The following is a 118607-nucleotide window of genomic DNA, read 5'->3' on the forward strand; positions in this document are numbered from 1 at the left end:
ATATGGACTTGTTTTAGTATGCATGTTAATATAGTGTACTTGTGTAGCAATTTCTAGCATCCAGAATCTTCCAAGTCATTATCCCATTATAAGAAGTCTATGAGAGGTTAACTCACCTTTGTATAAATAGAGAGTCTGAGACTAGTAGGGGATAAGAACCTCAACCAAGTTCACATGGCTGTACAGAGGGGCACAACTCACATTCAGATTGTTTTTAAAATATATAATTTAACATATATACATGGTCCATTACAAAGCCAAACAATTTCTGTAGTGTGCAGTAAAAACCCACCCATAGCACACTCACACATCAAGTGTCCTTAACAACACACACAGCTGATAGCTTGGCCTGTTCCAGAACGGTGAGGTCATGGATGTCATATAGGTCCACAGAGCAACTTTCTCATAGATCTATTTGCCAGGCATCCCAGCCTCCTTCTCACTCAAGTCCATTCAAATTAACATGCAAAGTTGAGTCAGCAAGGCACGTTGTAACGGGCTGGCACGGGGTGGGGAGGGTGTGGGGGTCATCCAGGACACGTTTGTCCAGCTTGGCTTATACTTCCTACTCTCCTACCATTAGGGAAGCAGTCAAAAGACTTTGCTCTTACACGAATGGATGTTCCATTAGAGTTAGTAACCTTGGCACACTTCCAAGAGGCCCCCTTCTACCATTCTGTCAATCAAAAGCATACCACCCTGCTCCTTTTGGAAAAGGCTAAGTGAGAACTTCTTGGAGAATAGTCTCTATACAGGGATAAGCCCCCCTGCCAAAGGGATGGAAGTACTTCAGAATGAACAGTGACTTGTCCTGTGACTGTGGACAATAATGGTTGGGGAATGGGCACTGGGGTATCCAGACAGTTCATTGTCAGCTTAGACCTCAGACTGCTCCACAATCTGCCTCTCTGCCCTTGAGTCACCAGGGTCAGTGCATCTATTTAAAACAAGAGATGCTATCTTGAATGACTGCTTACAATAAGCACTTTATGCTGCTCTGGGTGCCCTGGCAATGTTATCTGATCCTTTGAAAACCAATTAGTACATCTCTACCATCTCACACTTGGGCCCATAATGGTATTTCCTCTAGCTATATACTATGAGCTTGATATCACAGATACAGGAAGGGTAGAAGATTAAAATTCAGATTAAAAAAAAAGATAAAAAAGGAAAAAAACATAAAGGGGTTTGGCTCAGCAGAAAATCCTCTTGAATGGTCTCAGAATTAGAGTCCTCACCCTTCAGGGCTCAGACAGACCCAGAAAATCTTGTCCTGGGAGATTTATCCAAAGGGCTGCGGCCCCTGCTCTTCGCAGAAAGGAGCTTCATACCTCTCTGAAGGCACCTGAAATGCCCTTGGAAAGGGGCTCCCACCACACAGAAGGCACAAGTGAAAATACAAAAATAAGGACTTTGTATCCAAAGTTTCATAAATAACTGGAGTGGCAGATATTAAATAAGATGCAGGGTTACAGCTTGTTCTCCTCGAAGAGGATCTGCGCATAGACCGTGCTGGTGGGGATGCCCTTGGCTGCCCGGTGGGGCTTGATCAGCTCCAGCTCAGCGTAGGTCAAGTTCTCCTCGGCAATCTTTGGCTATAAGACAAAACACAGCACAATTGGAGCCGACCACAGGGAGCTCAGCATCACACATCCATTCATCAGCCATGTATTTGCATAGCACTTTGGGGATTTAAAGGGAAATAAATGGACAAAAAAATTTAAGGCATATGTAAAACTTAAAGAACCCAAAGCTACATCTTATCATCTTATATAGAACACTATGTCCTGCAGTGAAACACCATATGATTTAAGTTGTCATAGAACACTTACAAAAAATGATTAAACATGAGGCCACAAAGTAAACTTTAATTCCAAAGTAAAAATAATGTAACTAACAGTCTTTGCTGGAAAGAATAAAACACAGACTGAAACAAGAAGTCCTAGAAATTAACAACAAAACCAAAAAGCTATCACCTAGAAATTTTAAGTGACTTAATCTATATAAAACTAAAATTTCAGCATATGATGAAAATAATGGCAAAGAAAATATTACAGTCCAGAACCTAGGAATGTAGTACTCGGAGAAAAGTTGTAACGTTAAATATTTATATTAAACAATAAGGATGAAATGGATCAAACATCCAATTTAAGAAATTAGAAAAAAAACAAACAAAAGCAGAAGAACCAAAAAAAAAAAAAATTAACACTAGACATATAAGTCAGAAGATAGAAAAATCATAGAATAAATAAAAATATCCAGAAGTTTATGCTTAAAAAACACCCATGAAACAAACAAAAACTTAATCAAGACAAGAAGGGAAAAAGCATAAATGAATGGAATGGGAAATGAAAAACCCTTGAATACCAGATAAAGTGAGTAATATTCTAGCAAAACATAAATTATAAACACTGAAGTGACTTAGCAGCAGCAGCAGCATGTGAATGCACTAATTCCATCAAAGACAAGAAAGAAAGAAAAGAAAGGAAGAAAGGAAGAAGAGAGAAAATACTGTCAAAGCACCTGGCACAGGCAGTTTGATAAGAGAATTTCCAAAAGAAATTCCTTTGAGGAACAGATAATCCCAATATAATTAAACTGATTCAGAGCATTACAAAAATGGAAAAACTTCACATACTTTAGAACAATTTCATTTATTAGTATATAAGTTAGCATCAATCAGATTTACCCAGAATAAAAAAGCACACTAAAAGATAATCATGCTCAAATTGATCTTATTCTAGGGATAGAATGAATGGAATAAATGGTTCAGTATTAGAAAAATCTATTAATATAATTCATAACAGTTATACAGAGAAAAACCACATGGTTATCTCTATAGATACTGGAAAGGCATTTAAAATTTAAAAATTTTTGTTAAAAATAATTCTTGATAATATAATACAGTCATAGATTTTTTTTCTTACCATAATTAAGGAAAATTATTAAAGAATAATTTGTGATCCAACTCCAGTGACATTAGAAATATAAATCTTACTATAATTAAAGCTCTGTGATACCAACAAATGAATCGACAGCAATGCAACTGATGAAAACATGCATAAATTAACCCAAATATTATTTTTCAATAAATGGTGTTGGGATACTTGGGTAGCCAATTGAAAAAAGTCATATTGTTCACATCACTCTTTACATTAGATAAATTCCAGATAAATTAAAAATTTTAAATTTTAACATGGAAAATAAACTCAAAAGTGCTAGAAGACTGTGTAGGGAAATTCTTAAAAAATAATCTCAGCAATTATTTTAAAAATTATTTAAATTATTTAAAGATTATTTTTAAAAAATCTCACCAATTTAAAATATGTGTTTTAAAGTCTTACACAAAACCCAGGAGCAATAGAAAAATGACATGTAGATTTTCATGCGATATATTGCAGAATACTCTCTAAATAAAGTCAAAGGACAATTGAAAAAAATGAGCAAAATAGTCACAACTCATATCAAAGGGTCTTACAATTGAATAACAATAATGGCCAACAGTCCATTAGAAAATTAAGCAAAGAACAAGAGACAGGATCAGAGACTTCACAGGAAGGGAAATACAAAAGTTCTCACACGTACTAAATGAGATTCCACCTCTCTCAAAATAAGACAAGAATGATTTAAAATCACTTAGACATCAGTTCTTGTCTTTCAAGCTGACGAACTAAAAGTTTTCGAAAAGAAACGGCAAGAAACAAGTCCTGTATATTGTTGGTGGAAATGTTATTGGTACAAGCAAAAAACTGGAAACACTTCAGTGGACATCAGTAGGAGTCTGATGCATTCTTAATGAGGTACTCGGCACAGTCTTTAAAAAGAATGCTGAAGCCATATGAGTACTGTCTGTTTTACTATCTTTTGTGTAAACTGTGTCTATGGGAGTAAATATACATGTATATATTTTGTGTGCTCAGAAAACCCTTAGCACTCACCTGGAAATCAAGAAGTTGGTCTTCAAGGTTCCCTCTGGGGAAGTAAACTATGTGGTTGGAGAGAGACTCACCCTTTATGGTATATATTTGTTGAATCTTGTAGATGGTACATTATTTAAACAGCATATTAATTAATTTTAATTCACAATTAGAAAAATAAAAGTTAGTCACTGATTTATAGTTGTAAAAGACACCTCATTTTTGTTTAAGCAGTTCTGCTTTTATTTTTTGGTTTTGGTTGTGCTGTCATAGTTTGTGTGTGTGTGTGTGTGTGCTATACCTTGATTAACTTACCAAAATTCAGGACGAATAAATCGTATACATTCACATTAAGTTTCTTAAAATGTGTGCCAAAAGCAAAAATGAGATGAAGCATCATACTAAGGTACAGGGAGGAGAATATAAAGAACTACTTACAGCCAGTACCTAATAGTAAGGGACACCAAGTGACCTTCATAATTATCTGGCTCTTTTTAAATTTCAGTGATAAGGACAGTTACATGGATCAGAGCCTCCTGCTTGTCTTTTTACACCAAAAATCTTTACAGTTCTTCCTAGTCATCCACATCTCACCAGCCAACAAAAATACCATTTACCTCTTGCCTTTCGGTTTAATTACATTTCACGTTATAATGATTCCATTTAGAAATGTCATGTGTCCTCAAATAAGCACACAAAACACAACTCATGTAAATTGCAGGACCAAGATTTATGAAATCACATTGTCCAGGTGTTTTATTACATTACTCTGAAACTGCATTGTTTTCTAGCATAGATTATCTGTTTATTCTTAAGTTATTCCATTATGTTTGGATATGAAAAATAACACTAGCTTTCTCAATACAGGTCACCAGGCTGGCTTGGCTGATGTGTTGTTTTCATACATTTTTATGATGTTCCTATAGTAAACATAATTTAATAAAGCCAAAGCACACTAAATAAATAATTGCATCTAGAAAAGCAATAAAAACAAATAAAATTAGTACTTTCATAAGTGGAAAGGTACTTCAATTATGCTACAAGCAACAACCCACCATAAAATGTGTAGAATCATTTCCCTTATGCATATTTCTGGAATATAATAATTTGATTGAAGATACGAGGCAGCACACAAGAGGCTCTGAATTGTGAAGAGTATACAGTTTCCAACAGGAGATGCATCATATCAGTCCTTGGCACCTTTAAAGAACCTATTGTTTTTCTGGCATGCATCCTTGGCTATCCCCATCAACCATGTGCTTAATTACATTTCCCAGCTTGTTTAACTAGAAATAAATTTCTTACTGCCACTAAAAAGGGGAAAATGTAGACTTCTCACCAGTTTTCACTCAGCTACCTTTCTCTGCCCTGATGCTTTAGGGGAAGGCTTAGGTGCATTAAGAAGCAGCTTAGAGAATAATATTGGCATATCAGTGAGAGTAGGTAAGACTCAGCTTCCCTGTTGGCTCAGCGGTAAGGAATCTGCCTGCCAATGCAGGAGATGCAGGTTTGATCCCTGGGTTGGAAAGAACCCTTGGAGAAAGAAATGGCAACCCACTCCAGTATTCTTGCCTGGAGCATCCCAAGGACAGAGAAGCCTGGTGGGCTACAGTCCAAGTCACAGAGAGTCAGACTTGACTTAGTGACTAAACAACAAGCAACAACAGGGAGGACTACAGGACTGGGAGTAAAACTGGGAGCCAGGAGCAGAATGCCAAGGTTAAAGGGGGCAGCTGCAATGGTGCAGAGCCAGGGTGAGGGACCTGCTATAGGGCCTCTCCTGTACTTCAGGTGATGTCTGGCCAACACGAACGTGTTTAGATTTAAGATAAAGAATTACTCCTGATGTGTATGGCAATTCAGGAACTGGAGGGCAGTGAGTGGGTCTCTGAAAGTGAATCAAGACACACTTCCGTTAGTTCTCTGACAGCTCCTGGCCCTCAAACGGCCCTCTCCAAGCCGCTGTCCTAATCCCGGTGGTGCAGGAGGTACACGGGACATCAGTACTCAAGAAAACAAACTGAAATACTCTTGAACTGGCTGTTCACAAACACTCCGACAGCAGTTCTCGCCTGCACTTGAAAACACAAAGGCAAGTGTAGAAGGCGGGACCTCCAGGCCTCAGACATGAGCTTGACACCTAGGTCCACTGGTGCTGTGTTTCCCAGAAACAGGAGGGGGCTGGGGACCAACAGCTGGAAGTCCTGCTAGGGTCTTTTAGAAGAAGCTCCAGAACTTTCTAAACATGTGAGAAGCAACAGTCCTCTTTCCCAGGACTGTTTGATTTTACTTTCTTTTTCCTTTCACCAGGCCTGAAAAGTCTCTAAGCCCGTTTCTCTTTCTATTCCTCCAACAGAGGCCTGGTATACTTGGTGTCTTGTAGGTTCTAAACCCCTTTGTTTTATGTCTTTAATCTCACTTTTCACCCATTTCCTCCCAGTCATGAAGAATCCACTCCCCTGGTCTGGAGTGGAATTCTATGAGCAAGAGGGGATGGAGGCTCAGATATAAACATGTGTCAGTATATCCAAGGAAGGCAAGAATAAAAGGAAATTTTCTCAGTTCAGTGAAAGTGTTCATGGGGAGGAGGTGAGGAGAGTGGCCCCGATTCTGTCACCCAGTGGCTGCTTGCAGAGCATGGGAGCAGGGGCAAACCGCTCACTGGCCAAAGAATGAAGAGATTTTATAATAAATTTTTATTAATTAACTTATTTGCATATATATTTAAATCTTTCTAACCATGCCCCTGAGCTATGTTCTCCAATGCAGGTGGCACCTCCTACCCTCCACCCCATAGGTTCACCCAGGTGTGGTGCACCCCCTGAGCTAGCATTAAAGACCTACTCTCACCTCCTGCTATGTCTTCCAGGGACACCAAGAATTTTGTTTCACTTCTTAATTTAGAGACTTCCCTGGTAGTTCAGATGGTAAAGCATATGCCTACAATGCGGGAGACCTGGGTTCAATTCCTGGGTTGGGAAGATCTCCTGGAGAAGGAAATAGCAATGCACTCCAGTATTCTTTCCTGGAAAATCCCATGGACAGAGGATCCTGGAAGGCTACAGTCCAAGGGATCGCAAAGAGTCGGACATGACTGAGTGACTTCACTTTCTTTCTTTCTTAATTTAACTTTCTTAAAAGACATGTAGTAAAAGTGACTGTCTAATGGATCATTGTATGCATCCAAACACAAGAACAGGTTTCTGGGCCCACTGCCCCCACAGGACTCAGGACAGTCCCATCATATGCCTTCATGTTATCTCTGCAGTCACGTCCTCCCTCTAACAAGACCCTCAGGTAACCCTGACCTGTGTTCTGTCGCTGAGGTTCTCTCTCTTAAGTTATGTCATGTGAAAGGCATCATATGGCATGCAAGCTTGTGGGGTCAGCATTTTTCTCTCAGAATAATTCCCTTACGTGTCATCCAGGTTGCTGCATGTATCAACAGTTTGCTCCTCTGGATTACTAAGTATTCCACTGTGTGTCACATGCCACATTTTGCTTATCCATTCACCTGCTGAAGGACATTTGGGTCATTCTAAGTTTTCGGTGATTATGAACGGAGTTGCTATAAATATTCATTGCAGGTTTGTGTGGGAGATTTTCGTTACTCTAGGGTAAACACCCAGGAATGGGGTTGCTGGGTTGTATGCAAAGTATGTTTAACTTCAAAAGAAACTGCCAAACTATCCATTCAGAGTGTCCACACCATTCTTCCCTCCCTCCAGCAATACTGAGAGTTTTCATTGCTCTGCATACATGATGGCACTTGGTATTGTCCGTTCTTTTTATTTTAGCCATTCAAGTAGATGCTAGTGGTCCAGTAATTACCTTCTCACTGTACCCAGGGGACTCAGCAATTCCAGATTTGCACTCAAATTCTCACTGATGCTGTGCCCAATTAAATTCCCACACTGCACAACATCCCCTCAAAACTGGGAAAGGATGATCACACAGACCAGTTTTCGAATACAGTAATGGAATCTTCTGGACTCCAGGTGTAACAAAGTGAGTCTGCAAGCATCAGAGATTGAAATGCCATGTCTCCCATCCCCTGTCTTTCCTTTCTGCCAGTGGTGAGATGCTGCTACAGCAGATGACAGCCTCCAGGCTGGATCTCCCACTTCTCACTTAAGCCCCACTTACCCTCAGTTTTAGAGTGATGATTATGGAACATATGTCAATGGGGAAGGATTTTCTGGCTAAAGCTAACACCAGAAAAGTCAGCCTCAAAGAAATCAGAAGTTGTGTACCTCTTGGAAACACACCTCACTTCAAGTTCCTCATTGGAAGTTTCTGAGTGCTTCATTTTGTAGGTATGTTTCTCGGGAATCAAGCCAAGAAATAACTTTCCTACCAGGAGAGAGAGAGGTTTAACATTCTATGCAGACTCCTGCAAAACAACACCTTTTCATAGAGATCACAGATGGATGTGCAAGTTGAATTAAGTTGCAGGAATAAAAGAAAAATGCAATTGCAGCCACTGCAAGTTCTCCAATGTCAGAAGTTCAATTGGGTAATACCATTATTGCAGCAACAGATCAATAACTAGGACATGGGATGTTTATGCTAACGTCACCTTAGAGTTTAAAAATGTGATTGCAGTTCTACCGAGTTGCACGATCAGGAATCTATTTACCCAAGAGAGAATTACATATTATCCATATTATCGAGGGCAGACTTCCTCTTCCCCTTTTGAGATAAGTGCTCATTTTTTATTCAACAGAGGAGTACCTAGTAAAACAAATGCTCCCCTCCTAACATCCACACTTACGCAACTGTGGCCACTCAGTGGGGGGAGGCGCTGTACATTCAGAGAAGCTCTATTTGATGGAAAGCCTGTAGTGGAAACTTGTAGGTCCCAACTCCTTAAATGTCCTGTAAGAATCAACTTGCCTTGGAAATGAACTTGACTTAATTTTGAGTTCCACAGGTCTGTCAAATGGCATATTATGGAAGGAAAAAGTAGAGTTCCCTGGTGTGCACATTAAATGAACATAAAGGCTCAAATGAACAAAATAAACACATTTCCAAGACAGATATGTTAGATGATGGTACAAAGGAAGCAATCCAGAAGTGACTTGGAGAGGCGACAGACAGCGGGGTTTGAGAAGTGGTCCTTCTGAGATAGAACTCAGGAACTATTAACTAATCTTCATTAACTCACTCACTCTTCACATATCAGTCCTGTGAGGTGGGACCAGTGGTCATGGCCACTTCATAGAGGAGCAAACAGGCTTTAAAAGGCAGGTTCATGGCTCCAGGTCCTGCAGCCATTGCTAGGCAAAGCCTGGACTCAGAGACAGGCAGTCCTGCCTGGCATCCACCCTCTGCTCAGGAGCAGTCCCCTGAACTTACAAGTGCAGGGTCAGCAGCAGGGACTAAGACTCTGATGTGGGCGCACTGCACCCAGGTGAGTCAGCCAGGTAAACAGCAGACCTTGAAATCCCAAAGGGGAAAAGAGTGACCTTCCAAAGACAACAGGGAAGCTTTACTGGTACGAATCTCTGGAGAGTGTGCTTTCAGAACAGGTCTGCACTGCTCAGTGAGCAGGTGAGCTCCAGATAAACAGGAAACGGGGTAAGGAGAGCTGCCCACTCCCAACCCTCATGCTCATCAGAGGCCTGGCTTGGTGTGGGGGAACAGAGGCTCTAAGGGCAGACACATGTGGCTGACACCGATTGGAGGACGACGAATGAGGAGGGGAACCTCGTTGGAATCCCTTCAGGCAACCCCTCGTCTCTCTCCACGGTCTCACCCCCAAAGGACTCTTAGCCCCCAAGAAAGGAGCAATGTGCCTCTGACCAGCACGGGAAGAAGATGAAAAGGGTACAGGCTCTGCTTTGACCAGGCAGCATGTGGGTGGCAACAGACTCTTGATTAGAGGTGCCCACTGAACAGGTAGAAATATGCAGCCAAGGAAGGACAAGGGATAGGACTGAAAAATCCAGGGGAGTTTTCTGAGGTACTCTGCAGCTAGAGCCACATGCCAGGGCTAAACTCACCACCTCCTCAGAGCCGAGGTCAGTGTCACACTGGGACCTTTGGCTGCAGCAGCATAACTCGTACCAGAATAGTCCTCAGCTGAGGCTGGGATCCAGCTGCACTCCCAAACCCAGCAGGCAGCTGCGACTGCAGACCCAGGCACACCTTGACAGTCTGAAGCTAGAGAAGAGGACTCCCCACTACTGTGCGTGGAGACAGGGGAGCTCTCTGAGGCCCACTTCCTGTGTTCCAGCCATCTATAAGCCTTGCAGAGTCCTACCTCATACCCGGCTTCCCCTCCTCATGGTTGCCCAGTGACTAATGGTCAATACCCAGTGTTATCCAGGACTTTGGAAGGATTAGAAAGTCTCTGTAACTCAGCAGAGAAGCCTTGGATTGAGATAAAGGTTTCAAGGTCTTATCCAGGTGTGTTGGCACCTTGGGTTGGATGAAGTCATTTGGAAACCATGAGCAAATTCACATCATGCTCCTGAATCTACAGAATGCAGAGGATGTTTAGCAAAGTGCATTCCCTGAATGAATCTGACATGATGGAAAGTCACATGCCCCTGGCTAATTGCTCTAAGGATAGGCAGAAGCGACTGGCTTGAGAAGGTGCTGAAGCTCTGCCCTGAAAGGCCCGAGGCTTATGAGTCATCAGACAGATGGATATCTCTAGACTTCACCAACATACGTTTTGGAAACTAAAATGTGATTATGGACAACGCTCTTGGGGAGGGTCCTGATACATGACACTTCTCACAGTGTCACAGTGAGAGCTCCATGATCTAATACAGTCACTCATTTTCTCTTCCCCACGGACCACAGATGTATGTTTTCCCAGCTGTCTTCCAAAAGTACTTTTCCTGGCAGTATTATTCAAGAGAATGCTTATGCTTTGAATAAGACAGTGTTTGGTTACCTACTTCCATATAGAAGTCCACTTTAAAAATCTTCACTCTTGAATCTCAGTCTTCTAATCAGCTTCAATCTCAAACACTTAGATTCATCGGTTCGAGCAAGGGTCTGCCTGGTGGTACTTAAGAGCATGGACTCTTGGAGACTGACTTATTTACTGTCTGTGTGACCTTGGGTAAGTTACTTAACCTTTCTGTACCTCTCTTTCTTTGTCTGTAAAGTGGGACCCATACTAGTACCTATCCCACAGGGTTAGTTTGAGGATTAAATGCATTAATAAATGTAATGTACTTAGAAGATTACCTGGCAGCTAAACAGCAAATGCTACACAAGTGCTCAATTATTTTTATGACTGCAATTTTTATCATAGAAATGAACAAGTGTTGCCTTTAACAATTGGTCCCTTTGAAATATTTAAAAGCAGAGAAAAGAAGATAGTCAGAGATTATTTGGAAAACATCATGTACAAGATGCTGCTGGATGCCACTGGAGCTCAGACAATTGCCCAGAAAAAAATTAGGTAATTTTTTTTAATAGTGTCACAGATACTTGTTCTGAAAAGATAAGTTGAATCATGCCATTCACTGCTCTACACAAAATTCCCCATTGTTTCTCTTCACACTTGGAATAAAATCCAGTGTTCTGTTCAAGATCCTCCTCCTTCCAGATCTTGCCCTGGGACTCCTCTGTCCCCAGCTCACATCATATGTCCCCCATGCTGACCAGTGCTCCGGCCGTGCTGGTCTCCTTGTGTTTCTTGGACACACCTGGACAGCACTTCCTGTGTGGGGCCTTTACCTGGGCTATGCTCTCTGCTTGGAATGTTCTTTCCCCACATGGCAGTGCAGCTTGGTTCCTCACTTTATCAGGTCTTTGCTCCAAGGCAGCCCCCACCCCATCAAACACGTCCCTGCTTGACTCCCTACCCTGCTCTCTGGCTCTGCTGAGTGCATATCACCCCTTGGCACTAAAAAGCAGTGTACATTTGGTGATCATTGGTCTTCTCACACTGGAATGCAACGATAGCACCTTGTGTTTACTTAGTTCACCAATAGCTCTTTGCATAAAGTCCTCTTACTGTCATTCTCATTTCACAAGAAATGGCAAGCTTGAGGCCAATAGCTGCTGCTGCTAAGTCGTTTCAGTCGTGTCCGGCTCTGTGCGAACCCATAGACGGCAGCCCACCAGGATCCCCCATCCATGGGATTCTCCAGGCAAGAACACTGGAGTGGGTTGCCATTTCCTTCTCCAATGCATGAAAATGAGAAGTGGAAGTGAAGTCTCTCAGTCGTGTCCGACTCTTCGCGACCCCATGGACTGCAGCCAACCAGGCTCCTCTGTTCATGGGATTTTCCAGGCAAGAGTCCTGGAGTCGGGTGCCATTGCCTTCTAGCTAGCAAGCGCAAAAGCCAGCACAAGAGCCAGCCTGTCACCACATCACTCAGCTCAGTGGGAGCAGGGGCTCTGTCAAATGTATCCACTGCTGCACCCAGTGGCATGCAGGGAAATTGCTGAGCAACTGACCCTCCAAGAAGAAAATTCATTTGTAGCATTTGCTGACTTACATATGTAAATCCTCCCACAGTGGCTGATTTCAAGATGCCAGAGATATTTCCTCTCTCTAGCAGACAGGAGTGGGCTGCAGCATGCCACTACAACTTAGCTCCTAGAAAGACAGCCGACCTATGTGCTACCTGGCACATAGGAGCTACTCAATGTTTGTGTTGGTAAGCACTGGGGTAGTACCTCCATGGGCACATGCCATCAAAGTGAGGTGTGTGTATCACTACTGTCAAAACCATCATTATCACCACCATCATCACCACCAGCACCAATACCATTACCACCACCAGCATTATGTCACAGACACAATGCACAAGGCACAAAGCAAGCATGAAGCACAAATATAAAGCAGTAGTAGGCATGCTAGTTTATTTGTTGGATTTATATGTAATATGGGCAATGGGCACCTATGACTGAATTCACAGTTTGAAGCATTCATCGTCCTTCTATGCATACTCTATAATCTTAATTCATAGGGCTGTGTCTTATTGCCGCACATGTGCTTATTGCTGCTGCTGCTGCTAAGTCACTTCAGTCGTGTCTGACTCTGTGTGACCCCATAGACGGAAGCCCACCAGACCCCCCCGTCCCTGGGATTCTCCAGGCAAGAACACTGGAGTGGGTTGCCATTTCCTTCTCCAATGTGTGGAAGTGAAAAGGGAAAGTGAAGTCACTCAGTCATGTCTGACACGTAGCGACCCCAGGGACTGCAGCCTAACAGGCTCCTCCGTCCATGGGATTTTCTAGGCAAGAGTACTGGAGTGGCTTGCCATTGCCTTCTCCAAAGTACCAGTTAATCTTATTCAAATAAGTAAAATAAAAACAGGTAATTTTATGATCAGCATTTCTCAATGAATGCCCTGCAAACTTAGCTGGTTATAGACAAGCCTTGACACGTGGTGTATATAGCCTGTACGTTCACTAGAAACCAGTTTATGATTCCCCTAGTGACTAAGATACTAACCAAAAAAGAAATTCACTTCTACTTCCAAAACTTATATTAGCTCAGATCTAAACTCAAGAATTACCTGTAACCTAAGGATAAAGTTAAATCCCAATTATCTAGACGTTCAGTGAGAGGGGAGAGGTTATTTCAGGAAGCAAAATTAAATTTAGGAATTGAAATTGTTCAAAGTAGCAGTTCACAAGTTTAGGAGTCTGAATTCTTGAAGCAGACTAATTTGAATCTCAGTCCCTTCCTAGCCATCTGAGCATAAGACAAGTAACTTACTCCATGCCCGTTTCCTGATGTGTAAAATGGAATGGTAAAAGCAACCATCTCATATGGTTGTTGCGAGGATAAAATGAATAGATACTCATAAAGGGCTTAGAAACAGAGTTCACTACACAGTAGATGCTAAAACCTATTAGCAGAAAAATACATGCAAAAGAAACCTTTTTGAATACCAACCCCCTAAAAAGATAAAATGAAAATGTAGTGGTTAAGAGCACACACTTTGGAGTCCAACAGCCTAGGCTCTAATCTTAACTTTGCCACGCCCTAGGTGGATTTTTTAAATCTCTCTGTGCCTCAGGTTTACTAATCTCAAAAATGGAGGTAACAATTATACCTACTTCCTTGGACTGTCTTAAGATTAAATGAGTTAATACAAGTGCTTCAAACAGTTCTGACACATTGCAAACACTCAAAACGTGAGCTTGTCAGGTTTGGTTCATATTTTATGTAAAGTTCTCTTTAAACTTTCTCAAAATACATGGACAGTGGTTATTTTGTTTAATGAGAGCAATAAAATTGCCTATGGCCCCCAAAACACCACCAACCAACGTGGGAGTTCCCATTTTTTGATTCTTGTTGTTTAACAGCCTTGTAAAATCACAGTGTGTCCAAACAAATAATACAAGAGGAAAAATAAGAGTTGATTGATAAGGTTGCTTGGTCCAAGAAATAAACAAAATTGTAACATAAGCTTCAGGAAAGAAATTCAAAAACTTAATCAAATGAACTGCTGCTGCTGCTGCTGCTAAGTCACTTCAGTCGTGTCCGACTCTGTGTGACCCCATAGACAGAAGCCCACCAAGCTCCCCCGTCCCTGGGATTCTCCAGGCAAGAACACTGGAATGGGCTGCCATGCTACTGATTAAAAATATACAAAAATAAGCATTTCAATAAAATATCAACAAAGGATACAGATCTATCAACATTTAGAATCTGGGCAGCTGCAGGAAAGAAAAAATTTAAAATTAAAAAGGTGCCTAAAATAAAGAGCATCTCCCATCAGAGCTGTCCACTTGCTAAAATTGTTTGAATCCGAGTTTTTGGTTTTTTAATTTTGACCATGTGATTCTAACACTAAATAGCTGAAAACCAAACCACAACACAACTTTTCTATAGACTGAATCAATAATGTCCCATATAAACATTTTTTTCCAGTTTTGGAAAGTATTACGTCCAGTTTCTGTATTATACAGACCTTCTATGTATTTATAAAAGGAGACAGTCTGATGAAGAGTACTAGACTAGAAAAGTTCTTTAATAAAAGCTCTTGAAAATTAGAAACAGTAATATTAAAGTTGCAGTAATAGTATCAGTACCAGGTGCTAGGGGTCTGTTCAAAGCCACACATGAACTGATTTAATCTTAAAAAAAAAAAAATCTTGGCCTCTATTCATTTTGCTCACTGATGCATCCTTAGTATGATCTAGAATAGTGCCTGGTACATACTAAACACTCAATTATTCACAGCTCATACATAACATAGAGGCACACAGATAAAACCTTTCCCAGTCTTAAAATTCTAACTGGAGCATTTTTTTGCTCCAAAGTTCACACCCTTAACCATTATAGTGCCTCTCTAGAGCTTTTAAATGCTTAAAGTGGTGTCACAGCAGCTGGGTATCACCTGTAAAGAATTTATAAATTCAGCTTTAGGAAATTATAATAATGAATGAGGGGAACACATGCACACCCAGGGCAGATTCATGTCAATGTATGGCAAAACCAATACAATAATGTAAAGTAGTTAGCCTCCAATTAAAATAAATAAATTAAAAAAAAATAATGAATGAGCATTGAATGTGGCTAGGGAAACAAAATCCCCTAAATATACCATTAGTTTGTCATGAACTGAGCTTCATGTAGAAATTTTCTTCCTGACATTCTGGATGCCTAGCTTGATGTTACAGATATTATAGGTTGATGATGCTTTATTACTCTATTTTTTTTCCCCAAAATGGTACTTCATTTCTAGTATTATCTATTTGAGATTGAAAAAGTCTTCTAATAACAACTCTGAAGTGCTCTGCATTCAAAACTGAAGTTTTCAATGAAATAGGCTTTTTTAAAAAAAAAAAATCAAATATGAGTACAAATTATATTGCTCCATGAGATTACAAAAATAAAACAGAATGAAAGTTTTAAAAAAAATTTCCTGGCAGTGCAACAATCCCAACAATGAAGTGCCCAATAAAGGCAGCAAATTAGCTGAGCTGAGACGGAAAGCAAGCTGCCTCTCACAGGGACATTCCCTGTAGACACACAGGAATGGTCCTGCCCTAGAGTAAGTTCAGGACCCCCAAAGGCAGGGTGGATCTGTGTGACCAGGCGGAGTCACTCAGTGGACTGGCCCTGCTGGACTTCCAGGCCTACTTTCAGCCTGGGCTGTCCTTGGCCCCAGCTTCCCTCTATGATGCCTATTCACCTTTGTCAGGGGTCAAACGCTGCAACCCCTAGAGCAACTCATACACTCCCTGTCAACACTGAATGTAAGACAGCTAAACAATTCCAGTGAATCTGTGATGCAGCAAATGGGAGAAACACAGTTCCGAGGTGGTCAATCCTGAAGCCACCTGCCTCCTGAAAGCACACAGCTGCACTATCCTTCAAGAACAGAACGGGAAAGACTCCCTCTGTATCACTTCTAGAGGATTCTCACTGTCTCCTGAAAAAGGGTTCCCATGAGTGCTTAAGGTGCTACCAGTCTTAAAAGATTCCTGAAAGTAATGGCTTCACTTGGGCCATCTTTAAGAACATCAGAGTCTTGACCAACCTCCATTGGCCTGTGATACAGTTGAGAAGCCTCCAGCCCAGCAGCTGTTTAGAGACAGCGCAAGGCAGCAGAGGGACATCAGAACCGACCTCCTGGCCTACAGGGAACTGACAACCCTGCATCAGGGCTGAGTCCCTAACACGGGATGTTCCCACTGCCATTTCTGGGACGCCTGAAATTGCCTCCTTGGTGATCACATCTCATTCATGAAAGACCCAGCCACTCGCCCCTCCCTCTCTGACTGAAGGAAGCCCATGAAATGAAACAATTTCTGTTTTCCCTACTCTCATCCATTACGAAGCCCCAGCATCTCTTCTTTCCTCCAATCGACATACATAACTCCCCGTGACAATAATGGGATGAACATGTGTACCGAGGGGGGCATAGAATTTTTATCTCTCTAAAAATGGGACTAGTGTGGTACAAGCATAGTTTTTGTTTTTTTCCCAAGGCTTTTACTTGGGGCGATATATTGTTCATGTGGTTGTGGGTTTTTTCCTTCTTTTTAATTTTAAATCGAGATTATGAACATATATTATGCAGGTTAATATATCCTTTTCATGTAGAATTCAACTGAAACCAGTGCTAGCACATTTAATGACAACAAGAGAAATTCTCCAGCTTATTATAAACATCCTTCAAGAAACCTGAAATGCATGTCCTCTGGAAATAATTTTGCTGGAGTTTGGGTTATTATTAAAATCTTCTCAGAATTCCATCACTGGGGTCTAATGGGCCTCAAAGCCCTTTTCTGCTACTGATCAAAGAAAAACTCTTTTTGGTCTTAGAAGTACATTCTGGATAGTGAAAACTAAGCTGGAAGAAGTGGGGTTCTTTCCAGACACCAGGGAAACACTGAACAGAGCTGGCATTTCAGTCCTGGGCTGACACTGGGCGGAAGGAAGGCCCTCTCCTAAGACAGGTTCCCTTCAACAATGACGGAATGAACCTCATCCTCTGTTTGTTTTAAGTGCTCTGATCTTTCAGATTCCATGAGAGGAGGCAGGTTTACTGCAGACTTTATAAACTCAAGGGAATCCCAGGCAAATGGGTCTTGGCCACACATTCTCTACACATCAGAATTCTCTACCTGTGACTGCGAGGGGTCCTAGAAGACCACAGGACAGGGCTACACCAAGCTGAGATGGGGATGAGCTATCCAGGAAAGGTTTTCAGGAATGAGGGAGAGTCACAATACCCTTTAGAAGCAGATTCTCATGTTTAATTATCTCTGTTGATAATGAGAAAATTCACCACTCTCCCAAGTGGGCTGACCTGTCTTACTAAAATGTTAGTGTAACTATTTCTGGAGGGCCAGTGATGACTCGGTCTTGCCAGCAATAACACAACCAGAGCTGGCTACTGTTTGTTAAGTTACTCAGAACTATACTTCTTAAACTTCAAGGTGCATCGGATTCATCTGGGACCCTGTCGAACTGCAGATTCTAATTCAGTAGATCTAGGGTGGGGCCTGAGCTGCTATTTCCCCAACAAGCTCCCAGGTGCTGCCCAGGTCGCTGGTCCCTGGACCTCACGTTGAGCAGTGAGGACTCAGAGCTGCAATCTCAGATCTGTGTCCTCGATTCACTCACTCCACATACAGTCTGCAGCTCCCAGGTCCCCCACTGAGGACACAGTTATGGACAGGTTGTCTATGACTTTAAAACTAACGTCAATCAAAATTTAAAACTTCTGGGCATTAAAGGACATAGTCAACAGAGTGCAAAGGCAACCTACAGAATGGATGAAAATATGTGCACATTATATATCTGAAAGGAGTTAATATCCAGAATATATAAAGAACATCTACCAACACACACAAAAAAATCTGACTGAAAAATGGGGAAAGACTTGAACAGACATTTCTACAAAGAAGATACACAAATGGCCAAAGCACATGAAAAAGATGCTCAACATCACTGATCATTATGAAAATGTAACTCAAAACCACAATGAGATACCACCTCATACCCATTAGGAAAGCTACAAAAAAAAAACACACACACACACACAGAAAATAAATATTGGCAAGGATGCAGAGAAAACAAAACCCTTGTGGACTGTTGGTAAGAATGCACATCCATGTTCACAGTAGCATGCGGCAGCATCCCAAGAGTCCATCGACGGATGAATGGATAAACAAAACGTAATATATACACATAAATCAAAATATCATTCAGCTTTAAAAACGAAGTAAATTTTGACACATGTTGCAACATAAATGATCCTTGACAATGTTATGCTAAGTCAAACAAGCCAATCACAAAAAGATAAATACCAAATGATTCTATTGATATGAGGTACCCAGAGTGGTCAAATTCATAGACAAAGTAGAAGGGTAGCTTTCGGGGGCTGGGGGAGGGGAGAGTGGAGAGTTATTTAATGAGTACAGACATTTGCAAGATGAAAAGAGTTCTGGAAACTGTTTGTACAACAACGTGAATATACTTAGCACCACTGAGTTGTATACTTAAAAATGGCTAAGATGCTCAATTTTATATTATGTGTATTTTAACACAATTTTTAAAAACTTTAAAAAAATATTTTCAGTATATAAGGTGTCTACCACAGACAGCCTTCACAGTAAGAGAAACATAAAGGTCACTTTGTAAAAAGGCACGATGCGGTTCTAGTGAGGGAGAAAGTTGAGTCAGGCATGAGAAGTGCTAAGATACAGGTGAGGCCAGGTGCTGTAGGAACCCTGGCAGGGGCAGGGGGGAGATCCTGAAGTCAGATAGATGGGGAGGTGGTGGGCATGGGGGACAGCTGTGGCCGGGGAGGAGGAAAGGACAAGCCAGGTGCCTGAGAAGTAATAGGCAGACTTCAATCACCAATGAACATGCGGATAAGGGAGAAGAAGGCACCTAGGGATAGGCACAGTAGGGATATCCTAGGTGGGGCAGGACCAGGGGAAGGTGATGAATTCTGCATGTCTAATTTGGGGTACATGTGGAGCCCCCTGGGGAATGTTTCATAAGCAGTCAGAAGAAACACTGTGGAACTGGCCTGAAGACTGAGATTAGGAAACCAATGCGCTGCACAGGTGGCTGTTGCACCTGTGAGAGTGTTGCGCCTCCCAGGCAATGTGTTCAAGGAGAAGAGGACCCAAAAAGAGGTAACACTCTGAAGAGGTGGAGGAGCGGAAGCCAGCCTAACCATCTGGGTATGGGTGACAGCCAAGAGGGAAAGCAGTCAGCTGGGGCGATGGCAGGTGACCCATTACTTCCAGGGACAAGGGCATCGATGTCTTGAGGGGTCAGATATAACAGATTAACTAAAATGTGCCATGAGGGTTGGCGATGGCAAGTCCCTGACATACAGAGCGTAGCACTGATGCCTACGAGAGTCCAGATGAGTGAAGCAGTGGGGCTGAAGGAGCAAGAGGCCTCAAAATAGAAAGTGGCGTGTGAGCTACATCCTGGAGGTGAGAGGCAGCCCTGTGGGAGGATGAGCCAGGCAGCAGGGGCAGGACAGAGTCCATGGGGCCAGCAGTAAGGGGACCTGGACCACACAGGGTAGTGGGGTGGAGGAGTGGAGCGGGAGACCAGCGATGGCAGTTGCCACTCGCAGGAAGCCGTGCTTCATCCTCGAGGCAAGGGGGAGCCACAAGAGTATTTTAAGCAGGGAAATGACATGACTGGAGTTATGTTTGAGAAAGATCCCTAGGCAGTAGTGCGGGAGATGGATCTGAGGGGAAGACAGGATACAAGAGATCCACTGGGAAACTTGTTGTAATTAAGTCCCTGATGTCCCTGATTTCCCCGTGTCTTCAGCCTTTTGCTTGCAAGGCAGAGTTTCTCCTTAGAGAACAAAGGTAGTCTGATCTTTCTAGCTACAGAGTGTTACAGGCGAGTGACTTGGTTCTAGAGAGAGAGGAAACAGGTGACACACTGGGGCAGCCTCATTGAGGAGGCGTGACCCCGAGGCAAAAGGAGCCCAGGGCCCTGCATCTTCTGTGAGTCGGTCTGGGGATGCTGCCAACCTGACCCTCTGGCTCACAGTCCCTGTTACTATCGAGGTGTCGCCTCCCCATCACAGAAACCGTTTTCTCTTCCTCCACGAGGTCTCTGAATCAATAAGTGACCTAGGGCAAGAAAAAGAAATCAAACGTACTCTGTTCCTTCTGAAACAAGGCAGCAACGACAGCCTTTTCTGGAACTGTGCGAACTATCTCAGTGGGTTCAGGGATCCCAAAACCACGGGAAGGAAACAGGGGTCTCCTGAAGGCCTTGGGGAGTCTTTGACCTAGTGTCCATCCCCCCACTGCCAACTAGAAGGAAAACTACACATTTTGAGTTTTGGGAAAGTGCGTCCTGGCCCCCTAAGGATGAAGAACCACTGATATATTGGAATAATGATTCATTGTCAGCATTCCAGGTTGTCAGACAAAGGGACCACACTGTCCATCAGAAAGACCCTTGGTGATAAGGTATGGCTTCATAAGCTAATTCTGAGAACAGGTTGTTGTGTTTGGTTGTTTTGTTAAAATAGGGGAAGGCAGTTCTGACACCTCGATTATAAAACGTCTAAAATGCCTTTCTCTTCTCTTTTTTCTGCTTGAGTCCTATCATTTTTTCTTTCAAACCACTATTAGTCTCTGGTATATATACTTCGTGCAAAATGCCATGTTATCTTGGAAACATAAGAAAAGATGTTAAGTTTTGAGGATGAAAATGCAAGGACCCAGGTCTGTCATTTTTGCCTGGAGTCCGAGGGTCTGCTGGGAGTCGGCATGTGTGGTTGAGATGAGGAAAACGGAGCCTGCAAAGCACCTAACAGAGGAGCTGACACACAGTAAATGCTCAATAAATGGAGGTTCTTCCCTCTTGCCAATGAGTCACTGGAGGCAGTGGGCAGGTTGCTTTCTTGGGGTGAGCATGTGTGTCAACATCACTCTGGAAAGAGCGGCTGGGGGGCTGGAGAGCTCTGTGGCCCGTGACCACTCCAGGAAACACTGTATTATGGACTTTGTGGCAAAATGCAGCAATTAAAGAATTAAACACCTAAACTGGTACCAGATCCCAAAGAAAAGATGTTGCTAAATTATTTTCTAAATAACCCACCAAGGCCTGTGTGAGTCAACAGGTAGCTATTGACTGTAGTTTCGGCTGCCATCAAGACTTATTGATCTGAGAGATAAATATCGACCAAATTGAGACTGAGGTCAATGCTGGCCTACTGAGAAAATAAATCTTAATATTAACCAAAACCTGTAAACGCTAGGCCTGGTATTTCCGACTCTAAACTGCTGATCAGGCAGAGGAACACTCAAAGTCAGTTCTTTTATTGTGTATTGTTGTAGGTGCAAACTGGTCTTCAAATTGACTCATTTCTGGAAAATTTGGCTTAAAACATTTTAAGTCTTTTCATATCTTAAATGATCAAAGGACAGGAAAGTTGGTAGTTAATAACAGCATTATGGATATTTCCATAAAACAAAGAATCCATTTTGAACTGCATATATGACTGCCCTGACTTACTTTCTGTGCAAATCAAGAATTTCCTCTGTTGGATCTCCATCCCAGAGGAGCACGCCAGCTCAAACAAACAAACAAAAAGTCCACAACATCGGGAAGGAGGTGGGAGGGGGGTTCAAGATGCAGGGGACACATGTATACCTGTGGCAGATTCCTGTTGATGTATGGTAAAAATCACAATATTGCACAGTAATTATTCTCCAATTAAAATAAATTAATTTTAAAAATAAAATTTGATGAAAAATGAAAAAAAACTCATGTGGGGCCAATTTAGGTGTGAAGGGGGTTTTAACTACCCCCCAAAAAATGTCCACAACAAAAAAACGTGTGATTGGGACCAGTTATTTTTGAAAATGCTATTGAATCTACTTCATTTATAAGTGGCCCCAAACTGCTGAAGGAGGCAGCACTGTGTCACTGTGAACTAGAAAGTTGCCCATTCAAGGCTGCTGACATTGCTCCATCCACTGGGGGAGCAGCCCTTTCTTCATGAGAGATGCAACGCTACCCTCTGTGGGTTGTAGGAACTCACTCTCCTTAAGCAGAGTGTTTGTGTGTCCTCACAGGCAAGTCTAGGAATGGGGGAACTTACTGTGAGAATTAAATATGATGACATGCAAAAAAGCACTTTTTCTTATATATCCCTGGGATGTATCAATGGAACGTCAATAAAGAGCAGTTTCTGTTTTCACAAGGGGTAAGAGATTAGATTAGAAACAACAGGCCCTGAGCAACTTAGAATGTAAAATGGGGAAAATTTACAAAAGTATAATCAGTCTTGAGGTTGTTGATAAATACATGGATTAGGAATAAAAGATCTGGAAAAGATGCACCCACACCTACACAAATATGCAGTGGTATGCGCAGCTGGGAGACAGCTCAGACATCGGGGGAGTCTGATTCTCATGGGTAGGATGCGGGATGCTCTAAGAAAAGTTGATCATTTCAGCCTCTGTGTTCAACTGAGTTTCCCAAAGTCCACTGAAGGACCATAGATCTATTGAAATTAGCAAAACCTTTGCTGCTGTATTTGAGGACGAGACTGGTATAGTCAATAGAGCAGAAATGGTGAGGAATTTTTGATGACGTGAACCAGATGGAATCACACTGCATGAAAACAGAACCCACAATTCATTACAGGGAAAAGGCGGTTCTCTCTTGGAAAATAGAAGAGCCATCCTATCCAGAGGAACAGCAGGTAACCTGGGCACAGAATAGGTCAGGGGTAAGGCTGAGCCAGGAGAAGATGTCAGAGTCATGCACAGAGATCCAGGTTTCCCTCTGAGACAAAGCTTTGAATAAGCTGGTTAAAACCTTACGCTCTGGATTCAGAAGGACACAGGTTCTGACTGCAACCATCAAGCTCGCAACATTACAGATTTGAAATCTTTGCTTGCCCTGACCTTGTGTAGATACACTATGCTTAGGAAGCTTTATTTTTACCTTTCATACTGATTAATTTTTTGTGTGGTGTTAAGTACCACATATATTCGGTACCACATACAGAAAAGATAATCACCATATACGGAAAAGATAATCCCTTCTTCACTGTGCTGCAATGTCACTTTTGTCATAAAGTCAAGTGACAATACATATGCAGATAAGTTTGGGGTTCTTTATTGTGTTCTTTTGGTTTATATGTCTATTCTTGTGCTAATACCATTACTTGAAAATGAAGTGAAAGTGTTAGCCGCTCAGTCATGTCCAACTCTTTGTGACCCCATGGACAGTAGCCCGCCAGGCTCCTCTGTCCATGGAATTCTCTAGGTGAGAATACTGGAATGGGTTACCATGTCCTCCTCCAGGACATCTTCCCCACCCAGGGATTGAACCTGGGTCTCCTGCGTTGCAGGCAAATTCTTTACTGTCTGAGCCACCGGGGAAGCCCAATTACTTACTACATGTAGTTTTAATGTAAATTTTGTGACCTGGCATATATAAACTCTCCACTTTTCTGTTCTCTTCCTTTACAATACACACACATTTTAGAACAGGCTTGCCAGTTTCTCTGCCTCTCTCTCCCTCTCTTTTTCTGCTTCTCTCTCACACACACACAAATACACAACTGCTGAACAAAATTAGCAACAAAATGAATAACAACACAAGTACATATTTGAAAGAAATTAAATCTCCATGTATGCACACTGAGGTAAAGAAATTAGTGAATAAATCAACAAGAGAAGGGAACCAGCTCTTGCTTATAGAAGAATTTTAAGTAGTAAACAGAGACGGGTTGAGGAAAACAGAAAATCACCGTTAATTCACCATAGTAATAAGTGCTACAAGCAAAATCCACTGATGAACACTAAAATAAGTGGATGAAAATTCAAGGAAAAACAGACTGTTTGCATAGGCTGGATGTATCTCCCCTAAAATGCCTATTACTGTGGTGGTTTTCATGTGTCCAAAGTCTTTGATACTCCTCCCTGCAACAGGTGCAGCTTTACTCTCCTCCTCTTGAGCGTGACCTGGACTTAGTGACTGACTTCTAACTAATAGAGGACGGGGAGGAAAAAGTAGTGATTTTATATGAAGAAGTCTGGCAGCCTCACCCTCACTAAGTGGTCAAGGTGAATGTCACAGCAGGTCCCCTCCATGGGACGCAATGAGAAAGGCCTATCTCCTCTGTGTTGTTCTTCCCTCAAATCGATAACCTCATTTCTAATCATTAGAAAACCTCAGAGAAATCCAAATCAAGGGACATTCTAAAAAATGTAGCTACTACTCTTTAAGTGTCAAGGCCATAGAAGTGAGGCACTGGGCCTGATTGGAAGAGTACCATGAAATCCATGTGCTAGCCTGGATGGGATCCTGCACCAGAAAAAGAACATTCGTGGAAAAACTGCTGAAATCTGACCCGAATCTGGAGTGCAGTTAATGGTAATCTGCTGAGGCTAAATTCTTAGTTTTGACGAATACACCACAGCTTTGTGAGATGTTAACCTTAGGAAAAGCTGGGCGCAGAGTAGACAGGAACTTTCTGTATCATCTTTCTAATGCTTTTGTAAATCTAAAAAGTATTTCAAAATAAAAAGTACAACATATATTCTGGAAGGTTCTTTCGCAGTTTCTTCAGAGTGGTTAGCAAGACAAATTTATACAAGCTGGTCCACTTTATATTTTATACATTCCAGAGTGTGATTTTTTCCCTTCTTTTCAAAAAGGAGCATGGATGATCAAAAGCAATCCCATGTGGATTTTTAAAAGGTCACTCTGGGAACTAGGTATGCAGAAAAATTGGCTCGAAAGCTGACCCAAGAAAAGAGAACGACTTTGCTTGGGGACGAAGCACCAAGAACTTGGAGCATGTATTGAGTCAATAAAGATACTCCTTGGACCAGAGTGTGCTTAGGGCTTGAGGGGACAACACAGAGAATGTGGTTACTCACCAGGGTGACTTTCCTTTGTGGCTTTAACAGCTTCGGTTTATGGAACGTGGTGGCGATGGGAGCTGTAGAAACACGTCAAGGGTTTAGTTTGCAATTCCTCCCAGGACCCTTAAAGTCCACATACCATGAGCACTACAGACACAGGGTCTTATGGGCCCCTTCCTGCCTTCGTGGAAGAACTTGAGTTTCTGATCCAGGTAACAGTTGGACTGGTGCCCTTCGGGGAATGGTGATCCCCTCCTAGCCTTTGGACATGTCATCCTCTCTCCTCAACAAGGTCGACAAAACACCACCAGCTACAAAGAGGTCAGATGTGCAGGTGAGAACCAAGTACCCTTGGTTAAGGCTGAGGCTGGAACTTTCCCTGGGGCTTCCTCCTAGCTGCACACTAACCCTGATAGTGGTGACCTTTGACCCTCACAGCCACCCTGGGAGGTCATTAGGGAAGGTCTTACTGTCTCCGTTTAACGGAGGAGGAAACCGAGGCTCTTCCTGCCATGTCGTGTAGCTGACTAGTATTTAAATGATTTGGGACTTGAACCCAAAGTCAGGCTCTACCACGTGGTTCTCTGAGTCTCATTTTCATCTCTTTTAGACAGGGCACTGTCTACTCTGATAGAATGAGACAGCAGTACACTGCCCAACCCAGAGCGGGGACCACCCACTTCCCTCCCCAGACCCACACACGCCATGCCTCCCAGGAGGCCCGTGACTCCCAGCCTCTTCTGTCCACCTGACACATGTTCAGATTCAGCACCACCCGCTTCTACCGCAGGGCTCAAAGGGAGCTTAGGGGACATCCTAGAAAGTCCGAGTTGAGAAATGTAATGGATCTTGTCTTGTTATTAAATTATTCACTGGGGCAACACTTATATTCCCCACTATATATCAAAACCTTCGAGGTCTGACCTAAATTAGCCACAGTTATTCTAGGAACTATTTCAAATTTTGATGGTGAAAATGATTCAAAATCTTGAAAGCAAAATGGAGTTACAGATAAATAACCTGGAGAAAAGGATTGAGAAGATGGAAGAAAGATTTAATAAGGACTTAGAAGAAATAAAAAAGAGTCAATATACAATGACTAATGCAATAGATGAGATCAGAAACACTCTGGAGGGAACAAACAATAGAATAACAGAGGCAGAAGACAGGATTAGCGAACTAGAAGATAAAATTGTAGAAATAAATGAAACAGAGAGGAAAAAAGAAAAACGAATTAAAAGAAATGAGGACAAGATTAGAGACCTCTGGGACAATGTTAAACGCTCCAACATTCGAATCATAGGAGTCCCAGAAGAAGAAGACAAAAAGAAAGACCATGAGCGAATACTTGAGGAGATAATAGTTGAAAACTTCCCTAAAATAGGGAAAGAAATAATCACCCAAGTCCAAGAAACCCAGAGAGTCCCCAACAGGATAAACCCAAGGCGAAATACTCCAAGACACATATTAATCAAATTAACAAAGATCAAACACAAAGAACAAATATTAAAAGCAGCAAGGGAAAAGCAGCAAATAACACATAAGGGGATTCCCATAAGGATAACAGCTGATCTTTCAACAGAAACTCTTCAGGCCAGAAGGGAGTGGCAAGACATACTTAAAGTGATGAAAGAAAATACCCTACAGCCCAGATTATTATACCCAGCAAGGATCTCATTCAAATATGAAGGAGAAATCAAAAGCTTTACAGACAAGCAAAAGCTGAGGGAATTCAGCATCACCAAACCAGCTCTCCAACAAATGCTAAAGGATCTTCTATAGACAGGAAACACAGAAAGAGTGTATAAACTTGAACCCAAAGTAATAAAGAAAATGGCTACGGGATCATACTTATCAATAATTACCTTAAACGTAAATGGGTTGAAATTTTCAAAAAGGCTAGGAAACAATTCTCATAGCCATCAATAGTTCAGTGTTGAGTTCATGAATAGTTTTTAAAGTTTGGGACAAACTGTAGTATTTGCTATTTAAAGTACTATTTGTAATTGGCATATTACGATGTAACATTGTTCTTCATTTCCAACTTAAAACGCCTAAAAATGCCTAACAGGTTTTTAGATTTATGAATTTTAGTTGAAATGTATTTTACGACGTTACTAAACCTGCAGAAATATTGAAATATTTCAGAGAACTTATTCACTGTACATTTAATTTATTTTATTTATAAAAGTTATGAATTGTAGAAAGTTTTACTTGTTGGGTCAATTGCTTGTTGCTTCAAATGCTTGTTGCATTTGAAGTGCTAGTTACAAGAAAATCAAATACCTTCAATGTATAAATGCTATTAAGTTTTTAAAGGACTCTGGAGTATAAGTAAGTTTGTTTAAAGAAATTTAGTCTATTCAACCTGAATCAGCTCTGTCAAACATTAATTAAAAGCCTCATTTTAAAAAAATAAATAAATAAATAAATAATGGTGGTGGGAGGGAGGGTTGGGAAGCTGGCTGGAGGTGGAGGTGGTGAAGTTTATAAATCTAATTAAAAATGAAGTTGCATTTCCGTTTTCCAAATCCACCCATCCACCAGCGTACTGTGTCACTAGACATTATGTACGATTTTACTTTGCGACAGAAACCATTACATTTAAAAATTCATTACAGCAAGGTGAGTTACACACATGATGGATGCAGCTTTAATTCTGCCATATATTATTACAGTTAAAATGTAAATGATGAAAAATATTTTGTGCTTATCAGCATTTATGTGGAAAGGTGTTTTACAGTGATATATGATGTTATATTTCTATTATTGTGATGAAAAAAAAGCAATACAAAAAGACGAAGTGTTTATTAAAACATGAAAAAAAAAAAAGAAATAAATGGTTTTGCAGCACTGAAGAGATTATAGAAAGTAAATAAGCTAGATCAGACCTGTTTTATGTAGTAATTTTATAGTTTATTTTAATTATTTCAGTTGTAAAATATTGTTATACTGTTAATTAGTTCTGATTGTTCATATTAAACTATTGTAATGCAAAAAAATAAATAAATAAATAAAATTAAAAAAAAATAAAATAAAGACACCTTTAGTTCTTGCCTCAGGAAATGCCCATCTTCCTCACTTATGGTGCTCTGTCATAATTCCTTGGAGTCAAAGAATAACCCTCATTTTATCCCTAGAACAAATCCAAACTAAATTATACACCTGGTTTTTATCCTTAGAAAAATCTGAGAAACTTTTTCCCTTAAATGAACAGACACCCTTTTGCCCCATCCTGCTTTGCGCAGATCACGTTAGTAGTTCAGAAGGAAATACACTTTAGAATAGTCTGTAGAGGTTGACCCCCCACCACAACCCCCACAGCTCCCTGCTAAAGCTGTGTGTGTCCAATGGCACCCCCCCACCCCGCACCGACCAGCCCACCTCAGGGACAGGGCTCAGATATGATCAGAATCTAGGTGGAGTTTTTCAGACCATATAATCAGGAATGTCACATCCTCCATCTGTCTACCCCCTGTCCTAAATTCACATCAGACTCCAGGTGCTCTTCTCTCCATGGGGGTGACCACTGGCTAGTTTCCTACCTTTGGCAGGAACTGCAGGAGGAACGTCAGCTTTCTCCTTCCGCCTCTTGCCCTTCTTGGGCTGCAGTGGAGCCAAGCTGGTCACGCTAGTGACAGTCTCCCCTGAGCTGTAGAAGAAAAAGGTCCAGGTGAAGGCAAAGGCAGGTTTGTTCCGAGGAAAGGAAGCAACAGTTTCTGAGAACCCAGATGAACCTATGTAAAGTAGGAGTTTTTTAGAGCTGAAATGAGATGGCTCTGTGCTTATCTCCAGGGATGTTTGGTACTGACCCTTGGCTAAGGATGATGAGATGAGCTAATTAGGAATATATACTGTGCTGTGTAAAGTTCCAAAATCTCTGGAGAGACCCAGGGCCAGCTTGCTTACATTGTTTAGGGATGTACAGAAGTTAATGGTTTAACTGAGAAGTTAAAGTTACTCAGTCTGGCTTGGCTATATCACCAGTAGGGTATTAAGATATCATTAAAAACTTCTTGAGCTCCCGTAACACCAGCATTCCTTGCACGTGTCTTTGTAGTTCACAACCCAGAGGCCACCATGATTGGTCATACCTTATCCCCCTGCTGTACCTTCACCTATAAGGTAGAGGCTGAAATGATCCTCAGGAGTGTGGTGGGTGTTTTCAATTATCTGGGTGCTTACTTATATAATCACTGTAGTATCATATTCTATGTGCTATCCATTATAACCCAAAGTAATGGGTAAGCCTTATACTACAGGTAAGAATATCAAGACTCAAAGATGCCAAGTGACTTGCCCTAAGTGGCACTGTTTGTAAGCACACAACACAAAAACTGCAAACCCAGACTGGCTTGATGTGAAACCTGTTGTCAATGCTACCTGCATGATAGAGTTCACCAACTTCCTTAAATGGCCATCAGTCTTCTTTCAAATGCATCCTATTGGCTCCAACAACCCAGAGGAGAGTGCCCCTCTTATCTTCAGACACATAATCGGCCAGGTAAGTACAGTTACTACAAGAGGCTATCTCCATGATAAACAGGACTTCTAGAAATCCATTAAAATATGACCCAATAACCAAAATGAACGAAGGTGGTAAACAGTTTGCACCCAAGAGAAAAGGCTCATACCTAGGAAAACATGCTAAAACTTCCTCAAGAAAGAGGAATCCAAATAAAAATGTACTGCACTTCCTTTCTGCACACACCAGAATGGCAACAATCAAACTTAAGGCAAAGCACTCTTTTGGCAAGGGTGTGAGGAGTCAGACACTCAGAAGTATTGGGGGTACAAGTGGAAACCATTCCTGATGCAGAATAATTCAGCAATCAGGATCACAGGGCTATCAGAATTACAAAGTTTTATGTTCTATGACCTGGCAATTTCACTTCTGAGAATTTATTCTGTGGATGTTCTTGCATAGGTACATATAAGTCATTATAGTGCTTTTGGTAACTGCAGTAGATTAGAAACAACCTAACTGTCCATCAGCATGGGACTGGTTAAGGAAATTATGGTGAATCCATAAACGCACACAAAAGGTCCCTTGAAATTAGAATGAGGAAGCTATTTATACCAGGATAAGGAAAGACCCATTGTTAAGTGAAAAGGCTAGGTGTTGGATAATGTGCAAAATGTGTCACTTTTTGTATAAAAAAGGAGAAAATGATATATATTAGTATTTATGTACACAAGCACAGAGAAACTTTGGAAATATTCATTAAAGAATTTTAAAAGTATTCCTTAGAATGTAATTGCTGAGGAACTAAAGAGACAGAAGAGTGGGCAGGAAGAATGATCACTGCACGTATATTTTTTTATTAATTATTTAACTTTTAAATTTAAATTACTAAACCATGTGATTGTATAGGGGCTTCTCAGGTGGTGCTAGTGGTAAAGAACCCCCTGACGATGCAGGAGACAGAAGAGATGCGGGTTTGATTCCTGGGTTGGGAAGAGCCCCTGGAGGAGGGCATGGCAACCTACTCCAGTATTCTTGCCTGGAGAATCCCGTGGACAGAGGAGCCAGGTGAGCTACAGTTCATAGGGTTGCAAAGAGTTGGACACAACTGAAGTGACTTAGCATGCACACTTGTGATAGAATAATCTTTGGAAAACAGTAAATTAAACACAAATATCTATCTAAATATATATATACATTTAATAAAAGAAAACAGACTATTTTAATATAGTCCTCGACTTTTAAAATAACAAAGACTGAGTCACACAGTGACTAGTGGGGAAATTTCTAAGAATATAGTTCACACCAAGAGTCCCCAAAGATAGCCTATTTTTATTGGGCAGAAACTCTAACTGGCCATGCCTTTAAGTGTAAGGTCAACTGTGTAAACACAAATAGCCAAAGGAATGTGTGTTTACAAAACTCTGGCCACTAAGAGGGAAAAAGGGATCAGAAACCCTCAGGATTGTTTAAATACACAACCACACAGACAGCTTCATTTCCTAGCATCTTAAACTCTTGAAATTTTTTTTCTTTCCATTATAAATTAATGCATGTTCATGTTTTAAAATGGTAATTACAGACATGAAAACAAAGATAATAAGTCTATCATAACCTCTGTAAATATTTCCAGTCTTTTTCCTCTTCTGTGTTTTATTTCTTCTTTTGACTTTTTTTTTTTTTTTTGAGCAGTTCTATGTTCACAACAAAACCGAGCAAAAGGTACAGAGATTTCAGACAGACCACTGCCCAGCCACATTATGAACCTCTTCTACCAGAATGATATATTTGTGATAATTAATGAAACTACTTTGACACATCACTATCACCCAAAGGTCACTGTTTAATTAGGGTTCACTCTTGGAGGTGTACATTCTATGGGTTTGGATAAATTTATAATGTATCCATTACTAGAGTAAGGTACAGAATAGTTTCCATGCCCCTAAATTCCTCCGCGCTCCACCTAGTCATACCTCTCCCCCATCTCTGGCAACCACTATTTACTATCTCCATAGCTTTGCCTTTTCCAGAATGCCATACATTTTCTGAACCTTTTCAGACTGGCTTCACTCACTTAGAAATATGCATTTAGGTTTTCTCCATGTCTTTTCATAGCTTGATAGCTCATTTCTCTTTAATGTCAAATAATATTCCATCGTTTGAATGTACCAGAGTTTATTTATTCATTCATCTACTGAAGGACATCTTTGTTGCGTCCAAGTTTTGGAGATTATGAATAAACAGCTGCTAGCAATGACACCCCACTCCAGTACTCCTGCCTGGAAAATCCCATGGATGGAGGAGCCTGGTGGGCTGCAGTCCATGGGGTCGCTAAGAGTCGGACACAACTGAGCGACTTCACTTTCACTTTTCACTTTCACGCATTGGAGAAGGAAATGGCAACCCACTCCAGTGTTCCTGCCTGGAGAATCCCAAGGACGGGGGAGCCTGGTGGGCTGCCGTCTACGGGGTCGCACAGAGTCGGACACGACTGAAGCGACTTAGCAGCAGCAGCAACATCCATGGATAGGCTTTTAAATTTCAACTCTTCCCTGGCTCTTATACATTGTTTTTTAAAAAATAAAATTGTATTGTATTTTGCATCCTTCTTTTTACTTAATCTACATTTTCCAAATTGATATATCCTCCTACTATTCTAATGACAAGACATGCTGCAGTTTACTTAGCCTTTCCCCAGCATCTAAACATTTGTTTCCCAATTTGATATATAAATAACATTGCTATAAATATATTTGTGCATAATGGTTTTCCATTCTTAGACTTTTGTTTTTGAATTCTTAGACCTAGAAAACTAGTTCAGAAAAAAAGAATCATTTTAAAGGCCATTCAATACCCAGTGTCAAAATGATTTCTGACAAATTAGTACTATTTTATAGCCACTTGATCAATGGATAAGCATATTTATGTTTTCATCCTTTTAACACCAGATTTATCAGTTTAAAAAATTTCTCTCATTTAATAAAGAAAAATGTGATATCTCCTTTTATTTGCACTTCTCTGCTGGCCAGGTTTGTCTAATCGTGTTTTCTCATTTATGAATGATGTATGGACACCTTCTACTATTATTTATTAGGATCCTGAGATTTTCTTATAGATTTGCTTGCACTTTTTACATCAATCTGACATGCTTATTGCAAACATTTCTCCTGTTTTGAATTTTGGCTTTTTGTTAAATGCATGGTCATTTATTTCTGTTAAAATCATTTGACATTTTATTTTTGACCAAGGCCGAACAACAACGTGCTCTGCTATTTTCTTGGCTTTAATGCTCTTGCTCCTTAAAATAAAATGAAAATTTTGAAATATATAAGTCTAAGCCATTAAGTCCAGGGCTTTCTGTAAGCTGAAAAAGATCTCTGCTTTGTCATCACCATTCTCCCCGAAGACAGTAAAACTGCACTAAACTTAGTTCTGCTTCATACCTCAGTCATGAGCCCTCAGATACAATGAGTCCCCACAACGGCATATGACAGACAACTGTTCTCTCAGCATCTTACATCTCCTGTTGAGCCAGCAGGCCTGGTAGGAAATTTTGACAAACGAAGTACATTTTATGATTCACTTACAAGAAAAGTTATTCTACATCTTGGGTTGCAACAGGGCTGTATTTTGTGTCCAACACAAGGGAGTGAGCATTGCTGGAGCCCGTCAAACCGAGGAACATAGAAAATAGGCCGGAAACTCCAGCTAAATTAGAGAGCTGAGTGATTGAACAGAGTGCTATTTGTGGGAAACAAGGCAGTTCTTCTGGATCCAACCAGGGTTGGGGAGGAGGCGCACGTGTGGGCCCCTTGTTGTGACATGCACAAAGTTCCAGCCCAGCTGCCTCTCATAAGAGTCCCCATCCCACAAAGGCTGGGCACTTAGTGGCTGGATCCAGTGAACAGGCTCTGGTGCAGGCAGAAGTGCAATGAATCTGCCTCCACTCTGAGAAGGGAGGTGATACAGGGCAAGTCCCTCACTTCCCTGGGCCACATCTCCCAACCTGCAAAATGGGGAGATGTACCCTTGCTATTCAGCTTCCCAGGTTGCTCAGTAGTAAGAACCCGCCTGCCAATGCAGGAGATGCAGGACACGCGGGTTCGATCCCTGGGTCGGGAAGATCCCCTGGAGAAGGAAACGGCAATCCATTTCAGTATTCTTTCCTGCGAAATTCCATGGACAGAGGAGCCTGGTGGACTCCAGGATAGCAAGGATAGCAAAGAGTCAGACAAGACTTAGCGACTAAATAGCAACAACAACTCCTGCTATCTATCTCACAGAGTTATGACTAGGGTCAGATGAGACAGCTCAGCCTAAATTAGATGGGACATGAGCTACACAGCATGGATCCTGCTCTCCAGCACATGGATGCAGGTGAGGAATGGGGACATTTCACGGTGCCACCCAGGAAGAACAATTTTACCACTTGGTTATCTCATAACCACTTGGTTATCTCTTGACCCTGAGGGGGAGCACAAACTTCAACTTAAATCTTGATCATAAAATCTTTCTGCCTGAGAGAGCACAGTGTGCCCTTCTAGAGCCACTGATGTAGCCACAGACATACAAGTGCCAGGCAGGACAGAGCAGGTGAGCAGGGCGTAGGGAGAGGCTGCACCCGAGTGGTGGGCAGCCGCCCTAGGACACCAGGTAAAGCAGGCAAACTGGATTCTACCAGGCATTGAACTAATTGTGACCAATCATATTTTGCAGAAGCTCAAGTTAATAAGAGCTATATCAGTCTACCCTACACAAGGCATTGTGAAAAGTAACTGATAGCCACAACCTCTGACCCTCTTAGATGGGAAAGTGAAGCCTCAGAGGGGTCAAGGAGGTGCATTGGGATCTGAACCAGTTCCATCTGCTGCCAGGCCCTGAAGCAAGGGCTCTGGGCCCAGCCCAGACAACAGAGAACAAGAAAACTAGGGCAGGAAGAAGGTCAATAGAGCCAGATCCACAATGGCTGCTCTGGACTTAAACCAGCTTCCTAAAGAGAAGGTAGCAGAAGACTTTATCAGCATTTCACTGCATTTTCAGTCTATACTAAATGCAGGACTGTTACACCTGCTCAGAGCTCTGTCCTGGTAAAGGTCGGACTGAGTGCTAGGGTCTGTAGGGTGCTACAGGTCATGACAACTATGTTAGCAACTCACTGTCATTTGCAGTTACAGGTCCCCCCTCACTAAGGTCAACTGCCATCGATAAAGGCCAGGAACTAGTGTAAATAGGGTGAATTTCCTGACATCTGGCTAGAGGCTTCTGAAAGTGCTCCACAGGCTTCCACTACCACACAAGGTCATTCACAATCCATGCCAGGAGCTATGTACAGCCTGTAGAACTTCACTTTCAAGGTGGAAGAATGGTGCTTCCCTTGAAAAGACTTTTTCTCATAAATACGTCATATTATGTCAAGCACACAGAACTGCATCTGGTAAGTAGAAGCACAAAATGGGTGTCACCTATGACTGTCTTACCATAATTGGTATCGTCATGATTATGGAATCTGCTCTCCTTGAATAGGGGGCTGGCTGGACATGGCAGGGTGCTCAGAAATCTGCACCAGGGTGGGAGCACCTACAAAGGACCTGCAGATCCCTGGGGATCCTGATGCATTACCTGATGCACATGACCTTCTTGCATGCATTTTACAAACAGCATCAGCATAAGAGCTGCTCCTTTGTGAGGTAATTGCCAAGGCATCTTCCTGTCCACAGCCTCCCCATGGCCTTTCATCATAAACGGTTTACATCACCTCAGAGGTTCTGCTGGGTCTTGTCATGAGAGCTTGTCCTTTGCAGTCCCTGCCAGTTCTCACAGAGTCTGCACACAGGCTTAGGTTTAGTTTTTAAGTTTAAAATATCTGAACGCCAACTGGTAAGACTAGGAGGTGTTTCCTTAATATTCAGCGGTTCCATGCAGTGTTGGCCTTGGGTCATAAGAAAAATAGCAAAAAGAGATCCCTGGGGTTATCTGCCCAGCATCCACTCACTGCCTTCTAGGGCTGAAGGGACATGTTTGGGTGGCACTGACCTCCAACCCCTGATCAACACAATCTTACCCTCTGGCCATAGAGCATGGTTCAGGTTGGTCCCGTAACAGTGAGTGCAATTGTGTTTGTTCATGAGACCAGGGGTGAAGGCTCCTGCTACCACCTTTCCTTTCCTGTGAGTAGTAGAACTGGCTGGAAGACACATCAAAACCTGGAGGCAACACTGCCCAGAGGAAGGCTGGAACAGAAGTCACTGCCCCAAGGACCCAGTGTCCCCTGGATGGAGGCCCACACCCTGCAGTATCCCCGGTCAGGAGACAGCCAAGTCTTCTCCTGGGTAAGACCATCTGAGCTGTCTTTTCTGTCACTTAGAATCAAAAGGTCCGTAAATAGTATATAGGGCTAGCTATTCATCTAAGAGTTGGCAGTTTTATTCATGCTCTTAGTCTGGGGAGATTAATTTGTACCTAGCAGGCTTTTTATGAGGATTAGAAATAAACCCCATCAAGTGTTCAGCCACAGAGGTACACGGGCACTTGATGAGTAATTATGAGGAATTAGTCCACAGCTGGTATTATCTCACTGAATCCTCATGACAACCCTGAGCCACAGGGACAAAGGCAAGTTGATGCCCATTTGGTGGAAAGTGAACTAGTCCCACAGAAGCTGAGAGACTGGTCCCACGTCACCATGTAGCTGGTGGCATAGTTTCAACTGATGCCAAAACCAGGTGGAGGTTTTTCATGTTATTCTAGGAATAACCAGATCCCATCACCACGGCTGTCTTCCCCTTGCATGCCTCTGCCTGGGGCTCTGAAAGGAGGGAGGTGAGCCTGAGCCCTGGGGTGGGCAAGGAGAAGAGAGCACAGCTATGTCTTCAGGGATGCAGGAGCGAGACCAGGAGACACACACGGGAGCCTGTCGTCCCAGCCCTCACCCACTGGCTTGCTCAGCTGGTGTGGTCACAAGGGAAGACACCGACAAATCAGCGCCTATGACCAGAGCTCACTGGACTTTTCAAAGTCGGGAAGAGGCAGAGCAGCACAGTCATCTCCAGCCAAGTCCTTTCCGCTTCTCCTTCCATTCTCCTTCTGACTTTCCTGCAGCATCTACTTTTTGTCCATTTGTGTGACTGCCAATACCAAAACTCTCAGTCAGTCCCAAGCTCCCCAGGACGCCTGGGCTAGCGTGTAAGCCCGAGCCAGGTGGCCTGGGCTGGTAGCCCTCCTGTTCCTGCTCTCACTGGTCAGGAGACCTCACCAACATCCACACTCTTTTTGTACTGGTTTCTCATCTGTCGGATGGGGAGAATCACAGCAGCCACTCATGGGGCTGTCGTGAGGCCAGAAGAAGATGGTGTGTGTCCCGTGCTTAGCACTGTGCCAGGCATTTAATAAGTGAGGCTTTGCTATTACTTTTAATATGATGACTGCCATCCTCTGGAATCTGCCCTGCCACCATCTCCAGCCTCACCTCCCTGCTGTTCTGCCCTGAATCTCCAAGATTCCTCACCCCACGGACGAAACCCCTTCCCTAGCTGTGCTCTTCTCGCCCCACTTCTATGTGCTGCTGTGCCCCATTCCTCTTGTCCTGGAATGCTCTAACTTAACCTTCAAGACCCAGCCCAGATTTCAGCCCCAGGAGACCCCTGAGACAGGGTTAAGAGCGCCTCCTCTGGGTGCCCGCGACAGTTCTGTGGGCCACAGCTGCTGCCACCGTCTTGAGTCTGAGTCTCCCAGACCTCAAGGCGTGGGCTGGTGTTATTTCATCCTCACCCAATGGGCCTTACAAGCCTACAGAAGAAACACTCATACATATTGACTGAATAATAACAGAACTATTTGCATAAAGTTCACCATTTACCTGTTGGAAGCACTTTATACAGACTAATTCATGAAATCCTCCCAACTCCTTACATGCTAGAGCTATGATTGCTCTCATTTTATCAGAGAGGTTGAAAAATTAGCTAAAGGCACACAGCAATCTATGGCAGAGCTGGCATGTGAACTGAGGCAGCCTGGCCACAGAATCTTTAACCATCACAGCAGACTGCCCTTCACAGAAGGAATAAACGTTTTATAACACTGCTCCTATTCATTATGCTTCAACTTGCTTCAATACACACAAAGCAAGTAGTCACATACCTCAGTTTGGAGCACATATCTTTATATTCTCTTTGAAATCACATCTCTGCCTTCTCTTCAAGACCCTAAACAAATCACTTAGTAAATCCCATACTTTGATTGTGAGGTATGTTTTAAAATGTTTATCAATCTCTGATGTTTCAGAAAAGACTGAAAAATGCTTTAAACTAAGCTCATAAAACACAGTAAAGCTGTGCCTACAATTTATCCAACATGTAAAGAGTCTGTTGACCTGACTGTCTATCCCTGAGAAAGTGTATGCACCAGAAAACATGAGGAAAGCTTGGAAGACTTCAGCTGTAACTGTTATCGGCACAGATAACATAAATGCCCACCTTAATTTCTCCCACTTGGAGATACTTTATTATCTCAAGTGCACAAAAAGAGTTCAAGCAAAAGGTCAGGAAATGTACTGGCTGGGAACTGCCTTTTTGTGACCCCGTCCACCCTCTTGACAACTTTACTGAACTTGAAGAAAGGCACCTGAGTGCACTGAGAAGTCATGGTGTGGGAACACATTACAAATCTATGAAATTGGTGGCCTTTCATTTACAATCTGATTTTCTGGAACTTAGGGGTACAGTTTCACAGTGATCTGTTGAGCTGCTCTCCAGATAGCTAAAATATTGCAGAGCCCTGAGATGCTCGCTAAAGCCCAAGTATCTGCTCCGGGAGAGGGCGATCCGCCATGGGAAAGGAACAGTCCTCCAGCTCTGCAGGTCAAGGCCACCCTCCCAGGAGACAGCAGTTTCCGACATCAGGGCCGGCACGCATGAAGATGAGACTTGTTTTCCTCCCGTTTGAACTTCTCTCAAAAAGTCAAGGAATTCCCTAGAGTCCCCAAGTTCTGCCCCAGTCACTTGGCAAGGCCCCTCTCTCAGTGACCACAGCCTCAGGGCCAGCATGTGGCCTCTTCCGGAGGGTCTCTCCCCTGCCTGAGGGTTTTCGTTCCTGGCAACTTGCCCTGGTCCTGTGCTCTCTGCCTATTCTCCCTCAGGAGGAAGTGGTCAGAGTTCAAAGACAGACATTCATCCCAGTCATGGCTTGAAGGGCCCAGCTGCCCACTGCCATAGCACTGATTATGCCATAGCCCAGAGGTGGGAGCTCCCTGGCACAACAGGGACAGGAAAAAGAAATGCCTGGGCTATAAAGGCAGAGCACAATTCATGTCAAGGCCAGTTAAAATGGAAAGGACTAACCAGCTGACAAGAGAGGCCCCGTGGCAGAGAACAGCCTGCACTAAGTCAAATCAGCATGAGGTTCTTAACAGAAAGATGAGTGCAAGTCAGGAGGGCCCCCAGGTTTAAGCAGGCAGACCCAGTCCCTGCAGGGTCCTGGGGTATAGTGAGTAGAGGCAGGTTTTCCAGAGGCAGATCTGTGGGCTGGCCCAACAGGAGACAGGTCGTGGGATGAGCTTAGCTCAGGCCCCCAACCAGTCTTGCTGACAGCACCAGCGGCTCAAGGCGGCCGCATTTCAGCGGGACTTTATGCTCATCTCTGACCTCTGGCAGGCTTTGCAGGGCTGAAGGAAGACCAAACTCTAATGCCCACCGGGCTGGGGAGACATCCTCACTGTACTTAAAGCATTAGCACCAGCTCGGAATAGATGCAACTGAGGAGGGGAACGCAGGAAGGGAAGGAAGCAGGGCCCAGACTCCCGCACTGCTTGCTAAGGATTTAAGGACAGACACTAGATGCAAATTCTGAGAAACACTGGCAGGCTGACCTCTCCGCAGCCTATGACGTCCCCCAAGCCATAACTTCTTCCAGTGTTTGAAATGCCAATATTTGGAGCCTTTTCAGGGCATATGGTTTAAAAAAAAAAGTAAAATATTTTTCCTGAGGCATAATTTACTCCCCATAAAATTCACTGATCATAAGCATACAATTCAATAATTTTAGCAGATTTATAAAGTTGTACAACCATTGCCTCAATACAGGTTTAGAACATATCTGTCACCCTACAAAAGTTTCCTCTTGCCAAATAAATAATAGTGAATATGGTTGAGTCTATGTCTACTGTTTCAAGAAATCACCAAATTGTCTTTCCAAAGTGGCTATACCATTTTACATGTTCACCAGCAATATACAGTTTCACCACATCCTGGCCAACACTTGACATTGTCTTTTTTATCACAGCCATTGTACTTGGTGTTTAGTGGCATGACATTATGGTTTTAATTACACTTCTTTAATACTAATGATATGGAACACATTTTCATGAATTTGTTAGCCATTTATATATCTTCTTTAGGGAACTATTTATTCAAAACTTTTTGCTCATTTTTAAAATTGAGGTACAGCTGCTGTACAATACTATCCAAGTTGCAGGTATATGACATAGTGACACACATTTTTAAAGGTTATATTCCATTTATACTTATTATAAAATATTGGAAAAAATATTGGTTATATCCCCTGTGTTGTGCCATAAATCCTTGCAGTATACTTATTTTATTTTTTATTTAAATTATTTTACTTTACATTATTATATTGGTTTTGCCATACGTTGATATGAATCTGCCCCGGGTGTACCTGTGTTCCCCATCTTGAACCCCCCTCCCACCTCCCTCCCCATACTATCCCTCTGTTTCATCCCAGTGCACCAGCCCCGAGCATCCTGTATCATGCATCAAACCTGGACTGGTGATTTGTTTCACATGTGATATTTTACATGTTTCAATGCCATTCTCCCTCGCCCTCTCCCACAGAGCCCAAAAGACTGCTCTATACATCTGTGTCTCTTTTGCTGTCTCGCATACAGGGTTATCGTTACCTTCTTCCTAAATTCCATATATATGCGTTAGTGTACTGTGTTGGTGTTTTTCTTTCTGGCTTACTTCACTCTGTATAATATACGTAACAGTTTGTACCTTTTAATCCTTTACCCCATCCTGTCCCTCCTCCTTTCCCTCTCCACACTGATTACCACCAGTTTGTTCTCTTATTTGTGAATCTACTCCTTTTTATTAATATTATATTTACTAGTGTTTCAGTGTTTTGCTAACAATTTAATTTCTTATTACAGGTTATTCAGATTATAGCTTTATTTTTAAATCAGTTTTGGAAAATTTTTGTTTTTCTAGGAATTTTTCCATTTCAGCTATGTTGTCTAATTTGTTAGAATACATTTAGATTATAAGGACTATAACCTTTTAATTTTTATAGGGTTTGTAGGAATTCCTTTTCTCCTTCCTAATTTTGGTAATCGGCTTTTTTCTTTCTCTCTTTTTTATTTTCATGGACAATCTAACTTAAGGTTTGTCAGGTCTACTGATCTTTACAAAGAACCAACTTTTGATTTCACTGATACTTCTCTTTGTGTGTGTGTGTGTGTGTGTCTGTGTCTGTGTGTGTGCACGCGCGTGCGCATGCATTTTCCATGCTATTGATTTCTGTACTAATCTCTATGTTCTTTCTTCTTCTTACTTCAGATTTCACTCACACTTCTTTTTCTAGTTTCTTATGGTGAAAGCTTAACGTATTGATTTTAGACCTTTCTTCTTTCCTGATCTAGGCATTTAAAGGCCATAAATTTTTATGTAAGCACTTCTTTAGCTGCATCCTATAAGTTTTGATATGCTGTGTTTTCATTTTTATTTAACTCAAAATATTTTCTAATTTCTCTTTTGACTTCTTCTTTGACCCACACAGTATTTAAAAGTATGTTGTTTGAACTTTCAAAACATTGAGGAATTTCCCAGATTTCTTTCTGTCATTAATTTCTATTTAATTCTGTTGTGCTCAGAGGACAGACTTCGTATGATTTCTTACATAAATAAAATACCTAATTTTATAAAGATATGTTTTATGATCTAATATATGGTCTATCCTAGAGAATGTTCTTAATACACTTGAGAAGAATATATTGTGCAGTCACTGGGCAAATTATTCTTATTTGTCAGGTAAAACTGCTTCATCTTCTGTGTCCTGGTTGATCTTCTATCAAGGTACTCTATCAATTACTGAGAGTGGAGCATTGACACTTCCAGCTGTTGTTCTAGAATAATTGAAAATCTTTCAATTTTCTGTTTTTTGCTTTACGTATGTTGAGGCTCTGTAGTTAGGCCCAGGAAATGTGTCATATCATCCTGATGAGTTCATCGTCTATAATTAAAAAACTTCCTTCTTCATCTTTAGTAATATTTCTTGTCTTACATGATATCTTATTTGATATGTATGGATGTGAGAGTTGGACTGTGAAGAAAGCTGATCTCCAAAGAATTGATGCTTTTGAACTGTGGTGCTGGAGAAGACTCTTGAGAGTCCCCTGGACTGCAAGGAGATCCAACCAGTCCATCCTAAAGGAGATCAATCCTGGGTGTTCATTGGAAGGACTGATGCTAAAGCTGAAACTCCAATACTTTGGCCACCTCATGCGATGAGCTGACTCACTGGAAAAGACTCTGATGCTGGGAAGGATTGGGGGCAGGAGGAGAAGGGGATGACAGAGAATGAGATGGCTGGATGGCATCACCGACTTGATGGACATGAGTTTGAGTGAACTCCGGGATTTGGTGATGGACAGGGAGGCCTGGCGTGCTGTGATTCATGGGATCGCAAAGAGTCAGACACGACTGAGTGACCGAACTGAACTGAACCACCTCTCTTATTACTGTTTGTATAGAAAAATGTGCTGCTTCTTTCTGCCCTCCACGGATTTAGATGAAAAAATGCAGTCATTCAAATCTGTGTTTCCCTGTAGGTAATAAATTGTTTCGTTTTGGTTGTTTTAAAGATTTTCTCTTTGCCTTTGTCTTTCATAATTTTTTTCTTACTACCTTTCAGAGTCCTCCTTTGTTGGTCTCTTATATTATTTCCAGAATTGATAGTTATGATTATTGGCAGGGAAGAAGAACAGGGAGAAATTGATCTTACCCATCCTGTCTGGAAAAAAGTCTCAAATTTCTAAACACTCTTGAGTTTGCAATATCTACTATAACTATTGTTACCTGCAAGGTGTGTCCCATCAGCTAAAAGGCTAGCCTCTTAGCATATCTGTCACTAATGGACACATTCTGTAGAGTAGGGCATAGGACAAGTAGGCATTGGTGGAAGGGGATCAGGAGTGTTTGTGGTCAGAAGGCATCAAGGTGGTTCAGTCCATCTGCCAGTCCCTTCCCACACAGGGGAACAGTCCTCCAGGAGCAGGTGCCAAGCCTCCTCCAGCATGCACATTGGGCCAGCATAAGTCACATGTTCACTGGCCCCTCTGGGAGTGAGAACCAGAATATGAAATCTGGAAACATGCAAGTGCATGCAGAATACGTGTTTTTAGGTCGATCTAATATGCAGACCTTAAGATAAAGATATGAATTTAACCAATTTCTTGGTAATATCAAAAGAAAGTAAAATAGCAAAGATTTTACATGGCAAAAGGAAGAAAATATTCCTACCTGTTCTGAGGGCATTTCACCAAATAGTGTCTCACTGTGAAAGGAAAAAGAAATAGAAGATGGTAAATAAATACTACCCTAGACATATATGCCCCAGGAACTACTAGGAAATGTAGGTGGCCAGGTGCTGTCCAGTGTTCACACTAACCACCTCTCCAGGTTATCTTTGGATGAGTACAGTAGACTCATAGCAAGGATGTCACAGTGACTCGATATCGTTCAACACCTGGATCAAGCCAGGCGTGAAGCCATAAACCTCAGACTTCCTGGTTACATAGCCCCCAATATTCCTTTTTTTTTTTGACAAGCCAGGTTGAGTTGGATTCTAATCTGAAGAGTCCTGGAATGACAGAGTCACCCAATCTCAGAGCTCTGCCTAAGTTATGAGAAAGTGTTCTCAGGGCAACTTGTTTCTACTTAGATGCTCCTCTCTATAAAGTGGGTTTTCATTCTATGATCAAAGCTCTCCCAGGACTGAAAGGAGGCCCTGGGAAAGACAATTTATTTATTTATCTTTTTTTTGCAATGACATTCTCCATAGTAGGTAGCCTTCAGAAAAAAAAAAAATATTCTAGCTGCAGAGGAAAAATAAGACTACCTAGGCAGTTATCCTAATAAGTGTCCAATCTAAGCTCACTGTTGAACTTAACTCAAATAAAGAAGTAAAGCTGAAACAGCCGCAGGGCCCTGGAGTTGTGTCGTAGAGTGTTACATCAATGGCCCCAGTGAATCACACATTAATATGTTCTATCTCTCCACAACCTTATGCAACTCCCTCCTACACTGACACTGAGCTTGGCCATGTGATGAACTTTGGCCAATGAAACATTAGCCAAAGAATCACAAGCAGAAGCATAAAAGGCCCTGTGCTTTGAGGTTTGTGCTCTCTCTCTCTCATTGCAGGGAACTCTCCTGTTACCACAAAAACAAGCCTGGCTAGCCTACTGGAAGATGAAGTCACATGGAACAGACATAAAACATCCCAGCTGAGGCCCCAAAGCAGCCAGGCCCCAATGCCCCACCAGCAGGCTGAAGCTGCATAAGTGGTCCAGTTGAGGCCAGAAGAACTATTCAACTGACTCCAGTTCAACTTTCTGATCTGTAAATAAAACAGTTGTTTCAAGCTCCTACACTTGAAGTGATCTGTGATGGAGGTGACTAATGCAGGCTCCAGACCAGGATGACAGAATCTCAGCTTTGGGGAGTTTTTTTGGTTTATCTGATCCAACCCCTTGTTAGTAACTGAACTCTTTCTGCATTGTGTTCACTAAATACCTACTATTTGCTGGACAATTTATAATTGCAATAATAATAAAATCACAGTTCTTATTTATTGAACTCATGTCTTCCTGGCACGATTCTAAGCTTACTATATAGGTCAGTGGTTTTTAGTCTGGGGTTTGCATACCCCTGGAGAGAACAGTTTTAAGGACATCATTTTCTGGATCCTCACCTCCCATGGTGTTCTTTTCTTAGAATTCATTCCCCTAGAACTCGCCCTAGGCCTGGCTGTATTCCTTTCCCTCCCTCCCTGTTAAATGAGCCTTTCTACTTCATAAAATTAAGGCATTCCTCTCACCCATCCTGACTTGTACTACAGAGACCTGTCCTGGGGCTAAAAGCCAGTGGGCACATCAATGGCCTCAATGAATCAATAAATGATTTGGACTATTGGTGTCAGTGTTGAGAAAGCAAATGACTAATGACTGGGCACATGAACTTTTCACTAGAGGAGAGGTTTCCAATATTTTGCTTTCAACAAGGATTGAAATATGAGCTAATCCAGCTGTCAGCTGGTAGAGAATTAAAATCATTTTCCATGATAGATCATTATGACTTTTGACATATAACTTGAAAGCAGTTTAAAGTATTGAGTAGTGTAAGGAAACTTCATCCATTGCTGCCTCTTTTCATACTGAGATTTTGCAGAGCTAACATCTATGAAAAATATAGGAATAGCAATGATGCTGAATTCTATTACTAAGTAAATCCATACAAGGCTATATGAAATAAAAATAAAAATCCACTTCCAATAACATTTTACTTCTTGTGATTATTAATTATTTATCTAAATTTATAATCTATTTATGTGGTTTTGATTAATTTTATATTCATTTTCTAAATTTTTACTAATTGTGCAATATTTACTGAGAACTCAATCCAAAAAAAATTTAATACCTAGAGACTTGTGGAATAAGGACATTTTTAAAACCTTAATGCAAAATTTTATACACATACTATTTTACAGAGAAATATAACTAGACCTCGCTTGGAATCTCCCTTAAACATGCATAGCATAATCACTACTGATGACATAACTGCATCACTTGTGTTAGCTAGGGGTCCTCAGAAGCAGAGTCTGTCTGTAAGACAAGGATGCAAGTGCAGAGTCGTATGTGGGAAGGAATCCTGGGAAATCCACTGGCGAGTGAGACCAGGAAGAGAAGAAAAGCAATAAAGGGTGGTTCTGGAGCCAGTCTCCACCATGGGTCACAGCTTAGTACCCAGGGCTCTTGACTCAAAGGCTCTCGGTGTCACACAAGGCAACCACTGTGCATAGAAGCAGAAATTCAGGATATGGTGCTTTTAAATGGTAACTTGTGATCTTCCGGACTCTGAGGACTCTAAAAGGAAGGGCTGTTTCTCTTATCTCTTCTAATAGGAAGATACCTGGGAGCCCGAGGTTCTGGCCACCTTTCTCTGCCTCCTCAGCTTGGGCCACACTATACCCACTACATGGCTAAGGCTCCCAGATGACACATCCAGGCTGAAGGCCATCATCCCCGCTGGGCCTGTCCCTGTCACAGCCATGCCCCGATCCTGCCAGTCCCTGTAGCAGTGTTAGGGCCTCTGAGGTCTGTTCCTGAAGGTTTGGCCAATCTTCTCTAAGGCTACCATGTCCAGGTGAGGGCTAACCCCAGCCTGGACACAGTCTTGCCTGGGCTACAGGATGCCAGCCTGCAGGTGGCAGTTGTACCAGACCGATGCCAATCCGCAAGTTGCTGCGGGAGCTATCAGTTTCTATCTAGGAAGGACCTCAGCAACAACCACATGGAAGGCTGAAGGAAAATTCCTTGGCAAGGTCAGTGCCCAGATGGCTGAGGTTTTCTTGAACAGAAACACGAAGGCTGAGGATGGGGCTGGGCTTGGGCTCTACCACTCCCTTGTTTGGGGACTTGGACAAGCTCCCCATCTGTGTCCTTGGTCAAAAGGGAGCAACAAAGGCTGTTGTTCAGGCTGGCAGTAAGGATTCGTGAGAATATGGAGGGACCAACAAAGGGTCTAGCCTGCAGTGGGTACTCAGGCTAAGCCCTTGACAGCTCACAGGGTTTCAGACACTGTGTGCAGGTACACATGAGGCCATCTGGGCCCACTCCCATAGGGTTGAGGGCAGCTAAGACCTGGGTTCCCAGTGGCTCTTTGAGAGGCCTGGAGTATATTCCTTGTCTGCCTTGTTGACTCTGGAAAAGAAGGACTTCTACTCAACTACCTATGTGGCTCTGTTTCCCTGTTCCTGCCCACAGCCTAACAGGACTTGCAGTTCCAGGCAGATTTCTCCATTATGCCCATGAGTCCAGGAAAAGATGCCTTTACAGCAAAACAGGCTTGGGGACTGCCCATGTGGCATCCAAACTGCAGCAGCTGGGAGCAAAGCAGCTGGGAGACAAAGTCATTTGCCCACCATTTGGTGAGCAGCTGTCATCTGCCAAATTCCAAGGAGAATGGGTCAGAGGCACAGTCCCTGCCTTGCACGCTATCCGCCTGGAGGGAGGCAAATACATTTGCAAATGTGCAACATGCGCCACGAGCTCATCAAAGTCATCAAGGGTTTGCAACAGGAGAAAAGCTTGGACACCGTGGAGAAGGTGGGCGCAGGCATGGAGGGGGGCACCTGGAGTGCAGCACAGACGCACCAAGCACAGTGGACAGGACGCAGGCTGCGCAAGACGGACTGTCTATAGCTCTGGCTCTGTCGCCAGTGCTTCGGGGCTCTGTGCTCCCATCCGGGTCATCATCACTCTTCTCCACTCTACTCAGGCCCTGGAGGCTGACCTCTGTGCACTTCCCTCTGGCTTCAGGTCTGGGTGGCAGGACCAAAGGAACGCATCCCTGGGACATGTGAAGGAGGAGGGCAGGAAGGGGCTGAGGAGTAGAGGCTCCTGGCTCACTCCCTGATCCCGCCTGGTGTGGCCTGGCTGAGTCCTTCCAAGGCTCCTAGTGGTGACAACTCTCTGAAAGCTCTCACAAGTTCCAGAACCTCTCCTCCTCTTGTCCTCTAAGCTCCGGGGTGAAAACAGCATCCCATCGGTGTTGGTTCCTGAGGGCCTTCCTCTCCATCTCTCCCTGGTTCCCTTAACCCTGCCCGCACCTCTGCAGAGAATCCCCTCTAGAAATGCTGCTCAGTGTCCCTGTTTTGTTTTTCACTTAACCCATGAGCTCCAAATGTAATACTTGCCAGCTTTATGAACTTAGGCTAACAGGAATCATTATTATATATATTAATAACTATACCCACATGTCATCATAAATACAGGATACTTACAAGGAACCAGAAGGTGTTAAGGGTTTCATTTGTGGTTTTTTTAACTTAATCCTTACAACCATCCTGTGAGACTGATATACTGCTGTACTCCTCACTAGTTAGATGGAGAAGGTGAGGCATGGCAGGTAAGTCATCAGATAGGACACGAAGCGTTGTCACTTAACTGGAGTTATTTTAATTCCAAAGCCCAGCTATTACCCAGGTCATCTCTGGGAACTGCAGTGTCCCCATCTATTTCAGAATTCCTAAGTGGGAGGGCACAGGAAGGGTATTTCAGAGAAAATACACAGGAGCTGGTGGAAAAATGTTATGGAGTCTTGGTGAGAGAAGGGGGCAAGGGAAAGAAAGCAGGCACTATTCATAGGGAGATAAGAATTAGAGTCGCCACTACTGCAATCACTAAGGAAGAAAGATTAAAGCAGGAAGGGGCTGAAGACAGAATCCAGGGGACATGGACATCGACAAAGAAGGAGGCAGAAGGAAGTGAACACTCAGACTGGACAGGAGAAAGGAAGGGAAGCCTTTCTAATCCCTGCCAGGAACAGTGTCAGATGCTGTAATTAAATTAAGAACACACAGCAATATTCAGTCTAAAGAAGGAGGTGTCCATTCCATGTCATTTAATAAACAAGAAAGCCAAAGTTCAGAGTGTGTAAGGAATGTGTCTAAAAACCCAGTCTTGAGCAGCAGAACCAGAATCAAACCCAGGGTCATCTGACTCTACAGCCTCTTCTGGAAGGAAGAGAGAGGTTAAGGGCACTCAGAAACCGCAGAAGGAAGGGATTTAAGAAAAGGGGGGAACTGCAATGATGTCAACAGTGGTTACAGTTGATTTTAGCAGAGTCTAAGGGAGACATACCTCCCCCGCTTACTTTGCTTACCAGTCACAGGTAAATAACCCCTGACTCAGGATGCGTTTTTCAACCAAAGTGATACCTTGCCCAGCCATCTTCCGTCTGTCTGTGGTTTGCTTGTGCTCTCACTCCAGACATGACTTGATCCACTCTCTTACCTCTGGATTTCCTCTTGCTAAACACAGACTGCCAGATGATGGTTAGGGTGAAGAGCAGAACACTGAGAATCCCCACGCAGCACACGAGCACAGCATACACGTAGAGATCTGAAAGGCAGGGACGCGAGGGTCATTGCCAGGACAGGGCACACCAGAGGAGATGCGCCAAATAAAAAAAACTTCACACACTATCAAAGTTCAACTCAAAATGAACTACATGCCTAAATGTAAAGTAGACACAGGAAAACTTCTGGAAAAAGAGAAGAAAAATCTTTGAGATCAAGAACTAAGCAGAGAATTTTTAGACTTAACACCAAAGCATTACTCAAATAAGGAACACTTATTAAATTGGATTTCATCAAAATTTAAAACTTGTGTTCTATGAGTGTCTGTATGAAGAATGAGATAACCCATATACCTATCAGAATAACCAAAATAAAACTAGGACGATAACAGACGCAGACGAGGATATGAATAAACTGGGTCACTCAGACCTTGCTGGTGAGAATGTTAAATGGTACAGCCACTTCTGAAAACAGTTTGGTGGTTTCTAAAAGGACACACCTCATGCAATGAGCTGACTCACTGGAAAAGACTCTGATGCTGGGAAAGGTTGGGGGCGGGAGGAGAAGGGGACGACAGAGAATGAGATGGCTGGATGGCAACACCGACTCTGTGGACATGAGTTTGAGTGAACTCCGGGAGTTGGTGATGGACAGGGAGGCCTGGTGTGTGTGATTCATGGGGTCGTGTAGAGTCGGACATGACTGAGCGACTGAACTGAACTGAACTGAAAAGGACACATCAACAACTACCATGCAACTCAGCAATCGCTTTCTGGGGTACTTGTTCAGAGTAATGAAAACTTCAGTTCAGTTCAGTCGCTCAGTCGTGTCTGACTCTCCGCGACCCCATGAATCACAGCATGCCAGGCCTCCATGTCCATCACCAACTCCCGGAGTTCACTCAAACTCATGTCCACAGAGTCAGTGATGTCATCCAGCCATCTCATTCTCTGTCTTCCCCTTGTCCTCCCGCCCCCAACCTTTCCCAGCATCAGAGTCTTTTCCAGTGAGTCAACTCGTCGCATGAGGTGGCCAAAGTATTGCAGTTTCAGCTTTAGCATCAGTCCCTCCAATGAACACCCAGGATTGATCTCCTTTAGAATGGACTGGTTGGATCTCCTTGCAGTCCAAGGGACTCTCAAGAGTCTTCTCCAACACCACAGTTCCAAAGCATCAATTCTTCGGCGATCAGCTTTCTTCACAGTCCAACTCTCACATCCATACATGACCACGGGAAAAACCATAGCCTTGACTAGACAGACCTTTGTTGGCAAAGTAATGTCTCTGCTTTTTAATATACTATCAAGGTTGGTCATAACTTTCCTTCCAAGGAGTAAGCGTCTTTTAATTTCCTGGCTGCAATCAGCATCTGCAGTGATTTTGGAGCCCCAAAAAATAAAGTCTGACACTGTTCCCACTGTTTTCCCATCTATTTCCCATGAAGTGATGGAACCAGATGCCATGATCTTTGTTTTCTGAATGTTGAGCTTCAAGCCAACCTTTTCACTCTCCTCTTTCACTTTCATCAAGAGGCTCTTTAGTTCCTCTTCACTTTCTGCCATAAGGGTAGTTTCAAATGAAAACTTAAGTTCACACAAAAACCTGGCTGTGTAAGTTTGTAGCAATTTTATTCATAATAGCCCAAAACTGGAAAGAGCCCAGATGTTCTTCAATGGGCAAACGGTTAAACAGTGCTCCATCCACACTATGAAACACTTCTCAGTGATAAAAGGGAACAACTCTCAGCACAGAGTTATACTAAGTGAGAAAAAAATCCCCCCAAATTACATACTGTATGATTTTCTTTATACAAAGTTTCTTGGAGTGACAAAAATGGTAGCAATGGAGAACAGATTAGTGGTTGCCAGGGGTTAAGGAGGGAGTGGGTGGGAAACGAATGGGTCTTGCTATCAGGGAGCCTTGTAGTAAATATTCCGTATCTCAGCTGCATCAGTGTCAATATCCTGGTTGCAACGTTATACTGCAGTTTTTCCAGATGATGCCTTGAGAGAAACTGGATAAAAGGGTGAAACTGGTACAAGGAATCTCTCTGTATTACTTATTAGAAATATACGTCAATCTACAAATATCTCAAAATAAGTTTGCTTTACAGTCCAAAGATTAAATCATGGTCATATCTATCTTAAACCAGGCTGCTATAACAAAATACCAAAGATTAGGTGAATTAGACGACAAAAATTTATTTCTCACTGTTCCAGTGACTAGAAAGCCCAAGATCAAGGCACTGGCAGGTCCAGTGTCTGATAAGGACTCTCTTCCTGGTTTGGAGATGTCTTCTCCTGGTATCCTCATGTGGAGAACAGAGAGAGAGCAAGTAAGCTCTCACAGGTCCCCTTCATATAAAGACACTAATCCCATTCATGAGGGCTCAATGCTCATGACCTCATCACCCCCCGCCCCCCGCCCCCGCAACCCCTACCTCCTGATACCATCACATTTAGGGTTAGTTAGGATTTCAACATACAGATTTTAGGGGACACGAGCATTCAGCCCATAACAATATATACAGCCACTTCTTAAACTCCAGTGATCAACTTATTCATCAATCCGATTGATAAAATGCCCAAACTGCCCAGAAATTGAAAGGGAAACTGGAAGTATTATCTAAAGCTTCTACGAAGCAAAAATAAAGTAAAAATGAAAGTGTTAGTCGCTCAGTCATGTCCGACTCATGTCTGGTCTTTTCTACAGACCCCATGGTCTGTAGCCTGCCAGACTCCTCTGTCCATGGGATTTCCCAGGCAAAAATACTGAAGTGGGTTGCTGAAAGAAATTAAAGAAGACCTAAATAAATGGCAAGATATAACACGTTTATGAATTATACGTCTCCACATTTTGTGATGTCAATTTTTCCAAACTGATCAGTGAGTTTGGTGGTGGTGGTGGTTTAGTTGCTAAGTTGTTTCCGACTTTTGCAACCCCATGGACTGTAGCCCACCAGGCTCCCTTGTTCATGGGATTTCCCAAGCAAGAATACTGGAACAGGTTGTCATTTCCTTCTCCAGGAGATCTTCCCAATTCAGGGATCAAACCCCAAGTCTTCCACACTGTAGGCAGCTTCTTTACCATCTGAGCTACCAGGAAAGCTCACAAACCAAAAAGCCAGATATTCAAACTTAGTAAATGTTTGAACTTATCAAAAATGCTTCTCTGCTGACTTGAATGTTTTTAGCCAAGGACATATTCAGCCTGGAATCAAGATGGGAATCAAGCTGGAGCCAAGATTGCAGGGAGAAATATCAATAATCTCAGATATGCAGATGACACCACCCTTATGGCATAAAGTGAAGAGGAACTAAAGAGCCTCTTGATAAAAGTAAAAGAGGGGAATGAAAAAGCTGGCTTAAAACTCAACATTCAAAAAACTAAGATCATGGCATCTGGTCCCATCACTTCATGGCAAATAGATGGGAAACAATGGAAACAACGACAGACTTTAATTTCTTGGGCTCTAAAATTACTGCAGATGGTGACTGCAGCCATGAAATTAAAAGACGCTTGCTCCTTGGAAGAAAAACCATGACAAACCTAGGCAGCATATTAAAAAGCAATGACATTACTTTACCAACAAAGGTCCATATAGTCAAAGCTATGGTTTTTCCAGTAGTCACGTATGGATGTGAGAGTTGGACCATAAAGAAAGCTGAGTGCTAAACAATTGATGCTTTTGAACTGTGGTGTTGGAGAAGACTCTTGAGAGTCCCTTGGACTGCAAGGAGATCCAGTCAATTCTAAAGGAAATCAGTCCTGAATATTCACTGGAAGGACAGATGCCGAAGCTCCAATACTTTGGCCACCTGATGCAAACTGACTCACTGGGAAAGACCCTGATGCTGGGAAAGATTGAAGGCAGGAGGAGAAGGGGACAACAGAGGATGAGATGGTTAGATGGCATCACCGACTCAATGGGCACGGGTCTGAGAAAGCTCCAGGAATTGGTGATGGACAAGGAGACCTGGTATGCTGCAGTCCATGGGGTTGCAAAGAGTCGACATGACTGAGTGACTGAACTGATATTCAGCTTGCTCCAAAGTACAAGAAATATAATAATGAATATCCAAATGTCTTCTCATCAAGAAATCAGAGGGCTACATGGTACCCAAACCACAGAAATATGTGCCCAGTACCAGAAACACACAGAAGAGGGACCTATCCAGCTTGGGGAGGTTTGGAGGGGCTTCCCAGAAGACTGGACCATTGTGGTAAGCTGTAGTTAAAATAACAGAAAATGCAAAAACGCAGAGAGAGAATAAAAGCAGAAAAAGAAAGAGAAAAACAAGTCATCAGCCATCCATCACTCTGAGGTGTTACACTTTATGATGTATATGCATATAGTTTTAAGATCATAACTGTTTTATACCTTGCTTTTTATTTTATCTCATTTTCTCATTAGGGTCTCTTCAAAGAGTTATTTTAATTTTGAAAAATATGATAAAAGTTGCCGCCATTAATACATTATCATGAGTGACTTTGTATCTTATCATTGGCTGCTCAAAGTGTTCCTAACTTCCCTATAAGAAACGATTCTAAGATGAGTATTCATAACCTTAAACTTTAATGACTCTCTCACATTGTGTTCTCAAGATTTAAGTTCCTGGACATGGAATTGCTGAGTCGGCAAGAATGCACGTTTGTAAAGCCATCAGGACATGGAGAAGCAGCTGGTTAAGTGCTGAAGCTGAAAAAGCAAGCAGTAAGCCTCCTGGGGTGGCTGGCTTGCAGGGAAGCCTGGAGAAGCAGATAGAAGTTATGGTCAAGGAGAAAGAAGTAGGGGAAATGGAACAGAATCACGCATCTCAGGGTCCCCTAGGAGGTCCTAGATAGTTCCATCCCTGGAGAGCTTCCCCTGGTCTCAGGCTCAGCCAGCAGATTCACCTAAGCTAGCTTGAGTTAGCTTCTTAGAAGGCAACTTCAAAGCCTAGATTAAAAATAAGCTAAATATCAAGAGAAAGGGGCTTTCCTGGTGGCTCAGAGGGTTAAAAATCTGTTTGCAATACAGGAGACCTGGGTTCCATAAACAGAAAGCACAGCAGGACAAGGTTGCTGGTAAAGGGAGCACTTACACTAATATTTAGGAAGCAGGGCAGGTGGGTGAGATTGAGAGAGTATCCTACAAATGGAGCGGGAGCCAGGCACAGGAGTCGAGGAGGACCAAGTGAGGGTTGCAGAAGCCAAGACAGTAGAATGTCGTAAGAAAGCTTCCCCAGTAGCATCCAGGGCTACTGGAAACCACCATCGGGTTTTCCCACTAGGAAGTTATTGGAAAAGTCCTGGAGGAAAGCCCCTTTAGTAGGATGGTGGGGACAAAGCCAGATAACTGGAGTCAAGTAGCTCAACGGGGTACGAGGAGACTGAGACAGACACAGAGAAAACTGTCTCCTATAAGTGAGATCAAAACTGGCTTTCTAAAGAGATGCCTGTGTCTCAGATGTGCGGGCTTTGCGGCTTAATTCAGTAGAGAACTCTGCAAGAGGGCAGTTAGGGAGACAAGCTTGGGCTTCCATTTAACATGAAATTCCAAGGGACAGAGCAGAGGTCACAGCCTGGGACTCATGACAGGATACAGGACAGGCCAGAACACGAATAACATATGGCCAATCCTGGATTCACACACTGTTGAGCAAACTATTCTGGGAACAGGACTACAGAGCCATCTCTGGCTCTCGAGGCTGAGAAGCAATGCAGTCAAAGTGCCAGGCAGACAGAACGCGGGCAGGTGGGTGCAGCATCTGTCTCAAAAGGATTCCGGAGACTCGGGCCCTGGGAGCAAAAGGCAATGGCAATGGGGCTTCAGGATTGGGGTGGAGAGAAGAACTCTCTACCTTAAGTTTCTGTGTCGATGGAGCAGAGCAACCTGAGTCGTGAGTTCCCCTCTTCATCAGATGGTATCTCTGGTTTCAGGACTGCAGGAACTAGAGAGGGATGAGGTCGCAGGGAGACTCTCCCACCAGTGTTCCCCAAAACCTACTGCATACATCTGTGGCACACTCTCAGGCAGGAGGCAAAGGGCTCCAGGAGGCCCACATGACAGTTTCAGATCACAGCCTCCTCAACGTGCACAGAGGGGCTCTCCACAGGCAGCCACGGCTACAGAGTCATAAAACATCTGGCCAGTCCGGAAGGCTCAGCTGCACCGCCAAGCACACAGGCCCTCCAGGCTGTGGACACTGGCCAGCAGGCATCAGCCACCCTCACGTGGGTCCCCACAGGCTTAGCACGGATCATGCCTGCTCTATTGTATTCTCAAAGCCACAGAAACATTAAACAGTATCACCTTGTAGGAGGAGAAATAGCTCAAGAACACCTGAGGTTTCCCTGGATTGGGTAGCACCCCCAGTTGCTGGTTTTTCCCTCTGTTTTCAAGCATTCCTTTGCTGCATAAAGGCAATCTCCCTGCTGGAACTACTCAGAACACTAAAACAACCTCCCCTGTCTTTCTCAGAAAACAAAGGTTAAACCCAGAGCCATCTGAAACTCCAGCACAACTGACTAAGACTCCAGTTTAGTTTCTGCCAGCAGGCTAGAGCCAAAGTGTTCCCCGGGTGACACAGTATGGCTCCAGATGTCATTCTCAGGCTGGATACTGGCCCAAAGTTGCCCGATCTTTCACCTTTTCCTTTACCTTTTATATAAACGCCTCTCTCATTATAAATGTTAGCTCAGAGGTTGTAAAACTCTGGCCAGGCCAAACAATGCTTGTCCGGAGGCTGAATCCTCACCTCCAGGTTCAAACTGAACAAAACATCTATACTTAACCAAATCCAGGCTTAGCTTTTCAAATCCCACATACACCTGAATAATCAAAATAATTATAAAAATCTTGCTATGTTCTCCGAAATCACTTGTAGTTTCATCTTCTGCTGCTGGACTTCCAAAGACACCAACGTCTTTGTTAGATTCAAGTGCAAGCCGCCATGCAGAAAGTTGTCTTCCCATCTCCCCCAGCCCAGGCCTCCCTGAAGCAGATGGTGGGGCCGGCAGGCTGGAGTGATGTGCACGCAGCAGGGAGGCCAAGATGTGGTACACTGTGTCTGCATGCCAGCTCCCATCCATTCAGAAAGCCAGGCCACACCAGGCCAGGTCAGGCAGAGCAGTCCTCATGAGAGGCAGCCTGCGTCCCTGTTGCTGGGCAACCATTAGCCTGGCTGGAGTATTCAGCGCTGCTTTGAAACCCAGTGACCCCAACATTCCTCAGCACAGGGAAGGAGCTCAATTCCCCCCGGGCCATTGAATCCAGAAAAATTAATGTCCACCCTCTGTATTTCCAGGACAACTACAAATCCCTATTTTGCAGTTCTATGGAGAAAACCAGGTACTTCTACTCATGTTTTTATCCAGCCAGTAATAATATCTTGCTTGGGGAGAAATACCTGAGCTATAGCCCAGAGGGATTTTAACTTACTCAAGCATCTCACCAAGAGGCCTGACAATGGTTTTTTTGTGGTGCAGGCATGCAGCCGGGCCTAGATGAGTCCCAGGAGGACAGATATCCGTCCTCAAGCGCTGCTGCTGCTCTCCCATCCAGAAACAAAAGGGCAAAGGCCTGGGATCAGACGCCAGCGAGTTTCAACTGTACCCCTGACCTCGTCAACACTGTGGCTGGGTTAAAAAAGCAAAACCCACAGATGCTGCTGCTGCCGAAATCACAGGGAAAGAGCACTTTGGACACAGCTGCTCTGAGGCAGGATACACACTGAGAATTCCAATGCTGCTTTTCTGTAGAAGCCAAATTCTCTGTGTGGAGAAGACAGTGCACCATGGGCTATCAATTTTGTGTAGAGTTGGATTGAGAGTAACCCTGATATTCCGTAGCTACACATGAACTAAAAAGTAATCATTAATTATACAAAATGTTTTAGAGATTCCGATTGTGCAGCAAGGTGTGCCTGTACAGACTTTTAAATGCTAGTCTTTCCAAATATATAAAGTCTAGGGTTTGGGGCCATAGTATTTTCAAACAGTCCTTGGATCACTTGCACCAGAAGCACCTCAAGCCCTGATGAAGTGCAAATTCTTTGATCTCTTCCTAAATGTAATAATCAGATTCTTGGCAGGGGTACGAGTTGGGGGCAACCCAGAGTCTGGGTTTCTAACAACACCCCCCAGGATATCCTTATGCATCTGATGATAAACAGGGCTCCTACTGTCACATCTGCCAGTGACCTATCTTAGAGAGCCCCCAGGATATCTCCAGACGTCCCCCCTTCCCAGTGCCTGGGTTATAGGGCAGCCTCAGAATATGGGCCCATCAATTGCTTTTTCTACTGCTTCACTGTGAGGATGAAAGTCACACATCTCTTTGCTAACAAGTAGGCATTCAGTAAATGAGAGGCTAAAGGAGGGAACTGTGGGTTATTTCACTTGGAGATCAGAAAAAGCCATCTACAAAATGTGCAGAAGAAAAGGCAGGAAATACAAAGAATCACTGTTCCAGCAAAGTGCAACCTGAGAAATGCAGTATTTATGACTTCAAAATGAAACAATCCTAATGGCCTACCTGAGTGACACTTTATGGCTTGCAAACCAGGTTCGTAATTATGGTTACCTTTTTCTTAGGGAGACAGTTCCTCAAGTCATTGTTATTAACTAGCTATTGGAAGAGGCAGGTTTGAATCCAAGTGCACTCTCCCATGAGCACGTTCTCACATCCACTGAATTAACAAAAGGTGCTGGTGAAGCCCCAAGGACATAGGTCTCCTTAGATCCTTTTCACAAGGTTCATACATCATCAAAAAATGCAATGCCTTCACAAGATGTAATCCTTCACAATCTCCTGATCACATCTTTACATTAATCTGTTGTTTTTTTTTTACCTGATCAAAGGTTCTGCCTAAGAACTCACAAGGTACATTTTTTCATTGCTTATGGTCATAATCGTCAACCACTTTACAATAATTTCTGTGAACTGTCCATACTCTAAGGCCATATACTTTCTCAACCTTGGCACTCTTGAATTTGGGGGCCTGATAATTCTTTGCTGTCAGGGCTCACCTGTGCATTGTAAGACCCAATAGATGCCAGTAGCACCAAAATGTTATTGTGGCAACCAAAACTACCCAGACATTGGAAAATGCCCCCTAGAGGGACAAACTGCCTCCTGTTGAGAATCACTGCTCTGAAGCTCCAGTCTGAGTATACAAAACCTAGGTTTCTGGGGGTAACACCCCCAGAGACTCCGATTCCATAACCATGGGTGGCATAGAACACAGTGCATTTGTAACAGCCTCCCTCCCAAGTGTGCTGATGCTGACGTGATGCTGATGCTGCTGGTTTGGAACCAGTTTTGGGAAACAATTCTCTACGGCCATGGCTGCAGACTGGCGTCTCATAAAAAACTTCTAACAACTTTCAACTTAATCAGAATCTCTAGAGATGTGGTTCAGGCAACAGCATTTTTAAAGCTCCCAGGTGAGTCTAACATGGGTTGAAAATCACTGGCTTAAGGTTTACAAATGTTTCCAGAATCCCAAACTCTTAAGAAACCTGAGATAAAAGTAGATGCAATAGATGTAATTTGCCTTTATATATTGCTTACAGGTCTCTCCTTAATATCACTTAAGAGTAGGAATCTTAGAGAAAAACAAACAACACCAAATTATGCAGATTGGAGCTTTCAACTCTTTCAAAATCTGTGGACTGATACCTCCAGGGATTCCCATCCTACTCCTGACTATGTTTAAACCAAGAAAACCGTTTGATGTTAGGAAAAAACTAAGAAGTTTGGGTCCTTTCTTCTTATTCTATTCATCTCCTATTATCTAAAAGTGAGGTTGGGCTTCCCTGGTGGCTCAGACAGTAAAGCGTCTGCCTGCATTGCAGGAGACCCGGGTTCATTCCCTGGGTTGGGAAGATCCCCTGGAGAAGGAAATGGCAACCCACGCCAGTACTCTTGCATGGAAAATTCCATGGACTGAGGAGCCTGGTGGGCTACAGTCCATGGGGTCGCAAAGAGTCGGACATGACTGAGCAACTTCATTTAAAAGTGAGGCTGCATCTTATAATAAATAAGAATTACCTTCAAAAAATGCCCAGGTCTCTTTCTTTTTCTCAAAGGATGAATCTTCAGAAGATTTGAGGGAAATCACTGTAAGACAAAAAAAAAAAAAAACACCGAAATTGCATAGCATGAAGTGAAGTAGTTTATGAACCTGGCCCATCTCAGTCCAAAAGATTATATCATATGGGTTACATGGCACTTACATTTATAAAGTAATTTTCACATTTGCAAAAACCACATTTAACTGTCACAAATCACATGCCAGGGGAAGGTGCAATGACTTACATATAATAAATAAGAGACCAGAGACGGGAATTAAGTTTTTGGTACTCAGTTCAGTAGAAGTCTTACTCACCCCATACATTAACACATCCAACATCTTTCCAAAATGTAGTGCACTTGCTGAGTGTCTCTAGAGAAGCCTGAGGTCTTCTGATGACTCAGGGTCGGTGCTCTGAGCACCATTCTCCATGTAAGACAGTCACACAGTAGCATACATCTGATTTTGAGATTTTGTCTGCTTTCAGACAGTGGTTAAGCACTGAATTCACTGTGCCTGCTTTCAATCATCAGGAAACACAACTGAGTTACAGGACTTCCCTGGTGGCTCATACAGTAAAGAATCTGCCTGCAATGCAGGAGACCTGGGTTCGATCCCTGTGTCGAGAAGATCCCCTGGAGAAGGAAATGGCTACCCACTCCAGTATTCTTGCCTGGAGAATTCCATGGACAGAGAAGCCTGGCGAGCTATAGTCCATGTGGTTGCAAAGAGTTGGACGTGACTGAGCAACTAACACTTTCACTACTTTTTCAAACCTTGAATGTAATACTAAAGAGTCTAGAACCATGGAACGTTTCCATGTACAGGAGTAATCTAAAAATTAACCTAACGGAAAAATGTAAATGTCAGGGGACGACAGCACTGTCTAATAGAACTTTCTGAGATGAGGGAAATGTTCAGTGCTTGCACAGCATACACAGCCGCCACTGCACATTTGTTGAGCATGTGAAACGTGACTTGTCTGCATGGGACTAAGGAGCTGAATTTGTAAATGTATTTCAATTTGCTGCTACTGCTGCTAAGTCACTTCAGTCGTGTCCGACTCTGTGTGAACCCATAGACGGAAGCCTACCAGGCTCCCCCGTCCCTGGGATTCTCCAGGCAAGAACACTGGAGTGGGTTGCCATTTCCTTCTCCAATGTGTGAAAGTGAAAAGTGAAAGTGAAGTCGCTCAGTCGTGTCCGACCCTTAGCGACCCCATGGACTCCAGCCTACCAGGTTCCTCCATCCGTGGGATTTTCTAGGCAATAGTACTGGAGTGGCTTGCCATTGCCTTCTCCATATTTCAATTTAATTAATTTAAATTTAAATAGTTACATGTGGTCATTGTTTATTGCACTGAAGAGTTCTAGAGAAGAGAATCTAGGACCCAAATAAAAAGACAAAGGTGGTTGGAATAAAAATTGAATTAATATGAGAGGAAAGGAAGATGGCAAGGATGGTCTAAAATTTTAACTCTGTTTATTGCCCCTCCCTCAAACTTTCATATTATTATTGCCATGGGTTCCAAATCTGAATTTTCCATCTTTATTTTTCTCCAGGTCTTGGATGGGTATTTCCTATTGATCTACCACACAGATCACTAATCTTCTCTTCACCTGTGTCTAAGCTGCTCTGAAACCCAGCTACTAAGCTTAACATTTCATTTATGGTATTTTTTTCAGTTATAGATCATTCACTTAATTCTTTTTTTTTATTAAAGCCTATGCTCTCTGATGAATTCCTCCAGCATGTCATCTAATTTTTCAACCATATTAATCATATTATTTTACATACATGCTTGATAGCTTTCACATCTGCATCACCTGTAAGCTTATTTCTATTGTCTGTTTTTTTTTAAGATTGTTTAAATTGTTATTTACTTATATTTATTTTTTTAATTTTTTAATTGAAGGATAATTGCTTTACAGAATTTTGTTGTTTTCTGTCATACATCAACAAGAATCAGCCGTAGGTACACTCATGTCCCCTCCCTCTCGAACCTCCCTCCCATCTCCCTCCCCATCCACCCTGCAGCCTATCACAGAGTCCCTGTTTGAGTTCCCTGAGTCATACAGCAAATTCCCATTGGCTATCTATTTGATATGTGGTATTGTAAATTTCTACATTACTCTCTCCACACATCTCCCCTCTCCCTCCTCCCCTCTCCCACATCCATAGTCTGTTCTCTATGTCTGTTTCTCCACTGCTGCCCTGAAAATAAATTTATCAGAGCCATCTTTTAGATTTCATATATATGTCAGTACACAATATTTATTATTTCTCTTTCTGACCTACTTCACTCTGTATAATAGGCTCTAGGTTCATCCACCTCATTAGAACTGATTTAAATGTGTTCCTTTTTATGCTTGAGTAGTATTTCTTTGTATATATGTACCACAGCTTCTTTATCCATTCATCTGTGAATGGACATCTAGGTTGCTTCCATGTTCTAGCTATTGTAAACAGTGCTACAATGAGCATCAGGGTACTTTTTCAAGTTTGGTTTCCTCAGGGTTTCAATGTGTCTTTTTCAATTTTGGTTTCCTCAGGGTATATGCCTAGGAGTGGGATTACTGGGTCATATGGTAGTTTTATTCCTAGCTTTTAAAGGAATCTCCATACCGTCTTCCATAGCGGCTGTATTAGCTTACATTCCCACCAGCAATGCAAGAGTGTTCCCTATTATGTTTTTTATTTTGATCTTGTCCCTTGATGTGCCTGATAATTTTTTAACTCAAATGCCAGACATTGTATGTAGAAAGTCATGGAGACTCTAGATGAAATTTTATTTTCCTCATAGGAAATTAGAGTAGGAGGATGCTCACCTAATCCAATGAGAGTATGAACTGTTCAGAAGCTGAGTTTCAGTTTTCATAGGATATGGTCTATTTCTGGTTTGCCCTTTCTTCAAGGATAACCAATAGAAAGCCTCAAGTAATTATCATAGACCTTCCAATTTCCATCTCACAGTTAGAACTGCCAAAAGCTGTTTGCCTCATAAACAACCTGACTGTCACTTTCTGGATAACTTTTCTGAACAAGCACTGCATAGTTCCATTCAGTCGCTCAGTCATGTCTGACTCTTTGTAACCCCATGGACTGCAGCACGCCAGGCCTCTCTGTCCATCACCAACTCCCGGAGCTTACTCAAACTCATGTCCATCAAGTTGGTGATGTCAACCAACCATCTCATCTCTGTCGTCCCCATCTCCTACTGCCTTCAATCTTTCCCAGCATCAGGGTCTTTCCCAGTGAATTAGTTCTTTGCATCTGGTGGTCAAAGTATTGGAGCTTCAGCTTCAGCATCAGTCCTTCCAATGAATAGTCAGGACTGATTTCCTTTAGGATGGACTGGTGGGATCTCCTTGCAATCAAGCACTGCATAAGAACGGTTGAATTTCTTATAAATGACTCTGACAATTAGGCTCCTTCACTGCTCTTCTCTGAAGTCAATCTATCTGTCCTTCAGAGAACAATTAGGATAGCTGAAATACATAGGCACATATGTAATTGTGTAATTATTTCACGCAAATATATCTATGAAATATAAATAAAAATAAATTTAGGAAAAAAATCCTAATAAATTAAGAAAACCAAAATGCAGACTACTTTTTCAGCTTTTCTAATTGTTCTCAGAGGGAAGGTTTTGTCCTATGTGAAACAACTCCCCTCCCTGTAGATCCTAAATTCCTCAAAACCAAAAACCAAAAAGGTGATACCTCCATATCACCATCTTGGGGCACACTGCCTGGCAGCTGGTAGGCATCCAGTAAATAAATGATCTACTTCTTTCTGATGGCCCCTGAAAGAAAGCAACTTGGACATTCAGGAATGAACCCTCAGTGGACATTTGGTCTTTCATGCATTATTAGATATGTCAGACAATTCGTCTAATATCCTTCCTGCTTAATTTGCCCCACCCACAGCCCGTATAACCTACTCACTGTCAGAGCAACTGATCATATTCCCCCTTCAAGAATTTAAACAGAGTATATATGGTTGTTGTAGGTCCTGGGGTTGAAAAAGTCTATGGACTCTGGGGGTGGGCAGCCGTTTTGGAAAACAGGAAAGCAAATGGAGCAAGGGCAGAACCTGCAGAAGGAAGGTAGAGGATAGAGAACTTGATCCTGATGGCATTCTGGGTACTAAGAGGCTGACGTGTCATTTTCTAACCTTGCATTCCAACAGTTCTGCATCCTGAAACCATCCCCACCTCTCTCCTGAATTAGCTTGAATGAGTTTTCATCTTCAATGAATTGAACCTAGGCTAGGATAACCACAGAGTCTTAATAAAGACAATACCAAAAGGAAAATAAATGGACTTCTGAGGACCTTAGATTTCAGGAGATCAGTGATGCCCATCATTGTCCAGAGCCTTACTACTACTCTAAGTATGGTCCACTGACCACCAGCATCAATGTTACCTGAGAACTTCTCAGAACTACAGGATTGCAGGGGCTCCAACCCAGATCTACTGGATCAGAATCTGCTTTTAAACCCAAATTTCTTGAGTGAATCATATGCACTTTGAAGTGTGAGATGCACTGATCTGCACTGGGTTGAAATACTAAGTTGCCACTTGCTAGTTATGTGACCTTGGGCAAGTCACTTAACTTCCCCATTTGTCATGCCTGAGTTTCCCCATTTGTTATACAGGGATGATAGTAAGTTCAGGATGAGTGTGAAGCCAGAAGGGTTAATATATCGAAAGTACTCAGAACAGTGCCTGAGACCTAATGAGCCATTTTTACCCATAAGACAGCTCCATAAGAGCTTAGCTCTTAGTTCCATAAGACAGCAACCTCGTCTCTTTTATCCCCTGCTCTAATTTCCACACCTAATTCTAGCTTGGTCCTTTACTGTCAGCCCTGTGCCTCAGAGTGTGACCCTCCACTTGTCCAAATGGTCCATAAGAAAGAGTTCCTTGCCCTTGTGGCTTAATGTCTGCAGTCCCTTTGCCTTATTTGGGATTAACAGTAATAAATAAGGTCTCCCCAGTGGACTTGTAGAGATGGGTACTGAAAGAACCAACAAGCTGGGATTCAAAGCTAAGGGGCTCTAAGCAAGGAGTTTGTGCATTTCTCTCCAGTGCGGCTATTTTATGGGGAAGTACAGCAACCTTGTTTGGCATATGAAGATCAGCAACACCGGTCATAATCTTATCTGTTCCTACAAAAAAGAAAGTTTTTACATCAATTCTGCCAGAGCTTTTGAAGTTTTCCCAAGGTTCGGCATAGCTATCTTATTTCAGCTGCTAATACTGTGCTGTCTCAAAGTGAATGTGATACACTGTCCAGTCACACACGTCTGAGTCCTGAGATTCAGGCCAATGGCCTGCTCAAGGTGGCCTCTGTCTTGCCCCATGCCCGTAGCCTTGCTTCTCGGCCGAGAGCTAATGTGGGGCTGGGCAGCATGCCCTCCTGGAGAAGGTTCATTACTCTATAGATGCTAGGAATGATGCCAGCCCTGCCTCCCAGGGAGCCTTGCCTCTTCCATCCTTCCTGCAACCCAAAGTCTTGTGAGGGAGGGCTGTACAAGGACCACCTCCTCCTACAGGGTATGGGGCCTGGAAAGAGGATAGTCAAACTGATCAGGGAAGCAAAAGGAAGCCCAGTTTGGCCTCAGCTCCAAGCTACTCTTCTCAATACAGCTTTATCAGAAACAACGTGGGCATTTTGAGTTCTGACTCCTATGCCCATTTATCAATGGGTCTGGGCCACAGTATAAAGAGAAAGCAAAGAGTACTCAAAAGCTAAGTCATCAGCTGACCTCTCGATGGCTCTGTAACCTTCTGGGGACCCCAGCACTTGGTGGGCTGTCCTTCTGGTGAGGTGGTAGCCTGATGACAGTGACAGGCCTTTCTGGGCTCCTCCCCAAGACAGCAGAATCAGATGGAATTTAAGAGGGGTGGGTTGTGAGAGCCAACACATCCTGGCCCTCTGGTTGAAAGTGGCTGCAGGATCAAACTGTCTGGAAGAACACAGCCCAGAGGCACCAAGACAAGACGATCCTATCAGCCTTGAGTCTGGAGGAAGCAGATTGGAGAGAAAGGATCTTAGTCAAGTATCCTTTGCTGGGACCTTCAGGGAAACCACCATGCAGAGAGGAGTGAAATCTGAGACCCTTGATTTCTGACTCAAACAGTAAGTCCTGCAGACTCCCTTGGGGAGGGCGGATTTCACAGGCTGCGGCAGACTGTGTTCCCCTGAGTTCACGCCAAGACCCTGTGACAAAGCCCTTCAACTCAAGGACTTCCTGTTCCCTTCCTAGTCTCCCATTCACCGATGCTACAGACACCTTCATCTGAGCCTGCTTTGAAGGAATGACCCCCACCCCACCCCCAACCCCTTCATTCATGGAACAGATGACTCAGGATTGTTAGAGGCCCTGGGAAAGCCCCCTTTTTCCCAATATTCTTTCCCACCTGCTTACCTGTGCCTCCAATTCCCTTCACAAAGAATCCTATGATTCAGTTCAGTTCAGTTCAGTTCAGTCGCTCAGTTGTGTCCGACTCTCCGCGACCCCATGAATCACAGCACGCCAGGCCTCCCTGTTCATCACCAACTCCCGGAGTTCACTCAAACTCATGTCCACAGAGTTGGTGATGCCATCCAGCCATCTCATTCTCTGTCGTCCCCTTCTCCTCCCGCCCCCAACCTTTCCCAGCATCAGAGTCTTTTCCAGTGAGTCAACTCGTAGCATGAGGTGGCCAAAGTATTGCAGTTTCAGCTTTAGCATCAGTCCTTCCAATGAACACCCAGGATTGATCTCCTTTAGAATGGACTGGTTGGATCTCCTAGCAGTACAAGGGACTCTCAAGAGTCTTCTCCAACACCACAGTTCAAAAGCATCAATTCTTCGGTGTCAGCTTTCTTCACAGTCCAACTCTCACATCCATACATGACCACAGAAAAAACCATAGCCTTGACTAGACAGACCTTGGTTGGCAAAGTAATGTCTCTGCTTTTTAATATACTATCAAGGTTGGTCATAACTTTCCTTCCAAGGAGTAAGCGTCTTTTAATTTCATGGCTGCAATCAGCACCTGCAGTGATTTTGGAGCCCAAAAAAATAAAGTCTGACACTGTTTCCACTGTTTTAAAGGAGCTTAAATTACAACCAGGGGCTATATCCAAAGCAAGGAGCACATTTCTGACACAGAACACCTTCTGGGAGGCAGGAGTTGGTAGAGACAAGTGTGGGGAAGGTCTTGGTACAGACAGGGGAGTGAGGGGGCCGGGGAGCAGCAGCCCAGACGCAGGAAGGACTGGCCCCAAATTTGTGAGACGTGCCTTTACCTTCCTGTTTCTACTACCTTCACTGAGCGCCCGAAGATCAGGGTTTTAAAACGTTAGTGTACAGGAGGATTAATTAGGCCTCTTGTGGCCTCTTGAGGATTCCCAGCCATGATACCAAGTAATTTGGGGGAGGGCAAATTTGGGAATCTGTGTGATTAGGGAACACAAAGTTGTGGAAATTCTGAGGCTCGAGGTCCCAGGAAGCCTCATGGAGAAGCCCTGCCTCACACACTCCTAGGACAGAGAGAGGTGAGTCCCAAGAGACATTGGAGAGGGGATTCAGGTCATGAGGCACCAGACCCTAGGCCTCAATCTCCCATCTAGTCCAGGTTAAGGTCCAACCAAAGCTCTTCAATTTAATCCAGGGAAAATAAGAGTAACAGCACGACCTAAAGAATAAGACTATCACACAAGTGTTGTTTACAAAGGACTCCCAAAGAGCCCTTTAATAACACGTCTCAGTGCAGGGAAATATAAGGTGAAGAACACAGCTTTCAAGGAAGTTATTTTCAAAAGAGCAGACCATCTATAAAGGATGATGTGTCTCCCCAAAAGGCAGACCCAAACTTGGAGGCCGGAGAGAATTTGAGTCAGAGAGGCCTCTAGTGATTACCTAATATTTCATACCCTCTCTCCCTGCTGAATGCATTGCCTTAGAATGCATCACTACACTTTGGTTCATTATCCCCCTCCTCCAGCTGAAGGGAAGTTCCATGCAGGCTGGAACTGCATCTGTTTTCACGTGCCAGAATCCTTCTCAGGCCATAACAAGTCACAGTTACTTTGAATGAATGAATGAATGGGATGACTATGATGCTGTATTAGTGGGTCAAGGTATCCCAGAGAAAGCTCGGTCCTGGGACCAACTTACATTGTAGAAGGCTGAGAAGAGAGCCCAGGGCAGGGAGCCCAGGCCTACCCAGCACCTTGCTTCCCATGGAAGATCCGCATCAGAAGCAGGGGGATCGCACCAGCTCACCAGGCCTTTGGAGCTGACTTCTCTGGAGGGCTCTAACCTTGGAGCTGCTGGCTCTGGGTCTGTCACGATCACTTTATGGCCAGAGAGTTCTTAGTTTCTTATAGAATGGAGGCAGGAAGCCCGGAGACCTTAAGCAGCCAACATTCATTCTGCATACAGTAATAGGACAGAAAAATCTGCAAGGAGAAAGCTGTATTCTTCGCCTTGTATTTCTGCACACAGAGACATGTTAATTAAGGGGCTGTTTTGGAGTTCTTTGTAAACAACTTGTGTGATATGTTTATTCTTTAGGTCTTGCTGTTACTCTTGTTTTCCCTGGATTAAATTGAAGAGCATAGGTTGAGTTATGAGTTCTAGTGATACGAAATATGCACAAGACTCTTAAATAAAATAAAGAGGAGTCAACGCCTTTGCTCAAATTCAAAAATTAATATAGTCATTTCACTGACCTTTCTTATTCAATGATGAGATGGTTTCCCAAGGAAAAAACTAAATGTAGCTGTGTCTTCACTATTTATAAGTGACTCAGTGTTCTCAAGAAAGGCAACTAAAACCCACAGAGACACAGAGACCGCCTCTGTTTCTGCTCTCTGAAGTTTGCCTATTGCTTCCTTCCTCCCTTGACCCTCCAAGCCTCAGGCTGAAGGCGGTCTCTCCTGGGGCTTGGACAAAGCCATATATGTGCACAGGACCTTTGGGTGACCTGCACTGATGGAACAGCTGATGAGAAACAGAAAAGCTCCAACTTTGTCTATTTTAAGCCACTCTTTCCTTTGCATTCACTCTAAGATAAATTCTAGAAAATATAGCAGAAGAGCAAACAAAAACTCATATTAAATAGATTTCCCATTGTGACAAGGCAGTGGGATAAGAACTATGCATTCTGAGATGGAATCAGCTACAGAAAACAAAGGCCATGTGTATTTACAAAATATTAAAACTTAAGGCTTGGTAAGTTTTACCAAGCCCTGTCCAGACACAACCCTGGGATAGATCTATGTATTATCCTCTTTTTTCGAAAAACTATTTATTTTTGGCTGTGACGGATCTTTGTTGCTGCGTGGGGGCTTTCTCTAGTGGTGGCAAGTGGCGGCTACTCTCTAGTTGTGATGTCTGGGCTTCTCATTGCAGTGGCTTCTCTTGTTGTAGGGCACAGGCTCAAGGCACATAGGCCAGTAGTTGGGGTGCACGGGCTTCGTTTCCCCCTCCCTCAGCATGTGGATCTTCCCGGAGGAGGGACTGAACCCATGACCCCTGAACTGGCAGGCAGATTCTTATCCACTGGACCACCAGGAAGTCCCTATACCTTATCTTCTTGCTACCACCTTCCACTCCTTGTTACTATTAATTAAAATGGCATTTTATTCAAAACCATGAGTGATTTGGATCACTCATTCAGTCCTTCATCTAAAAAATTCATTATACCATGCACTGTGTCAGGCATGTCGGTGCATCTAAGAATTTCACAGGGTACCTGGAGTCAAGGTCCCTGACCAGGGCCACCGTGGCAACCTTTCCCCTTATCGCTGTCCACCTCAGCCCTCACCAACCACAAACATGCATCCAACTCCATTCAGTTATTTGCAAATCCCTCTTCTCCCTCATCCTCCCTCAGCCTTTGCTCTGGCTGTTTCATCTCCTGACATGGCATGGCCCACAGTCGCAGAGCCCTCCTCACCCTGTGGCCCCAGCGGAATGTCACACCCTCCAGGTGAACCTCTCCGGTTCCCCCAAGTATGTAACCTTGTCCTTACTCTCCTGCAAGTGTCAGCCTCCTCTATGGAATTTTCAGACTTTTTATTAGCTATATCAATAAAGGCTATCAAATATATACGCATATCGACATACCTCTTCTCCTCCAGATTGTGAGGTTGGGCCCCAGGACAGTGGGGATCAAACCTCCCCACATGTACCTCTCTTTGGGCAAAGCACAGGGATCACAGCCTCATAAACTGGGGCTTCATACATGCTACTGAGTTTGTTCCAATCTCTTAAATTCTTCCAAGACCACAGCAGTTAGAATGAGGATAGACACAATGAAGGATTGTTTGAAGTTGTGTTTAAATTACACTCTGGTTGTCAATTTGTTCCCTTTGAGTATCTGGACCTGTTGACACTTTAAACATCACGATGTGAGCTTGCTTAATTAAGCAGTAGCACTAAATGTTTAGTTAATCTCATTCCTAATTATCTGCTCCGTGTCTCTGGGGAAAAAGGAATTATTTAATTTCTTCCACTGAAACTTGAAATATCGGTTCCCTGTGGTGGTACTTTCAGATCCAATTATTAAATTCTCTCTAATATTTCAGGGTTAAATAGATAAGAAATTATAATTTCATCTTTTCCCCTAAATACGTTTAGGGTAAACACAGTTTTCCATTTTCTTTGTCCGCTTGTAACATTTAAAGCTCACTTTTATAATCTGAAGTCAAATAACAATATGGTTTGTTAAAATATGTTATTTGGGGTTAGACTGAAATACTGTTTAAATTGCAGGAGACAGCCCTTGCAAATTGCTTCCATTATTAGCATTTTCACCGTTAATGAAAACATCTCCATCTGAAAGGAAGGAGATTCAATTCTGCTTAGAATATCAGACTGCTTCTGAATCTGTGGGTGGCAGAACCAGGCTGAAAAGCCATTGACGAAAATTTTGTAGAAAGTCTGGAGAACCAGGAATGGAAGTTGTTCTACCCCGAAGAACAGAAGCCTAAATGAATGACAGCATCACTCTTGAGAACCCTGGGGCCCACACTCCCTGGTGGAAAGGGCCCATGTGTTACCCTCACTCAGAGCCCCTAACTGGCCTGTGTCAACAACTGTTAGGGTCATGTGGCACCCAGGATTCTGCCAGAGCCTGTCGTTGAGCAGGAGCCCCAGGGATCTTCAGGCTTCATCTTGGAAACTCTCCTGAAGAAAATCCAGGCTTAGGAGCTGGTCTACCCACTCAGGGCTGTCCTCGTGATTAGAACTATCCAGGGTCTGCACATCCTGAGAGAGACCAGGCTGATCAGTGAACAAAGGAGGACAAACGTGGGAGGTCACTGGGACATCAAACAGGATGGCAGAGGTACAAAGGCAGAGACACTCCCAAAGCTTGGGGAGCAGAGGCAGCAAAGGGAGGTCCAGGGATTATCAGAGAAAGCAGGCACAAAGCACAACCAGCAAGAGCCTGGACAGGGTGAAGGGTGTGTGGAAAAGCTTAAGGAAGATGGGGAGCTTCCTTTACAAACTGCACGCCTGAGCCACTACAAGTACCAGTCAGCGCTGACTGCACAGAACAACGCAGGGTCAGATGCTGTAATACCTCTGTGTCTGCAGGGACAGTGTAAAGCAAACTTCAGAAGGTATCACAATGTGTGAAAGAATTGATTACAAGTAGTTAAAATTCATTGTTTTGCAACTAGAGGACAGACGGTGGTCCCCTAAAATAGCAAACCTTCACCTCGATTTGTAAGTGATCTTGGAATCTACCCCAAAGAGAACAGCTTGTCTCCATGCCTAGGGACACGTTATGCTCTGTGTTTAGAACAGAAATACTTTTTAAGGCTGATGGACCCAACTACTTAAAAAGCAAAATTATTATTTCTTTTGGCCTAAAGGAACCAAGAGCATTTGGAAAACTTTGCATTCATCGATCTATGAAGCCTCCAATTCAGAAAACCCTAACCTCCCAACCATCAATGCTGCTGCTGCTAAGCTGCTTCAGTTGTGTCTAACTCCGTCCAACCCCATAAATAGGGCTCCCCTTAAGAGACCCTGCTGAACAGCTTCATTTCCCTGTTGGAAATTACTCCAAACCACTGCCCATGCTCCCTCGGTTCCCATCCTGACTTCCCTGTTCCATCAACTCCAGCCTCGCTCTGCCTGCTCAGTGTTGGGCACACAGCACTCCAAACTGGACCTCTCATATTCTTGGTGTCAGCCAGGGCAGGATTGTGTAGTTCACTTCCTCCTGTCTCACCTGCAGTGAAACCCACCCCTGCATCTGACCTGCTCATGATGAATGAGCCAGAAGTTGTTTCCTAGAGATCTTTTTTTTTCCCCCACCATCAAAATATTTATTGGAACCAAAGCAGAGGGAACAGAGCTGTTAAGATGGGCAAATCAAAGTGCAGATTGGAAGGTGGGGTAGAGCAAGATGTGGGGTGGAGGGGGCACTTCAAATGCCACAAGTGGGGTCCCTGTGGTCTGGGCTGGAGAGAGGCTCTTCACCCCACCCTGGCAGTAAAGATCCCCCACTCACCTCTCCCATCTCATATCCATCCTGGGGGCAGCTGGGGCCCTGCACTGACCCCATAGGAAGCGACCACCCCTTCAATCCACCCATGGCTATCAGTCAGTTTGTCTCCCTTCCTCATTTTCCTAATAAAGAGGACACAGGGTTTACCTGGCAGCCAGAATCAAGCCAATGCACCTCCTTCCTGCCTGGAATATCTCCTGAATTTCCAAGTCTGTGGGATTGTCTGGGACCTAGGAAGAAGCTGCTGCATCCTTACCCTCCACTGCGGCTCTCCTATTGAAAAGATTTTTCCCTTTCCAGACAGCCATGGGGTTGGCCCAGAGGAGCCCATTCCAGACGCCAAGGCAAGCTAGCTCCATCTGCTTCCCCAAATACTGGTGTTTCCCAGGGCTCTTCACCTTGGCCCTTGCCCCTCGGAAATCAACTCACCCCATGGTGATTTCACCTGCCTAACTCAGATTCATTTCTCACAAGCCAGATCAGATGGGCCCTTCAGATCCACATTTCTGCGTACTTACTGGCCGTCAGTGGATGGCCTCCACCCAACTCACTCTCAATTTCCCTGTGGATGAGCTTCATCTCTTATGCTCCCTTTGTCAATCAAGGGCACTACCCTGGACACACTGAGTTACTCTCCTGGGTATTATCCCAAAGTTTTCTCCCTTGCCGCATCCAGTTATTAAAGTCTTCTTATTTGACCTCTAATGTCTCTCCATTCCTACTACCAAATTTGGCATAATTTAAAGCCTGTGCAATGGGCTTTCCTGGTGGCTTAGATGGTAAAGAATCTGCCTGCAATGCAGGAGATCAGGGTTCAATCCCTGGGTCGGGAAGATTCCCTGGATAAGGGAATGGCAACCCATTCCAGTATTTTGCCTGGAGAACTCCATGGACAGAGGAGCCTGGCAGACTACAATACATAAGGTCTAAAAGAGTCGGACATAACTGATCAACTAACACTTTCACAAAGCCTGCTGCTGTTGCTGCTGCTGCTAAGTCACTTCAGTCGTGTCCGACTCTGTGTGACCCCATAGACGGAAGCCCACCAGGCTCCCCCGTCCCTGAGATTCTCCAGGCAAGAACACTGGAGTGGGTTGCCATTTCCTTCTCAAAGCCTACGCAACCACAAAAGACTGCCTCTTCACTCCGTAGCCTGGTCCTCCCAGAGGGGTCTGTCAAAAGACTTTATATGCTTCACGGACTTGCCAAGGACTAAAAAAAGGTTCTCCAAAAAACACCTGATGATAAAATCACCTAGTGTGCTAAGTCAATTCATTTGTGTCCTACTCTTTGCAACTCTATCGACTGTAGCCCACCATGGAATTCTTCATGCCATGCCCTCCTGCAGGGGATCTTCTCAACCCAGGGATCAAACCTGCATCTCTTACATCTCCTGCATTGACAAGTGGGTTCTTTATCTAGCACCACCTAAGATGCCCCCAACATCACCTAGACTGGATGTTAAATATTCAAATTCCAACCCAGGCTGAATAGACTAGAATCTCTAGGGCAGATACTTCAGAATCTGGCTTTGCTGATACTGATCATTAGGTAAAGTTGAGAACACTAGCTTAGAAAACCAAGTGTAAATTCTTTGACGTTCAGTACAGTCCCCTCCACCATCAGCTCAGCCTGCTTCCCCTAGACCCACTGCCACCTCCACCTCCCAGTTCAGACTCCAGCAGTCCTGATTCACTGCTGTGGGATGCCCTACCCTCCAAGATGCCGCCTCATCTCATTCCCTGCCCCACATAAACAGCCAATGTCAGCTCAAGCACTGCCTACTCCTCATCCTTAGGGGCCTCCTATGCATTCACACAATGCTCCACTCACACTTTTATCACTGCATCTGACACCATGACATCATATCTGTTTCTGTATCTGCCACCCTATAGACAGATCCACCCTGTGTCCCCACGTTTCCAACACAGCAAGGTACAGAGCAGGTGCTCCATAAAATAAATCCCCACAAAGTAAGGAATAAACGAATCCACCAAGCACTCTTGTCCATATGCGACTCACTGAGCCCAGCAAAGCTTCCTCAGCTAAACTGCTCATTTCTCTGAAGGCTGCCACTCATTTCATTATGTCTGCTACTCTTCTCTAGATCGAATCTTTCTGTCTACAAATGCTGCTAAGTCACTTCAGTCGTGTCCGACTCTGTGCGACCCCACAGGCAGCAGCCCACCAGGCTCCTCTGTCCCTGGGATTCTCCAGGCAAGAACACTGGAGTGGGTTGCCATTTCCTTCTCCAATGCATGAAAGTGAAGCTGCTCAGTTGTGTCCGACTCTTCGCGACCCCATGGACTGTAGCCTACCAGGCTCCCCCGTCCATGGGGTTTTCTAAGCAAGAGTACTGGAGTGGGGTGCCATTGCCTTTTCCTTCTACAAATGAGGCTCCCCCAATAGACTGTGTAGTCCACATTAGTGTCCTCCCAGCAAAGTACACACAACACAACCAACTTCCTTCCTAGGGACACCAGGCCAATTTGGTACGGATGGAAATGGTGGGCTGTCTGTTCTGCCGTATCACCCTGCATTGGTGGTTTAGTCGCTAAGTTGTATCCAACTCTTGTGATCCCAAGGACTGTAGCCCATCAGGCTCCTCTGTCCATGGGACTTTCCAGGCAAAAATACTGGAGTAGGTAGCTATTTCCTTCTCCAGGGAATCTTCCCAACCCAGGGATCAAACCCAGGTCTCCTGCATTAGAGGCGGATTCTTTACCTACTGAGCCACCAGGGAAGCCCCCGGTCACCCTACAGATGAGCATCTAATTTGCCACTGACACCACCAAAGTCCCTGCACAGAGAGCCTCCTATTGACTCTCCACGACTGCCTGCGAGCTGTTTCCCCTAGATGTATATCACTCTGCCATTTTCCAAACTGAATCTTTCTGTTATATCCTGCTTGTATTACTTACCTCTCTGGATTTCCATTTGTTATGTTTTATTCCTTGTTGATGTTAAGAACATTTCCCAGTTTTGTATTTTATGTAAAGTTCACTAAGGTGATATGTGCCCCCTTTTCAAATCATTGATGAAACAATTAAATGAAATCAAACCTAACATCCACCCTCCTAGAAACCTCTCCAAAGGGTTCCAACACCACATGTCACTTAGGGCTCTGGGATCCAGGTTCTCCACAGGCAGGGCTTCTGGCTCACTGAAATAGTCATATGGCACAAGCAACTGAAGAAACTGCATGACATTCTTTGCCTTTCCTCCTACCTCCATATAGTAAACTGACACCGACAAGTTGATGGGATATGACAGATTCTCTAAAATAAGGCAAGCTGACTCCAGTAACCTAAACGGTCACACAAAGATGATAACTATCATCTCCTAGAATCAGGAGCTCGCCCCCTCCACGGTCTCATATGTATGTGGTTTTCAAACAAACCCCAATTTAAATCTTTCCCATTCTTCAAAATCCCCAATTCTCCATCATACTTTAATAATTTGTTCAGTTAAAACATAAAATGATAACTTATGTTTTTCCCCAAATTAATACAGCCTATATCTTTAGCCACACCCTTTCAGATATGTCCTCAGGAAAAAACCCAGGACAAACTCATTTATTAACATAGATTTTTTTTTTCCAATAATTTGCTACTTATTTTTTTAGTCACCTCAACACACATGCTCAAGGACTTATTCCGATTTTGGAGAAACTCAAAAACAAACATGGACAAAATAAAGCAAATAAAATTGCAATTGTTGGGGTAGATTGGTTATTTGGTCTCTTTTTAATTTTTTGTTCGGATTTCTCGTTTTGCGTAACACTGGGAAAGTACTCTGCAAGCACATGGCTAAGGAGCTGGACTGTGTCAGGCAACACCATCTTAGGGACACAGCAGGAATGTGACCGGTTGCAGTTTATACACAATTCCCTGGACACCCCCTTGTAACTCCACCCCTTCCTCTCACACTCAGAAGAGCAGATCAAAGTACCGAGAAGTGGGGGAAAGAGATTAGTTTCAGTGTAGTCGTGGGAACCACCTTAAGTTGCGGTAACATGTAACCAAATAAATGTTCTAGAAGGAACCCAACTTCATTCACTGACAGGGGACACACCTGAAATAATGGCCATGCTGACAGCACTCACTTGAATGCAAGGAACCTTTTCATCTGTTCTAATTGGCAGAGAGTCATTACCGCCCAGAGATTTACTACAGGGCTCCAGAATACACGGGACATAAAAATTAAATGGGTATACGTAAGATCACATGTTTCAGAGCCAAGTGATATCCAGAGTGGATTCTCTCCTCAGCCTGTGAACATCTGATTTTTCTATTTTCTGTGACAAAATACATATTTATATTAATAGTCATTTGTTTTCTTGAATTAATTTGCTTAAAAAGAAAAAGTGCACATTTCAGATAATACATCATTCCATGCTTAAGAACATGAAAATAAGCACACTCCAAAGACAAATGAAGTTGGACTATCCATGTAAATTATTTACTTTAACATATGCATGCCTGGTTGCTCAGTCGTGTTCTGACTCTTGCGACCCATGGACTGCAGCCCACCAGGTTCCTCTCTCCGTGAGATCTTTCAGGCAAGAATACTGGGGTGGGTTGCCATTTCCTCCTTCAGGGGATCTTCTCAACCCAGGGATCGAACCTGTGTCTCCTGCTTGGCAGGCAGATGCTTCACCACTGAGTCATCAGGGAAACCACTGGGTAACACACAGGATATTAAAAAGGCCTGTTCACAACTGAGTTCTATCCCTTTAACAGCATCACTATTGCTTTTAATTTAAATGACATGTATAAAATAAAATTAGATTCTTTTTCACACTTTGGGTCATCAGGTTTATTTTGTGGTTCTGTTGGTTTTCTACTAGGCCAAATTCATGTGCAAAGCAATCAAAGATGTAATTTTAGTACACAATAGCAAGTCTTATTAAAATTGTGATAGGTGGCTTCTTGAATGGAACATCAGTGGTAAAAAATGATAACCACTGGGAAACTCCCTGGTGATTCAGTGGTAAGGACTCGATGCTTTCACTGCCTGGGTCCAGGTTCAATCCTTGGTCAGGGAACTAGGATCCTACAAGCCACACATGGGAACTCCACCAAAAAAAAAAAAAAAATGGATAACCCTTAAATATAGCATTTGGTAGCTAAGATGTTCCAGAACATGGCCCATGCCTCTTATCTGTTTCCAGAAAGGGAGGGCCACCTCTGGTCCCTTGCCCACTTTTGGATGAATTTCTGAGTGAGCTGTTCCCTGAGGCTTGGATCAGTTCCTCTGGGCGATGGATCAGAGCCACCAGGCTGCCCTGCTCTGAGGCCTGGCAATTCACATCAAGACCTCCCAATGTGTGCCTCCTCTCAAAGGCATCCGGCACTCCCATCCCCAGGCAAAGCAATCAAGGCAGTGCAGATCTGAGCTAGAGGCAAATGAAGCACACAGCCAGTCCTATCTTTCAGGTACAAAACAAGTTTGCCCAGGGGCAGGTTGGCTGGCAGGGGGCCAGACACCTTCTGTCCTGACTTCACGTCTATAGCACAAGTCAGCCCCAGCATCCTCATAAAGATCTATCCTCATTCTCATGGCCTGGCTCATACAACCATGGTCCTTAGAGTCCAGAAAGATGTATTCTAGCTCAGTAAGACTGTCCTGGAGGCCACTGCTTGGCCAGCTGGAGGGAGACCCTCTGACTTGCCCCCTTGCCCTCTCCCCAGAGAGAAGACGTATTCTTACCTCTCATTTCTGTCCCTGAGGAACCGTTGGACCAAGCTGTCCACTTATTCCTGTGCTTGCTGATTTCCTGGACTTTGCAGACATAATGCCCTTGATCTGCTGGCTGGAGGGTCAAGACAGAGAGTGTGTAGAGTGCCCCACGCCGCTCCTCAAGGAGGCGCAGTCTCTGCCGGTAGGCGCTGCGGCTGAAATTCCCGTAGTACTGCACCATCCGGAGCTTGGTCATCTTAACCATCAGGGCTTCCTGGGCGTCTGGTCGCGCGAAGAACCAGCGCACAGCCAGCAAGCTGTCCTTTCGCCTCTTCTGGGAGACATGGCAGAGAAGAGTGGCATTTTCCCCCTCCAGGTAGTCAACCACGGGCCCCGGGGACACGGTGACATTGAGGGCTCCACAGACCTCTGCAGAGAAAACAGGAAGGAAGAAAATGAGGAAGGCCACCGCCATTCTCCAGGTGAGCACACACAGCATCTTCTTTAAGGAGCCAGAGTGATGTGCACAGCCAGAGAGGCGGGCCAACTCCACCCCGTCTATGCTCACTCTGCCTTCAAGAAGGAGCCCTCCTTGGGGCAAGGAGTGTGTCTCTGTGGGCCCCCGTGTCCTCAAACTATGAGATGATCCCCTGCAAGTGGGATGTCACTGATCACCTGGCCTAGATGCTTTTCTTCTTTATAGTTGCTGATATTTAAAATTCAGGAGATTTCACATAAAGATTTAAATTTGGGGAAGCTCTTAAAAATATCCAGCTTACATCAAATCCACCTTTCCTACCTGCCTCCCCAAGGCCTGCTTCAATCAGTTTCATCACCTCCCTGAGGAGGCAACGCTGTGGCCCCATTCCCTGACTCAGATATTTCAGCTACAACCAAGGCAGACTATCAGTACTGGTCAGGCGAGTGTTAAACTAGTACCAGGGAGCTGGAACGACAGAGGTGCCTCGGTTTCTCACTCCAAGTCTCTCAGGACCATGATCCACAGCTGAAGTGGTCTAACATGGTCTAACAGCTGAAGTGCAGGAAAAAAGAGCCAATGAGCCCAGGAGCAGAGAGGGGTACCAGACTCACCCAGCAACCTGAAATATGCTCCAGGAAACCAGGCCCAGGTCGAATTCTTGTCCTTTGGTCTCAGGGCTGACTCTCACCAGCCACAGTTCTACTCCAAGCTGATATTTGAGGGTGCCACCCTCTCTCCACCCAAGATCAGCCAGCCCAGCTACCCTTGCCAAGGTCTTCTCCCAGTAGACACACTGCATGGCATCTGCAGGGATTACATATTGCAGCCATGCAGCCCGGGAGCTCACGAGTGCAGCCTCCCCCTGGCAGACAGAGTCCAGGAAGGCCAGGATGCCCAGAGCCTGCTATTGTCCAAGCTGGGCTGTCTTCTCACCAGGTCCCACATCATCATCCCTGCGCTGCCCAGCAGGCAACTCCAGGAAGCATCATGCCCTACTGCACGAGCAGCTGTCCCCAAGGTCATCCCAAACTACTAAATAGCCCCCAAATACCACCTCCTGTTCACATGAGGGGACTTGGGGGCCTTGATGGCAGAGTCGCCCAAGACTTTGAACCCTGGTCAGTGGTATAGGTAAGCAAGGAGGAAAGGTGAAAAAAAGAGTAAAGATTTGGACCTTCCACTGTGAAGAGGCTGTGAGTCAACAAGGTGACTGTATGTGCTGGGGTGACAGGGAGAGTTTAAGACAAACAGTATCCTTCACTGTAAAATTCAGACAATAAGCTCCTCCTTACATATCGTTTCCACATAGTTTCTTTCCACTGTTCATTTAATAAACTGAACACCTCAAGAGATACGACTTGAGAGTCAATTTTCTTTTGCTTCTAAGCTCTTAAAAGCCAGGCCACCAGGACATTCCAGGATACTCCAAGATCCTTAACTTAATCACATCCATAAAGTGCCTTTTAAACTGCATTCACAGTTCCAGGGATCAGGATGCAGACATCTTTGGGGGTCATTATTCAGCTAACAGCACTGTTACAGTCTTTTGTTATCATTAAAAAAAAAATAGATGGAAGTGAATTCAGAAGGAAAAGACAGATGCTTGGCTGGACTCAGCTCATTGTGAACAAGAATGAGGTCTTCTGTGTTTACAGTGACAAAGACAAAGCCACCCAGGGAGACACTAGGGAGTGCAGATCAACAGGTACCCAAGGAAGGCACACGCCCCCTAGTAACAATCTCACTATCTACACAAGTCACTCACACAGGACAGAAGAGGAGGCACTGCTCTCACAGTTTCCCTGCAGCTTACCCACCAGCCCACACACCACGTTAAATTAGACCAAAAGCATTTTCCCCAAAGTCCGCTCAGGCCCCATGGTGGGAGCCCCCTGAAGAGCACAGAAATGCCAGGTTGACCCCACTTCAACAGCTGCCCAAGAGTTCAGCAGGCAGAGAGCAGCAGAAATGAAGCAGCTGGCTTCCAGAACTGAAGTCCTGCTCTGCCCGCCCCCAAGGTCTCCCCACTGGAGGCAAGGAGAGCTGGGGAAGGCAGGAAATTGAAACAACATGGATGGGATGAGAGCACAGCCGGGACCCCACACCCTCGTCTCCTCCTATTAACGCTGCATGAAGGAGGGATTATTTATAGTGACTGAAACCAGGAGAACGTGCCAAGTGCTCTGGTCCTCATGGGAGGCCAGATTCCATCCTGGAGGCAAACTAGTAACTCTTCCACTTCTGCAGCTCAGGCCGAGTTAGCAACTCCCAGGAAAGGGAGCAAACTGCACCATCTTCCCCAGATAAAGATGGAAATGCCTCTCTGCCTTCAGTTAGCCCCTCTCTTACAAATGGCCCAAACATGTCACTCCCACTGAAGTGCAAAGATCCTTGCTATGGGCTGAACAGTGTCCCCCACAAATTCCTATACTGAAGCCCTAATCTCCAGGAACTCCAAATGGGACTGTATTGGAGAGAGAAACTTTAGTGAGATGACTAAGTTAAAATGAGGCCCTCAGGGAGGACCCCAATCCAACATGTTGTTGTTGTTTAGTCACTCTTTTGCGAGCCCATGGACTGTAACCCACCAGGTTCCTTTGTCCGTGGGATTTCCCGGGCAAGAATACTAGAGCGGGTTGCCATTTCCTTTTCCAATCCAACATGACTGGTGTCCTTATAAGAGGAGATTAGCAAGCAGACTCAGACAGAGGAGAGATCATGTAAACACACAAGGAAAACACGGCCGACTACAGGCCAAGGAGAAAGGCCTCAGAAGACAGCAACCCTGCAGACTTCTGGCCTCCGGAGCTGTAAGAAATTAAACTAGTTGAAGCCCCCAGTCTGTGGCACTTTGTGATGGCGGCCCCAGTGAAGCAATACAACCTTCCTCCCAGGAAGGCTCATTTCGGCCCTAGTCTTACCACCAGCCCAGATATTTACACCTACTTTCAACAGGAGAGTATGGGGGGGGGGGGGTGACTGAAACAATAATGCCCACAGGTTCCTCGGGGCATTAAGCTTTGTTAAAAGACACAGACTCTCAGGTTGTATGGCTCCCCATGCACATAGTGACCTTTCTCGAGAAGCCACTGCCCTAGGTATGTCCTCCCCTCTACACTGGAAATGACTACCTCAAGCCCAGGGAACACAATTCAGCCCAAAGGCAAACAGTTGTGAGAAGTGCCATTGCTCGAGGGAGGGAGAAAATGCAGGTAGAGGATCCAGTGCCTTGCAAACATTTGCTTAGCTGGATGTTTAAATACAACAGAAGAGCATCACACAGCTTCTGCCCATGACAATTATCAGGCCCCATATGGCTCAACAGAGAAACTGCAGAGCGGTCAAGAGGCACTCAGTAGAGACAGGCTGACTAGAGTGTGGTGCTAGGGAGGGGTCCAAGCCTTTCCCCTCTGGGTCTCAATCTAAACAACAGAGCATCCACACCCTGCAGGGCAGAGAAGCAAAGCAGGCAACATGGACCAAGCCAGCTACTAGACAGGAAGGAGAGTCAGGTGTCACTAGACCCTCTGACACTATATAAGGTAAGGGAGTAGCCCCGGTCAGGGCAGAGTCTCCCTCTCCCGGCCGAGGAGGGAGAAGTACTGAAGTCACTCTGTGCTGGAGAAATTTCTTGCTTTCTGGTCCTGCACTGCAGCGGAGGGAGGTGGGAGGTAGACCCCCAACCCCGCCCCCACCCCAGCCACCTCCACATTCAGTGCTCCGATTCCTCCAACTTACACCCTAGCTTACGCTTTGTTCACTTAATCACTTGACAAATAATTGCTGAGAACAGCCATGTGCCGAGCACTGTGAGAAGAGGCATCCCTAACCTCAAGGAGCTGAGAGTCCAGTGGACAAGGCACTGGTCATCAGGAAAAAGACACAGGAGAATGTGACTACAGTGTCGTGAACTACAGAGAAAAGATGCAGGGCTTACAAAACTGAGAGTGAGATTCTGATCTCTGCGTGTCAGGGAAGAAAGAAACTCTGGAGAGGTGAGGGTGAACTGAAGGCTAAGGTGGAGCCCATGACACAAATTCAGGGCAGCAGCAAGGCAATGATCTTCATGGAAGATGGTTCTCCCTGTGCAAAGGCCTTGAGGCAGGAGGAACCTAGTGCAGGCTGGAAATGGGAAGATCAGTATCCTCCAGTGAAGTGCACCGCACCATTGCCCAGGTAGCCACCTAGGTCTGCAGACAGACCTCAGGAGGGGCCACAGAACCCCAATCAGGGCCCCCAAGACCAGTTTTTAAAGGAGGAATATGACAATATGGGCAAGAAAGAGACTGACCCAAAACAGACGGTCGGGCTTCCTGTTGCAAAGAACCTTATTTCTTCAACAAGCACATGTGCCATGACCTGGTAGGCAGGTATGCCCTCTGCTCATGGGCTGGGCGCCAGGATGCTCAAGGCCCAGGGCCTTGCCAGTGGTGTGGCAGGACTGGGCAGAGAGCCAGGTGTTGGAATCCAACAAAGCCAGCTGGAAACCTGGTTCTACTAGGAGTGAGGTCCTCAGGGCCTCAGTTCCCTCATCTCAAAAGCAGGAAGATGATGCCTTGCATGGTGAGTACAAGGCTCCAACAAGAAAGCACCTTTAGGGACTTCCCTGGTGGCCCAGTGGCTAAGACTCTGTGCTCCCAATGCAGGGGGCCTGGGTTCAATCCTTGGTCAGGGAACCAGATCCCACATGCAGCAGCTAAGAGTTCACATGCCACAGCGAAGACCCAGCACAAATCAATTTTTTTTAATAAATTAAAATGCTACTTTAAAAAAGCACCTTTAAAATACTGATAAATGTTTGCATGCTCTGAGAACAGGGCAGGTGGAAATAACAGAGAGTTACACACACAGTGATCTAGAAGAAGGCTGGGCTTCTCCGGGGCATGATCAGCAGTCATGCAAGGCCTTAAACTTGGAGGGTCCATTTGATTTAATCTCTGCTGTTGCTCTTCTAAAAGCCTAAAAGGTTTAAAATGAAGGGCATTTCCATTTTGCACTGAATCCCACAAATTACATAGCTGGTTCCCCCTGTAAATAAATGTTAAGTTCCTGTGGATAAGATTTATGGGGTCTAATCCTCTTGTTCCCATTTGGATAATGTTATGAAAAGAACTAAAGCTCAGAAAACAGCCTAAAAGGACTTCAGTATAGCCAAACAGTACACAACCTATTCATCTAGTACTCAACCATCTTCTCTCCCTTACCCCACTTACCCCCTCCCCACACTTAATATGAAGTGAGAAGTAGCAGCTTCCAAGTACAGGGAAGTATAGAACTTCTAACAGAAACAGGGTACCTGCCTCGCCTGGGACACAGAGGTGGCAAGGCTAGGGTCCCTCTGTTACAACTAGGCTAGCTAAGTGCTAATGGCTCTGTGCCCTACACTTCTCTGTCTAGAAGAAACTTCCCCTCTCCTTTCAGGAAGCCAGGAGCCTCTGCATTGATAAGGAATGCAAATTGTTTGTACCAGTTAGCAGTAATCTCACTCTTACTAAAAGGATTGTCTGAACTTGTGACAAATAAATCTCTGAAAGAAATATAACTGTATTACTTTAAAACCTAAGGCACTAGAAGCCAGTGTTTACTGAGCACCAAGCAGAGATCCAGCCTACAGGGTAATGCCTTCATATTAAGGTGGTCACCTTAAAATAGCTCTCATCCAGGATGAACACAAGGCCCTGACCCATGATGAACACTAACATTTACTGGATGTGAACTCTAAATCAAGTACTGTTCTAAGCTCTTTAGTTGTGTTTTCTTAATTAATCCTCATAGTATGTTTATCCCCATTTTACAGACAAGAGGGTTAAGGCCCAAAGAAGCTTAGCCACTTGTTCAAGCTCACACAGAACATGACAGAGCTGGAATTAGCAATGAGGCCATCTGGCATCAGAGACAGTTCTCAACCACCAATCTGGACTACAGCATGGCTTTGAGTAAATATTCTGCCCCCTCAGTCTGCTGTAAAATGACAGGTGGGGCCAGGTAACCCCCAAGGCCCCACTTTTCCCCAAAAGGGAGATGTCGAAAAGTGCAGTAGTAAAGAGCCCAGACTTAGGTATAAAGGGGATCTGCCAGGCCTTCTCTTGAGGTGTTGCAACCAGGGGCTGTGGATGAAAAGCTTAAAAGAATGACTGGCATAATGAGTGCAGCACAAGCAGAAGCTGCCATCATCACATAGACTTGGGCACAGCCAGGGCTGATGAAAGGTTCTCGAATTCCAGGGGACTTCCTTGGCAGTCCGCAATTAAGATTCTGCACTTCCAGCATAGAGGGCATGGGTTTGATCCCTGGTCGGGGAACTAAAATCCCACATGCCAAATAAATAAAGGTTCCCTAATTCCAGTTCTCAAAGCTCCTGAGGTTTCCTGGGAAAAGCCCCTCTCTGGGGACACCACTGCTGACAGCACCTGAGATCAGGAAATCGGTCGTGGGGCCCAGGGAACAAACACCCTTGTGCCCCACTCTTGCATCTTGCTGGCTGCTGGCCACTAGAGCTGCCCTGGCCCAACTATCTCAGTCGAACCTCCAGTAACTGTGAGCCAAGACAGCAACAACTGTGAAGAACATTTCCCACAGGGCCAATTTCAAGTTCACTGGAAACCCCACTGCACTGGTAGCCAGGGGACCAGGGGTAAATTTCTTCCCACTGGGAACCAAGTCCCTCCCCCATCAGACTTGATCTATGCTAGTTCAAATGCTGGGCCACCCACCCAAATGCTGGAAAATTACTTAACTCTGTTCATCAGCCCCCTTACTTAAAAAACACTGGCAACACAGCCTAGCCAGTAAAAGCAGTCTAGACCCAGGATTCTTGTGTTCCAATCCCAGCTAAACCAGGTATAAGCCTTGTGACTTAAAGCAAGTCAACTCATGGACCTGACCTGTTTCCTCATCTATAAAATAAGGGATAATAATAATAGCATTTCCCTCAGAGACAAGTTTAACTGAATTAATGTTTGCAAAGCACTTGGATATATATTTACTCTTGTCATTATTACTTTGAAGCACTGTGTGATTAAAGGAGTTAACTGTAACACCCAAATGGGCACCCAGGAAATGTGAGTGCCCCAGTATATTTATTACTACTATTATTCTAGCCAACACTGCCCTTTCAGCCTTGGGAAATAAAGAAAAGTCTTCAGCACCTTAGAAGTGGGAGCAGAAACCCCAAATGAAAGCCAGTAGTGCGGGCAGAGGCTGCCCGGAAAGTCGGGTGCTCAGGGAAAGGGGAAAGGGCCCGGCTTCATCCAGCCGAGGATCCCCTAGCTCCCCAGGCCGGGTCATCGCAGAATGCCCGCGATCAAGTCCCCAGACCCCTCCGCCGGCGGCAGATGCGGCCCCTTCGGACCGGTCCTCCAAAGAACTCTCCGAAGAGAATTAAAGGGAAGTTGCTGCCCACACTAACCTGCCAACAGCTGTTGGCGCTGACTGTTGGGAAGAAAACAGAAAACAAACCAAAACTAGGACTCGCAGAGTCCCGCTCGCATCTTCCACTTGGAGGCCTGGCCCCTGGAAGAGAACTGGGCGGCGGAGGGTCCGGCGGAGCGCTGGGGTCCCAGCCGAGCGGGGAGGGCGGAAGGGACGAGGCATCCCTGACCCCCGAGAGGCTCCGCTGGGCTCCGCCGCCTGGACCGACAGACCCCGGCTCGCGGGCGCCGACGGGGACCGGGAGGGGGCGGCCCGGAGGCGTCAGGGCCTCCCGGCCAGGCCCGAGCCCCAAGTCCCCAGCCCCGGCCTCCCCGGGACCCACCCCAGGGTCCCCGAGCCACCCGGTCCCGCCGCGCTTACCCGGGGCCGGAGCCCGCGCCAGCAGCACGGCCACCGCCAGCGCCAGGAGCCGCATCTCCCCGCCGCGCCCGGCGCTGTGACGCGGGAGCAGCGCCACCGCCGGCCCGCCACCCGGCCCCCACTCCTCCCCCGACCCCGCCGGCGCGCAGCCCGCCCCGCGCCCGCCCCCGCCCGGCTCCGGCCCCCGCGCCCGCCCCTCCGGCCGCCTGCCCCGACGCCCGGCCAGGGCTTTTGGGCTGAGGGCGAGGGCGAGGCCCCGCCGGCGATCCTCTACCAAAACCTGCAGGCGGCTCATTTCACCGCTCCCATTTCACAGATGTGAACACTGAGGTTCTGGGAGGCAATGGGTCGGACACAGGGCATACGTAGGTGCAATGATACTGGAGGTCAGTTTGCATCACAGGCCAGTTATTGCTACGGGGACGGTGTCTGGGAGCTTGGGTGAAAGATGGGTGACAACTACCAAATGCGGGGATTTGCTGGACCTAAGGCTAACGTGTTGCTCAGCGAACCTCCAGCAGTCTCTACACAGAGGCCTTTGGGAGCCAAGGAGCAGCTGAATTCGAATGGGGGTGGGGGATGTCATGCATGGGGATGCTTGGAAAATTAAGACGGTTCACACACAAAAGTTCAGAGTGTGCGGACACTATAAACTGTGATGACCGCTTAGGGTGCTCCCAGCCAGAGACATTGGCTAGATACTCTTCAGCATGTCACTGAATCCTGCCACTGTGAGACCCTGGGACAGCGCCTCAACCTCCATGTGCCTCAGTTTCCTCCATCTGTACAATGGGAAAATGGACATGTCCCTCACTGGGTGCTTAAGAAGATCAAGTAAGACAGTTCCAGTGAAGGCATTTACCTGGTCCCCGGCCTGTGAATGTCACTTGTCTTTACTACTATTGCTGCAGATAAGGAAGCAGAGGCAGGGAGATGAAAAGGCTGTTCCTGGTCACACCGCCAGGATGTGGTGAGAAGGCCATTCAGCCCATCTCACCCTGAGTCAGTGCCTGATCTCTTCCCCATGCTTCTAAATTTGGGGCCAGAGCCTGACTAATGTGTTAGACCACCACCTCTGGAGCAAAGAAAATGTGTGTTAGATATGTTTTGCATGTGTCTGTCAAAGGAGGGCTTTGTGGGGTTCCAGAAAAGGTGGACCCTAATTTGGAGTGGGGTCCCTGAAGGAAGAAGAGATCGTGGCCCCTGTCTCCTTCCCTCTAAGAGCAGTGAATGAGAGTGGGGAGGGCGTGGGACAGAGCTGGTACTGCCCACTGGCTGCTTTTGGCCCCAGGTCATGTCCCAGAGGACAAGTCCACCCTGCAGCCCAGGCCAGTGGGTGCACAGCACTTGTGATGTCTCCAGATGCCAAATGTCTCCCTTGGCCCTGGGGTCCTAGGGCCTAGAGTTCACAGGACTCTTCTAGCTGAGGATTCTCACAAGGACCAGGGCTCTGCAGCGACTGGGCTGACCGTCCAGGCAGCCTGACTGGAGGGAGCAGCCCCACCTCTTACCAGGTGGTGACAGAACTGAGGAGTCCATGGGGAACTGGCTGCAAGGTTGCTGGATCTGATGCCAAGAACAAGAAGTGAGGGCAAGAACTAGTGTCAAACGGGATCCTACAACCCAGGAATGCAGACATTTCTGGGAGACTTCCAGACCAGAGCTGGGAAACCACTTTGCATGTATGAATAACTAGACCTCACACCCCACCCCTGTGAGGTCCCAGGGTCCATTTTACAGGTTAGTAAGCTTAGGCTCAAAGAGGTCTCCTATCCAGGGCTCTTGGGCCACAGAGTGTCTGGATGGAGAACTTGGATTCTGACTATGGAAGACAGTGCTTGGTGAGACAAGGGAAAGGATGCCAGAGGAGGAAAACTGATTCTGAAAGCTGACCAGCATCCCACCCTGGGTACCACTTGTGGATCCTTGGGCAACATAACCTCTCTGAACCTCACTGTCCAGATGGTGGTGACATATGTAAAATGGCATGTCAGCATGACTGCACGTGGTCAGGAAGCTAAGGACGTGGCAGGACTGTGTGGTGTCTTCTGTGACCCTCCACCTCAACCTTTGTGCTTGCGATTTACTCCCCCTGGAATAAATCATGGTTGGAAAGTAGAAAGAGCCCTTTACACAGGTGAGGCACACTCAGGGGAGCCAATCATCACTTTAGTATCATTTCTAAATATCTTTCCCTGCAGAAGTGAGCATATATTCAATCCAAAATCAGACTTTCGGGCCCACCCTTTGCCTCACCTTCTCTTTGCCAAAATTGATGTTGTGCTGGAGATTTAGGGGCTGAAAAGTGCTTTTCTTATAGTTCTGTAACACCTAGCAGTATTCTCTTTTCAGCTATCTCTCTCAGTCCTTTTCAGCCTCTGAAATAATCTACCAGACTATCTTGACATTTGCTGCATGACAGAGGAACAGGGAAACACACCCAGTCTCCAGGGCAGACACCATCAATGACCCAGATGAGATTCAGGATTTCAATTATTTTGGATACAAAAGCAAAGGCCTTCCCGATACTTCCCTTCACCTTCCGTAGCTCAGTCGTGTCCGACTCTATGCGACCCCGTGGACTGTAGCTTACCAGGCTTCTCCGTCCATGGGATTCTCCAGGCAAGAATACCGGAGTGGGTTACCGTTTCCTTCTCCAGGGGATCTTCCCGACCCAGGGATCGAACCCGGGTCTCCCGCATTGGAGGCAGATGCTTTAACCGCTGAGCTACCAGGGAAGCCCCTTCACCTTGCTGCCTGCTAGCTCACTGACAACCTTAAGACAATTTGAAAATCCTCCACTAACTTATTTGTCCAACTCCTGGCTCCATCAGGTCTGACTATGTTCTGAGTTAGAATAGTACAATCCAATTATTTCTAAAAGTTATCTCTTCTAAAAATCCTCCTGTCTGGGGTTTCTGGATGAGTGTTCAGACTGTTCTGAAGTTGATCCAGGTCCCTGTGGACACTAAGCTATGCAGAGGCCCTACTCAACTAATCCTGAATCTGTACCAGTCACTACTGAAAGAATCTTAGAAATCCAACTGTCCTTAAAATAAATTATGTGGCAGGCTACGAAGTGGAGGTCTCCTTTTCTTCTTCCATTATTCAGTTGTCTGCTAAAACCTGGTCTGAGATGAAAGAGGATGGCATGGCTTTATAATCAGCTTGACTTTTGTATAGCAAGTATATTCTTAAACTAAAAGCACCAAGGAAAAGTAAACACCCCCATCTAAGGTGCTCAGCGGATTTCTGTGTTGCATTTTCAGTCTGGATTTATACAAGCAATTTTTGAGATCTCCTCCTTCTTGCTGTTCACAGGCATTTTGGTGCCAAAAGCACTTAGTTGCATGCTTGAATTATCACCAATAGGGAGTGAACAAAGAGTAGACTTTGGACAAAAGAGGTTTCAGCTGTGACTGATGAGAGAGAGGATAGGAAAGAAGAGATCGTGGTTACAGAGGATGCATCTATCCAATCAGAAGAAGTCATGAGCCAGCAATGGTGGAATTTGGACAGAAATTGCAGCATCTTTCCCCTGCACAAATAGGGAAGGGGTGGGGAATGCACCGGTTTTTCCCTAAAGGTAAGGAGATGTGAAGCTATAAGGTTGACAGTACAGCTAGATAGAGGGAGCTTCTCCAAACCAAGCCGTAAGATATAAATTCAGATCATTCCTTGACCTTAGCAGTGATTGGTAGCTTGGTTGTCAGGCTCTGCAGGCTGGTTGGACGCAGGAAGAAAAAAAAAATGGCAACCCACTCGAGTATTCTTGCCTGGAGAATCCCAGGGACAGAGGAGCCTGGTGGGCTATCTATGGGGTCGCACAGAGTCAGACACGACTGAAGCGACTTAGCAGCAGCAGCAGATTCTAGAAGGCTCCAGATAGAAGAGATTGGAATGAGGGCAGGTTTAGGAACTGGACAGGTCATCTGTATCACTGATCACAACAGAGGCCATGCCTGCTTCCTCTTCCTCGTCTTGCTGGAAACCTCGACAGTGAAAGCAGCCCTTGAACTGAACCTTCTAGTATCCTGGGAGAGTTCCACCAGCAGAGGGTAAGGGACTGTTCCAGAGGAGGGAGCAGATCGCCAAAGCACAGTAAATGAAGGACACAGGATGGACATCAGCACTTGCGCTGCAAGGGACAAGGGTTCAGTCTGTGCTCCAGGAACTAAGATCCCACACGTTACCGGCCAAAGACATTAAAATAGTAACAAAGATACAGACATTTCAAGTCTTGCAGGTGGCTCCTGAGAGCTTAATAGAACAGTTGCATCTGGGAGTGAGATGTGGACGGAGGTACAGGCAGGAACAAAGCCCTAGCAGCCCCCGAATGCCAGATCCAGGAGTTTGTACTTCATCCCAACAACGGTGGGTGACGTCAGTGAAGGAGGGGAAGTGTCATAAGGGTCCTCCAGGCATCACAGAGAGGACACCACTAGATTTGGAAGCAGGGACTTCATTGAGTCTAATATCTCCAATGTTACTGCCAGTAATCCAAGAGAAATGTTGAATTTTAGTCTGTGACTCACAGTGAGGGTACAGAAAAAGGAAAGACAATTGACTCATCCTCAAGCCAATACAAGATGCCTTGGAAACCAGTATCATTGTCCAGGATATGAGACAAGGGAAACGCTGAGTCCTGAGCCCAAAAAGCGCATTATTTCATGGTGCCCAGAGCATGCTGGGCCATCAGTAAACATCTCGGGGGTGCATGGGTGCATTAGTAAATGGCGAAAGGAAGCTGTTTCTCAGGCTCCCATAACAAAGTGCCACAAAATGAGAGACCTAAAGCACAGAAGTAAATTGTTCTAACCTTTCTGGAAGCTAAAAGCCTGAGATCAAGGTCTCAGCATATTTGGTTTCCTCTGGAGCTTCTGTCTTTGGCTTGTATATGGGCATTTTCCCCCTGTGTCTTCACCTGCTCTTTTCTTCTCTGTGTGTCTGGGTCCTAATCTTCTCTTCTTATAAGGGCACCAGTTATATGGGACTAGGGCCCAGCCTAATGACCTTATTTTAGTTTAACTACTTCCTTAAAGGGCCCATTTCCAATACAGTCACTTTCTGTGATACTAAAGTTTAGGACTTCAGCATGTGAATTCTGGGAGAGATTCAACCCATAATAATAGGGAAAGAAGGGAGGAGGAGGGGAGAAGAAGGCAGACAAAGAGGGAGCAGATAAAGGGAGCTAAGAAACAGAGATGGGGGTAGGGAGCCAGGAGACTGGAGACTCAACCACCAAGGTCAGCTAGCAAGGAGAGGGATCAGTTCAGTTCAGTTCAGTCACTCAGTCGTGTCCGACTCTCCGCGACCCCACGAATCACAGCACGCCAGGCCTCCCTGTCCATCACCAACTCCCGGAGTTCACTCAAACTCATGTCCACAGAGTCGGTGATGCCATCCAGCCATCTCATTCTCGGTCGTCCCCTTCTCCTCCCGCCCCCAACCTTTCCCAGCATCAGAGTCTTTTCCAGTGAGTCAACTCGTCTCATGAGGTGGCCAAAGTATTGCAGTTTCAGCTTTAGCATCAGTCCTTCCAATGAACACCCAGGATCGATCTCCCTTAGAATGGACTGGTTGGATCTCCTTGCGGTACAAGGGACTCTGAAGAGTATTCTCCAACACCACAGTTCAAAAGCATCAATTCTTCGGCGATCAGCTTTCTTCACAGTCCAACTCTCACATCCATACATGACCCCTGGAAAAACCATAGCCTTGACTAGACGGGCCTTTGTTGGCAAACTAATGTCTCTGCTTTTTAATATATTATCAAGGTTGGTCATAACTTTCTTTCCAAGGAGTAAGCGTCTTTTGATTTCATGGCTGCAATTAGCATCTGCAGTGATTTTGGAGCCCAAAAACATAAAGTCTGACACTGTTTCCACTGTTTTTCCATTTCCCATGAAGTGATGGGACTAGATGCCATGATCTTTGTTTTCTGAATGTTGAGCTTCAAGCCAACCTTTTCACTCTCCTCTTTCACTTTCATCAAGAGGCTTTGGCTAATCCCAAAACAAAAGTAACAAAAGAACCAAGAAAATCCCTCACCCTAACCTGGGATTGAAAAAGGAAGAGTCTAGCAGAAGATACTTCTTTCCTCTCACACATTCAGATGTCCCTGAATAGCAGCCTTTTTTTATTGGTGTTCAATTGCTTTACAATGTTGTGTTAGTTTCTACTGTCCAGCAAAGTGAATCAGCAATATGTATACATATATCCCCTCTGTCACCACAGAGCATTGAGTGGAATTCCCCGTGCTAAAGAGTAGGCTTTTATTAATTTTTTAGTTTATACGTGTGTGTGTGTGTGTGTGTGTGTGTGTTTGAAGTCGCTCAGTCGTATCCAACTCTTTGCAACCCCATGGACTGGAGCCTACCAGGGTCCTCTGTCCATGGGATTTTCCAGGCAAGAGTACTGGAGTGGAGTGCCATCTCCTTCTCCAGGGAATCTTCCTGACCCAGGCGTCGAACCCTGGTCTCCTGCATTGTAGGCAAACCCTTTACCATCTGAGCCACGAGGGAAACCTATATATATGGGCTTCCCTGGTGGCTCAGATGATAAAAGAATCTGCCTGCCAATGCAGGAGGCCTGGGTTCAATCCTTGGTTTGGGAAGATCCCCTGGAGGAGGAAATGCTGTATATATGTCATTCCTAATTTGCCAGTTCACCTCACTTCACTTTTCCCCACTTGGTATCCATACATGTGTTCTAAATAGCAGCCTTTCTTGGACCACAGCAATCCAGAGCTAGGAGCAGCTTTCATACCGGCACCCACCCGCTTCAGTGCTCCATCAGCCCCCCTTTGATGAACCCATCCTGGTCTCCTTGCTCCACCTTCACTGTGTGCTGTGGGTACTTATTACTTTGTGTTTAATCAAACGAGGAAGGATCAGTGCTCAAGGCTGGCAGAACCGGTCCTTGGGGAAACAGCCTTCAATGGGCAGCATGGACCACCTAGGGGTTTTTGGAAATGTGTGGAACAGCTTTGATTGTTACAATGATTTGAGGGGTGGATGCACAACTAACATTCAGAGACGATGATGTGAATGCCCTAGATTGCAGTGGGCAGTCCTGCAAGGGAAATGACAGCGCACACAAAATGCTAATCATGCCCACGTTAGAAACGAGAGAGAATGATGGGAGGTCACTGACCCAGGCAAGCGAAGGCTTCTGGAGTTTGTAGGAAGGGTGTGCACAAGATTCAGAGTCATGTCCAAGTACAAACTTGCTGTTGATTGTCTTCCATCAGCTACAGGTCAGTATGCTGCTCTCGGACTAGGCATCTGCAAGCCGAGTCTCTCACCGCCAGTCTGGCTTTTCTCTCTGCTTCTGCGGAGGAGTGCTGAGTCCAGCTCTCAGCTCCCCTGGGCCAGAAAAATCAGAGACAGGACTGCTCAGATGCCTCCCAAACACTGGCCTAAACAGAGCCAGGGCTGGTAGAAAGGGAAGCCTGGCTGATCGCTCAGCCTCCATCACAGCCAGGCCAGGTTGCTCCTCCCAGCCTTCCTGGCTAGATGAGGACAAGATGCAGGAAGCTAGTGCTTTGTGCAGTATCCAGAGTAACCTCTTTTTGAGAAAACATCCCGCTCACTCCCCTAAGGGCACATATACATGTACCCGACTCCACACACAGATGGATGAGAGATGAGACATCTTCAGGGTATGTTTCCCTCTCCCTAGTACCCACCCACTCCTCCACAGGTGAGTTATGAGATCTGGTCCTAACTTCTCCGTGATCACACCCTAACTCCATGTCCATTCCCTCAGGTACTTCCTCTATAGCTAATGAATTAATTCATGTAAAAGGCTTAAATTAGTATGTGAGCTTTCCAAGGATATTATTATTAAAATAGAGAAGGACAAGTCTTAAGTCAGTGAATGGCTTTCCAATGATGAAATTGCTGAACCATTAATTGCCTGAAGAGAAGATTGTGGGGACAAAGGAGCGAGCTCTCTAGAGGACAAAACAAACTTTTCCCCTCTTTATAAAGATAGCCTTTGTTCTAGATAAGTCCCAGTCTTACCTCAGTTTGGAATATCTGGACTAATTGCCTTTTCAGGGAGGTGCTGGGTTTCTATCCTCTTAAGACTCTGCTTGAGGAGGTACTGCCTCCTGCAGGAAGCCTTCCAAGCCCCGAAGACTGAGTTAGTTCCCTCTTCAGAGCTCCCACACTTTCCTATACAAACCTCTACACACAGCATCGTAATTGTACCTGCTGGACTCTCTGATCCCCAAGACCAGACACTGGCCATCGATCATCTCTGTGTCCTTCCTGCTTGAGCCCAGGCCCTGGCTGTGGAGGAAGCAGTGGGTGAGTGTCTGCGGAATAAATGAGAGGTGTTCCACATGAGTGCTCCTTGGTTTCATTTCTCAATCAGGGTTCCAGGGCTCCTCATGCTCCCTAATGGAATTCTTAAAACTTTAGGGCAAGAATTTAAAGCAGATGGATTTTCTGCTTACACACTTTATAAACATTTTGTGGCACATGATTTCTGTGCCCTTGTTTGCATGCAGGTTGGCAACTGGGATGACCTTGATGATACAGCTTTACATACTGTCCACACTGGGAGACTGTGTCATCTTACTGTGCTGCAGTTAGGACCCATCAGCCCCAGAAGAATCTGCCTCGCATTCAATCCCATACTCACTTAGGAGGCAACTTGGTTTTGCAAGCACCAAGCTCAACAGTGACATAAAACTAATGTTGTCAATTTGAGTTTTATTGCTGATATAATTGCTTTGTATTTAATGTATAAATTTGTTTTTATTTTAGAGTTACAAGGAGCTACAAACTAGAATATTTGTTATTTAAGTCATTGTGTAAGCAGCAAAAAATAAGTCAATGTGGGCCCGGTCAGAATGTTCTTGGCCTTTGAAAGAGGGTAGTGCTGTCAAAATAGTGCTGTCAGTAATTCTCTCTCCTCCTAAGATGATGGTAACTAGCACTGCAGTTCCTGGGTGCGCTCTGGGAGCGGCTGCAGGAAGTCCAGTGACAAAGCATCAATAAGCCCCAACAAGCCCATTAGAGCATCATTCATGGACTTTCTTTCTAGGTGTGCTTCACCCCAGTCAGGCACAGAACAGCCCAGGGCAGAGAGGCACATATCATGTGCACATATACATACACACCCAGTCACACTCATCCATACCCACACACACACACACACATATACACACACACATGCTCTTGTCACCATGGCATTTTCATGAACTGCTTGTTCCATCTTCCCTACAGCTCAGCATGTCCTGGTCCTCATCAGCCCTGACCCAGCTCATTTCTAGGTGGGGCCTTCCAGTCTGTCTTCCTGAAAAGGGGAGCAGTAGAGGCTTCGATTAGAAAGGCAGGGAACATACTATATTCTCTTAACCAACCTCCAGGCCACCACATACTCACATGCCAGAATCCCTCCAATCCCAGCCCAAAGCACTCTGCATGCTCAGGGACAGTAAGCCACTCTGTATTTGCCAAAAGTCAACCTCTTGATTTCAAATGCCGTCATGCCATTCTGGGTATATAAATCAACAAGCACTGCTTGAGCGCTCACTGTGTGCTCACTCTCCTGAGGACCTGGGACCCAGAAGGCTCTCCACGAGAAACACGGACCTACATGCTTGGCTCTGGCCCTTGTTCTTCAGCATCTGTAGTCATTTGTCAGGGCTGCCTTGACAAGACACTCAGACTGGGGTCTTGGACAGCAGACACGTATCGTCTCCCAGTTTTGGAGGACAAGCCCAAGATCAAGGCATCTGCAGGGTTATGTCTTCTGAAGCCTGCCTCCTTGGCTTGCAGATGGCTGTCTTCTCCTTGTGTCTTCACGTGGTCTTTCTTCTGTGTATATCTGTGTCCTAATCTCCTCCTTTTATAAAGACATCGATCACAATGGATTAGGTCCAGTTCTAATAATGACCTCATTTTACTTACTTCTTTAAAGATCTTATCTCCAAATAAGATCACATTCTGAGGTTCTAGAGGTTAGGACTTTGACCTTGAAATTTGGGAATGAAGGACACAATTCAACCCATGACAGCATCCATAACTGAACACCTCAGACTCCCATGGAAAGGTCAGTCAGGATTCCACCATCAGTGATGGACCCTCATCCTCTCCCACCAGCCTCATACCTGGACCACCTTGGTGATGTCACATTCCCCTGTCAATGCATCCTCCTTAGCATCTGCCATTTCTCTCTTCCCCCTTCTCTCTCCCTTCTCCAGCTTCCTCATTTTTCCTTCACCCTGCTGCAATGCCTTCCCCTTCTTTTCCTGCAGAGCCCCACTTTCATGATCTTGTTCTCTTCCCAGTTTCACTATCTTTCACCCTTTCTCTCAGTTGACCTCCCACCAGTTTTCTCGAAAGATCTCCCTCTCACTCACAGCTCTCAACCTTTATCAGAAATGAGGACCCACCACAAAAAGAACTTTGCAATTTAACTCTTTTGAGTTGGCTTCATTCTCATTCATTATAACGTACTCTTAAAATCAAAGCTAATTTAATTCAGAAGAGCCAAAGTTTAAGATGTCAAGAGCTGGGCTTTTCAAAGTGTGGTCTGTAGACCACAAATGTCGAGGCTGAAGGTCCCTTGTGTCACTTCTAACCTCAGGTAATGTTTGATTAAATGTTTTATTGCCTTCTTATTATAAAATCAATACTTCCTCAAATAGAAAACAAAGAAATAATGCATGTGACAGGAAAACTAAAATTTATTGACAATTATCAACTGGAAATAATCACTGATATTTCATTGCACCTGCAGTATTTCCATGAATTTCTATTTATCTAGTAAATGTACAATTTTCCATGTTATTTCCTAATTAGTTACATTTAATACACATGAAATTTTTGATGTCCATTTTGTCTCAATCTTTCAGTTACCTCTTTTTTTAATTTATTTGAGCTTCCAAGGTAAATATATCCTTTTTCTAAAAAAAAGAACAGAATTTTCTGTCGGTTATATATAACATTTCTGTTTCATGTTTTATTGAATTGGTTGTAACTTTCAGTACAATGTTAAATAAAAATTGTGATAAATTACATATTCTAACTGATTTCATGATCCAGTGGATGTTGGCAATTTGATCTCTGGTTCCTCTGCCTTTTCTAAATCCAGTTTGAACATTTGGAAGTTCACGGTTCATGTACTGTTGAAGCCTGGCTTGGAGAATTTTGAGCGTTACTTTACTAGTGTGTGAGATGAATGCAATTGTGCAGTAGTGTGATCTTTCTTTGGCATTGCCTTTCTTTGGGATTGGAATGATAACTGACCTTTTCCAGTCCTCTGGACACTGCTGAATTTTCCAAATTTGTTGGCATATTGAGTGCAGCACTTGCACAGCATCATCTTTTAGGATTTGAAATAGCTCAACTGAAATTCCATCACTTTCGCTAGTTTTGTTCATAGTAATGCTTCCTAAGGCCCTCTTAACTTCACATTCCAGGATATCTGGCTCTCGGTGAGTGAACACACCATTGTGATTATCTGGGTCATGAAGATCTTTTTTGTATAGTTCTTCTTTGTATTCTTGCCACCTCTTTGTATTATCTTCTGCTTCTGTTAGGTCCATACCATTTCTGTCCTTTATTGAGCCCATCTTTGCATGAAATGTTCCCTTGGTATTTCTAATTTTCTTGAAGAGATCTCTAGTCTTTCTCATTCCATTATTTTCCTCTATTTCTTTGCATTGATCACTGAGGAAGGCTTTCCTATCTCTTCTTGCTATTCTTTGGAACGCTACGTTCAAATGGGTATACTTAGCAACTAAAAAACCACAGCAATCATCTGAAGAAATTTTCTATCCTCTATTCAAAAATTAATAAAGGAATTATTGTTGTATTTGTTATTTTTAATTGCTATATAATTCACATACTATAAAATTCAGGTTTTTAAAGCATAAAATTCAGTGGTTTATAGGATATTCACAAAGTTGTGTAATCACCACTGCTATCTAGTCCAAGAATGCTTTCATCACCCCAAGAAGAAACCCCAAATCCACTAGCAATCACTTCCCATTCCTCTTCTTCCCTTAAATCCCAAGCAGTCATCAAACAGCTTTCCATCACTATAAATTTGCCTGTTTGGAAATTTCACATAAATAGAACAATGCATTTGTAGCCTTTTGTGTCTAGTTTCTTTCACTTAGAATAGTATCTTCAAGGTTCATCCCTGTCGTAGAGTAGATTGGTACTGAATTCTTTTTATGGTTGTATAATTGTGTTTATCCATTCATCACTAGATGGTTATTTTTCACTTTTTTGTATTAGAAATAATGTTGCTATGAATATTCATGTACAAGTTTTTGTGTGGACATTTGTTTTCAATTATCAGAACTCTGGGCCATATGCTAACTTTATTTTTAACTTTTTGAGGAACTGCCAGAATATTTTCTGAAGTGGCTGCATCATTTTACATTCCTGCCAGCAAAGTATGAGGTTCCAATTTCTCCACATCCTCACCAATGCTTCTTATTATATCTTTATCTTTATTTTTATTATAGGCATGTCACTGTAGTTTTGGTTTGCATTTCTCTAAAGACTAATGATTTGAGTATATTTTCATATGTTTATTAGTCATTTGTATATCTCCTTTGACAAAATGTTTTTCAAATTTTTCCCATTTTTTAACTGGGATGCTTGTTTTTTTTATTGAGTTATAAGACTCTTTATATATTTTGTATAATGCTAGCTCTTTATCAGATATGTGATGTACAACTATTTCTCCCATTTTGTAGATTGCTTTTCACTTTCTTAATATTTTATGAACACAAAAGATTTTAACTTTCATGAAGTCCAATTTATATATTTTTTGCTTATTTGTGCTTTTGGTGTCATATCTAAGAGAAATCACTGCTTAATCCAAGATTGTGAAGATCTACACCTCTGTTTTCCTCTAAGAATTTTATAGTTTTAAGTCTTACATTTGGATCTTTTTTATTTTAACTTTTATATATGGTGTGAGGTACCATACCAACTTCACTCTTTTGCATACGGTTATTCAGTTGTTTCGGCTGAAAAGATTATTCTTTCCCCGGTTGAATTATCTAGGCACCATAGGTGAAAAACAATGGACAATAAATATATGGGCTTTTTAATATTTTTCTTTTTAATATCTACTGAGACTATCATAAGATCCTTCTTTCCATATGAAGTATTGTTAGATTTAATTTTGTCTTTACAGTCATGAGATGACCCAAACTCATGTCTTGGTGAATTGTTCTTTTCACACTATAAATTTGATTTGATATCATTTTGTGTCTCTAAGTGAGATCAATATATCATTCACTCTTTCAGCACCATCTTTGTCAGGTTTTGTTATCACATTTCTGTAAATTTCATAAAACAATTTCCATTTCTTTTTATAGTCTGGGAAAATAAAGGGTGTAAAGTGGTTCAAGATCTAAAACGTTTGAGATCCCACGATCCTCTGGAAAGGTTCCCCTTACTCACCCTGATCCTTGTCTTATTTGGTGGAGGTCCTAGGTCGCTACAAAATGATAAGTTTAAACCACAAATGAATACTTACCTGAGCTGAGTTTAAGATATGTTTTAAAAATAAGTCATTATCTTAAGAAAAATGCTGTCCCATCCTTCCTTCATCCATGTCAGCTAAAATTATCCCCCATGTTAGAAATTTGTTTCCCCAAGGTTCTTGTCATCTTTCATTTGTCGTGAACACCCATTATTTTTCCCCTGATCTCCAGCTGCTGCTATTTAATCCAAAGAAAATACAGCCTGTGGAGTTGACATGTTTACTTTTATAAATACCTTGCATCTGTCTTTATGTTAAAATTTGGCTTTTCCATGTGATGGTTAGAGTGCAGGCTCTGGAGCCAGGCTGCCTGAGTATGAAAACTGATCCCACTGTGCACCAGCCTTTTGACCTTGGCAAGGTCTCAGCTTACTCACCTATAGGACAAGACTTCATAGGACCTATACCTCACTGGATTGTGGAGAGCATTATATGACTTGATATTCGTAATGTGTTCAGAACAATGTTTGGCCCTTAGAATATCCGTGTTTAACACAAAAATACACTTGTCTTTTAAAGGCTGGAATTCCAGAGCTTAGATGCTATGCCTCATTTTATTTCCTTTGCAACTAGTTTCTAAACAGCAAAGTTCTCCTCCTCACCAGTGCTCACTCTAGCTCAGCTTCCTCCTCCTAGATTGTCCTTAGATTCTGCCTGCTTACTGCTGCTGCTTAGTCACTTCAGTCATGTCCGGCTCTGTGCGACCCTATGGATTGCAGCCCACCATGTGCCTCTGTCCATGGGATTCTCTAGCAAGAGTACTGGAGTGGGTTGCCATGCCCTCCTCCAGGGGATTTTCCCAATCCAGGGATTGAACCTGGGTATCCTGCATTGCTGGTAGATTCTTTACAGCTGAGCCACCAGGGAAATCCACCTGCCTACTAGACTCCCTCAACACCATGCAGTTCTTCTGATAAGAGCTTGACAAAGTTTGAAACATTGTCTTATCCCTTTTTTCTTTCTGGGGATCCTCCAACCTATTTCAAAGTGAATTGAGAAAGTCTGTGCCCCTGCCACATCTTGAAAATGGTGCTGAGATATCATTTCCATGGTTGACATCTGTTCCAAAATGATCCCATGGCTCCTGTTGCACGGGGAGCTGCAGAGAATGCATTTAACACTAAGCCACATAAAGCACCATAGTAACCACACATGCATAGATGACCACAAATCTACCTCCATCTCATTTAACATTCTTCCAAGCCCCAGATTCTTCCAACTAGCTCCCTTCCAAAGGTTTCTATCACAGACTGAGCTTATTCAAAAGTGGGCTCATGGGCATCCCAGCAAACCTTGTCCTTTGATATTCCAAAATAGAACCTACACTCACCAACCACTCAGGTGAGAAAGCACAAAACTTGGAAGTCAAGTTCCAACTTCCTCTCACCACCCTCATCAAACACTTACCCAAACCTGCGATTCCTATCCCCTAAGTCTCATGAACTCACACGAGAGCCTCCAACTCTTCAACAGCACCCCTTGTCACCAGTGATGTTCTCTCATCCATTCTTGACCCTGCTCACCAGAAAGATCTTTCACGGAGGCCAACCTGATTTGCTTAAAATTCCTCAAGAGCTCCTTGCAGTTTCTAGAGGAAAAAAAAATTAAGTTCCATCATTTTGGCTCCCAAGCCTTACCTGACCTAACTGCCCATGTGCCTGTGACAGAGGACGTGAAGGGACTGTTCTCAGGGGCTGGTCTCTGTATCTGGTCAGGATCCAGTCTCCTCTCGCTTACTTGACTCCTCTTTTCTCATTTTTCTTGCATTCTCTGCCTCCCCCTCTCCTCTGGATCATTCCCACTAGCATATAAACTTTCTCTCTCCCCAGCTTTGCCTTGTTGCAGTTTCCTTTTGTCCAGCTAAACTACCATTGCTTTCCTTTTTAGACAAACTTGCTAGCAGAGCTGTCTAATGTTTGTGCCCAATGTTTGTGTGTGTGTGTGTTCACTACTGCTCCATGCCCATCTGCCTTCTGCCCCCCTCAGTCCCCAACACTGCTCTCCTACAGCCATCCGCAATCTCCATGTACAAATGATAGGAAATGCTTTAGTCTCAGCTCAATACCACTTGCTCTCACTATTAACAAGGCTCACCCATTCCTAGAAACCATCTTTCTTAGTTTTTTTGATCTGAAGAAAACTCCTGGTCTCACTAATTCTACCTGTCCTCCAAATCTTTGTGAGCATCAACCTCTTTGGAAAGTTTTCTTTTTCTTTATCAACCAGCATGAATTTGGGAGCCTTCCACTGGGAGCCCTCCCCTTCCCTTTGCAATTGCCTATCCTAACTACCTCTCAATGCAAGTTGGAGTGCCTGCCCATCAGCATGCCAAACACACAGTGGGCCACCAAGTATTTTCTTAAAAGAATACATGAAAGGGCAAAGGCAGATTTTGCAGCAGTATTTTAAAACAGTTGACATATCCGAGCTCAGGGTCAGCAGGACTTATCCAGCCCCATCTCTATCTCTGGGGACCTGCCATTCTCAAGATGTCTGTGCCAGTGCAATGTCCTGTGGGTTCAACCCAGTAACATGATTCACTCCACTAGTCATTGCCTTAAACTTTGGGTTATTCAAGTTTAATTCCAATAAAATAAGGTATAGAATTAGGGCCTATGATGAGTTCCTAACAATGAAAAAAATAGGGCTGAAGGTTCGTTTGTAGTTGTCTCTCCTGCGAGTCATGCATGACCTGCTTGACCCGCCAAAAAAAATAGAAATCCTTGTGGCCACAAGCTTGCAGGCTTTCAGGTCTTGCACCCACTGTAAGAAACGCTTGATTCACATTTTGCAATGGATTCTGGTTGAAATGCTGTGCCCTTTATGAGGGTGACTTCCCCGACGTCCTCACAGCCCTCCCAGCTCTACGCCCCGCTCGCTTCCTTCCCCGGCCCTCATCCTTTCTCCCTGCCCTGGTGGCTCTGGTCCTGATGGCCGGGAAAGGAGCGACTGAGGTGCCGGAGGTGAGGACAGGGCAGGGCACATACCTCCGGCTCAATGCTTCTGCAACTATGACTGTGACGAAGGCACCTTGACACGGGGCCTTGGACATTTACTGCTGTCCGAACCGCTCTCTTGCTCCTCCTCTGGCTCTTGTTCCTGCACTTGGTCCCGGGCCCTCCTTCTCTCCAGCATCTCCTCGAAAAAGATCTGGCAGCTGAAGCCCTCTTGGATGCCATACTGGGCGTGCTCCAGCAGTGCCTCCAGAGTGGGGAAGACCCGACAGCAGGCCATGCACCGCAGCCCGTAGTTGGTGGTGACCAGCCAGTCCGGGGTGTCCCGCAGCTCCTGCAGGCAGCATTCCAGGGGCGCCAGCGGCTCCGTGTCCTCTGACTCTGAGCTGGTGTTGTTCTTGCTGGCTTCCAGTTCCCAGCGCAGGTCCGTATTGGAAGCCATCTCAAAGGAGGAGCCTTTCCGCCTCTGCCTCTTGATGAACTCCGCTTCGTGGATGCGGGGCTGTCGGGTGACCGGCTCGAAACCACTGTCAGTCTCCCAGGCCACGGCCACACCCTGCACGGTCTGCACATGGGTGTAGAAGGCGCACATGCTCTGCTGGGCAGCGTCCTGGTCCCCATAAGTGCAGGAGTAGCAGGACTGGTACTGGGAGTAGGACTGGTACTCAGAGGATGACTGGGATGATGGCGAGCTGCTCCAGCTCAACATCCCCCGACCCTTGCCCGAGAAGTAGATGCTCTCCGCGTGGGGAACGGCTGGGCCTGGCCGTGGAGACAGCTGCTCTCTCTTCACCGGCCCTGGGAAGTGGAAGGACATTTTCATCAGTGCCACAACCTACTTCAGGTCTCTGAAAGGATGCAAGCTCTGGGGGCCCCAGGCAGGTACTTTTTCTTTCCGTGCCTGTTTCCCCATAAATTAAGGATGATATACTTTCCTTTTGGGGTGATGATAAGGATCAAATGTAGAGATGTAGCCGCGCCTTATGGATGTGATGACAAAGATCAAATAGTGTATGAATGTGATATCTAAGCCCTTGACTAAACCCCAAAGGGCCAGCCCCTGGATACAGATTGTGGGACACCCATCCATACACCACAGTCTTCTTCACTGATAAGAAAGAATGAACTCCTGTTGCATGCCAAACATTGATGAGTCCCTAAGGTATTCTGCTAAATGAAAGCACTTAGGGTGAAAAGGTCATAGAGTATTTGATTCCATTTAGATGACATTCTAGAAAAGGTAAAACTATAGGGAGAGAGAACAGAACAGGGGTTACCTGGAGCTGAGGGCTGCAGGGGAACTGGCTGCACAGGGTCACTAGAACTTCTGGAGGGTGATGAACGTATTCAGCGTCATGGTATTGACAGTGGTTAAACAAATGTGTACCTGCCAAAATTCTTCAAATTGTACACAATATTGATGTGGTTTGTACATGCGAATCACAGCTCAATAAAGCCTGACAGGGGGAGTGCTTTGGCCAGACCAGTCAGCCCTGCCTTCCCCCTGGCATCTGTGGGACATGTCTCATCTTCCTCCAGGGGAATCTCACACTTTCCTTGAAACCCTCATTGGATCCCATCACCACATAAATGCTAAGTGCTTGTCATATTTTAACACTTTCAGTATTCAAAAAACCCTAAGAAATTGCATCGTTCGGATTTTTTAAAAGTTAGAAAACTGAGGCACAGAGCATTGAAATGATTGATAGAGTTGGTGCCAGTTACTTGGCCCCAAGATGATGTGACCCTTGGGTACATGGTCACTTCAAAATGATGTTACGGATGAACTTTCATCCATATTAAAAGGAACTTTTTATATCACGGCTGAAATCACAGAATTGACACATCAATTCTGGTTTTTTCAAAGCAAGTTAAAATATATGACTAACATTTTAGGATGTCATCCTCATACCTCCTGAAATCACCTTGTGTATTCACAACAGCGGCCCCAGTGAACCCATGGTCCATGTTTATGGCCAACACAGGACTTTGGTGCCAACACTGAGGGGTGGCCTGGTGCCTTCCCTTCCCCTTCCCCTCCAGGACTCCATCCTCTCAAGGACACACCAGCCACACCCTTTCTTTCGGCCGACCTGTCCGGTGCACTTCTACGCTCTCCTCCGTGGACTCTGGGCTGGCCAGGCTGAGGGTGGACTGGTCCGTGGGTGACTGTTCTCCCCTACGGTCCGTGAAGTGGTGCTTCATGATGACCCCAGTGCCCGGGGGCACAGAGCTCCAGCTGTTGGGTGAGAGTTGGTTCCGCCAGTGCTGAAGCCTCCGCTGGCCTCAGTCCAAGTGGCTGCTAGGTACCCGTGGTCACTAGGCTCCTGGCTTTATTCTGTGACCTCATCAATGACTATGGTCTGTTCTGTGACCCGTGACCAGGAAAGAGCCCCAGCCAGGCTGCCAGGAGAGGGTCCCCATCAGGATCTCGTTCCCTCCAGGACCTTCCCTGCTTAGTGTATTATCAGAGACACAAACATAAAGTGAGCATGCACGCACACACACACACACACACACACACATATAAACACATGTACATACACAGAGACACAAATGCCTAAAAACACACATGCAGACACTTATACACACGTGAACACACATGCACTCATGCTGACACACATAATCACTCAGGCACACATACATTCAAACACACATAAACACTCAGACATACACACACACACACAAATTCAGACCATGTTCGCTTAACCGCACACACACTCGCATACATACGATCATCACCCATCATCAAAGTGGGCCTACCTTGAACTGTGGCAGCAGCAGGTGGCCGAAATCCTGCCTCCTCCTCACTGCTTCACTCTCCTCCGTAGTCTCTGAAACGACTCCTGTCAGAGCCCTCTGGAATCCATTCCCCTCAGACTCTATGACGTGTGAGTGTGCAGGCATACCACTTCCCAGCATTCATCTGCTGCTGCTTAAATGTCAGCTCCATGAGGAGAGAGACGTCATTCATTCATTTCCCCCATCATATCTCCAGCATCTAGTAGAATACATTGACACATTCACAAGGATTCCAGAGATTGTTGTCAAATTAATGAATAAATAGTGGGTGAAGATGTCGGACATGTATTTGGATGGACCGACAAGGGCAAGTCTGTCTAGGGGGGTTGCCCTCTCTCTGTACTTCAGATCCCTGCAGCCCCAAGCCAGGCTGGTTCTCATCCCACAACTCTGAGTCCCGTCCTGCTTCTCCAGCTGCACAGACCTCACTCCATGCTCGGTCGCTCTGGCACCTCTTCCAGCTTGCCATCTCTCTCTGCTCCAGGATGTCCTGAGCACACTTCCCCAGAACATGTCTCCCTATATCCCCCCAACGCCTGCTCATTCTCACCAACTCAGTTCCTCTGGATCCCAAATTCTTAACAGCTCAGAAGATGATTGGTTGAAAATAATCCCCAAAGCAACACAACCACCCCCAGCACAGACAGCACCTAGGAATATTCTCTTCTCAGAACTAGAAGCCACTATGCATAGGAAAATGCCACAGAGCTTTACTGAGTGATGAAGAGTCACACTTGCACCTATAAAGACTCAGAGCTCCCTGGCAGGAAAAGGAAACACTGTAAGTATATTCTTTCTCCCTTAATAAATCAAGAGACTTGCCTCATAAAAATAAACAGTAAGAGCACAAAAATTAAACAGATCAATGGAAGACAAAGGTAGTCCAGAAAAAGATCATGTTATGTATTAATATTTGAATTTTTAAGAGATAAAGTAAATAAAGGTCTAGGAGGGAAAAAAAAGACTCAGTCAATAAATGATGCTGAACATTTTTATTCACTTTTTAAAAAATCAACTTTGGCCTTACCTCATATAAAACAACTAAGACTAATTTCATGCGACTCTGGGGTTACTTTCGAATGTAAAATATTTAGAAAGAAAATATAAATTAACATTTATTATTATAGGGTGGCTTTTCTAAACTTGAATGCATCAGTCAACATGAGCATTGAGAATCTTTTTAATTTCATTGCTTTAAAAAAACCCAAAAAACTCACTGTTTCAGTTTCCACTTCTCTGTTTTTTAGTAAAACTGAAATGAATAGTTCAGTAAAGGAAATGAATAAGCAACCCCCAGGAGAAGAAGGGCAGATGGCTGATAAACATAAGAAAAGATGTTCAACCTAACTCTAGGAAGGAAACGACAAATTAAAAACACATGCTATATAAGTATATTGTTTTCACCCACAAGGCAAACAAGAATTAAAAAGATTGACAGTTGTTAAGTGCTGGTGGGAACAAAATGAAATGAATATGTTTATATTCTACCTGTAAGTGCATGGCTTGCCTTTCTCAAGGGAAATTTGGCAGCACCCATTACAATGAAAAGCAGGCTCTTTCAACTCAGCAATTAACATCACTTCCTGGGGAGCATTCACATTTTGTGCTAAGTGCATAAAATAGCACATAAGGAAATATTTATTACAGTAGTATTCTTAATAGAAAATAAAAAGAAACTTGTCAAAGATCCATCAACATAAAGAAGTAGTTAAATAAATTACACCATGACCAAATTGTGGTATACTCTACTGCAGTAAAGAGATCTACATGTATTAGTAAGTAAATTCATGTCAAGTGAAAAAAGCAAGAGATAAGTGAATCCCACATATGTAAAAACTAAACATGTAACCCCTCCCCACAAAACCCTAAGCAAGCCTATAATGTGTATGAATGCAGAGGCACAGAGGAAGCAATCACACCCCAGTGGGAGCAGCGGTGACTTCAAGGAAAGTGAAAAAGATTCGGTGGAGCTATAGGTGACTGGAGGTATTTTCCCCACATGACCACACCTGTGCTCCCATCCCACATGCTCTTCTTACACTGTGAAGTTGACAGTCCTCCACTGAGAGACAGAGTCCCTCTTCCTGAACCAGAGTGGACTTTGTAACAACCTCCAGCAACTGAACGCAGAGGAGAGATGCTTGGAGACTTTGCTAGGTTGTAGAAAACAACGTCACTCCCTCTGGGTCCTCTCTGTCTGTCTCTACGCTCCTCTGGACCCAGCCGCCACGTTGTAAGGAAGCCTAGGCCACACGAAGGTGTTCCAGCCAACAGTTCTGGCAAAAATCCCAGCCAGCCACCAGACGTGTGAATGAATGTGCCATCAGATGATTCTGACTTCCAGCCTTTGAATCTTCCAACTGGGGTCCCAGACTTCTCAGGGCAGAGAAAAGCCACCACCTCTGAATTCAGCCATCTTCTGCCTGAATTTCTGACCCTCAGAAACTGTGAGCAGCTTCACACACTAAATTTTGGGACGATTTGTTACTCAGCCAAAGTAATTCAGTAGACTGGTTTTCCATGCACTGTTTATGGGTGTTCTGGCGAGATGGCTCACTGAGCAGCATCAGGACTGCAGTGTACCCAGCTGATCACTGTGGCACCCCCAGCACAACTTGGGAGGAAGGTTGCCACCACCCACTATCTATTTTCACACTTGCTCAACCCCAGCATTCAGGTTAACCCTTGGGAAGCTGCTTTAACACCTAGAGCACAATGCTTACACACAGTTCCTTTTGTATTTAGCCATTCAGTTTCTAGTTGAAAACACCATTTTCCAAAGGTACTTGGGTCAGTTCCTTTATTGCCCTAGAATCTACGTATGTTCCTTCTAACCCTCCTAACAGTCCTACCAGCGAGACACTTTTAACTACATGTTACAGATGGAGGTTGGGACTCCATATACAGGTAGGAGACAGGAGGATGGACTGTTGACCCCTCAAGCCCAGAGGCAGGACTTCTTTGCCAGGCTGCCCGATGCTCTTCCCCTTGGTCTGCTTACTGGGGGCAAGGCGGGGCAGGGGCGGGGAACGGTGTGCTTAAAGCAAAGCTGCACCAAAATGTGCCACTGTCCTTCATTTTTACATGGGCTCTGAGCAGCGACTGGCCATGGGAAGGCTCTCTGTCAAAGCCCCATCATCTGCTCCAAGTAGATACTTATCGGAGGCCACCCATACAGGGTTCCTGCCCTTCCTGGGCATGGGGAGAGGGGAGTGAAAGGGGAGGATGGTAACAGATCAGACCCACCCAGCCCCCTAATGTCCCAGCCCCCGCAGTTTTCCAGCTGGGTCTCCAACTTTGCCAAGAACTTCATGCTCCACTGCCGGAGCCGGCAGGGTTAGTGTGCAAAACCCCAGAAGGACCAACACAGCACTTTCTCTGAGCTCTGACTCCTGGCCAACTCATTTCACACATCACATGTGAGTCTTAAACCTCATCAAGAAGGCCTGGAGGATTTTCCAGTCTCCACTTTTCTTCCAAAACCTCCTCTTCTCAGCCCTCCTCCCTTTTCTTTCTCCACTGAGAAGAAACTAACAGGAAGCAAACTAGCCACAGCCCCAGCAGGAAACAGAGACGCCACTTCTTGCTTCCCTTCACTTTTAACTCTAGAGATGGGCTTGTGCCACAATTTAGGCTGCAGGGAGAATCAGATCATTCATCCTGGAGCCAATGAGCCTCCAGAAATAGCCTGTCCACTTGACCAAGGAGCCTGACATTACCCGGGTTGATATACAGGACACAACATTTCTGAGGCTGAGCCGATCGCTGTGTAAAGCATTTTAAGTGGACAACACTCCTCTCTTGTACTAGTAATTAGGGCCACCTTGTCACTGCCCCTCTCAAAAATCTTCTATTGTCAGACTGAACACCGAGGGAGGCGGGGAAGTGGTGAGTTGCTTTAGTCGCTGCTTGCCAGGTATAAGGCAGGCTCCAGACTGGGAGTTCATCCCAGTGAAAGCCAATTTCCCAGGAATTGTTTATGACCTTAGCCTGTGCTAACTCTGCAGAGAAAGTGCCAGAAGATAAGCTGAGGATCAGAGTAGAGAAGTATCATCTTTTGAGTTCATTTTCTGTTGCTTCTTGTCACTATTTAAAAAGAAGTGAGTCAGTGGACCACGTAAGGAAAAACTCAGCCACAGAGAAATGTGATACGAAGAGTTCCCCCTCAGCCTCCCCAAGTGAATGAGGAAGGGACTTTTGCTTTTGTTTTCCTTCAGACTTAATAACAGGCTGCTTCTTCTCCGTGGTTTGTTTGGAGCTGTCTCCGGGTTTTGACCTTAACCTCAGGGCGCCCACACAAATAGCCTAGGACTCCTCTGTCATTAGGCAGCAGGGAGGGGGACACCCCTATGGGCCTCTCGGACACATCCCTGGCTGTGCCCCAGAGCCCCAACCTGGCCCAGAGCCGCCCCACCCCAGCCCTGGCTCCATGAGACTACAAAGATTCAACAAGTTTTGGGGATTCAAAAATGTCTTTCCAAATTGTGTTTCCTTTGAAAAGGTGACCTCAGCTGGGAGGAAGGACATCCCAGCTGAAGGCCACGCATGTCCCCAGGAGCTCTGGGATCCCAGCTGCTGGTCCCTCCCCTTGATGGTTCTTAGAGAGCCACACGGAGAGCTCTGGGGAAAGGGCTGGGTCTTCCTCCCCTCTGTCTAAAATGTGCTGGCCATAGGCCACCTCAGATATAGCACTGAGGACATCAGCTGCTAACTCATTCTGAGAGAACTTTCTGGAAGCATGGCTTCTGCATAGAAGGGGAGATCCCAGGACCCTAAAGACCATCAGTGAGACAGCACAGTTTCTAAATGCACTGGGCTGACTTCCTGTGCAGCCTTCAGCTCACATCCAAGGTATCTGCAACCAGAGCAGAACTGGGATGATTTCTTTTTATCCCCACGATCAGAATGGCTATTGCAGACTCCTCTCTTAAGACTGTCTTTTTCCTATCCCAGTCATTCAGAAACAGTGTCTTTTTTGTAAGCTGATGATGGACTTACTTTCCCAGGGGAAACAGCCACTGTACCTCCCCAGCCTGCCACCCACAGCCTTGCAGGTGGTCCCACGCCTTCCAGGAATGTAAAGGAGTAAGGTGAGGGGACTTCCAGAAAGGCTGGATCAGGCTGTGTTTTCCTTGAGAACAGGAAATTTCCCAGGAAAGGAACCCAAGGCCAAGACTGAGGGGCCAGCAAGTAAGGCAGTCCATGAACCACATCAGTCCGCTGTTGGCTGCACTCCTGCAGTGCAGAGACTGGTTCCAGCAACGCCTCCACAGTGGGGTTTGTATGTATGTGTTTTCAACGTACAAATCCTGCCTTCCTTGATTAAAATTAATTCCTAGGTATTTTATTCTTTTGGATGCTGTGTAAGTGTATCCGTTTTCTTAATGTCTTTTTTGGATTGTTCATTACTGTTAGAAATACAACTTTAAAATTCAGTTTTGTTGAATTTGCTTATTCAAACATTTTTTTGCAGAGGTGTGGATTCTTTAGGGTTTTAATACATAAGATCATGTTATCTACAAACAGAGATAGTTTACTTCTTCCTTTTCCATTTGGATGTCTTTTACTTCTTTCCCTTGCCTAATGGTTCTGGCAAGAACTTGAGTATTCTGTTGAATTGAAAGTTGGCATCCTTGTCTTGTTCCTTATCTTCAGGGAAAGCATTAAATCTTTTACTATTGACAATGTCGCTGGTTTTTGTACATGGTCTTTTTCATGTTGAGGAAGTTCCCTTCTAATCCTAATTTGTCATTGTTTAGTCACTAAATTGTGTCCGACTCTTTGTGATCCCATGGACTATAGCCTGCCAGGCTCCACTATCTAATTAGATTTCCCAGGCAAGGATACTGGAGAAGGTTGCCATTTTCCTCTCCAGGTGGTCTTACTTAGGAATCAAATTCACGTCTCCTGCATTGGCAGGAGAATTCTTTACCACTGAGCCACCAAATCCTAATTTACCAAGTGCTTTAATCATGAAAGGATGTTGATTTTTTTAGAATGCTTTTTATGTATCTATTGACATGATTTTGTCCCTTCTTTCTATTAACATGGCTTGACTTTTCAATTATTGAACAACACTTGCCTTCCGAGGAGAAATCTCACTTGGCTTTGCTGTGATGGACAGGCTGCTGCATGTGATCAGCATGTCCAGATGGGTGAAGTGGAGGGCCCCAGGGTCAAGGAGACAGCCCTAGGCGTTGGCACGCCCACAAGTGCACAGATAATGGGCAGGAAGTAGTGAGCAATGCACCTGACCACCTGTCACCTGAACCAGCCAGCATCCTGGGCAGTATGGCACCAATCCTGGAGAGGAAAGATAAGCCCTGCCAGAATTGGTGAGAAGGAGATCAGCATTAATTCACATCACAAGGGACAGGCAGCTCTCCTCAAACGCTGTCCCAAGTCCACTCTGGTTGTCAGAAATTCAATAAATATGCTAAAGATCAGAAGGGAACATAAGTGAATTATTTATCACTTACAAGAGAAGACTAAAAGCATCTGCATATTATTTAAATTTTGGTTTATAGCTTTTAAATGATTCCCTAAAACTTGAAGTTAACTCAGTAAATATATTATTACTTTATTAGCTGCAAAACACAATAAGCTTTTGATACAGCACAAATTCACAGGTGGTGGTGCTTGACAGTGAAACGGCACTGTAGAGATCTCAAAATAATTTTTTATATTAGTTACCTGCCTTTGTGAAAAGAGTATGACTAGCTGGCGTTTGAACCACAATATACATACAAATCAAGTCAGCTTTTTGGAAAAGGACAGTCCATAAGCATGTGATAAGGAGCAGTCACACTGTAGGATTCACCACTCAACCCACAACAAATTAAATTAATCACGGTAAAGCCAAACAAAGGAAATTAAAAGGCAAGAACGGCAGCAGTTGAAAAACCCATCTCTCAAGACCTCACTGTTGAGGTTCTGGAAACAAAGCCTACTTCCTCCACATTGCTGGGTTTCTCTCTACATGACCAGAGTGTGCAGGAGGAGCTTAGCAGCCATGCACGAGAGTCAAACGTCTTAGGAGGACTCCAGACCCCAGTCCTTGCAAAGGCTAACATTAGACTATTTTATATATAAATGTCAAAGGTTTGGAACCCAGATCATTCAGATTGCCAGTGTTTTGCCCACAGTCAGATGTAAAAAAATGAAGTCAGCATAACCATGTGTTATTCTTCCAGACAGATAGAAAAGTGACTTGCATTTTTAATGAGTTTACAGTCAAGAGGGGAAGACAGTGGTGAACTGGGGCCAGCTAGGACTGGCTTATGAAAGCCAATTGTTAAATTTTTCAAGAATTTTGAAAGTCAGTTGTGAAAGAGCTTTTATCAAAATCAGAATCATATCAACTTATAATTAGATTATACAATGCACAAAAGTAACAAATATTCAAAACTTATCAATTCCCAATTATTTTACTACCTTTCATGACACATTGGTAGCTTGTGAGAGGACTTGGAGGGAGGATTTACATTATGGTAATTGGCAAAGTCTAAAATCAAGGTCTTTCCTGCTTGTCCCACTACCACCCCAGAGAAGGGACAGGTTGTTAAACATTACTGTCCCACCACTAGGGCCTCCTGCATGCAGTTAATGGAGTCCACAGTTCTGGCTGGGAAGACAAGACTTTTAGGCAAATTTCTCCTGGTAATTCTAACTTTGGTGAAGTTTCCACAATAGGGGCTGCTTCTTAATTCTTCAGGGAAGTGCTCAGACCCTCCCATCTACAAGTGAGTCACAGTGTAGAAAGGGACGCAATCCTACCATCATTTTATGATTCTCACAGCAATCTAGAAATGTAATCAAAGGAGGATTCTTTCTCCATTAACAGATGAAAAAACAGCCTCTGTGGAGTTGGTGCAGTTTCCTGGGTTCACACAGTCTGTGGGAGGGGAATCTAGCTTTCTAGATAGATTAACTAGATCAGATGGATACATTTTATCTTAAAAAAAAAAGAAAAAAATTAAACAAACACAAAGTCCAGGACCGGCATACTCTGGTAGAAATATAAATTGAAATAATGTTCTGGTAATATGCAGCAACAACTTTAAACCTGTGATACCCTCAGTCTCAACAATCTCACTTCTAGAAATTTCTCTCTAAGGAAATTAACAGTATACCAAGATTTTTCTGATCTATTTTCAATACAGTGCTATTTGTACTCACAAATTCAGAAGCAACCAATGTCCCAGGAAAGGAATTTCAGTTGATTGGGTTGCATCCTGGGAATTTGTTAGCAATGTAGATTCTTGGGTTCAACCCCAGTACATCCAGCCCTCTGGGTTTAAATAAATCCTCTGTGTGACTGATTTGAGTTTGAGAAACCCTGGGTTGAATAAAATATGGGATAACTAAACAAAGAGATGCCATGCTGTTCATGAAAAACTTGGGAAAATATGTTCACAATATAGTAAGTACAACCATATTAACTGACCTTTGAACAACTCTGGTGGTTGGGGCACCCATCCTCTACACAGTTGAAATAGGAATATAACTCTAGTATCCAAGGTTCCTCATCCAGGGATTCAACCTACTGTTATACTTACTATTGAAAAAAATCCACATATATGTGGACTTGCAAAGTTCAAACCCGTGTTGTTCAAGGGTCCACTGTACCATAGAAACCCAGTTATGGAAGCCTAGTACGTGTGTGTGTGTGTATATATATATATATATGCTCAGATGTGTAAAGTTGAGAATGATAAACACCAAAAAGTGAGCAACATTTATCTTTGGAAAAGGAGTTCCCCATCCTTTTATTTATCCTTGTTTTTTTAATTTTTGTACGTTAAACATGTAAGAAAATAAGCAAAAAATTGTTGTTGTTTAGTTGCTAAGTTGTGTCTGACTCTTTGTGATCCCATGATCTGTAGTCCACGGGCTCCTCTGTCCATGGGATTTCCCACTAGAGTAAGTATTGCCATTTCCTTCTTTAGGGGAATCTTCCGAATCCAGGGATTGAACCCACGTCTCCTGCATTAACAGGCAGATTCTTTACCACTGAGCCACCATGGAAGCCCAAGCAATCCATTACCTCTAGTTTTATTTAAATACTACTGAATTTTTAAAATACATACATATATATACACATATAAACACAAGATTTTGTAAAACTCCATGCATCCTGCCCATCCATCCCCAGTTTGCTTCATATCAGGTCCTACAGACACGTCCCTCAGCCCAGGACCTGAGAACAGATGTCAGAAGGCAGCATTTGGCTCACTGGGTGCAGGAAATAGGACTGGGGTAAAGGTCCGTCTAGTCAAGGCTATGGTTTTTCCCATGGTCATGTATGGATGTGAGAGTTGGACTGTGAAGAAAGCTGATCACCAAAGAATTGATGCTTTTGAACTGTGGTGTTGGAGAAGACTCTTGAGAGTCCCTGTACTGCTAGGAGATCCAACCAGTCCATTCTAAAGGAGATCAATCCTGGGTGTTCATTGGAAGGACTGATGCTAAAGCTAAAACTCCAATACTTTGGCCACCTCATGCGACAAGTTGACTCACTGGAAAAGACTCTGACGCTGGGAAAGGTTGGGGGCGGGAGGAGAAGGGGACGACAGAGAATGAGATGGCTGGATGGCATCACCGACTCTGTGGACATGAGTTTGAGTGAACTCCGGGAGTTGGTGATGAACAGGGAGGCCTGGCGTGCTGTGATTCGTGGGGTCGCAAAGAGTCGGACACGACTGAGCAACTGAACTGAACTGAACTGAAAGAACAGAAATCTGGCCCTGTGTCTGTTCAGTTCAGCTCAGTTGCTCAGTCATGTTTGATCCTTTGTGACCCCACAGACTGCAGCACACCAGGCTGCCCTGTCCATCACCAACTGCTGAAGCTCACTTAAACTCATGTCCATCGAGTCGGTGATGCCATCCAACCATCTCATCCTCTGTCTCATCTGGCCCTGTCTACACAGGGTTAAAATATAAACTGGTTAGAGAGAAGCCCGTGGGAAAGGCATGACATTTGTTTGCAAGGAAACATAAACAAGGACAAATGAAGACAGAAAAGTGGCCCAGTGAGAGGCTGATCAAAGCCAGCTGGGCAAGCAAGCTCCTGCCTTCAGGAAAGACAGAGAACCAGGGACAGGCTTGGAGCAGGGCATGGCAGCCTCTCTAGCCCTAAACTGCCCAAAGGAGCCAGCATGGGGAAATGGAACTTCAGGCACTTTGGGACAGGAATTAGCTGTTCCAGTTGCCTGGATGGGAGGGAGCACCACCCAGATTCTGTGTTCTCAGCTCCAAGTTCATATACAGAAAAGAATCCACATCTATCTACCACCAGCCACAGGCCAGGTACAGAGCAAAGCATTTCATCATGTTATTTTATCCCTGTGATGGTCCTGGCGAGCCCTCATCCCCCTCCACTCCTGCCATTTGCCCATCCAACTTGCCCAAGGTCAAGTAGCTCCTGAGTTGTGGACCAGGTATCCAAACCAGGACCCATGTCCCTCTGTAGAGTGCAGGCTTTCCCCATCAGCAAGCCAGGTGGTCCTCAGTGACCGCCAGAGTGCTTCCAGAGCTCTCGCCATGTCCTTTATTGCCCCCTCTGGACACCTGCCCCAGTCCACAGCTCTTCCATCCACCACCATCCACCAACTCTGAACATCTGAGCCCCTTAGAGAGCTGAGCCCTGGCCTTGGTATCATTTCTTGAAATGATACATATCTTGTAATGAACATGTAATGATACATATCTTATAAAGGCTAAGGTAGCTTTACAATATTTCTTTACAATCATGCTGGGCAAATGCTTAGAAGTAGTGCAAATTATTAATTTGAAGAGATATTTCCCTTTGAAAGACAAAATGGCTCACTGATTTAATGAATGATAGCTGAAGCTTAGAAGTTACACTGAAGTTTTCTCCCTCGTCCTTGGCCTAAATCTGACCTTTTATTCCTTCTCATTGCTTTCAGAGCAAAGACTTGGGAACCTCCCCAGGGGGGAGACGGTGGAGGGGTTCCCTCAGGACCAAATGATGTCTGAGAGCATGACCATCCCCCAGCTGCAGGGCCCAGGTGTCAGTCACCTGCTGTCACCACCCCTGTTCCTCCTCCCCCTGCTCCCCGCTCTTTCCTCACCTGGATGAGTCATCGCCATCCTCCAAATGAAGTGAAGTTGATTAAAGGAGACAATCCCAGCCTGCTTGAGGTCAAGTCATGTCCATCTTGACTGGCACCCATTTTTCCTTCTGGGGACTTTAAGGGTTTTACATGACTCAGCTTCTGATAAAGCTTCTTTAGATATTATTTCCTCTCTGAGGAGTTTCATTCACATAGGAAAACTCTTTTTTTTCTTTTAGGGGCAAACTCCCTTCCTGTCATTATGCTCACCTCCCCTTCTGGGGAAATGAAGTTAGTCCCTTCTGCCCGGACTTTCTTGGGAGGGGAAGAACCTGCAATTGAGGTGCATAAAACCCCCCACATGGTCCTCTACACCACTGACGGCTTTTCCAGGGCTGAGCCATTAGGAAATGCATGGTCACCATGACAGCTGAGAGTGCCTGGGTCATGTGACTGTTGTCACTCTGGAGATTCCCATACTGATTGAAGGCCAGTCCATATCAGTTCATCCAACTGAGGGAAATAACAGCCATTACGTCTAGGCGAGCTACTCCTCCCAAACTAGAGGAGAGACTTCAGTGTCGCCTTGCCCCTCCTCTTGCTTATTCTGCTGTGCCTGACACCGCCAGGTACCCCCCGGCCTGACTCAGCCTGTGCCTGCAGCTGTCCTCACAGCATCCCCACCCTCTGCTGCACCAGGCAATGGCTGTCCTGTCCTCTACTAATTGTTTTTACCATGTTGCTCCCTTTTGGATAAAGTGGTCTTAGAGTTTATTCCACCAGCTTCCCTCTCTGAGGACTTCCCAAGACCACTGGAGGCCACCCACTCAGGCTGGCAGAAGCAGCACTTATTTCCCTTACTCTTGCCCATGGCCGTCTGGCACTGGAGCCAAGTCTGAGGTGCAAACTAGAATGGGGAGGCCAGAGAGGGATGTAATTTCCTTATAATATCTAGGTCCAGCAATCTTGGAAACCAGGCTTCTCAAAATACGGGCGGAGAATATCATTATCCATAATACTTAGGCCATTTTCACACTGGTCATGCTACCTAAGCTTTGCAGTTTTAGGAATAAAAATTCTATCTGCCCCAGAGAAATTGTTATGTCTCTCCCAAAAGAATATACGCAAAATTTTCATTCTTCCTCTTCCCCTCCTCCTTTTCCTCCTGCTGCTCCTTCTTTTTCTCCTTTAGAACTGACTCATTGGAAAAGACCCTGATGCTGGGAAAGATTGAGGGCAGGAGAAGAAGGGGACGACAGAAGATGAGATGGTTGGATGGCATCACTGACTCAATGGACATGAGTCTGAATAAACTCTGGGAGTTGATGATGGACAGGGAGCCCTGGTATGCTGCAGTCCATGGGGTGGTAAAGAGTCAGACACGACTGAGTGACTGAACTGAAGGCTTGTAATTGTTTAGATGTTTTCTATCCCTCCACTGTTTTTTTATTCTAGGGGTTCTTCCTGAATTTACATTATGCAAATTCAATACTGTATTTTTCTAATATCATTATTGAGAGCTAATCAATATTCTATATTATGTCCCTAAACAACTTAATGCTTTTATACTTGTCATTTCTCTTTCTCCCACACAACCTCCCACATTGAGATCATGTGAGATTTTAATGTATTATAAGGGCACCACAATTTTTAAAAATAATAGTTGGTATGTGAGCACTGTATATGCTGATTGCAGCCATGAAATTAAAAGACGCTTACTTCTTAGAAGGAAAGTTATGCCAACCTAGATAGCATATTAAAAAGCAGAGACATTACTTTGCCAACAAAGGTCCGTCTAGTCAAGGCTATGGTTTTTCCCGTGGTCATGTATGGATGTGAGAGTTGGACTGTGAAGAAAGCTGATCGCCGAAGAATTGATGCTTTTGAACTGTGGTGCTGGAGAAGACTCTTGAGAGTCCCTTGGACTGCAAGGAGATCCAACCAGTCCATCGTAAAGGAGATCAGTCCTGGGTGTTCATTGGAAGGACTGATTGTAAAGCTGAAGCTACAATACTTTGGCCACCTCATGCGACGAGTTGACTCACTGGAAAAGACTCTGATGCTGGGAAAGGTTGGGGGCGGGAGGAGAAGGGGACGACAGAGAATGAAATGGCTAGATGGCATCACCGACTCGATGGACATGAGTTTGAGTGAACTCCGGGAGTTGGTGATGAACAGGGAGGCCTGGCGTGCTGTGATTCATGGGGTCGCGGAGAGTCGGACACGACTGAGCGACTGAACTGAACTGAACTGAAACTTACATATGAATTTTTCTGGTCTCTTTGCTCACTGCCACTTCTTTTATCTCACACATTCCTCTTAAATTCATTTTTCATTTTGCTGAAGTCCATCTTCTGGTCTTTTCTTTTTTTCCCAGAAAGAATTCTGGGAGTAGTAAGTTTTCTGATTTTGTGTATTTTTTTTTTCCTTTTCACTTGAATGATAGTTTGTTTAGGTATAGAATATTATGGTGCATGATCATATCCCCTGAGAATTTTGATGATATTGGTTCTTTATCTTCTTTGATTCAGTTCCACCAACAAAGTCTAATTTCTCTCAAAACCTTATGGGTCATTTGCTTTTCTTTGTTCCTGATGTTCTCACATTTCCTTTGGTTCTGTTGTATGTAGATGGTTTTGCATATGTCTCACTGCATCCTTCCTTTTAAGCTGTTGTCTAGTCCCTTTCTGTAATTCTGCTCACTTTTATTCTTTCTCTTTTGATATGTCTTTGTTTTTGTTCTATTTGCTCGTTCCTCCCAGAACACCTAACAAATGAGCACTAGGACTTCTGGGATCTTTCCATGCCACTGAACTTCTATTTCACATATTCACTTACTGTCTTTGTGAAACTA

At 44.4% G+C, this 118607-nt stretch overlaps 2 protein-coding genes across 2 annotated transcripts; both read right to left on the reverse strand.

Moving 5' to 3' along the window:
* Window positions 1-208: 208 nt before the first annotated feature.
* On the reverse strand, window positions 209-85505 carry VSTM4 (V-set and transmembrane domain containing 4). Its single transcript, XM_055425260.2, has 8 exons — window positions 85394-85505; window positions 77152-77550; window positions 58895-58963; window positions 48794-48901; window positions 43239-43272; window positions 28787-28893; window positions 25257-25318; window positions 209-1595 (listed from the first exon to the last, which is right to left on the reverse strand). The coding sequence occupies exons 1-8, from the start codon at window positions 85446-85448 to the stop codon at window positions 1470-1472; spliced, it is 960 nt and encodes a 319-aa protein (XP_055281235.1). The 5' UTR covers window positions 85449-85505; the 3' UTR covers window positions 209-1469.
* A 14901-nt stretch (window positions 85506-100406) lies between these two features.
* Window positions 100407-104079, reverse strand: FAM170B (family with sequence similarity 170 member B). The gene is made up of 3 exons (XM_055425261.2): window positions 103968-104079; window positions 101908-102672; window positions 100407-100508 (listed from the first exon to the last, which is right to left on the reverse strand). The coding sequence occupies exons 1-2, from the start codon at window positions 104077-104079 to the stop codon at window positions 101930-101932; spliced, it is 855 nt and encodes a 284-aa protein (XP_055281236.1). The 3' UTR covers window positions 100407-100508; window positions 101908-101929.
* Between the last annotated feature and the right edge of the window lie 14528 nt (window positions 104080-118607).

This window comes from Moschus berezovskii, chromosome 12 (assembly GCF_049115385.1).
Source record: "Moschus berezovskii isolate FMDL1 chromosome 12, NW_MosBer_1.0, whole genome shotgun sequence".
NCBI classification, from domain to species: Eukaryota; Metazoa; Chordata; class Mammalia; order Artiodactyla; family Moschidae; genus Moschus; species Moschus berezovskii.

Coding starts and splice junctions, on each gene's coding strand:
- VSTM4 (XM_055425260.2), bottom strand. CDS start 85,448: ATGCGGCTCCTGGCGCTGGCGGTGGCCGTGCTGCTGGCGCGGGCTCCG. Junction 28,894..43,238: donor GTGAAATGCCCTCAGAACAG/GTAGGAATATTT, acceptor TTTCTTCTACAG/CTCAGGGGAGACTGTCACTA. Junction 25,319..28,786: donor TCCTGCAGTTCCTGCCAAAG/GTAGGAAACTAG, acceptor GTGTTTCTACAG/CTCCCATCGCCACCACGTTC.
- FAM170B (XM_055425261.2), bottom strand. CDS start 104,079: ATGAAGCACCACTTCACGGACCGTAGGGGAGAACAGTCACCCACGGAC. Junction 102,673..103,967: donor CGTAGAAGTGCACCGGACAG/GTCGGCCGAAAG, acceptor TCCACTTCCCAG/GGCCGGTGAAGAGAGAGCAG.